At 40.0% G+C, this 144,179-nt stretch overlaps 3 protein-coding genes and 1 long non-coding RNA gene across 5 annotated transcripts; 3 read left to right on the top strand and 1 right to left on the bottom strand.

Moving 5' to 3' along the window:
- The first annotated feature begins 39,398 nt into the window (after positions 1-39,398).
- MTAP (methylthioadenosine phosphorylase) lies at positions 39,399-80,787 on the top strand. Of its 2 annotated transcripts, XM_070480743.1 has the most exons (9): positions 39,399-39,614; positions 50,153-50,169; positions 51,270-51,356; positions 52,500-52,558; positions 56,777-56,944; positions 67,712-67,814; positions 72,943-73,182; positions 76,917-77,039; positions 79,341-80,787. In XM_070480743.1, the coding sequence occupies exons 1-9, from the start codon at positions 39,590-39,592 to the stop codon at positions 79,377-79,379; spliced, it is 861 nt and encodes a 286-aa protein (XP_070336844.1). In that variant the 5' UTR covers positions 39,399-39,589; the 3' UTR covers positions 79,380-80,787. The 2 variants fall into 2 exon arrangements, with proteins under 2 accessions (XP_070336844.1, XP_020764610.1); XM_020908951.2 differs by lacking the exon at positions 50,153-50,169.
- Positions 63,950-142,909, bottom strand: LOC139039535 (uncharacterized). The gene is made up of 4 exons (XR_011492879.1): positions 142,562-142,909; positions 141,371-141,467; positions 136,118-136,345; positions 63,950-64,196 (listed from the first exon to the last, which is right to left on the bottom strand). It is a non-coding gene; the product is annotated as an uncharacterized lncRNA (long non-coding RNA).
- Positions 93,710-96,766, top strand: LOC110147476 (translation factor GUF1, mitochondrial-like). Its single transcript, XM_020908963.2, is given in 4 exon segments — positions 93,710-93,752; positions 95,051-95,443; positions 95,446-95,797; positions 95,799-96,766. Coding segments are annotated over 4 exon segments (1,719 nt in total). The 3' UTR covers positions 96,730-96,766.
- LOC110136911 (small ribosomal subunit protein uS12-like) lies at positions 112,343-112,861 on the top strand. Its single transcript, XM_020892962.2, has one exon. The coding sequence runs from the start codon at positions 112,371-112,373 to the stop codon at positions 112,800-112,802; it is 432 nt and encodes a 143-aa protein (XP_020748621.2). The 5' UTR covers positions 112,343-112,370; the 3' UTR covers positions 112,803-112,861.
- Positions 142,910-144,179: the final 1,270 nt, after the last annotated feature.

The following is a 144,179-nucleotide window of genomic DNA, read 5'->3' as shown; positions in this document are numbered from 1 at the left end:
TCTAAAAAAACAAAACAAACCAGTGAATATAACAAAAAAGAAACAAGACTAGTGGTTTACAAATACAGAGAATAAACTGGATATCTGTGTAGAGGTGGAAGGAGCCAAAGGGATAGGGGATTAAAAGGTACAAACTATTAAGCATAAAATGAAAAAGCAACAGGTATATATTATACAACATAGGGAATACAGCCAATATTTTATAATAAGTATAAATAGAGTATAACCTTTAAAAATTATATATTGCTAAGTTGTATACTTGCAACTTATGATGTACATCAACTATACTTCAATTAAAAACTTTTTAATTAAAAAGAGAATTTTTTATTACTACTAAAAGACAGAGAAGCAGCCACCTTAATGAAGTTCAGTTGGGGGTATCAAGGCCATACAGATGAGTAAGAGGTATCTAAATGACAAAGGAAAAGAAATCCAAATAAGACCAAACCAGAGACAATTAGCCAACACACACTTGGCTTACCCCTAGAAAGAAAGGACTTGAAGATTTTGGCAGAAACCTACAAATTTCATTTAGAACTTATAAGTAATTATGCTTAGGGTAATGTACTATAAACTCTACCTAGTCTAAATTATTTTAACTAATCCTTCATGTTTCTCATAAAGTCTAGAGACAAAAGACCCCACTGGATATACCGAAGATGGGAAATCAGGTTGAGGGAATCCCAGCTGACCACAGCAGTTAAGATTCTGGTGCTCAGCAGGGCAGGAAGATAAACAGAGCCCAGAGCCCTCCTGCGTGTGTGATTAAGTCACTTCAGTCATGTCAGACTCTCTGCAATCCTGTGGACTGTCGTCCGCCAGGCTCCTCTGTCCATGGGGATTCTCCAGGCAAGAATCCTGGAGTGGGTTGCCATGCCCTCCTCCAGGGCATCTTTCTAACCCAGGGATAGAACCCCTGTCTCTTACACCTCCTGGACTGGCTGCTGGGTTCTTTACCACTAGCACCACCTGGGGGCCCAGTAGGATAGGGAAGATAAACCAAGACTTCTTAGCAGGCTTGATTCCTATCTGGGGCTATTCCCAACACAGGTTCGAATAAGGAGGCCTACCAGCAAGCTATTTCCCTCATACTTTAAGTAATGCTATTAAGGCATTTTCTCACAAGAAGAACATGAGTAGTGTTCTTCTTGGCAACACTCTGCAGAGAGAATTCTCAGAGCTTCCATTGGAGATCAACAATTTATTTTCTAAACAAATGTCAAGATTAATTTAGCTAAATCTCTAATACAAAGGGATTCAGTTAAGATTGGAGTTCACCTCTTCCCTCCTAAATCTCATAAGACATAAAATCTGTCTGGGGCACTGGAGAGCAAGGTACCTGATACACAAATGTTATTTATGCTATTGTCCTCTAGCACTTTGTGAAAATGAACCCATAGGAAGCATTAAAACTTCCTCTTTTAGGGTTTATTTTTTTCTCTCTTTGCATTTTATTTACTTGAACCCAGGATCAACAAATGTTTGAGATGATTAGGTCCAAAAGAGAAGAGAAAATGGTGGTGTGGATTTCAGTTTCACTTTGTGTATCTGGCTTGATTAATCATTTCATCAGGCACAGTATGTATATTCAAAAATGCATCAAGTGGGTGTAAGTATCTCTATTTTCTAGGCATTTTAATAAAGTTACTAAATGGATGGCATCAGATATTGTTTTTGCCTGCAATGGGATTTTCTTTAAAAGAAAATGACCCATGCAAAGTGGCACTAGGATTGTTCAATGTGGGTCCATCTGCAGCTCATTTATGTTTTTATGTAGCTCTGCCAATGTTTTTCTACTTCCAATAGTCCAAGGAGTCACTGGCATCTTGTCAATTACAATAGCCAACTTCTCTACCTGGGTATATACAGGGAATTAGCAGTCATGTGAATTTAGGAGCTGTAACACGACATTGAGTCAGGAAAAACACAACAGCAGCTCCGGAAAGCAAATAATCTCTCAGAAGACAGCAGGGGTATCAGGTTCCTCTGCCTTGATTTTGATTTATACCACCTCACTTTTTTCCTTTCGAAAATCTGGATAATATGCAAACTTCGATATACCAGGTTTTTAAATCCTTTTTAAGAAAACATTACACATGTGAGATTATCAGGAAGACAGTAATGCTGCTATTTCCAGAAAAAAATCAAACCACAGTGCTTATGAGAAGACCCTGGAGGACTCAGAGCTTGTAAATGAAACCACACTGTTTCCTTTAGTTTGAATTTTTCCCTACATGAGGAAAACTCTAAGATACACAAAAAGAGTTCTTTATGGCTGGACACTCTTATATTGCTAATGGCTTCTGACAGTGTGTTACAGCTTATTTAATCCAATTGAATTTGATTATTCATGTCAGTAACAAGATAAACTGGTTGACAGAGGAAATTTTCTTCAGCCACTGGTTCATATCGAATCTGCAGATTCAGTTGTCTAGGAAAGAAGAGATAGGGGGAGGAGATGGCCAGAAAGATAATTCTAATCCAGGCTCTTCGTGAAATTTGACTTTGACTATGAAGAAGGTATTGATTATGGGGACAATTGATACTTTCTCCAAAAAGCAGAGTAAAAACTTTCCAGTGGAGTACACACCATTCATCGAAATACGGTCCCATATCAACCATGTCCAGTTCCTTTACACACACACACACGCACACACTGCTGAGGTGATACAAATCCTTCACACTTCCTAAAGAGAATAAATCCCCTCTTTCTTGTTTCCATGCCTTTGCACATTGTATCCTTTGCTCAGGATATCCTTCTCTGAATTGACAAACTTCTATCCTTCACAAAAAAGCAAAACCAGTTCCTTGTCAATAAAACCATCCAGGAGATCCTCAGTGTCCCAAAGCAATTTGTATATCCTCTTAGCTCAATGTCCTTCAGGCTTCTTTGCACATAGGCACCCCTGGGATCTGGCACGCTCTTGTTAGCAATGGCAGCTCAGTAGGATGCTATATGAGAAGGGAGTGAGGGGTGAGGGACAGTGCCTCTCATTTCCAGGATATGAGCGTCATTTGAAACATAGTTCCCCTGACCCACTCTCACCCCATCAAAAAATCTGGCTTATCCATCCGCAATCCCCAGTTCCAGTCTATCATTGTCTCAGTTATTCCTCTTGTCATAACATCTTATGAATCTTTGTTTATACTTCTGTCTCTAATACTAGATGTTACCGTCTTTACAGTCATCATGCCACATCTCCTCAACACAATCCCTCATACATAGTAGATGCTTTACAAGTGTTTGTTCAAGGAAGAAGTAAGTGAATGAATATGTGTTGAAGTAAAAAATGATTTCTGGGACACCATAAGCAGTTAGCATTCATAATTGGTAAAGAAAGAACCAAAAAAGGAAGTACTTCAAACTGAAAAGGAAGGATACTAGTACCATGAAACTAGTACCATGAAACCATATGAAAGTATAAAACTCATTAGTGAAGGTAAATATATTGGACAGTATATATACCTTCACCAATGGATATATATATACACACATATATATATACACACATATATATATACACCATATATTTACCTTCACCTATATATATATATATATATATATATATATATATAGAGAGAGAGAGAGAGAGAGAGAGATACACATATTGTACATCATAAATATCTAAAATTTTCATTTGTCAAAATACATACAAAATTTAAAAGAAGCAATAAACAAATAAAAACGAAAGAAAAATTTATTTGAACATCAAGGTAAGCAGATTCTCTCCCATTAAAGAATATGCTACTTTTAGCTATTCCCTGTCTCCATGGTAAAAGGAAATCTACTGAAGATAAGAAAGTAGAACAAACACTTCTAAAATATAACAAGCTGACAGAGTTATTTCATTTCTAGCCTCAGGACTTCCTTCTGCACTAGTCTCCAACTCTAAAAAAACTTGTTTGTATTCCTAAGAGGTGAGGCTAGGATGTCACCTCCGATAGGTTCAGAAGGATAATTGCCTCCGATCAAGTTGTCTCTCAGTTGTCACTGTTACTAATATCATCACGAGGCTTCTTAAGTCAAGAATCTGAAGCGTTAGTCGCTCAGTCGTGTCCGACTCTTTGCAACCCCACAGACTGGGGCTCACCAGGCTCTTTTGTCCATGGGATTCTCCAGGAAAGAATTTGGAGCTGGTTGCCATTTCCTTCTCCAGGAGATCTTCCCAACCCAGGCTTCCCTGGAGGCTCAGTGGTAAAGAATCTGACTGCCAAGAATCTGTTTAACAGCAACAAAAAAGAAATTGCTGCTTCCTAAATGTTCCATTTTCCCAAGCAGATAGCTCTACCTTTTTCACTGACTTAAAGGATTTTCAACCGAAATACTACATATATTAGCATTTTCTTGTACAGAGCAGTAATATGCCCACGTATTAGAAGAAATAAACACACTTATTTACAAAGTTTATGGAACATTTCCCCAAATACTTTAGACCTTTCATTTCTCAATAAGGGACTGAACTTTGTCTGTCAGTTTGAAAAAAAAATTGTAATATCTTGCCTTAACTTATTTATGGGCTTAACTTTCTTGAGTGTTTGGAGGGCTATGAATAAACAGAAATAGCCTTGAATTTTCCAAAAACTCTATCTTTGAGTCCATTGTACCAACACCTATCAGAGAGATAGTGAAGGAATAAGAAAACAGTGATGGAGGGAGGGAAGGAAAGTGTGAGGACCATGGTTATTGCTTGAAACTTTTATTTCCAAGTCTAGTTTTCAAAATCTGTTCTTATTTTTATATTTTATAGAAAACAGGTTTTGAAGGGCAGATACTGAACCTATCCATTTATTTGAAATACTTGATATACTATCCATTTAAACATCTGAAAGAAAACAATCCATCAATATCAGAAAGTTTCAGAAATAATGAGATGCACTGAAAACAATAACTTAAAAACTGGAATTTTTAATTTTCTCCCAGACAATTGGAAATCTTTTGATATACTCTTTTAAGTTATTCTAAGATTCTCTGAAACATACAAATATAAAATAAATCACAAATGGCATAATATATAACTGCAATATACTCTGATGTTAACTCCAATTCTTATTCACCATACTATAGGTGATATACCTAAACAGCTGTGCCAGTACTGAGCCTGGATTTCTCTTTCTCCTGTCCTAAATTTATATTTCTGAGACTTGTTAATGTTTTCAACAGCCTCACACTGCGCTATTCCACAGTAGTCACTTTCAGGTAACAGGACAATACTTTAAAGGTGGAGAGTTTTGTGCATTTTGCATTTGTTCAAATTCAGAGCTGCAAATGCAAGCGTTCCATCTCAGCCATCAAAACTTCATCAACCACATTTCTATTGCTCTTGTTATTTCTGTTTCTGTTCTGAATTAGTCTTCTATAAGTCCTTATGCGAGAAGTAGAGGTGACACTTTCATCTGACTAATGTCAAATGCTCTCAGCCTTCTTGCCTGGATCACCAGATAACTGTGGAAGTGTTAGGACACCACTGAAGCTTTCAGAATTAATAAACCCCGCTTTAACTCAAGCACTGTCCTCAAGGTGCCTTTAGTGTTGAATTCTAAGGAGGATTGTTTTATTATTATTACTTATTTTCTCCAGGCTTATTGATATATAGTTAACATAAAACATTGTAAGTCACATTCTTCATCTGAATCTCAGATTAGTGTATCATAACTTGGCTTCTTAACCAGCTCTTAGTCTTCAATGAACATTTTTGAAAGGGGTTGATTAATTATTTAATGAGAAACATAGTCTACACACCCCAATTTACTCAACGAACTTTCCCAAGTTTCTAAGCACCTTTGGGTATAATTAAAACAGAGACTGATTGTGGGATGTCAAGTTCCTTTTTTCCTACTAAAGCCAGAGGAATTTAGGAGTCTAAGATTGGTAGAAATGGGGGTTCAATTTCAATCTAAGGATCTAATGCTTGACTTTAAAGGTTTAACTTTCGTATCATAGTTAATAGTTTGTCTTATTTTTAAGAGGTTTTAGAATAGACCATTTTTGTATAAGTATTTACTGAGAATCCACTAAAAACCTGGCAACTAAAACCAGAAAGTCATTGTCATAGTTCCCATGCAGCTTGCAACATAGAATCAAGGCAGCTAACTAAACAAGAAGTTAGGACAAAGACTAATGTGTGTTGTGACAGAGGGAATTCAGGCAGTCTGGTATCAAGTAAAAGTCAAGAAAAAAAGTCTTCTGAAAGAAATACTACATAAGAAGATACCAAAGGGTAGGTGAGTTGGAGTTGGGAAAGCAGTAGGGATGGAAGGATGCTTGGAACATTCTCCAAAGCATTTGTTTGTGCAAATGAAAGCACAGTGAAGACATGGAACTGACAGAAGTTCAGAATGATTGGAATTCAGAGGAGAGAGTGGAGTGACATTAGATGAAGTTGAAGCCCAAGGCTGAGAGAGAGGAGAAAACTGTAAGCCGGGTTAAGGAATTTCCCCTCAAGGGATACAGGAAGTTATTGAAGGGATTTTTATTTTAGGAAAAAAAAATTGTCAATGGCAACAATGTGGTCAACAGACTAGGGGCAAGTTAGGATGTAGGAGACCAGGCAAGAGGCTGTGAAAGGTAATGATGATTTGGGTTTGGATAATGACAGAGGGAGGGCTGCCCAGGTGGTGCCAGCACTAAAACTGCTAGTGCAGGAGATGAAAGAGATACAGGTTCAATCTCTGGGTCAGGAAGATTCCCTGGAGGAGGGCATGGCAACCCACTCCAGTATTCTTGCCTGGAGAATGAATGGACAGAGGAGCATGATGGGCTACAGTCCGTGGGGCCCCAAAGAGTCTAACACGACTGAAGCAACTTAGCACACACACCCACAAACACAGTGGCATGAGAAAAGAGAGAAATGAATGGAGTCTGGAGATTTTTTTAGAAAGTCAAATAAACTGGTTGGAGGGGAAGGGAAGGGAGAAAAATGGGAAAAGGATGAGGAAGAATCAAGATGATAGCTTGAAAGTGAAGTTATTACTGAACTCAAAAATATGATTCCAGGAATTTAAGCATAGAGCTCTGTTTTCATCAAAGTCTAAAAACAGCTTAAATGATTCAGAGTTCAATCATTCTTGTTCAATGATTCTATAGGTATATATCTCCTAGTCATTTGGTGCTAAGAGAAAATTTCACTTTTCCAAGTCATTTCTAGCTCTGAGTTAAAGCCACAGTACTATCTGTAAACCAACCATCATCAAATTCAGACTTCAGTTAGCTACCCCTACATGTAGGGAAAAACCAATATTCACACTTTTAACATTATAAAATAATTCTTTGTAAATATTGATCTACCTAGACTAATTTGATAAAGTGTAGATTGGAATAATTTTGATGCAAAATAGTTTGAATAAAGCAATAAAGTATATTTTCTACATGACATTATATATTCTATAGAAGACAAAGAACTAATATATTCTTTATATAAAAACAGTTGAAAAAAACAAAATCTTAATGGATTGCTAGTTAGATTCCATTTTAAAGGATTATTAAAAGAATACAGAACATTAATCTATTCATGGCATAGAGAATTTTCAATATTTATATACAATTCTTTTAAAAACATTTATTACATGGTCTATATCCACAGAAATTACTGATGAGAAAAAGGTGCTGGAAAGCAGTCTACCAACAATTCCTATAAGTATAATGAATATTATAGAAGAGAGGGTGAAATAAAAATCCTGAAAATAAACACTGGAATTTTGTCCTTCTCAGTACCAACATACTGGGAACATATTTTAGACACCCAATATTAACAGAGGAAATGCAATGAAGTCCCCAAATACAATCAACATATCATTGTGAAATACTGAGATTTTTCTAACGTTTCCCCCAAAAATAGTCATTCAATTCAGTTCAGTTCAGTTGGTCAGTTGTATCTGACTCTTTGCAACATGCCAGGCATCCCTGTCCATCACCAACTCCCGGGAGCTTACTCAAACTCATGTCCATTGAGTCAGTGATGCCATCCAGTCATCTCATCCTCTGTCATCCCCTTCTGTACCCGCCTTCAATCTTTCCAGCATCAGGGTCTTTCCCAAGGAGTCAGTTCTTTGCATCAGGTGGTCAAAGGATTATAGTTTCAGCGTCAGTCCTTCTCATGAGTATTCAGGACTGATTTCCTTTAGGATTGACTGGTTGGATCTCCTTGCAGTCCAAAGGACTATCAAGAGTCTTCTCCAACACCACAGTTCAAGAACATCAATTCTTATGCACTCAGCTTTCTTTATAGTCCAACTCTCACATCCATACATGACCACTGGAAAAACCACAGCTTTTACTAAACAGACCTTTGTTGGCAAAGTAATGTCTCTGTTTTTTAACATGCTGTCTAGGTTGGTCATAACTTTTCTTCCAAGGAGCAAGCGTCTTTTAATTTCATGGCTACAGTCACCATCTGCAGTGATTTTGGAGCCCAAAAAAATAAAGTCTCTCCCTGTTTCCATTGTTTCCCCACCTATTTGCCTTCAAGTGATAGGACTGGAGGCCATGAACTGAGTTTTAAGCCAACTTTTTCACTCTCCTCTGTCAATCTCATCAAGAGGCTCTTTAGTTCTTCTTTGCTTCAGTATTCTTGCCTTGAGAACCCCATAAACAGTATGAAAAAATATTCATTACACACCTACAATAGTAAAGGGTCTTGAAGCCTATCCTGAGTATGGATGTGTGTCAATAATAACAAAATCCTTCTCTCTTCTGCCCTTAAGTCTGCTTATCGTCCTATGTTCCCTGTTTCAGTGATAGTTTCTACTTGCTCTTAGGCACCAAAATAAAAAGCTGGGAAGCATGCTAGACCTCACCACTGACACTTAGTAGGTCTCTTGATTTCAACCAATTATATTTCTTAAATATTTTTCAAATTAATCTTTTGTTCTCTAGAATCACCTCTAGCCCTTGATGTCTCCCACCTAAATGATTGCAACATTTTTCTAAGTGGGTTCTTCCTTGTTCAGGTTCTTTCTTTTCTTTCAAATCCATCATCTATACTTCCACCAGACAGGTTTATCTGAAACACAGATCAGACCAGGTCACACTCTGTCTAAACTCCTTCATCACTTTTCCAGTGTTCCTTTCAGTAGATAGCTTTTATTTCTTTTTTGAAGGGTTCTAATGGAATTCCAAATATTGTGATCCCAGAGACTTCCAGACTGATAATGGCAGGACACCTTACATCAGACTAATAGTTCCTCAGGAAACAATTATAAACTCTGCACAAAAAAAGTTTAAAAGCAATGGAGAGTGGCCAAGAGCAGCAGAAACGGGAGGTGATGTGACCCTTGAAATTACAGGATCACATTGGGTTTATGTAGCTTTTCCCCTGAGGCTCTCTCTGGTCTCTGTGGTATTTGGAATATAGAGTCCAAAAAAAAAAAAAAAAAAATCTGCAGCCTTAAGGACCTAAGAAATGAAATTCAGTACCTTCCTCCAAGAAAAGATGAAGTCACAGAAAGAGATGTCTTAAAGGTTGCATACAGATGTCCCTTCAAATCCTTGCCTGTCTCCCCAGCTGCATGTGCAAGGAAGTAAGAGGGAAAATGATTGAAAGACTCAAAGCGCAAAAGAACTAACCGAATATTTCAGCTGCTACCTGCTGCAGAGAGGCAATTTAGAGTTCAAGTCCAATCAAATTGGAGGGACTAGGTAAACTTTAGGGGTTTTCCACTGAATTCCAGAAAGTCACACATTGAAAATAAATATGACATTCCAGGACTAAGGGATTTTCTCTTGAACTAAGGACAAAACTAAAACAGGCCTGATTAAGCAAATTGTTGAACCAAACCCTGTAAGTTCAAAATGTTCTGTCTATAATTTAACTGTCTACTAGAATACAACTTAACTCTGAGTGGGGGTTATCAAACTACAGTCTAGGGCTTGTTTTTTATGATCTTCATGACAAAAACGTTTTTTACATTCCTGATGGGTTAAGGAAGAAGAGGAAACAGGAGCTGAGGCAGGAGTGGCAACAGCAGAAGAAACAAAAACGGTAAGTGGCCCACAAAGCCTGAATTGCTTACTATCTGGCCCTTTCCAGAAACAGTTTTCCAACCCATAGCATGTCTCCAAGGACAGTATAGTTGAGTATTTGTACAGAGATGCTTAAACATTTCAACTGTACGATAAAGTAAGTAAAAACTAAAAACTCTGTAAGTTTCCTGGGGGTGCAGTGGTTAAGAATCCACCTTCCAATGCAGGGGACATGGGTTCAATCCCCGGTCAGGGAACTAAGATTCCATGTGCTGCAGGGCATCTAAGCCTGAGCACTGCAACTACTGAAACCCATGAACTGCATGCACCTACTGAGTCCATGCGCGCCCTGGAGCCTGTGCCCTGCAGCAAGAGAAACCCTGGCGATGAGAAGCCTGCGCACGGTAACTAGACAATAGCCCCTGCTTGCCACAAACTAGTGAAAAGCCCGCGCAGCGACGGAGCCCCAGCACAGTCAAAAATAAACTAATTAATTAATTAATTTCTTTAAAAGAGAGTGCTCACCTCTCCATAAGGACAAAGTCTTGGTTCCTGGATAAAGTAGTTGGGAAAGTAAAAAAATGAATTTTTTTTTCATTTATTTTTATTAGTTGGAGGCTAATTACTTTACAATATTGTAGTGGTTTTTGCCATACATTGACATGAATCAGCCATGGATCTACATGTGTTCCCCATCCTGGACCCCCCTCCCACCTCCCTCCCCATCCCATCCCTCTGGGTCTTCCCAGTGCACCAGCCCCAAGCACTTGTCTCATGCATCCAACCTGGACTGGCGATCTCTTTCACGCTTGATAATATACATGTTTCGATGCTATTCTCTCAGATCATCCCACCCTTGCCTTCTCCCACAGAGTCCAAAAGTCTGTTCAATACATCTGTGTCTCTTTTTCTGTCTTGCATATAGGGTTATCATTACCATCTTTCTAAATTCCATATACATGTGTTAGTATACTGTAATGGTCTTTATCTTTCTGGCTTACTTCACTCTGTATAATGGGCTCCAGTTTCATCCATCTCATTAGAACTGATTCAAATGAATTCTTTTTAATAGCTGAGTAATATTCCATGGTGTATATGTACTACAGCTTTCTTATCCATTCATCTGCCGATGGGCAGATGCTCAGATGGCAGGTTGCTCCCATGTCCTGGCTATTATAAACAGTGCTGCGATGAACATTGGGGTGCACGTGTCTCTTTCAGATCTGGTTTCCTCGGTGTGTTTGCCCAGAAGTGGGATTGCTGGGTCATATGGCAGTTCTATTTCCAGTTTTTTAAGGAATCTCCACACTGTTCTCCATAGCGGCTGTACTAGTTTGCATTCCCACCAACAATTTAAGAGGGTTCCCTTTTCTCCACACCCTCTCCAGCATTTATTGCTTGTAGACTTTTGGATAGCAGCCATCCTGACTAGCGTGTAATGGTACTTCATTGTGGTTTTGATTAGCATTTCTCTGATAATGAGTGATGTTGAGCATCTTTTCATGTGTTCGTTAGCCATCTGTATGTCTTCTTTGGAGAAATGTCTGTTTAGTTCTTTGACCCATTTTTTGATTGGGTCATTTAATTTTCTGGAATTGAGCTGCAGGAGTTGCTTGTATATTTTTGAGATTAATCCTTTGTCTGTTGCTTCGTTTGCTATTATTTTCTCCCAATCTGAAGGCTGTCTTTTCACCTTGCTTATATTTTCCTTTGTTGTGCAAAAGCTTTTAAGTTTAATTAGGTCCCATTTGTTTATTTTTGCTTTTATTTCCAAAATTCTGGGAGATGGGTCATAGAGGATCTTGCTGTACACTTTCTAACAACCATACACAAAAATAAACTCAAAATGGATTAAAGATCTAAATGTAAGACCAGAAACTATAAAACTCCTAGAGGAGAACATAGGCAAAACACTCTCCAACATAAAATGAACTTTATCCTCTGTTGCCAAATTTGTATACATAACCCTGATGCTGGGAGGGATTGGGGGCAGGAGGAGAAGGGGACGATAGAGGATGAGATGGCTGGATGGCATCACCGACTCGGTGGACATGAGTTTGAGTAAACTCCAGGAGTTGGTGACGGGCAGGGAAGCCTGGTGTGCTGCGATTCATGGGGTTGCAGAGTTGGACACGACTGAGTGACTGAACTGAACTGAACTGATCATTTACCAAGTTTCTACTACATGTAGAACTTTATATGGCTCACAGAAGTTTGTGACTTGCATTTAAGTAGAAGTTTGGCTATAAATGAAACCTGTACTCTTTCTACTATGTTTACCTTAGACCCTCTCAAAATATACATATCCATACACAGAGTTCAATAATTATCTGTTAATTTAATGACTAATGCTAAACTATTATATGGAATCCAGTGACATGTTACTCACTGGCCTTCCCTAGGTTTGGTCATATGTGTCCTGAAACCAGCAAGTAAAGCTATGTCTGCACACACCCTGAGCCAAATCTGGCCAAAGCAGTTACATATTTATAGCTTCAGACTCATTCACTGATTCAGTCTATAGTTCATCTTATTTCCCTGTTGAGTAGTTAGTGAACCAGTATCAACCATCATGCCACTTTCTTTGCCCAGCATCTGGCTGATTTGTTTTATAGATCAGTACTGAACTCCTATTTTAATTTACTACTATGAATTCCATTTGCCCACCTAGGCCTGGGGCTGCTGTTGGCTGAAGCCAGTCACAAGACATCTACCCTTCAGTATGAGTGGACTCTACCCTCTTTAACCACTGTCAAGGGCCCTGATCAAAACCAAATTGGCCATTTGAAGCCACACTAATGACTGGAAAAATTATCTATATCCCATGCTATGAAACACCAGCCTAGACTGAGTATCAGTCTACTTTCTGGTCATATGGGCATTGAAAAATGTTCTGTTATGCATGTATGATTGTCCTACCAATGAAAGTCATGTCCTGAAAAATCATGGCATTTCTCAAAATTACCTGATTCCCTCTTTTAAGCACCAGGTAAACACAGGGGTTCCCAATTGCTTAGCAGCAGAGCCTGCTTAAGATTTGGAGTTTGCAAAGTCCAGTCCCAAGGAATGTTTATCTGAATATGAAGAATATTTGCGGTAGTATTTGTGGTTAGTGAGCACTCAATTTGAGGTAACACCCCAAAAACCTTACATATACAAAGTAACAATAATAATATTAACTAACATGTAGTAAATATTTGTATGGGCCAGATTTATACATGTATTGTCTCATTTAGTTCTCACAAAAAACCATAAAAGAGGAGTGTGGAAAGATGGTAATGATGACCCTATATGTGAGACAGCAAAAGAAACACAGATGTAAAGAACAGACTTTTGGACTCTGCAGGAGAAGGTGAGGGTGGGATGATTTGAGAGAATAGCATTGAAACATGTATATTACCGTATGTGAAATAGATCACCAGTCCAAGTTAGATGCATGAAACGGGGCACTCAAAGCCAGTGCACTGGGAAAACCCTGAGATGGGATGGGGAGGGAGGTGGCAGGGGGTGTTCAGGATGGGGAACCTGAACACATGTACACCCATAGCTGATTCATGTCAATGTATCACAAAAACGACTACAATATTGTAAAGTAATTAGCCTCCAATTAAAATAAATTAATTAATTTAAACAAAACAAACAAAAAAAAGGAGTGTGGTAGGCAGAATAATGGCCTACAAAAGACCTCCACACCTTAATCCCCCAAATCTAAGAAAATATTACATTATAATGCCAAGGAGAAGTAAAGTAGCATATAAATTAAAACAGGGAGAATATTATGGGTTATCTGAGTAGCCTCGAGTTAATCACAAGAGTTGATAAATGTGGAAGACAGAGGCAGGAGAGTCAGTGTCAGAGTGATACAATATGAGAAAGACTTAAATGGCCATTGCTGGCTCTGAAGATGGAAGGGCATCACCAAATGAAGAATGTGGACAGCCTCTAGAAGCTGAAAAAGGCAAGAAATAGACTGTCCCTTGGGGTCTCCAGAAGGCGTACAGCTCTGCCAACATCTTGGTTTTAGTCCAGTGAGACCCACATCAGGCTTCTCACTGACAAAACTGAAAGATAACTGTGTGTTGTTTCAAGCCACTACATTTGTAATAATTTGTACAGTAGCAATAGGAAACTAATACAAAGAGTTACTATTATTTCTCTGAATTTAAGATGAGAAATATTGGGTCCCAAGTAAGGAGAGTTAATTATATCAGTGGACACATCTTTGTAATCAGACAGTCTCATAGTTTGGGATACAAAGAAAGTGAAATTTTTGTTTATTTTCTTTAATGACATTATTATTTCAGCTACTCCTCCTCCTAAAAATGGGTGTAAAGCTATGATTGATTGCACTTGTCATATATCACATGGCTTTTAAAACCATAAAACTGGCCTGTATATAATAAAGGAATTTTTCTGAAAAATCTCATTTCACAATCATGGGATGAATATTTCATGCAACTCAAGTGACAAAAGCATCTTCCCAGAACTGGTAAAATTTCCATGTAAGAAGTCCAAGAACTTTAAAGAAAGTAAGTAGAAGAGAGTCAGCCAAGCAAAGAAATCTATCAGAAAATGTTTTAAATCTATCAGAAAATGGCTTAAAACTGGGAAGAGCACATGGATGTTTTTAACTGAGCTAAAATGCCATTTTCTGTTGTTGACTATATAAAGCAAATTGTTGTATCTCTTGAAATCAACCAGCTCATATTAGTATCTCTGGTATATAACAGAACTTTAGTGTTTGTGCCAAATTCCTTAGGGGTGTCAGACACATCACAGGAGCATATTTCATGATAAACCCTATGTGTGTTTTTATTAAATATCACAGTAAATCCTCACCTGCATAACTCTGAATAACATAGTTCTGTGGTAAATCCTTCACCAGGCAATGATCTATACTGAGACAAAAAAATGCCTCAAGCACCTTCATTTTTAGCACTTTGTTCCAGTGACTTTAATCTGTAGCTTATTTCATCAGCAGAGTACATACTGATATATCTAATGGGGCCTAAACCCTGTTTGGCTTAAAATGACATTCTCTAGGGAAATGAAATGTGCTTACTGGTATGAAGTCAGCTAGTAACATAAAAACTATGTTTAGCAATTTATTAATTTCACTTGTTAGGCTGCAGAGCAGAGAGCCAAAACAACAATTGCTTTAATCTTTTGTTTCTTATCCTGTTTCTACCCACTGATAGGACGGCATTTAGGTGGCTCCTAGGGCTAAGCTTCAGAGTCTGCCTGGGGCAAAGCTTTCACACTGGTGAGGCTTTCTCTACCCCTCATTGTCAAGCTGTCCCCAAGTCCAGCAAACAAGCACTCCTGAACAAGTTCTCATGTGCTTGGGCCATGTTTTCAAGTCCATTAATCACAGCCCTTCATTTCTGACTTTGTCTATGATGACTCAAGAAGACTATTTTTCACCTTATGTATCTCCAATTATTTTATGTACACATTGTGGCTGTATTAGTCACCTAGCGGCATGATATTGCTGCATAACAAATGAGCCTTAAAACTCAGTGACCTACAGCAATAAGCGTTTATCCTTACATTTATGAATCTGTGTGTAACACGGTTTAGCTAATCCAGGCTTTCTTTCAGTCTGTGGGTGGGCTAGCCTTGGCTCTTGGCTATAGGTTCAGTTCAGGTCTGTCTCAAGTATCTTTGTTCTGGGGCTAGGCTCATGGGAAACAGCTGTCGAGGCCATGTTCCTCTCATGGTGGAGCACCGGAGAATAAGAGGCAAACAGGACTATTCAGGCACATTTCTGGCCTCTGCTATGTTACCCACATCTGATTACTAAAGCAAGTTACATGTCCAGGCCCAAAGTCAAAGACTAGGAAAAATACAGTTCACACACATGAGAGCAAGGCAAGGGAGGAAATGATATAAGTATCTCATGGCAGAAGGAAGAACTGAGACCAAAAATTCAATCTACCACACTGACCCATATCCACCAAAAATGTTGGGCCTCCTAGTGAACCAACTCCTGGAAGGAGAGGGGTAGAGAAGTGTTTAAAAAAAGAAAAAAGCAAACTGCAGTTAGAATAACTATGAGTTTCCAGCAATAAATCAAATTTAACAGATATACGTTAGGTTTTATTTGCTAGCAACCTTAATCCTTGCATTTTTATCATAGTTACAATTCATCCACACCTACTTTTATAGTTACTCTCCCATTTTCTACCTGTGTAGGCATCCTGCTACTAGTGTTGAGGTTTTTAAAAATAGTGCTAGCTCTGGAGTTTGAAAGGCCTGAATTTTAACCATAGATCCACCACGTATTTGTGAAGTAACCCTGAGTGAGACCTTGTATGGTTTGTGGCTTACGGTTCCTTATGTTTAAATTATGGAGATATCTGTGCTTTGAGTTCTTATAAGGATTAGTCATAGCACAGGTAATACTTCTGGCACATAGTAGGAGTCCAAAATAGGAACTTATTTTCTTATAATTTGTCCTTCATCTCTCCCCTTCTCTCTGTCCTTCACCCAGGATCTGCCATAGAAATTTGTTTGTTGGTTCTGAAGAGTAGGTGGACATCTGACCATCTGTCCACTTTGACCATTTGTCAGTAAACAGAAACTTAGAGTCAAGACATTCAGGGTTATCAGGAGCACACCATCTAAAGAATTTTCTCACAAGTTGGCAAGTTCATGGTTTTGTCCTCATTCCTGGGAAGTAACTTAGGAAAATATAAGTATAGAATTTCAAGCATGTCAAGTCTAAGTGTACAATCAGCTTTCAACTAAGCCAGAAAGAAAAATGGATACCATCTCCTGCCAGGGTACTCTAGGTCTACAGGGTTTAGAAGTTTAAAACTTCCTTTATAAGAAAGGATTCCTTGAACTCCTATAACACCACCTCAAATTTAATGTTAAACTCCACTTCAACTTCCTAATATGTGTTCTAATTCACCAAAAAATAGTGCAATCAATTGACAAACCACAGTCTATTTTAAGAAGGTTGGATTCATCTCTCTCACCACTGTAATTTTACCATTTGGCACAAGAGATGCTCTATAAATATTTTTCAAATAAATAAAAGAATTAATGACTGAATTTTTAAAAAGCTATAGTGGTAGTTGAGTCACTAAGTCATGTCTGACTCTTGTGACCCCATGGACTGTACCCTGCCAGGCCCCTCTGTCCATGGGATTCTCCAGGCAAGAATACTGGAGTGGGTTGCCATTTCCTTCTCCAGAGGATCTTCCTGACCCAGGAATCGAACCCAGGTCTCCTGCATTGCAGGTAGATTCTTTACCAACTGAGCTACAATGGAAACAAAACAAACTATAGAACTTTTAATTAAATGCAAACTAAACTGTTATTTTTATTTTTCAACTCAAAATGCATTTTATTACTCACTTCTGTTGACTTGAAGCTGCTGTTTCAAACCATCAGTCCTAGGCCCTACTATTTGAAGTATGATAAATTACTCTTTGAGATTTACTGTGTAATAGCTCATGCATGCAGCATTTAGGGGTTAAAGAGGAGGTCATTATAATCTAACCAGGGATGTATTTGAATTTATAAAATGGATAATAATGCTAAAATGAAGTTTTCATTATTCCACAGTTTGGTCTTTAAAGAATTGGATTTTAACTTTTTAATTCTCATGAATTAAAAGAAGTCTTGCATCTAGGGTTATTTATTGTATTTTACCTGCTTTAGAATCAAAAGCAAGTGTTTGGCAATCATTTAAAGAGATTATCATAATATCGCTTTTCAGAATTTGAACTGAAGCAGCAGTTCAAGAGCTGCTAAGGAACCGACTAAACAATCAAGTTATGTGAGTGTGTGTGTGTGTGCACACACATGTGTGTAGACATAACACATACAATATACTGTAATCCACCATAGGTAATCATAGGTAATATTAATTATAGGTAATATTTTATTCATATAGTTTAATATATAATGTACCTATAATGTAAAAGTTTAAATATAATTTCAAACAATGCCTTAACTCTTAGAGTGTCCTTTTTGTGAAAAGGTTTCAAAGTTACATTTTTTTATTCTAATTATATAATTTGAAAAAAATTTATAAAACTATAATACAAATAATATATATAATGGGTATATTCCTATACACTTCATTGGCACCATCCAGGAAAAATATTCCTATTACATTTTTGGTATATTTCTTTTTCTTTTACTATGAGGATATATGTATGGGTAGGGTGGGTGTGTGTATGTACTCAGTCATGTCTGCCTATTTGTGGCCCCATAGACTATAGCCCACCAGGGTCCTCTGCCCATGGAATTTTCCAGGCAAGAATACTGGAGTGGGTTGCCATTTCCCACTCCAGGGAATCTTTCAAACCCGCATCTCTTGCATCTTCTGCATGGGCAGGAGGATTCCTTACAATTAGCACCACCTGGGAAGCTCATATGGGTTGGGGGAGGATTAACAAAATTGAAGTCATACTGCGTAAACAGCTTTGCTCTCTCTTTCACTCAACAATACATACTATATAATAAGAATATCTCTCAAAGTTCTTTATTTGCATCATTTTAATGACTGTATAACATTCTATACTACATATTTAGTCAATCCTCTAATGTTGGGCGTTTAAGGTATTTTAAATTTTATAATATTATAAATGAGACAGTAATTATTGTCTGCTGCCAGCTATTCTGTTCCACTCAGAAGCAGGCTTCAACCTAACTAAGTGGTAATGCTCTTTTTGGCCAGATTTTCAAATCAGGACAACTTGTTGGTCAGTTATCAAACAATTGAGTGGTGATTCTTTAGCCAGGTATTTACCCCTGGTTGAGCTAGTCAAGGTCAGCAGAGATCATATGTTCACAGTGTTGAAAATAGTGCTAGTCAAAGTGTGGCAACGGCAATGGTATTCAAAGGTAGGCAAGATGGTTTTAGGTGGTACAGGAACACATGAGTAGTTATATGTCTAGTTTTAATGCATAATAAAATAACATCAATAGGGTAACCTCTTTGCATGAATACTTCAGTCAGTTTCAGTGACGATTTGTGCCTTTCATACATTCGTTGAACAAATTTCATTGAGAATCTCCCAATCCTAGGCTCTGTTTCTAAGCATGAGGAATGCCAGTATAAACAAGATGTAAGTTTTCTACCCTCAGGAGGCTTGCATTCTAGCAAGATAAACAATAATTAAAAAGTAAACAAATATTTAAGTTCGGGAGGAAATTAAGAGCATAGAATATGACTGGGTAGGCTTAGATTCATTTTAGGGAGAGAGATATGAGTATATCTTTTCATAGGAGGTACCCCTTCTATTAAATGAAGGAACGAGCCATGTAAAGATCTAGGCATTCTCAGCAGACTGAGCAACAGAGTGAGCAACAAGGACTAAGACATGAAAGAGAACAAGCCTGGTGCATTCTAGAAAACAAAAGCAGCCTGCTTCACTCAGTAGACTGAGCAAAGGGAAGCTGGTTAAGACGAAGTCAGGAGGGTGATTCAGCAGCCAGATTACAGAGGGCCTTGTAATACTTGATAACGATTAATTTGTTCAAAGTGCAATAGCAAGTGTTCAAAATGCAATAGCAAGCCACAAGACAAGTTTTAAGTGGATTTTAATGAACAAACTTATATTTTGAAAATATAAATCTGCTGCTTCATGGGGATTGATTGGAGGAATGCAGTAACAAAAATAGGAAGGCAAACTAGGAATTTAATTGATGCCACAGCCAGTTAGGTATAATAACTTGGACCAACATGACAGATGGATATGATGAAAATTGTCAGATTCAAGGTATGTTTGAAGGTACAGCAGACCAGACTTGTTGACAGGAGAGAAGTAATGTTTGAGAAAATAAAGGATGACACCAGGTATTTGATTGTGTAACTCAGTAATTATGTAACTTGATATGTATGCTAAATACAGAAACCTCTTGAGAAGTCTTGTTATAAAGCAAAGCCCAGAAAAGCTTCTGGAACCAGAGTGTGATAATAAGTCTAGGAGGGTCATTTTATTTTATTGAGATGGGAGGTCTATTTGTATGATGATGAGAATGATCCAGTATTGGGGGTGGTAGGGATGGATGTTCACAGGGTAAGCACGAGTGGAGGGACTGTCATTCAGAAGAGCAGGACCTACCCATCCTTTGTATCTAGAGGGAAGAGCATAAGGGTAGGATCAAGGAGGCTGGTAGATTTGGTAAAGGGGAAAGGAAGCAATTCTCTTGTTCTTGTTTTTATTTTCATAGTGAAATTTTTAAAAGTTAAGGTTATCACCTGAGAGTGAGGACTGGGAGGGAATGTTGGAGCTTTGAAAAATGAGAAGATATAAAGCACTCATTTGAAAAAGTGGACAGGAAACTAATGGGAGAATTCTAGCAAAATTATCTATCCTACAGTTTTGAGATCTGTGGCACTACACAAAAAGCAAATGTGTTTTTCTTCCATTTTACTTAGCTGCTTTAATGAAAGCATCAGGTAAAGCAGAGTTTGGGTTTGGGTTTTGCCAAAGAATCACAATGGAGACAGGGAAGAACAAAAGAATTGACAGTACATGAAAGGGAGTTATGGTGATATCTATGGAATCTAAGATAGGTAATTAAAGAAGGACAAAGGGGAGAACTGGACAGAGAAGAGGTATGGGGTGGACCCATGAATTATTGGAGTGGTAGGGTTCTTGAGGAGACACGAAGAGATGCTCTGGATATCAGAAAGTGGGATGATGGAAAAGAAGAATTTGGAGGTTACTGATAAGCATAAAATCTAGGCTATGACTGTGGGAGTAGGTGAACACAGTCCAGGGAGGGGGTGGAAGAGAGGAAGAGATATTGGAGTGAGGGGGTCAAAGAACTAGAATTGATCTCCCAAGTAAGTGGTCCTGAATCATTTCTGTTCATTCAGATCAACCTAAGAGTTAAAAAAAAAAACAACCCTAATACTTGAATTCCATCTTGACTAATTAATCTACTGACACTGGTTGTAATAAAGGAAAGTACAGTCATTTACAGCATGCCAAGCAACAAAAACGACATAGTTCATGCTCAGAAGATCCAAAGTGGATTTCAGGGAAGGGTTTTAAAGGCATCACTTGGGGTGAGTGTTGCAGCTTGTGGACCTTCTTCTGACTGGCTAATGGTGAGGTAACAGGGTGATGATTTAGGAATCTTAATCATCAGCCTTCTGGTTCTAATCAGTCTGGGGTCTACTTGCTTGTGGTCAGCGTGTAGTCAGCATCCTCCCCCAGAAGGTCTCAGATGAACAACTCAAGGATATGTGACAGATTGTTACGTATATTCCTTGAGAAGGAATATTTTATCTGAACCATTGTCATTACCTTTCTTGCTTGACTGCTTTTCCTTTCTGCAATCCCTGTCTTCCATAATTAGTAACTGCTTGAGTCTGTTCTTTGAAACCTCAGGGAAAATCTAGAAGAGTAATGCCTTTCTCTACAAACAAGAAATGGAGAACATGGAGGGGATTTTTTACCTGAGACAACTTCATAGGGTCCTGCTTGGTTTTAACGTCCACTTCTCTTTGATACTCTTCAATCCGGAGGGGAACAGGGGTGAGACAAGAAAGGGAATAAAGTTTCCAATAGAGATGTTAATCATAAACTTGGCAGGGAAACTTGGTTTTAGGGAACTCAATTTCAGGAGTAGTGGTGAAGGGAAACACAGTGAGCCAGCTGCTAAAATCTTTCATGCATGAAGCAGAATGACTGAGTAGATAGGAAATGAAAGCACTCTAACATAATCTCAAGGGAACTGGGGTTTCTGAAAGAGAAGCAATGATGAGAAACAAGGAGAATAACCATTTTTCTATTCCTCCCTCTGATCTGGAAACGGGCATGGGAGCAAAAACAACCATCCTTTAAAAGGGCAGCAGGTAAGCTGGATGTAACTGGGAGAGTCAGGTCTTAGAAGGTGATGTATCCAGAGAATAGTCTGAGACAAGAATTCAGAAAAAACAATTTAGAGAAGAGTGTGATGGTAAAAGAGGTTCAAGCCCTGAGTTCCAAAGGCTGCCCTGGTAAGGACTGCAGTTTGGGAAGGAATGAGAGAGTAGGTCAGGGAAAGGGATATTCAGAAATGTATCGATGAGAGTCCCTATGTTAATCGGAGAGGCTTGAATTGTAGTGATTAGTCCCATGGTCTCTCAGGGAAAGGTGGAAAATTAATTCTAAGGATCACTTCCTTCTTGGGATAGGTTGTTTAGGCAGCATGTGGTGATGAAGCAAGTGGAGGAACTGGGCAGATGGAGTGGGAATCTGCGAATCTCAAACCCTCTGAAGTTGGATCGAGAGCTGTGTCAAAAGCTGTAGAATAGTCCCACAAGTGTAAGCCTTGAGCTTTCCTTAAAATCTTTGACATGAGCACTTAAATGGCCTGAATCTCAGAACTTTATGAGTCCTGTTGTATTATCTATTTATGTGTCTGTTTACAACTAGGCTTTAAATTGCCCTAGCAGAATCTTTTTTCTTACTAACCTTTTACGCTCAGCACCTAGCACAGTGCTGGCTACAAAGGAAGTGCTTAATAAATGTTTAATGTACTGAAATAAACGGCTTAAAAAGCTAAAGACAAGGTTTTATTGCGTCTAGAGTTAAGTAACCAAGTGAGGCACAATATTTTGTTAGGTAGTAATCTTACCAGGCTGGACCTATTGCTGAGTACACTTACATTTCTAACCACAAAGAGCACTTTTATTTTTCACTTATTAAAATAATTAAATTAAAACAGTTTCTGCCAGGAATTGGTGCCACAATATATGTGGTTAAGTATTACATTAAGAAATCAATATTTCTAGCTTGCACTAAGTACATTAGCATCCCTTAATTTAGACGCGTGAACAGTGTGTGAGCTTAAGATTCATTTCACAAAAACATAAATTAGATCAGCTAACCCAAGGAGAAAATGAAACCTCAACATAGGCTTTAGTTCTAAGCTTTTTGTTCTATTTGGGGCACAGGTTTTCCCTTTCTTTGGAATTTGTTATTTGGACTCTGGGCAATCTAACTCAAAGCAAAAGCAGAGAGGAGAGAATCTCTGCTCAAAAAATCTGCCATCTGATCGCAGTCTCTTGTGGTAGAACCCTGTTGTAGTTCTTCCTCATTTATAAGGATGTATTTCAAAAATCCAGGTACCAAGTATTTAATCTAATAAGTGATTTGCTAGTATATGATTTTTTAAAAATCTTTTCTATGCTATATATTAAAATAAAGATTTATTATTGGAGAAAAAATTAAGGAAAATAGAACAAGACCATCCTATATTTATGCAACCCAAGTGCAATAAAAAAATACAAAGGAAAATATTCAAATATACAAAAATTTATAAAACCATAAATATGCAAATCACAAAACAATTGAAAGAAAAATATTTTCATCAAATATGAAAAAGGGTTAATAAGAAAAATAACCTCAATAGTTAATAATCAAAAGATATGAATGACAACTTCACAAAGAGATATAAATTGTAAAGGAAATAAATTTAAGATAAGAGTCAAAATACTAGTTTATACTTAACAAATGAGCCAAACTAGATTAATAAAAATACAAATGCTAGTGAAAGTGTGGTATAAAATATTTGCACAGAACTTGTAATATTGTAACTTAGGGTAACCATTTTAAAAACTTATATCTTATATTGAAGTGTTATTGTTTTAACATTCCTACCTTTATATTTAATAATTCTAGCTCTTCAGTTAAAAAAAGAAATCGATAGAGTGGATAAAAAATTTTCCAAGATGTCCACTGAATATTTTCAATTGTAAAATCATAATAGGAACAATCCATACAAATTATAACAAAGGGATAGTTAGAGTACTATGAAAGTTATATGAAATCCTTAGACTGACTGCTCTATAGAAAAACCCCTCTTATTTATGGTTTCACTTTCAGTTACCTATGGTCAACCATAGTCCAAAAGTATTAAATGGAAAATTTCAGAAATAATTCATGTTTTTAAATTGCACACCATTCTGAGTAGCAAGATAAAAGCTTGCGCCATCTCACTGTCCCATCCAGGATGTGAGTCATCCCTTTGTCCAGCTATCCTACCTCTTAGTCACCTAGCAGCTGTCTTAGTTATCAGACCAACTATCACACGATCAAGTGCTCGTGCGTAAGTCACCCTTATTTTACTTAATAATGATACCAAAGCACAGGAGTAGTGATGCTGGCAATTCGCATATGCCAAAGAGAAGTTGTAGAAAGATTCCCTTAAGTGAAAAGGTTAGCGTTAGTAAGTTCTTGACTTACTAAGGAAAGAGACAAAAAAATTGTGTGCAGAGTTTGCTAAAATCTAAGTCAGAACTAATCTCTCTCTGAAATTTTAAGAAAGAAAAAGAAATTCATGCTGGTTTGGCTGTTGTACCTCAGATTACAAAAGTTATGGTCACATTGTGTGATAAATGCTTAGTCAAGATAGAAAATGCTAGTGACTCAGAGGTAAGGAATCTGCCTGCCAATGCAGGAGACACAGGAAATAGGAGATGTGGGTTTAATCCCTGGGTCAGGAAGCTCCTCTGGAGAAGTAAATGGCAATTTGATCCAGTATCCTTGCCTGGGAAATTCCATGGACCTCTGTCCAGCTCCTCTGAGCCTGGCGGGCTACAGCCCATGGGGTCACAAAGAGTCAGATGCGACAGCATGCAGGCATGCACCACAAGATGGAAAAGACATTAAGTTTATATTATAAGATATTTTTAAGAGAGAGAGACCATATTCACATAACTTCCATTACAGTATATTGTTATAATTGTCCTAGTTTATTATTGTTGTTGTTAATCTCTTACTGTTCCAAGTTTATAAACTAAACTTGATCATACTGTATCTATCTATCTCTCTATATATATAAACATAGTATATGTAGAGTTCAGTTCTGTAAATGGTTTCAGGCATTCAGTGAGAATGTTGGAATGCACCCTACATAAGGGACTACAGTAGTACATGACAGTGGAACAATGTCATGGAGTTATATTAATTATTATTAATATATATTATATAGTATATATTATAATTATAGTAATTATAATAATTAATAATTATTATAATGAAATAAGCTTACAAAGTCTATTTAGCCACATGAAAAAATACTTCTGTAGATCAACAAAAAATGAGTTTAAACTTATATATGCCCTGAGATTACACTCAATAAAATACATGGAATTTGGATTAAGATTAAAAGGAACTAACATTTTTAATATAACTATTTCAAAATGAATAATAGTAGTAGCTAATATTTACTAAGCACTTACTTGGGCTAAGGACTGCTCTAAGTACTCTACATGTTTTATATAATGTAATCTTCAAACCACCCAATTAAGTAGGTATCATTAATATCTCCATTTTACAGATGAGGATATGGAAGTCCAAAGAGGTTTAATGTTTAAAAACTTTTTTCATGGTCACTCAGCTATAGTCAGAAGGCAGAAAGTTAGAATTCAACCCCTGCCAATCTGGCCTCATGATGACATAACAATGAACTATTTTCTTTTTCAAGCTGCTTTATACTATGGTTGAGATATTGCTTAAATGATTAACAAAGAAGGATTTTTATGCAAACTATTCTCAGATAAAGCTAAAGGTATGGAAAATAGATCTCTTTAATTCTTTGCCCTGGGGATTTCTCTAACTCCTAAGAATTATTTATAAAAAAAAATGACCCAATCAAAAAATGGGCCAAAGAACTAAACAGACAGTTCTACAAAGAAGACATACAGATGGCTAACAAACACATGAAAAGATGCTCAACATCACTCATTATCAGGGAAATGCAAATCAAAACCACAATGAGGTACCATTACACGCCAGTCAGGATGGCTGCTATCCAAAAGTCTGCAAGCAATAAATGCTGGAGAGGGTGTGGAGAAAAGGGAACCCTCTTACACTGTTGGTGAGAATGCAAACTAGTGCAGCCACTATGGAGAACAGTGTGGAGATTTCTTAAAAAACTGGAAATAGAACTGCCATATGACCCAGCAATCCCACTTCTGGGCATACACACCGAGGAAACCAGATCTGAAAGAGACACGTGCACCCCAATGTTCATCGCAGCACTGTTTATAATAGCCAGGACATGGAAGCAACCTAGATGCCCATCAGCAGACAAATGGATAAGGAAGCTGTGGTACATATACACCATGGAATATTACTCAGCCGTTAAAAAGAATTCATTTGAATCAGTTCTAATGAGATGGATGAAACTGGAGCCCATTATACAGAGTGAAGTAAGCCAGAAAGATAAAGACCATTACAGTATACTAACACATATATATGGAATTTAGAAAGATGGTAACGGTAACCCTATATGCAAAACAGAAAAAGAGACACAGATGTATAGAACAGACATTTGGACTCTGTGGGAGAAGGCGAGGCTGGGATGTTTCAAGAGAACAGCATTGAAACATGTATATTATCTAGGGTGAAACAGATCACCAGCCCAGGTTGGATGCATGAGACAAGTGCTTGGGCGGAGAGGGAGGTGGGAGTGGGGATCGAGATGGGGAATACATGTAAATCCATGGCTAATTCATGTCGTATGACAAAAACCACTACAAGATTGTAAAGTAATTAGCCTCCAACTAATAAAAATTTAAAAAAATTTTAAAAAAAGAAAACTGTCAGAGATGTTCTCTGGTAAAAAAAAAAAATAAATAAATAAATAAATTAATTAATTAAATTAAACTTTATTATTAAAAAATAAATAAATAAATAAAAACTGGAAAAAAAATAAAAGGAACTTGGAAAACAAGGAGCATTCCTTGTTTCTCCATTCCTGCTATCATTCCTAATAAACCAGTCTCCACTATAAGTGATTCAGGGAGAGTTAATACTGTCAACTCTAGGGGACAATCAGCCCTATCTCCATACTGAGATAAAGATAACGCTTATAGGTTCTCATCCACCTGGTGAATACTGTTACCATTCAGCTGTCGAAAAAACTAAAATCAAATCATAGAAAATCATGCTTCCTGGAGGCACATGAAGAAATGCAAAGGCACAGGCTAGAAAAAAAGATGTTACAATACCATATGATATCACTTATATGTGGAATCTAAAATATGGTACAAATCAACATATCTATGGGACAGAAACAGACTCACAGATAGAAGAGTTGCCAGTGGTGGAGGAGGGTAGGAGAGGGAAGAAATGCAAGTTCTGGATTAGCAGAGGCAAGCTATTACATATGGGATGGATAAACAGCAAGGTCCTACTGTATAGAACCAGGGACTATATTCAATATCCTGTGACAAACCATAATGGAAAAGAACATGAAAAACTATATATATATATATATATATATATATATATATATATCACTGAGTCATTTGACTGTACAGAAGAAATTAATACAGCACTATAAATCAACTATACTTCAATAAAAATTTTTAAAGGTTATATTAAAATGATTGAATTTTTTTCCTCTTTCAAAAATAAAAGCCTGTAGGAAATCTCGCCTTGAGCATTTTTGCCCAATGTCATAGCAATCTTCTTTTGCTTTCCCTCAAAAACAAAGGTAATCTGAGTGTCATCCAGCACACACATACAATTTGGATTCATTTTAGAGGAACAGTCCACTGGTGTCTCTGGCATAGCCCAAGACTACGGGGTTGTGGAAACATTTTCAGCAGACCTGGAATACTGATTCATCACTCCAAACTAGCCTTCTTCTCTAACTCACTCCTAAGAATCAATATTCTTTTCAAATGTTCAGTATTTTTATCTACAAATAAGAAAAAGAGTTTCTTTACAGTCCTAAAAATGGCATTACCGGAGGCACCAATTTGAATGGCAACTCAAATGTGCTCTGGGGGGGAGAAGAAAACAATGGGAGCTTAGAAAGGCAACAAAGAGAAATTACGCAGGTTATCTTTACAGAGCTATGATTGGTGCTGGCAGGCATTCAGTCGCTTGCTGGCAGCAGATAGGTTGCTAGGCTGTGATCTCTAAGGAATAAAGAATTCTAGGTGGTCTCCAGAGGGCTGGATCCAGAGTTCCTGTTGTGTCAGGGGTGGACACGTGTAAGCTCTTCTTTCTTAATGGCCTCCCAGCTCCCTCTCAGATCACTTTGAAATAAATGACTTCATTCCTTATTGATTTAAGCCACTGATACTTAAGAGATTTGTGTTACAACACCTAGTACTCTCAGCTAACCATCATTTATGGCCCCCTCACCTCCCCACTCTTTTCAACTTTGGAAGGCTCGCCCTCCTTCTTCACCTCCTGCCTCTAGAACACACAGAATCACAAATTCAGTCTGCCACAGACTGGTCCTGTTAAGCAGCAATCAGTGTGACTGCCGATTAGGGCCTGAAAAGGGAGAAGGTAACCCTGGACCAACATATGTTCACCAATCTTCAGTCTAGTTAGATTTCAAAGACTATTTCAAAGACTATCTCTCAATGAAAGAAAGGGGGGACCCTATAAACAGAATGAGTCTGAGATTGCTTCTCATAGGGGACTCATCAGTTCAGTTCAGTTCAGTCATTCAGTCATATCCGACTCTTTGCAACCCTATGGACTGCAGCACACCAGGCCTTCCTGTCCATCACCAACTCCCAGAGTTTACTCAAACTCATGTCCATTGAGTTGGTGATGCCATCCAACCATCTCATCCTCTATCGTCCCCTTCTCCTCCTGCCTTCAATCTTTGCCAGCATCAGGTTCTTTTCAAATGAGTCAGCTCTTTGCATCAGGTGGCCAAAGTATTGGAGTTTCAGCTTCAACATCAGTCCTTCCAATGAACATTCAGGACTGAATTCCTTTAGGATGGACTGGTTGAATCTCCTTGCAGTCCAAGGGACTCTCAAGAGTCTTTTCAAACACCACAGTTCAAAAGCATCAATTTTTCAGTGCTCAGCTTTCTTTATAGTCCAGCTCTCACATCCATATATGACCACTGGAAAAACCATAGCCTTGACTAGATGGACCTTTGTTGACAAATAATATCTCTGCTTTTTAATATGCTGTCTAGGTTGGCCATAACTTTTCTTCCAAGGAGTAAACATCTTTTTATTTCATGGCTGCAGTCACCATCTGCAGTGATTTTGGAGCTCCCCCCAAAATAAAGTCTGCCACTGTTTCCACTGTTTCCCCATCTATTTCCCATGAAGTGATGAGACCTGATGCCATGATCTTAGTTTTCTGAATGTTGAGCTTTAAGCCAACTTTTTCACTCTCATCTTTCACTTTCATCAAGAGGCTCTTTAGTTCTTCTTCACTTTCTGCCATAAGGGTCGTGTCATCTGCATATTTGAGGTTATTGATATTTCTCTCAGCAATCTTGATTCCACCTTGTGCTTCCTCCAGCCCATCGTTTCCCATGATGTACTCTGCATATAAGTTAAATAAGCACAGTGACAATATACAGCCTTGATGTACTCCTTTTCCTACCATATTCAGATCATAGTCTCGGAGATCGTGGTATTTGAAAAAGATTAGCTTCATCTACCAGACTAGGGCAAAAGCTGGTCTCTGTCTTTAGACCATGTTGCTGAAGTGGCTCACAGCAGCATGTAAAATTCACAGTAACATTAAGATTAAAGAGCTTCATAGGAACATGTAGGAGCTATGACCCTGGTGGCCACAAGAAGCAGTGTCACTTTTGTAGACCTTCCTCAGAATGCACTGCTGTCTGCCTTGAGTCCTGCAGAAGCTTTCCGCAGTCTCGCAAACCCCACTGGTGTGGACTCATTGACCCTGGAAACATTCACCACCGGATGTACACGCTGAAGGCTGGTGTGATTTTTGGTGCTTGGCTGACACTCGGGAGGAGGCAGATGTACTTCTAGGCACAGAGTCTGCACCTGAGCACGGAGGGCTCTCCGTGTCCTCCCCAGGATAGACTATGATGCTGGACGAAGAAAGCCAAGTCCTTCACTTCAACTCCACTGACCCCACTCTTTGAAGGCAAACATCTATGTCTCATTCATTCAACTGTACTCTTCCTCCAAGTATTTATAGCAACAGACCCCTAAAAGCAAAGAAGAATTGAAAAGCAGAGAACCCCACACAGAATAGATTCTCTACGTTTGTTCAGTGAATATTAGATGTAACTCAGAAGTTGAAACTTGGTTTCTCAGACAAGAGCATTGCCCATTGGCAGAGTATCTGTCCTCTCCCTGGCCCAGGACACCATGGCCAGCCTCTCCCATTGTGTGGTAGTGAGTTTTATGTATAAACTTAGCCAGGCTATGGAGCCCAGGTGTTTGGTGCAATACCAGTCTAGGTATTCAGGGAAAGGCATTTTTTTCACATATAATCCACATTCAGATGAGTAGACTGGAAAAAAAAAAAACAGATTATCCTATACTTTGGCCACCTGATGCGAAGAACTGACTCATTGGAAAAGACCCTGATGCTGGGAAAGATTGAAGGCAGGAGGAGAAGGGGGTGACAGAGGATAAGATGGTTGGATGGCATCACTGATGTGATGGACATGAGTTTGAGTAGGCTCTGGGAGTTGGTGATGGACAGGGAGGCCTGGCGTGCTGCGGTTCATGGGATTACAGAGTCAGACATGACTGAGCGACTAAACTGAATGGATAGTGGTGCTGGTGCTGGTGGTATAGGCATTAAGTTGGGTCTGACTCTTTTGTGATCCCAAGGGCTGTAGTCTGCCAAGCTCCTTTCTCCATGGGATTCTCCAGACAAGAACATGGGGGTGGGTTGCCATTTCCTCCTCCAGGGGATCTTCCCAATCCAGGGATTGAACCCAAATCTCCTGCATTGCAGGCGAATTCTTAACTCATGAGCCACTCAGGAAGTCCCTACCGTGGATGGGCCTCGTCCAATTATTTGATGGCCTTAGGAGAGAAAAACCGAGTTCCACTGAGGAAGAAGAAATTCTCCCTCCAGACTGTCTTCAGACTCACACCTGTGACATCAACCTACCCTGGGTCTCTAGCCTACTGCCTGCTGGCACAGCTCTCTTGCTACAAACCAACTGATACTTTTACAGAAACTGAGAGTGTGGGCCTAGGATTAGTTCACCCCTCTCGTGATTACCCTGGTGGCTCAGTGGTAAAGAATCCACCCGCCACTGCAGGAGATGTGGGCTCCTTCTCTGGGCCAGGAAGATCCCCTGGAAAAGAAAATGGCAATACACTCCAGTATTCTTGCCTGGGAAATCCCATGGACAGAGGAGCCTGGTGGGCTACAGTCCATAGGGTCGCACGATTGGACATGACTTAGAGACTATACCACCACCCCAGGATTAGCTTCCCCTCTCCCGTCCCTGACCCAAAAGAGAAGTGCATACGAGATGCTTCATAAATGTCTCCATCGCTCTGGACTTTGATCCCAGCCCAACTGCTTCTGCTTTGCTAAGCTTCCAATGGTTAGCCAGGAAAACAATGGGTTTATTTGTATCATAGATTATCAAAAATCATAGATTATTTGAAGATGAGAGGTTGTCTTTATAGTAAGAGTGCCTTTTAGATAGCGAAACTCCTCTGCTAGAAATACTTTGCTGCTTCTCCATAACTGTTGTTTTGTACCATCCCCCTCCCCTGCTGAAATGTATGCATTCCCTTTAGCCCTTTCCAGATGTCCTAATATATGATTTTATCTCACTATCAATTCTGAGGGGACCATCTATTGATCCTTAAAGGAGCTGTCAAACTCGATTGAGTTCTCCTCTTAAAATCCTGGGCTTCCAGCATACCTTTAAAAATAAAAATAACGTAGAGGTGACTGGAAGATTGATCATTCCTCCATAACAAGATTAGAAGTCATGGTTTTCACAGAATGGAATTGACTTACTAATAAAATCATATAGTAAATCCAATGATATTCCATCGCCCTGTTGTGTGTCCAGTCACCTCTCCTTAAGATAAAACGTTTGCTTTATCTTCCACATGAAAATGCAATTAGATCACATAGAATCTCCTGCTTATAACACTGTAATGCTCTGCACGCCCTACAGAAGAGAGTCAGAACTTCTTAGTGTATATAATACAAAGATCAAAGATGTAAATGCTGATGGACAGGAGGTTGATGACCGTGCTGAAGGAGGAGAGACCTGGAGCGGACTGGGGGGTACACGTCACCCATGTTGAGGCGCTGGAACTTCAACAGTGTTGCCAGATCCTCTAGATTTTATGGAAAGCCCGGAATCCCTATTTTCCCTTGTAAAACATGCTAAATTTTAAATGCCCCTGATTTAAGGAAAATACTGAATGAGCCAAACAAAACCAATCTAATTTCAAATTCAGGCCACAGGGCCCTCTTTGCAAGGCTGGACTCTGACGTCTGCTGCCTATAGGACATCACCTCTCACTTACCCCTTAAGCCCATACCCTGTGCTCAGGTCACGTTCTGAGAAAGGCAGCTCTGTAAATGCCCTGCCTTCAGTCCCATGTTCACAAGCCCCTTCTTGCCTGCGAGCACATAAGTCATATTTCACGATTCACCTCAAGGGCCTTTCCTCAAGACACCCTTTGACCCTGACTCAGACCATATTCACCACACTGTCCCTTGTACCCTTCTCTCCAAACTCCATGTATCTTGTCCCTTACATCTGTAATTTATTACTCTTTTTTATTTATCTGACTCCTCCTAAGAGGCTCTAAACTCCCCAAAGACAGGGGCAGTATTTTATCAATTTCTCTCTCAATCCAGGGCCTGGTACCTCACCATTATCACTAGCACATATAGTATTTAACTGTGTTCCTGATGCCTTGCAAGTATTAAACTGAACTTTCACACCAGACTAGTAATATCCTCATCATTTGACAGATGAGGAAACTGAAGCACAGAGTGCATGAAGATTCAACACCAAATAGTCTGGAATTGGAGACCATGCTTCTAGATTAGTGTCTAGAAGCATGGTCTAGATGTTAGACTACGTTAGACTACATGCAGCAGTATTATTCTTTGGAAATAAAATTATATCTAAGGATCATTTTCTAATATAGGATCACTCTTTAGTACTTCTAATCCTTTTCTAATGTATCTTTCAGTTGCTAATCAAACAGAAAAGCTGAAAGACTATTTTGTCAAGAAGGCAAAACTTCACTAAAATCATGTTTAAAGAATCTAAACCTACCCAGGTTTTTTAATTCATCTGCCCTTGATTCAGCCTCGGTGAAAAGCAGAGAGCAGCTTGACCTAGTGATAACCCCATTAGGGAGTTTCATTTGGTGCAAACAGCAATTTAAGCAAATATGCCCTTCTGTTTTTTCTGGTGCTCTTTGTTATTACAGTAAAATCCAAGTTGAGTTTCATGTGGGAAATCAAAGAGCCAAAGAAAGGGACTTTTCATTATATGCAGAAATGCAATGAAATGCTTTGTATTTCCATTCAAGCAGTTATTATTTTTCTGCACAGCTAAGAAAAGGAAAATCTAAAAAGAAACTAAGTGCTAGACTGACCTCTGCTCTTTTACCCAGATGGAAGTTTCACAGGCCTGTGTGAGTTTCAGGGTAAGAGCTGTCAGTCTCAAAAACCAGTAGGTCTGCATTTTCCTTTGCAGCTCAAGTACTCAAACTATAGACGCTGTTACTGTTTTTAATCTGATTATAAATGTCCAACTAAAGCAGTTAAATGTTTAGAAAAGGTGAAGACCTGATAATATGTAAGAGACTTGGAGGTACTCTGTTGACACTCAAATAATGTAGCCAAGGACAACGTAGGAAGTCATTTAGTGCTATTAATCAGTAATCTGAAAGCATTGTGTCTGTGTGCAAGTGTCTTTCTCTTGGCTAACGTCTGTGAAACGACCATTGAAAAATCTGATAAGGGAACATTGCTGAAGTACACAGGAAAATCCAAATGATTGCCATCAATTACAGCTCACCTTTTGTAAGGCTCAAACTTGACATTTTAAAACATTTTTGTTATCACCTTGCTTCAAAATGAACAATGTACTCATGGTTAAAATTCTACCTTCCTTTAATCTAGATATTTGTGACACATAAGGTCTAATCCTCTAGCTAGTATTTTTACTTTGGCAATCTTTAAAATAAAGTTTTCATACCCTCTGTATCCTTTTTTCCCCCCAAAATATTGTTCGATATTCCTGACCCAAGAGAAGTGCTGCCATCTGCTGGCCAAGGATATATATAACTCCACATGAACAGTTTTGAGATTTTTTAAGAAAGAACTCCAGAAAAAAAAAAAAGGCGCCTTGTTCTATACAAGCAATGGAAGCTGAGGACAGATGTTTAATCTTTAAATTATTACGCTCTCTTTCTCACATGAAGCTAATATGACTCAAGAGTTAGACAATGTTGACTTGCAGGGTTAAAAGCGACAACAAAAAAGCTAATGTTTGCTGCCCCCTGCTGTTCAAATTCCTCAGCGTTTCTGAACTTTGATTCTCGCTGAAACCAAACAGAAGGCATTCGTTCCTCTATTCCTTCACTCATACAGCCGTTCACTCAACTTTTCATTAAATGAAAGAACATAAGCCATCCTACGCACCTACAAACCATGCTGTCTGCAGGTGACTGAGACACAGAACTGACCAACGTGACATGGAGAGAACAAAGAAGAATTTCAAGGCAAAATTACATGAACTGTTTTTTCACGTCCCTAGAACCCATCAAAGACTGAAGGCAGGAGAAGGGGACGACAGAGGATGAGATGGCTGGATGACATCACCGACTCGATGGACATGAGTTCGAGTCGACTCCAGGAGTTGGTGATGGACAGGGAGGCCTGGCGTGCTGCAGTCCATGGGGTCACAAAGAGTCGGACACGACCGAGCCACTGAACTGAACTGAGAACCCATCAGATCAGTTGGACAAAATCTGTGATGCTCGGGCTTAGTAATAATATGAGGACGAGAAAGACAGAATGGAAGGGGAGGCCGGGTGAGGAGCGCGAGAGGGAGAAGCAGGGTGTAGGTAGGCACCGTGAACATGACGAAATCCAGTCCTGACAACTTGCTGCATCCTCTTTAGTCCATTACAAGCACAAAACGTTTTAGTAAGGAGCTAGATGAGTTTAACACAAGTATGTTCCTTTTGGAACAAGTTTTCTAAGGTTTTCACTTTCTCCAGGAAGACCAGGAAATGTGCTCCGCTCTGTCCTTTCATAGTAGCCAGTGGCGGTCTCTACCCTCACCCTCACCACAATGTATTATAATATCTGACTTCACTTTCTGACTTCTCTCACCAGATGGCAGTTCCTTAAGGGCTGAGAGGGGATAAAGTCATACATCTTTCTCTCTTCAGCGCTTAGCTTAAGGCCCAGCGCATGGTGGGAAGGATAATACAGTCGTTAAGAATTTAGACTTTGCAGTTAGATTGAGGACTGAATCCCACTTACCTAGTTATATAAATTTGAGAAGCCTTCTTAAATGTACTGAGCCTCATGTGATAGCTGGCATAATATCACGTACACTTGTGCCTTCTCTAACAGCACATTCCACCTAGAATTTTATTATCTTAGTTTGTTTTAATCTCTGTGAAATTCCAAGATCCCTAGGAAAGGTAACATTTAAAACTGCAACTGGACATTTAAAATTTATCAGGAGTGATAGATTTGATGGACTTTTAGATGGTGGGTGGGGGTGGGAGAAAGAAGACTGAAGGCCCAAACAGACAAGAAAGCTTTTGAAAAAGGTAAATAAGCAGAAAAAGAGAGGTGAGGGTTAGTCAGCTTTTCTCAGTCTCCTCATCTCTAAGATGGGGATTATAACAACATCCAAGGTGGTTGTAAGGATTAAATGAAGAATTTGTAGTTTTCAAGAAATATTAGCTGTTCTTATTGTTGTTCATAAAGATTCGCAGAAGACAAACATGACCCCATTCTCAGTTTACTTTTTATATTATTTCCAGACAGCACATGGATTTAGCAGGGAAATAAGGAAACGTTATGAGTTATTTCCTATATTTTAATTTTTATCCACTGCCCACAGGGGTGCCTCATGTTTTCAAAGCAGAATGAAGGGAAGAAGCCACGGGTTGCTATTACAAAATTATCACATACTGGGGGGCTTAAACCGCAAACATATTTCACAGTTTGGGAGGCTGGCAAGTCTAAGGTCAAAGTTCTGACAGATTTGGTGTCCAGTAAGGGTCTGCTTCCTAGTTCATAGGTGACTGTTCTCTTATGGGGCAGAAAAGGTAAGGAAGCTCTCTGGGGTCTCTTTTATAAGAGAATGAATTCCATTCATGAGATAACCCCCTCATGACCTAATCATCTCCCAAAGGTCTCACCTATTAATATCATCACCTGGGGAGGGGTTAGGATTTCAACATACAAATTTTGGAAGGACACAAACATTCAGCACATAACATTTGTCATAGCTCAGATCCTGACTTACAGAACAGAGCATATTACATTGCAACTGTATGTTAAAATATAGTTGAGCACTTAAAACATCCTGGTCCTTTTTCTTCCAGAGCACAGAAATGCCCGTGTCTCTTTCTCTTTTCTTTCTTTTCTTTTCTTTTCTTTTTTTTTTTTAGAATTCGTGATGCCTATGTTTCACAATAAGAAGGAGATACAGAGAACAATTTAGTTACATAGATACTCTATGGCACATATTTTTATTTTCAAGCATTTTCAAGTAATGTCACTTTTATCTTGTCTAAAATGTACTTATTTTTAAAGTAGGTCCTTTTTAGTTATTTATTTTAAATACAGTAGAGTGCACTTGTCAATCCCAAACTCCCACTCTCTCCCACCCTTCCCCCCTGGTAACCATAAGTTCATTCTCTAAGTCTGTTCCCTGTCTCTTTATAACAAGATTGAATACTCTTTGCTTCACCAGGGGAGGTGAATAGGCTTTAGGAATTCATCTTGATATTCCTTTTCTTACAATAGAAACAACAATAACTACCTCAGAGGATGTGAGGATTTTGGAGTTCCAGGATGGATAGCCATTCTGTTAACCAGAATACATTCCTTATGTGCAGCATTGCTCTAGGGAGAGTGGTCAAGATTTTCCTTCAATAAATCCAAATAATCCATAACAATTCACCTTTGGTGGGATCTCCAGAAATGAAAGGACAGACACAACTTGAAGTGAACATGGAAGAAGAGACAAGATGATTGAATGGAAGCTATTTCTAGGTATTTTAGGGTGAAATGAACTCATGGTTGAAATAAGTAATGGAAAAAACTAAAGAAGTAGATATTGGTTGGATGAAATAAGACAATTAAATAGGGGGATCTCCAGCTATCTGGAGCACACCAAGTTCAAAATAGCTGGTCAAAACTGACCCTTCTTATCTCATTTCAAACCATGTGATTCTTCTCTCAATCAAAGATACAAATTAGATGTTATTGCTGGACACTCCATTTTTATTAAATATGGGATTGCTGGGGCTTCCCTAGTGGCTCAGTAGTAAAAGAATCTGCCTGCAATGCAGGAGACTCAGATTCAATCACTGAGTAGGGAAAATCCCCTGGAGGAGGAAATGGCAACACTCTCCAGTAATCTTGCCTGGGAAATTCTGGACAGAGAAGCCTGGTGGGCTACAGTCCATGTGGTCACAAAAGACTCAGATACTACTTAGCAACTAAATCACTGAAATATATATATAGTACCTTAATCAGAAATGTTGTAAGGTGGCCTGGGTTCTTTTTTAGAATTGTCTTCAGAAAGACAAGTTACAGATAAATAGAGGGAATTTACAGGGCAAGAACAGCAGGGCAAGATAAGGTTATAGACACCTTATCTTGTTCCAGATTCTCTATACCAATCATAAAGGGAGAGACCACTGACTATCAGAAATTTTGACCTACCTTGATTCTGGGGCTTGTTAAGAAAAAAAATTATCCAAACTTGGAAATAAGCCAAAAAGATTACTATCATACTATTATATGCCTGCCTATCAAAACATTGTCTGACAAGTCAGCCCAAAGGTCATCTGCTTCTGGGAGGGGAGAAGTTTATTCAATTAGATATTATCTATGTTTTTCCCCTATAAGTAGGGGGCTATCAGCAACAGGACAAGCTCTCCACAGCTAAACCAGTTTTCCATCTGTTTTTGCATAGCTTCAAACTAAGGATAATTTTTACAATCTTAAGTGATTGGGAAAATACTTAAAGAATATTTTGTCACAGGTGAAAAGTATATGAAATTCAAATTTAAGTGTCCATAAGGTTATACTGGAATACAGCCAGGCTCATTCAATTAGATATTGTCTGTGTTTTTTAACTTCACACACAAGGTTTGCAGACCTCTTACCTAAGGGCTGTAACTGTGTTTTGTTTCTTATTGATAAGGGTTCAAACTCTGCTGGTAGTTCTCTTACATCAAAGCACCTAAGTTGGTCAAGATCCCCTAACTGTGAAGAAGCACCATATAACCCAAGGTCTGTGTCCCTGCAACGGTTCCCCTCTGAATAGTGGGCTATCAACAGGACAATCAGCAGACAAGCTCCTGGGAAACCACATTCAGGAGGAACTCCCAGCCTCCTGCCCTTTCAAAGGAGCACTCCAGTCTTCCACTTGGCCATTTCATTTTGTAATTTAAAAGAATCAGAAGAAAACTTTACAGTGCAAGAAAATTTAAATCTTGAGCAAATAATGAGTGAAAATTTTTACTGTTTTAAGTAAACAGGATATGGGAAGCACCCAGTGATGTCTGAATGAAATTATACTTGTGTGGGGTTTCAGCGTTTTACTGCTGTAGGGAAAAAAGGAAGTTCACCCCTCCACAGGCATTCTCCCACCCCCAGAGTAAAATCTTTGCAACATTTCTATCAGAACATCACTGTCACCCTGCATCTTGTTGAAGAAAATTCAATCCATCCAGGGAGTTTAAGTTGGATTATCCCAATGGAGGGCTGGTGCAACGTGGCGGGGTCGGGGAGCGGCGGGGGAGGGGTGTGCCCAACTAGTGTTGAGTGATGAAAACAGAAATCCGGATTCCGAATGTAGTTGAATCGGACTTTGATCGGAGTGGTTAGGGTTGAAGTTGGCCCTGGCCCTGTGGACCCAGTCTGGAAGTTAAGGGATGTTTTATCCTCTGGAAAACCTGCCCCAGAGCCAGAGTCTGCAGGTCAGAAAGGTTATCATCATCCAGCAGCACATTACTCTGTTGATTTTCTTTCTGTCATCCCAGAGTCTTGGGCCAACCCCACCCCTGCTCTGTCTCCAAAGACTTAACAGAAAGGAGCAAACCCCCGGTTGCGTCGCGGGGATGAGACGAGTCAACCGCACCCCGCCCCGCATTCACAGCTGGAGGCAGCCTCAGTGAAGAGCCCGTCCCCTCATCGCCACGATTCTCCCTCCCCCCGAGAACTTCTGGAACAAGATGGGCCTGGCTCTACAGATGAGGCCGAGCTGGCCGCGGATACGAGACGGAGCCAGAAGCGCTGCTCTTCCTTGTCGGGTTCTTGCGAAAGTTAACCGAGCCGATGAAAATGCAAAAACACAAAGTCTGGAACAGCATAAGCTGTCAATCAACGGTCACCATTATTATCACTATCGTGAACCCGTTAGCTACAACTCGGGGTGGGGGCGGGGGGGGGCGGAAATCAACGTAGAACCGAAAAGGCCTGCAAAAGAGGGGGGAGGCGGGCATCTGGAGTTGAGGGGGGCGGGGGAGAGCCCACGCCAGCAGCCAATCCAGCTGTCCCCGGGAGGAAGAGGCGGAGCCACCGCCGACCCCGGGACCTCCCTGCTCAGTCCCGCGCCGCGCGCCTGCACCCGCGCAGCTCCTCGGTTCCCCGCCTCCATCCCGAGCGTGGCCGCCGCTCCTTCCTCGCCCGACATGTCCTCATGTGCCACTCCCGCCGCCGTGAAGGTGAGATTGGTCGTCCTGGCCGCTGCGATCCTCCCTGACCCGTTCGCTCTCTCTCCCGTCCGGGAGACAGCGCCGCTGGGCCGAGCGCCTAGCTGGTGCGCCCCCGCCGCGGCGGGGAGGGTCTGCGGCTGTTAAGCCCGGGGCGGCGAGCGAGGGACCGGAAACCACTGCAGAGTTTGCCATTGCCCTGCCTTAGGTCTCAGCTGCTCACGCAGGGCGAAGGCATGCCCTTCGGAGAGGGGCCGCGAAGGTACTGCAAGTACCTTTCTGGGCAGATGGGTCGGGCTGGGGCTGGGTGTGCCACGTGGGTGGGCACCTACAACCCCTGCGGGTCTCCTCCAGCCCTGAGCCCGGCCCGATTTAAACGCTTCCGCTCTCACTTGGCCCTCTGCCCGCGGCCCACGTGGGAAAACTGCCTGCTTGCTCTTTTGCAAGCTTCCGGCTTTTTGTTTGTCTTCTAAACGTAGGCCTTCTCTGCTTTGGCGACTCTTGAGAGTTTCTTACAACACCGAGATGGAGTTTAGGAGTACCGGGCCGCTCCCTCTTTGGAGGCCTCTGGCTTTAAACTGCTTTGTTGTTTAGTCGCTAAGTCGTGTGGGTCTCTTTGGGACCCCATGGACCACCGCAGCCCACCAGGCTCCTCTGTCCGTGGGATTTCCCAGGCAAGAAAACTGGAGTGGGTTGCCATTTCCTTCTCCAGGGGATCTTCCTGACCCAGGAATCAAACCCCCGACTCCTGCTTGGCAGAGAATTCTTACACCATTGAGCCACCAAGGAAGCCCAAACTGCTTTGTGGGCAACCTTGAAAGGTGAAGATCAGTTTCCTTGTACCCTTGGTCCTCAGGGGTCTCCGTATAAGGGATCATTGTGCTGTGGGAGGTTTGACCAGGGAGGGTCCTAGTTCCGAGGTCTGCAAGGAGTTTCCCTGGGGCTTCAAGCCCTTCTTCCTGTTGGTCCTGGGTGGGGAAAGAATGTTGAATTACAATCCACAGAAGGAAATTAATGATCAAAGTTAACATCGCTTTCAGGCCTGACCAGCTAAGAGGTCAGTTAACTTGTCTGGCTTTAGACATTCTTGGCTGATAATATAAGAAGGTCCATGATTCCACGTTTTGTGGAATCGGTTTTCAGTTACCCCTGGAGAAAGCAAATCTGTGGTGAGTGTGTACTCAGCCAGAGTGATTACCTTAGTAGCCCCTTGCAGCTATCAGACACTAGATGAAAAGGGGGTGGGGTGGGCAGCGTTGCAGTCACACTTAAGATACTAAATTCCTTTTTCCATTTTGAAAAGAATCTTGCATTAAACAAGTATTTGTAGACTGCCTCTTCCTTATCAGTCATAGAGAACAAAGCAGAATTTTTATGATGCTCTTTTTCATTTCAGTAATATGGGAACCTTACTGTTGAGTTTGCTGGGACATTAGAATTGTATTGTCTTTTAGCACATGGCTGAAACTTATTCAGTGGTAGCGCTTCCAAGTGAGGGAGCTGAGATTAATTTTGATTATCTTTTTTCCAAAAATTAAATTAGGTTGCAGCTTTCAGTGGGCAAGCAAGAAACTATTGCCTTTCTCTTACAGGAATACACTTAGAGTGACGTTAAAAATAGAGAGGGGTGATATTTAAAACAGTCTCACTTTAACCTCCTTTGGCATTCTCCCTACCACACAGTTTCCCTGTAAAATTAGTGCAGTGCATTTAAGTGCAGAACGGGCACTGTGATTAGAACCCCGATATAAATATTGAATGATGTATATTTGTTCTTAGCCAGCTGCTGAATATAAAATTAATAGGTACAAATAGTGCTGGGCCTGCCTGCTGCTTTCTCTTTGATGTCAGAACAGGTGAAAACTTTGCTGTTGCAATTCCTTCATTCCTACACCATTTCTGCCAGACTGTTGAGGCACCATCCTATATAAAGAACATGAGATGCTAATGTCCTGAGCAAAATAGCTAATGAAAACTGTATCGTAGCCCCAGATCATAAAATGCAGAGCTAGAGTGTTCCTTAAGACCATATAACCACACATACCTCTTTTTTTCAGAGGCCCAGAAAGATCACCTAAAGAGTCCAAAATTACACAGTTGGACCTAGACAGTGATTGAACTGGCGTAAACATTCCACCAGTTAGATGCTGTGAGCCATTTCTGAACTCTGACACGTGTGGTCCCTGTGCCCTGTTTTACTCTGTTGAGAAAGGTCATGCAGCTCTAAGGAAGAGGGGGTATAAAGTATGTCCATAAGCAAGCAGCCTCCCAAGTGCCTCTGGACACTCTCCCACGGAATTAATAGCAGCCATTGTCTGAGACGACCTCAGAGATACCATATCCTACAGCACCAGGCATGGGCAGGTGGCACGCTTAACTACGCAGAGGGTTTGAACCAGTCTTTGCCACTCTAAGGGGCTCCTTTAAGGGGCCATGGCTCCCTTAGGCAGCCGCCCAGCTTTTACTCTGAGAGATTAAAAATCAGTCTTGTTTACATGATTGCTATGACGAGGAGGGGATGTGGTCCCATCATAGTTGGGTAGTGGGCTGTAAACAAAATGGTATTAAGGGGGATGATGGGCAAGTTATGGAGTGTAGACTGTGGAGAACAGGCCTTTGAAGCTCTCCTTTTTGTTGGCTGAGGGTGGATTTTCACACTGAAAGTCCTTGAGTGTCCTTAAAAAACTGGTGGACAACCCACAGACCCGAACTGGAAACCAAATGACAGTGAGCCTTTGTTTTTTGCCTAGAGACCCAGGGACAGGACGGTTCCTCCCTTAGTAGAACTGTCCTGAGCGTTGGTGGACATAAAACAAACACATCTGGGTCACTTCTCCCCACGAAATGTGGTAGCACTCCCCCCAGTCACGGTGACAGCCAGAAATGTCCCTGTGGGTTCCCAGGCACCTCCTAGGAGAGCCTCGATACTTGGTTGGGGACCCCTGAGGCAGAGACCGCCTGGTGAGGAGACGACACCGCCAGGGTTGTATTCTGAGTAGCAGAGAAAGAGATAAGGGGACTGTTGTTGCTGCTTTAAGGAAGGCTTTTTTTATTTTACTTTTGCTGGAGGTGAGACGGTATATAGAAACAGTGACAGATATAAATGCATTATTTCCTTTGATTCTCATAGTTGTATGGATTAAGGAACAACTGGGCTTACCTGGTGGCTAAGAATCTCTGCAATGCAGGAGACCCAGGTTCAATCTCTGGGTTGGGAAGATCCCCTGGAGAAGGGAATGGCAACCCACTCCAGTAGCCTTGCCTGGAAAACTCCATGGACAGAGGAGCATGGCGGGCTATAGTCCATGGTGTCACAAAGAGTCGGACATGACTGACTGACTAACAGTTTGACCCATTAGAATAATACCTTGACTTTGCAAGCAGAGGTGGATTAAATTAAAACCACGTTGTTCTGAATCTGCAGTTATTTTGGATTAGCGCCCCACCCTGAGACCTCAGTTAATGTTAATTACCTGTTCAAAGACCAATTCTCCAAAAACAGTCAAATTCTGCTCAATGTCACTAATCATCAAAGAAATCAAAATCACAATGAGATCACGTCATACCTGTCAAAATGGCTATCATCAAAAAGTCGACAGGACTTCCCTGGTGGCCCAGTGGTTAAGGACCTGCCTGCCAGTGCAGGGGACATGGGTTCGATCCCTGGTTTGGGAAGATTCCACATGTGCAGCAGCTGAGTGCCTGCACCACAGCTGCTGAGCCTTCATACCTAGAGCCCATGCTCCCCAGCAAGAGAAGCTACTGTGGTGAAAGCCCACGGACTACAGGGAAAAGTCGTAGGCCCTGCTCACTGCAACTGGAGCAAAGCCCACGTGCATCAATGCAGACTCACACAGCCAAAAATAAAGAAAGGGTCTACAAGTAACATGTTGATGGGAGCATCCTAAGTGCTCATCAACAGATGAACGGATAAAGAAGTGGCGTGTGTATATATATGCACAGTAGAATACTAGCCATAAAAAATGAAATTTTGCCATTTGCAACAGTGTTGATGGACCTAAGAAGTATTAGGCTTAGTGAAATCACTCAGAGAAAGACAAATACTCTTTATCACTTGTATGTGGAATCTATGAACAAATGTCTATAACAAAAAAACAGACCCAGAGAACAAGCTCGTGGTTACCAGTGGGGAGAAGGAAGGGATTGGGGTAAGATAAGGGTATAGAATTAAGAGATACAGACTACTATGTATAAAATTTAAAACCAACAAGGATATACAACACAGGAAAATATAGCCAGTATTTTGTAGTAAGTTTGAATAGAATATCATTACAAAAATTGAATCACTTAGCTGGAACTCCAACACTTTGGTCACCTGATGTGAACAGCCAACTCATTGGAAAAGACCCTGATGCTGGAAAAGACTGAACACAAAAGGAAATGGAGGAGGCAGAGGATGAGATGGTTAGATAGCATCACCAACTCGATGGACATGAATCTGAGCAAACTTCAGGCAATAGTGAAGGACAGGAAAGCCTGGAGTGCTGAAGTCTGTGAGGTCGCAGAGAATCAGGCATGACTTAGCGACTGGGCAACAACAATGTTATACATCTGAAATTAATATTGTAGAATAACTGTACTGCACAAATTTTTAAACAGTCAAATTCTGAGGGATTAGGAGTTAGAACTTCAACATATGGATTTGTAAGACACAGTGGCATTCATAAGCATCACCTACTAGGGTGGCTTACACAGAAGGGCCTGCTGTCAGAGACGGAGCCGCTGGCTCTCACCATGGACCATGTTGCAGGTTCTGGACGGGCTCCCAGACTGAGACATTTGGCCACGCTCCCCATACAGCTGACCTTCCAAGATCAGCAAGACTCTGGCTAGAAGGCCTCCCAGCGAGGTCAGCCCACTAAAAGGCGACTTTTGTCTGCTGCACTCTCAGACCTGCCAGTGGTGATCAAAGCTGAAGGGCTGCAGTGCTCAGGGCAGGGGCTGCCGCCAGCCTGAGCTGTGGCTCTGCCCTCATCGTAGGCTTGAAGAACTCAGAGGCAGCCCATCTCCCTGGCAGCGGCTAGTCTCACCTGCTCAGGGTTATGGTATTTTTGAGAGTGCCTTCATGGAGTTCTAGTTTCCTCCATGTAACATTTCCAGGCTTCAAAGTGGTGATGAGTGGTTCTTGAAACCAAGTGCTGCTTCTGCTGCTAAGTCGCGTCGTGTCCGACTCTGTGCGACCCCATAGACAGCAGCCCACCAGGCTCCCCCGTCCCTGGGATTCTCCAGGCAAGAACACTGGAGTGGGTTGCCATTTCCTTCTCCCGTGCATGAAAGTGAAGTTGCTCAGTCGTGTCCAATTCTTAGCGACCCCATGGACTGCAGCTCACCAGGCTCCTCCGTCCACGGGATTTTCCAGGCACGAGTACTGGAGTGAGTCGCCATTGCCTTCTCCGTGAAACCAAGTGAGGTATGTGAAGTCAGTTGCCGGTACCAGGGCAAGTGCACAGAGAGTAGGGGTTGGCATGAACCCTTCTGGCATCATTGGCAGTAACCATTCTTGCCAGGTAAGCCAACATTTAGATAGAATGCTTTCACAGTCTCAGAAGAAGTCAAGCCCTCCTTTCTTTTTGAAGAGTCTGACTTGGTCTGCAAGTGGAAAAAAAATGTGGGCAGAATCAAGTTAATGTTAAAATCTAGCAGTGGCCTTAAATGACCAGGGGATTCTTATTTCTGAACTTTATCTTGTGTAGTGAAGAAGTCCTGGCTGGGCAGAATTGGCCCAGAAATTCCATCTCAGACCTTGAACACTTCTGAGCATTCTAGGGTTGCTTGGATGCATGCAGTACCTTGCTGCTGCTGCTAAGTCACTTCAGTCATGTCCGACTCTGTGTGATCCCATAGACGGCAGCCCACCAGGCTCCCCGTCCCTGGGATTCTCCAGGCAAGAACACTGGAGTGGGTTGCAGTACCTTGAAGACCTGATAAATATGCATGAGGTCGTGGATGGACTGCCCCTTCCATTGTGAGGTGGTTCACTCAGGCACCCAGAGTTGCATTTCCATGCTTGTTCTGTGACTGTGGTCCAGAACTTGAACCAAGCATCAGTTTCTTCCTAAAACGAAGACAAGTTTCTAATTGTTGCTGTTGTTCAGTGGCAGTCGTGTCCACCTCTGCAACCCCATGGACTGCAGCACACCAAGCTTCCGTGTCCCTTACCATCTCCCAGAGTTTGCCCAAGTTCATGTTCATTGCATCGGTTCTAATAGGGTAGGGTGTTATGGATTCCAGGGTATATTGGGAGGTAATACATCATAGTGGTTGAGTATGAAAACCTGGGTTCCTAGTCCAGCTTTGCTGTTTATAATTTGCTCTTTGGAAAAATTTCTTAATTTTTGTGTTTCTCTTTCCTCTTTTGTAAAGTGGGTATTAACATTATAGGGCCGATTTTACAGGATGACTGTGGAAAGTAAATGAAGTAAGGCCACTGAAGCACTTAGCACAGTGCCTATGGGGTGTAAATGAGAAGACGCAGTTCCTTTATCAAGGCAGATACTGCGTTGACCATTTGAATTTAGAGACTGGAGGGGAATGACAAACACCGTCTCCCGACAACACAAGAGAAGACTCTACACATGGACCACCACATGGTCAACACTGAAATCAGATTGATTATATTCTTTGCAGCCAAAGATGGAGAAACTCTATACAGTCAGCAAAAAACAAGATGGGGAGCTGACTGTGGCTCAGATCATGAACTCCTTCTTGCCAAATTCAGACCGAAATTGAAGAAAGTAGGGAAAACCACTAGACTATTCAGGTATGACCTAAATCAAATGCCTTACGATTATACAGCAGAAGTGACAAATAAATTCAAGGGATTAGATCTGATAGACAGAGTACCTGAAGAACTATGGATGGAGGCTTGTGACATTGTACAGGAGGCAGGAATCAAGACCATCCCCAAGAAAAAGAAATGCAAAAAGGCAAAATGGCTGTCTGAGAAGGCCTTACAAATAGCTGTGACAAGAAGAGAAGCAAAAGGCAAAGGAGAAAAGGAAAGATATACCCATTTGAATGCAGAGTTCCAAAGAATAGCAAGGAGAGATAAGAAAGCCTTCCTCAAGGATCAATGCAAAGAAATAGAGGAAAACAATAGAATGGGAAAGATACAGATTTCTTCAAGAAAATCAGAGATACCAAGGGAACATTTCATGCAAAGATGGGATCGATAAAGGACAGAAATGGTAAGGACCTAACAGAAGCAGAAGATATGAAGAAGAGGTAGGCAAGAATACACAGAAGAACTATACAAAAAAGATCTTCATGACCCAGATAACCATGATAGTGTGATCACTCACCTAGAGCCAGACATCCTGGAATGTGAAGTCAAGTGGGCCTTAGGAAGCATCACTATGAACAAAGCTAGTGGAGGTGATGGAATTCCAGTTGAGCTATTTCAAATACTAAAAGATGATGCTGTGAAAGTGCTGCACTCAATATGCCAGCAAATTTGGAAAACTCAGCAATGGCCACCAGACTGGAAGAGGTCAGTTTTCATTCCAATCCCAAAGAAAGGCAATGTCAAAGAATGCTTGAACTACTGCACAGTTGCACTCATCTCACACGCTAGCAAAGTAATACTAAAAACTCTCCAAGCCAGGCTTCAACAGTATGTGAACTGTGAACTTCCAGATGTTCAAGCTGGATTTAGAAAAGGCAGAGGAACCAGAGATCAGATTGCCAACATCCCCTGGGTCTTTGAAAAAGCAAGAGAGTTCCAGAAAAACATCTACTTTTGCTTTATTGACTATGCCAAAGCCTTTGACTGTGTGGATCACAACAAACTGTAGAAAATTCTGAAAGAGACAGGAATACCAGACCACCTGACCTTCCTCCTGAGAAATCAGTATGCAGGTCAAGAAGCAACAGTTAGAACTGGACATGGAACAACAGACTGGTTCCAAATCAGGAAGGGAGTACGTCAAGGTTGTATATCATCACCCTGCTTATTTAACTTATAAGCAGAGTACCTCATGAGAAATGCTGGGCTGGATGAAGCACAAGCTGGAATCAAGATTGCTGGGAGAAATACCAATAACCTTAGATACGCAGATGACACCACCCTAATGGCAGAAAGCAAAGAAGAACTAAAGAGCCTCTTGATGAAAGTGAAAGAGGAGAGTGAAAAAGTTGGCTTCAAGCTCAACATTCAGAAAACTAAGATTGTGGTATCTGGTCCCATCACTTCATGGCAAAGAGCTGGGGAAACAGTGGCAGACTTTAATTTTGGGGGCTCCAAAATCACTACAGATAGTGACTGCAGCCATGAAATTAAAAGACACTCACTCCTTGGAAGGAAAGTTAAGACCAACATAAACAGCATATTAAAAAGCAGAGACATTCACCAACAAAGATCCATCTAGTCAAAACCATGGTTTTTTCAGTAGTCATGTTTGGATGTCAGAGTTGGACTATAAAGAATGCTGAATGCAGAAGAATTGATGCTTTTGAACTGTGGTGTTGGAGAAGACTCTTGAGAGTCCTTTGAACTGCAAGGATATCCAGCCAGTCAATACTAAAGGAAATCAGTCCTGAATATTCATTGGAAGGGCTAATGCTTAAGCTGACACTCCAATACTTTGGCCACCTGATGCGATTTGAAGAGACCCTGATGTTGGGAAAAGTTGAAGGCAGGAGAAGGGGATGACAGAGGATGAGATGGTTGGATGGCATCACTGACTCAGTGGACATGAGTCTGAGCAAGCTCCGGGAGTTGGTGATGGACAGGGAGGCCTGGCATGCTGCAGTCCATGGGGTCATAAAGAGTCAGAGCGGACATGACTAGACTGAACTGAACTGGGGAATGACAGAATTATGCCACTGGTGCTTGGGAGTTTCATCGCTTAGTTGTACTTTACCGTGGAACCAGCAGGTGGCGACTTTGCCACATATTTTCACTGCGGGCCTCCCTATGCAGCAAGAAAAAGGTGAGTGAGTGAATTCCCTGGTTTGGCTCAGTTGCTACACTTGTTCTGTATCCCTTATAAGATAATGGGTTTTCATAAACCACTGAAGCCATTTTGACTGCACAGGCTCTCCTACAGATAATTCCAGCACTAGAGACCATATCCTGGCCTTTCTGAGTTGTAACAGCTCTTGTTTTCACACCCAGTACTAAAATAAATGAAAAGACGTTTGCTCGTTGGAAGGAAAGCTGTGACCAACCTAGACAGTGTATTAAAAAGCAAAGACATCACTTTGCTGACAAAGGTCTGTATAGTCAAAGCTATAGCTTTTCCAGTAGTCATGTACAGATATGACAGTCCATAAAAGCTTCAAAGAACGGATGCTTTCAAATTATGCTGGAGAAGACTTGAGAGCCCCTTAGACTGCACGGAGATCAAACCAATCAATCCTAAAGGAAATCAACACTAAATACTCACTGGAAGGACTGACACTGATGCTTCAGTACTTTGGCCACCTTATGTGAGGAGCCAACTCGTTGGAAAACACCCTGATGCTGGGAAAGATTGAGGGCAGGAGGAGAAAGGGGTGGCAGAGGATGAGATGGTTGGATGGCATCATCAAGTCAATGGACATGAATTTGAGCAAACTCCAGGAGACAGTGGAGGACAGAGGAGCCTGGTGTGCTGTATAGTTCATGGTGTTACAAATATTTGGACAGGACTTTGCAATCGAACAACAACTAAATCTTGCTCACCAGGGCTGAGCTAATAGCTACCTAGTGCATGGTCACTATGCAGCCAGAGTGGTATGGGCTGAAGCTTGGGGCAGCTGAGGGTGGGCTCCAGGGCACTGAACTTCAGAAAGACCCCAACTGGCCTTACTCAATGCTATGGTGCTGGGCTAGCTTGCCTAAACAGAGAGCGGTTTCACAGCCAAGTTAGGTTTGTTTTGTCTATACGAGTGTGAGTCCATCGTTAAATCCAGAATGGGAGATGCCTTGGCCCAAAGAAACAGCCAAGTCAAAGGGGTAGTATTTTTTTAAAAATTAAAAGAAACCCAAAAAACCACGAAGTTTCCATCTGTAGCAGAATCCCCAAAAGTAGGCTGAGAGTGATTTCAGAGTCATCAACTGAATTTAGCGGTCTAGGTGATGACATGGGCTGGACAGTTCATTACATCCCCTACCCATCCCAGCTATGATCTGTGATGCTTTGGCAGTACATAAAATGATAAAATGGAGATGCCAGCTGGAGGAAGGGTTAGGATTTCATAAAAGTGTGATTTTAAAATTTTCTACTGAACTGGAATGATTTAAACCTACTGACTTAAGTGAATGAACACTTCCATTGATTTGAAAACTGCAGTACTGTACTGGTTAGTCTTTACCTATGATTAACACAGCAGAAAATGTTGAATTGCTATATATTTAACCTATTGTGGTTTCAATAATGTGCCACAAGGTGGCAGCAACCTCCAACCTCAAAAACTGGTTTAGCCACCTGATGTGGGAGTGCTTTCAAAGTACTGTCATATAATCTGATTTTGTAAAAATTTTAAAGCTCTTTGTAAAAATCTTACTCAATTGTGCTTTTTCTTACTGTGCTGATGTCTTTTTCTAGGAAATAGAGCTAGTGAGGTAAGTGTTTTCCCACATATTAGTATAAATCAATTTGTGTAACCCTATCTGAAAATTATTTAATTTGGATATTCAGTTAATTCTTAACTTTGAAAATTTTTTTTCTCAAGGAGCTCTCTTTTGTTGAATAGAAATTTTACTCAAGTGGCAATAGATTTAAAGCTGTTCATTGAAAAAAATGCTCAGGTGACTTTTCTTTAGGTTTCTAGCAATGAGTCATCTCTGTAGCTTATTGCTGACAATTTAATATTTTTCCTTTAGGAAGTATCAGCCCAGGGAAACCTTGCTAATGATTTTAGCTATTTAATTTTTAGTTTACAGTTAATCAGTTATCTCTAATTATAATTGTTATTGTTCATGTGTCTTAATCATCAAATTAGATTAACTCTAGAGGGTAATGTCAGGTTTTTTTAATTCAAATTAATCCCTGAGGATAAGCACAATAAAGTTAATCTCTGGAAAATGCAATATAACACTTAAAAGTAATTTGGGACTACAGGCTTTGAATTACTTATATTTCCATATATATGAATGATAGTTGGATTTCATAAATCTGCATGAGGCTAACTTTAAATGCTTTTCCATATTCCTCTGTGATCCCTTACAGCTCTGACTTTAGTGGCATAGGAAAGAAAATCTCTCATTTCTTTACAAGTGGGGTAATGAGAAATTCTTACCAAATAGAAATACTGTTTTCTATCCTAGTTGTCTTTTGAACATTTATTCCATTACTCATTCAATAAAGATAATAAAATTGGTTAGAAAGTACTTTCTCCAACCATATTTACTTATCTTTATGTTTGGTTTTATAACTTTAAAGTACTTTTCTATGCTAATTTGTTATTCAGATAGTCAGCAAAAATGTGATTTAGCCCAAAAAGGTGACTCATGCTTTAGTTATTTCTCGAATACAGAAGGCTTTCGAATATTTGTTGAATAAATGACGGCTTTTCAGTAATGCTCAGATTTTTAAAAATAATTTAGGGCTTAGCAGGAATGGAGAAGAGCATATAAGTATGGACAAATTAATTTGCTTAAAATAATGAATTTGTTTCTACTGAAAATGATAAGATGTGGTATCTTTTTCTTGTCTCCTTTAGATTGGAGTAATTGGTGGAACAGGCCTAGATGATCCAGAAATCTTAGAGGGAAGAACTGAAAAATATGTGGATACTCCATTTGGCAAGGTATCCAGTTTGTGGAGGCATACTAGCTTTTTTCTTTTTCCTTGCTAGCTTGATTTTTTTAAGTTACAAAAAAATTGTAATTGCTTTTGTCTTGGCAGCTCAGGGCTGCCTGCCCCAGGCGGAGAGGGGCCAGGAGTTGTGCAGCTGAGAAGGTGTCCCTAAGGATGCCTGTACTTGACTACTGAGAACATGGCTTTTAAATACGTACAAATAATGTCTTAGTTATATCCCTAGAAGCCAGATGCTCATTTCACACACAGGAACTGTACCCTCCAGATCAGTGCATTCAAATCAGCTTCTAATTTGGGGCCTGTCAGTCATGCCACAGTCTTTAACAAATGGGAGGAAATATCAAATGGTCTTTTCTTAGTAAACCCTGGCTCAAGGGGGGATTTTCAGGGGGACTGAGAACACAACTGCAGAACTGAATTGGAAGTAAAGCATTCCTCCTTGTCTATTAAGAGGAGGCGGTTTAGTTTTCCCAGACCATGCGTCATCCAGCCAAGGGGAGGGTGTCTGTCTTCTCCTAATTCCATAGGGGTACTTCCAAACATGCGGTTCCTCTGATCCTCCTACAAAGATCCCTGCATCTGGCGATCCCAACCCAAATCCTCCTTTTCAGCCAGGTCCTTAGACTTGATCTCTCATCCTCCCAAGTCCTGCTGTCAGCTCGCTGACATGTTTGCTTAACCTCCTAGGTTCTCAGACCTTTACCTGAGACCTAGTTAACACAGCGAATGGTTCCAGTACTAAGTTCATAAATTCCCTGAGAGTGGCCTCCTACTCCTTTTGCATTTCACTCTCACACCTGTTCTTGAACCTGCCAAATACCCTTGACACATCTGTGTATGATCAGTCTGGCATCAGAGTTCCCAGGGGTGCTTGCTACAAATAGATCTTACTAAGTGGTACCTACCCACGCACCCTTCTCAGTTTTACATGTCTCCGTGCTGGTAGACTGCTCAGTAAGTACTGAGTAAGTTGAACCATCAAATCTAGACTCTTTTACATCTTTAAAATATATCTTCAGACCTCAAGTTTCTATGAATCCTACTGTAGTCGAGCAATTGACATGGCAGCTTTTTTTGGTTGTTCTATGTATTTTCAAATCACTGACTTGTAACCATTTTTCATTATGTGCAGCCTTCTGATGCCTTAGTTTTGGGGAAGATAAAGAATGTTGATTGCGTCCTCCTTGCAAGGTAAGGTATTTCAATCTTTTGAATGTTACTACTAAAGGACAGTTTAACTTAAATTCTGAAAAGAGTATTGATGCAGGTATGAGTTTTTAATGTGTTGGTGGAGCCATAGTATCTGAGTCATCTTTATTGCTTGTGGTTTGGGGGTAGGTTTTACTGACTTTGGAGATTAAAGATCTTGCCCATGCCCCCTTCAGTTCAGTCGCTTAGTCATGTCCTACTCTTTGCGACCCCATGAATCACAGCACACCAGGCCTCCCTGTCCATCACCAACTCCCGGAGTTTACTCAGACTCATGCCCATCGAGTCGGTGATGCCATCCAGCCATCTCATCCTCTGTCATCCCCTTCTCCTCCTGCCCCCAATCCCTCCCAGCGTCAGGGTCTTTTCCAGTGAGTCAACTCTTCTCATGAGGTGGCCAGAGTATTAGAGTTTCAGCTTCAGCATCAGTCCTTCCAATGAATATTCAGGACTGATCTCCTTTAGGATGGACTGGTTGGATCTCCTTGCAGTCCAAGGGACTCTCAAGAGTCTTCTCCCAACACCACAGTTCAAAAGCATCAATTTTTCGGCACTCAGCTTTCTTCACAGTCCAACTCTCACATCCATACATGACCACTGGAAAAACTATAGCCTTGACCAGACGGACCTTTGTTGGCAAAGTAATGTCTCCGCTTTTTAATATGCTGTCTAGGTTGGTCATAACTTTCCTTCCAAGGAGTAAGCGTCTTTTAATTTCATGGCTGCAGTCACCATTTGCAGTGATTTTGGAGCCCAAAAAAATAAAGTCAGCCACTTAGGTTGGGAAAATGCTTAGAAGAATCTAATGACTGATGGCAATGATTTGACTAAACTTGAAGCTCTGCTTTCAGTTCTAGCAGCAAGAGGAAATGTTTTCTTCTGTTCTTTTTTGTCTTTTATCAAGATCAAGAAAAACTGTTTTATTCGTGACCCCTTGTTTAATAATAGTTCTGGATTTTAGGCAGGGGGTTTCAGGTCCCTGAAGTTGAGTACTCTATGGTGTCTATACCCTTGTTCCCTTGACAAGGTTCATACTCTTCCGTAAAGAAAGGAGCAACTAATTTTTCACAGTTAGAAATTAATGAGACTGCATATATTAGCTTTCTATTGCTGCATAACAAATGACCACAGATTTAGAAGCCTAAAACAGCATACATTATCCCACAGTTTCCAAGTAACCAGAGTGTGGCCACAGCTCATCTGTTTCTTCTTCAGGGTCACACAAGGTCACATGGGTATATTTAAGTGCTTGTTCTTATCTGGAGCTCCAGGTCCATGTTCAAGCTCACATAGTAATCGGCAGAACTCAGTTCCTCAGAGTTGAAGGACTGAGGCTGTCACTCCTAGAGGCTGTCCATGTTCCCTGCGTTGGGGCTGTCCCCATGGCCATTTCAGGAGATAGCAACTTGCTTCTGCAAAGCCAGTGGGAGGTCTCTAGTGCATGTTGGAAGGAGGGGCCTGATCATGGGAGTGACTTCCAGCTCCTGTGTGCCGTGTTCTGTGGGTTAGAAGCATCTCAGGTCCACCCGCAGTCAAGAAGGAAGGAATTATTCAGAGTATGAAAATGAAGAGCGCCCTCAGGTCTGTGCCGCACTGCAATTTTGAAACAGAAGTGGCTTTGCTGAAACCAGTAAAGCTAAACTTTAGTTTTAGATGGTCACACAGGGTTGATTTCAGGCAGCCTTCTTGGTAATCTGTGGTCATTGCTCGAGAAACACTCATTTCTTCCAGACTCTTAAGAGAAGGTGGTTGGTGTGGTAGCCCCATGGTGAAGGTTTTCTACTCCTACCAACTGAGTTGAAGTGTGTTGGATTGTGAACCACTCTATGTAGTGGTTCATAACTCCTTTTGATGTTTTAGAAAATAGAAAATTTTCTATTGAGGAAACAGGATTTCTATTGAAAATCTAATCAGAGATTTGGAGACCAGCCTTAGAAAAATGCATGTAGTCCACTCTCATTGGAGATTTTAGTTACCCACAGTCAACTGTGGTCCAAAAATATTAAATGGAAAATCTACAAATAATTCATAAGTTTTAATTCCTGTGCCATCCTGCTCCATCTGCTTGGACCAGGAATCACCCTTTATCCAGAATATCCACCTGTTGTAGGAAAAAACTGCATATATGGAAGTCAGTACTACCTGCATTTTCAGCAGCCACAGCGGGTCTTGTAATGCATTTCCTGTGGATAAGGAGGGGCTGCTGTACTTTCTGGGCATTCATTGACTTCCACCTTCTGAGAGGCCATTTTTGACCTTGGGGTAAAAACCCTGATATGCTATGCTTATCTGCAGTTACGTACAAATTATTTTGATAGTCTTAATTCTGTTGTTAGTGATCAGAAGAGATAAAGTTATTTCAAAATATAAAATATGGAATGATATAAGAGATACTGCATAACAACCCTGGTTTTTATTATCTATTTTAACAAATCCCCCCCCGGCCAAAAAAAAATCAGAGCTGAGAGAGCTGAGTGACTTTGAGGTCACATAGCTAGTAAGTGGCAGAGGTAGGATTTAAACCCAGGCAGTTTTACTTCAAAGCCCAAGCTTTAAATCATTATGGTACAAAGTAAGATTTTTCTGTGTCAGTTACTTCCTTGGGAGCCTGCTTATTGCATTATTATGTGTGAAGACCACTGGTCTCCTGACACTTAGCCTTGTTATAGTCAAACATGACCCGTGATGTCTATAGTTTTTCAAGCAGCTCAGGATAATTTTAACTCTGAAATACTGCTTGTAAACATACCCTCTAATGTGTGAATTTTTAAAAAATAATTTTAGAAATTGGGTTCCCTTCACTGGCTATTTACTGGCACACTGGGTGGATGGGTGTGGGTGGATGAGAGAGAGGGGTGGAGGGGGGAGAATGTGTGTGTGATACTCAGTTTTTTGTCCAATGAATGAACTACTCACATGGCAAGTCCAGTTCTGGTACCAGCAGAGAAGGCAGATAAGGGCCTCACCCTCTCAGCACTGATGCTAGTGGAAAGATGGGTGTTGAGAAGGAAATACATAGTCTGAGTGGCCAGTAGGTGCCAGGAAGAAAAATAAGGTCAGGGCAGTGATTTGCTGTAGATGCCGTGGTCATGGAAAGCATGCCTCTGGGGAGGTGGCGTGGGGGCCAAGCCTGAGCAGGAGTGAGTACAGTTGAGCGGCCAGGGCGGGAGAAGGCGAGGGCGGAAGCGGCCATTTGTGGGCTGGGCCCAGATGACCTGAGCGCCATGGTAAGGTGTTTGGATTTTGTGTGAAGTGTGACAGGAAATCTTTAGTGGCTGTATGAAGTGTGCTGGGGCTGCCACAGTAAGAAGCCACAGGCTGAGTGAAACGGGAATTTCTTTCCTCACAGTTCTGGCGGCCAGAGGTCCAAGACCAAAGGGATCAGTAGGGTTGGTTCCTTCTGAGGTTAGGAGGGAAGGGTCTGTTCCAGGGCCCTCTCTTTGGCTTGTAGAAGACTGTCTTCTCCCGGAATCTTCACATGTTCTTCTCTGTGTGTGTCTGTCCAGATTTCCTTTTATAGGGACACCATTTGTGTTGGATTAGGACCCACCCTAATGACCTCATTTTAACTTAATTACCTCATTAAAGAGCCTGTCTCCAAATACAGTCATGTGCTGACATACTGGGGGTTAGGACTTCAGCCTAAGAATTTGGAGGGGACATAATTCAGCCCGTAACAGTGGTGATGTGTGAGGTGACCCATTCTTGGACCATACCTGCTGATGTCAAAACAACTGGGAAATCTAGTATTTTAAATATTTCAAAATTTAAATCCATTTGGGTGATGGGGCAGAAAAGAAGAGATTAAACTGGAAACTTGAGTTTCTATTTCTGTCTGTGTGTTTCTTCTTTGGCAACTCTTGTTTTCTGTGTAGGGGAGACCAGATGCCTCGGATTCTGGGGTGTTGGTGCCCCACAGGATAGACATGGCATGTCTTCCCGGGGAGTGAATTCTAAGTTAGCTGTTACCTACTCTCGATAGGAAAGTCAATATGGAGAGTAAAATGAGTCTGCACTTTAAAACCAAATAGTTTATACTTCAAGTAGGCCGGTAATTGCCTGACCTGTTTGTGTTCTTCTCTGCCAAGGAAAGCCCTTTGGTGGAGAGGGCTGGAAGGCACTGCTGTAAATGAGTTTTCTTTCCCAGGAGTGTTCCAATGCCCTGCTCACTCCTCTGCCATGTTTACCCTCTTTCCTCAGGCATGGGAGGCAACACACCATCATGCCTTCGAAAGTCAACTATCAGGCGAACATCTGGGCTCTGAAGGAGGAGGGTTGTACCCATGTCATAGTGACCACAGCTTGCGGTTCCTTGAAGGAAGAGATTCAGCCTGGCGACATCATCATTATTGATCAGTTCATTGACAGGTGAGCAGTCACCTGAAATGCTTCGGGCTCCTGTAAGATCATTCCCAGCCCCAGTGGATAGTGTGGGGACTTGGGGGAGAGGCGGCACAGGCGTACAGAAACGGAATAATCCTCGTGAACTCTCAAGTTCCTAATTCCCAGCTTCAACATTTATCAGTTTGTAACTTTAAAAGATAAGAATTCTTTAAAAAATAGATTACTTCATATTTGTTTAGAATTAGGTGTCTAGGCAATATTTTTTTCCTTGTTGTCTCACAAACTTTTTGTAGTTGATTTGCTCAAATGAAGATCCAAAGAAGCCTGTTTTTGTTTTTCTTTTGTCCTATAGTCTTCCCCATATGCTAGATTTTACTGATTGCACCCTCAAGTGTCATTTAGTGTCTTCCTCTGTCCCCTGCATTTACCTTGTAAAACAGTGCTTAATTCTGGAGGCCTGATCAGAACCAGGTTCAAATTCGTGGCAAGAATCTTTCTGCATCATATCAGGAGGCACATAATGTTGGTTGTCTTTTTTTGATGTTAAGATCAATAGTTTGTTCATGGACTAGGGATTTTTTGTTACTTAATTGCACAAGGAATATATAATGTTCCTTTACTAAAATATTAAACAAGAATGGACTGCCAAGATCCTGGGCTTTGCATTTGGAAGTAGGTGAAGAAATGACAAGAGAGAGTGGATGGTGTCCTAGGGATCCCATCCACACACTGCCTTCACCTCCCATTCCTAGTGCGAGTAACCGCCTCTTGGAATGCACTTGATGGAAACAGGTAACTGCACTCTGCTACTTGAGAATGGGGAGAAGTACCACAGAGAGTAAACCACTCAGTAGCTCCTATCAGAGTCCGCCATCCAGTCACTCAGACGATCACTTCAGTTCATCCTGCTCTTCCAGTCTGTTGGCTCTGCGCTCGCTATACCCAGTGCCTCCCCTGCAGCGTCTGTTACAGGACGAAAGTTTATTCAGTCCTATTCTGTGTCTTCTGTTTTCACGGATTTATTTTTTATTTTTATTTTTTCCATTTATTTTTATTAGTTGGAGGCTAATTACAATATTGTAGTGGTTTTTGCCATACATTGATATGAAATGTTTTCACGGATTTAAAATGATCTCTAGTCCATCGGGAACATTCTCGAATGTTACCTGATCAAATGAAGCTACTAAAACTTCACTTACACTTTTCACTTTCATGCATTGGAGAAGGAAATGGCAACCCACTCCAGTGTTCTTGCCTGGAGAATCCCAGGGACAAGGAGCCTGGTGGGCTGCCGCCTATGGGGTCGCACAGAGTCAGACACGACTGACACGACTTAGCAGCAGCAGTAGCAGCTTGAACCAAATGAAACTGCTTTTTCTGTAAGTTAGAAATGGTTGAATATCAGCAGTTTCATGTGGTTCAATCTAATAATGTAGACAGACTAAAATCATTACCTGCCCCTTTAATTTTTTCCAGTCATTTTTCTGCATCTGACACTACATGTTTTACAATTTCCCCTCTAGAAGGTAAACTGTGTGAAGGTTTCAGATCCCATATATCCTGTTTGCCACTTTATCCCCAATACCCACCACACTACCTGACCTGTGGTTGTTCAGTCAGTAGTTTTTGAGTGATTGAGAGAACATGATTGTTTGAAGGGAGAAGGAGGGAGGCTATAGTCTGTTTAGGGGACATCTTGATCAAAATCTCTATGGCTGTCAAAGACGTATGTTTGGGGGTAATGACTTAAGAGAATGGGTGTAATGTGGTTTTTTAATAATGCAATACACAAAACTCTAGAATGATGTGGATTTATAAGGTATTATATATGATACTGGAAAGAAAAGTTTGGCTTGGTTACTAAGCCTGGGATTAGTTTGTTACTTAAGTGGTGTAACTGTACACTGTTGTATTTCCCAGATCTTTTTCTCACGTAGTAAATGTAGATGTTTCACACACTGGCTCCCAAGAAAGCATTTGGGACACAAAGAGAATAGAAAGAGTGTTGCCATCAGATCTGGTTTCTTCTTGTCTTGGCACTTAGCTGTGTGACCTTAAAATCTTCTGGTATCTGTTTGCTCCTATGTGCCATGTCCATTAACCTGCCTCCTTATTCTCGACTTAGCGAGTGCCTTTAATGGAATCTAGCTTATGTTACCTGCCCAATAAACGCCTTTACTGTGATTCTGGGCTGGAGTATGTCTACTAGTTAACATCACTTGGTAAAGACAGAAGAAAAGATCTGTTAAAAGGGAGAGTCCCCTAAGAATCATTTAGAATGCAATCTCAAATTTTATATTGATTATATAGCAGTAACATTTTTTAGGTATTAAGTTACATAAAGCTAATTTTACCTATTTCTCATATACTTTTTTGATGTGACTGCTAGAAAGTTTTACATTACATATGTGACTTGCATTATATTGCTCTTGGATAGCATCTTCTAAGTATTACTGCTGCTGGCTGAGCTGTGTGGTTTCTGTTAACCAGGCTTGAGAATGTCTTATAGGATAGGAGAATCAGAACTTTTTGCCTTGTGAGAAATAGCCTAGGTGTGTTGTACTGATAGTACTTTATTATTTTAACATAGTAAATCCTGGTGTGTTGAGGCAGGCACCTCCACTTACTCCTGTCATCAGGGATGAATGGTGAGCTGGAGGCTGTGCTGTTTATAGACGGAGTGCCCATAGCTGTAACCACAGCCTCAACATGTTCAATAGATTTGCAACGTCCTGCCAAGCTGCACAGTGAGCTAGAAGGATTCATCCTGGCTCTCTTTGGCCTCAGGCAGATCCTTTCACCCATGTGGGCTTTGGTCCTCTCTTCAGAATTACAAGTTGAATTCTGTCACTTAAGCTCCTTTTCCTTGAACGATCCATGGGTTCTTCTCCAGGGATTGATCTGGAAACAACATATTTGCCTACTGCTATAACTTTGCCGGCACATCATTTCAGAAACAATGTCCTCATCCTAAAGTGTCTTCAAAGGCTAGAAGGATTGTTTTAATCTCTGACATACATTCATGATAAAGAATCAAAAGGGAAGAGTGCGGCAATTCTTTTTTAATAGATGACAGAACTGGAACCTCTTGCTTTCTCTGCCCTCGGTGCTTAGCATAGGGGAAAAAAGACATCAACCTGGCCTCTCACCTATGCCATGCATACCTTAGAGGTCATTAAGATTTAAGAGTGACAGACAGCTTTGATTTTTATGGTTTTTTAAAATCATTGGATTTTTATAAGCTACAAATGAAAATGTATCTGACAGGCTGAAAGCTCTTTTAAGAAAATAAGATCATTCTCTTCTAAAAATCATTGGGATTGCTCATGCTACATTCAGCCTGTGAAAACTTGAAAGCCTGGGCATGAGAAAAGGGGAATCCTGGGTGTGGCTGACCTTGAGAAATCAGAACAGCAGACAGATGGGGAGAGGAGTGGTTCCAGTATTTTGGGGTGTATCCTCTTAGCCCTCCTGTTTCTCAGACACGCAAGGAAATAACCTTTGCTAATGCGCAAAGTGAAACTAATCATTCATTTGTGATTAGGGCTACTGTATAAAGGAAAAATGGATGTGGATCTAGCACTTAAAGCTGAAAGGAGGAGTCCTTTTGTCATTTTTCCATGTGTGTTACACAGTGATAGGTTTCCCAGTGACTCTTCCTTCATCCTGGCTCACATGGGCAATATTCTTCACAAACCAAAAACAGTAACTCATTCCAGGGACCTGAAGAGGCTCACCCCCAGTGCGTGGGCCTCCTGATGTGCTGGTTTGGTTAATCCCTTTCTTCTGCTTGGCGGAGGGCTCCACTAGCGGAGCCATGAGTCATTTGGCAATTCAGGATAAAACATGGTTAAGCATGGGGCTTGTTCTGCTTCTTGACCATCATTTAACAGTCCATATGAACTGTGGAGAGAATGTGGCTTACCTTTCATCTGTCTCAAGAGGATGCTGTGAGACTGTTTCTACTTTAAAGGGATCTTATAAGGGAGATGCTCCCAAGATACATAATCTGGGGTACTTCTGTGGTACAAGTCTGTGTCTGAGGAGGGCACACCTGCTTCTCACAGCATCACTGCTGGGGAAGCAGGACTCTCTGAGCGAGGGAGAGAAAAGATCTCACAGGAAATCCTAGTCCATTCCCCTCCCCAGAATCTGGCTTTGTTCAGGAAACCGAGACAGCAGGCTAAAAGCTCAGCTACTCTCAGGTTCTCACTAGGCTTTTCAGATTGTTTCTCTGTTGTGCTTTACAGCTGCCTGCCTCCTTATGTCTTCTGCTCTCCCGTGTCTATTTGCCACCACTCAGCACGCAGTTGGGACAGTCAGCTGGCTTTGTTTGTTCATTGGTTCTGCTTCTCTCCCTTCCTGCTGATAGAAGCACTCCCCTCCTTTGAGCCCAGCAGGATCAGTGATAGGTGTTCTATGGAGCTGGGTCCTCCCTGCCTGAGGTTTGGTGATGGCTCCACATAAGACTAACCAAATTCTGAGACGAGACTTAGAAATATAGAGACACGACTATGCATTTACTTGGCTTTTGTTTGTTTTTGCTTTTCAGCCTTGCAGGTAAAGACATAACCATCCCTCACATCCTACCCCACTTTTAAAGGCTGACTTTAATGATACATTATAAATGGAGTGTAGAGGTGACCTCTGATGAGATTTTTGCCATTATAGAGCAAGCAACACTGTTTCCCCACTAGCTGCTTTTTTCAAAACATGAGGCCTTTTGTTGTCTCTTCCTGTGTTCCTTCTGTTGTCCATCCCTGCCATTGTGGACAAGTTAGATACTTCTACAAATTTGTTTGTCTTTGGGGGCGGGGAGTGTTGATTATATGGCCTTTCACCCCAAACTAGTAACTGTCCACGCCATGGAAGACGCACGTGGGCAGGGGATTCTAGCAGTTTCCACAAACTTTCTCCTCTTCACCATCAATCCTGATTATTATCATTGAAGGGAATTCAATTTACACATTTATTAAAGGAACAATTGGATCTGCAGAGTGTTTGGAAAGATGCCCACATTATATTAGGTTTTAAAAAAATGCAAACTAGTTGGATCTCTTAAATTGCTTCTATTTCTACCAGAAATATCTCAAGGTGAGGATGGGTAACATCCATGAGAATAAGAATAAGATTCTTTCTTTCTAATAGTGGCCTCTTAAGGGATGTTTTTTGTTTTTTTTTAACATGAGAAAAGTATGACCAAAAAATTAAGATTAAAAAAAGGCAGGAAGTAATTCCGAATGCCAGGTGTTTTCTGCAAAACGCTGTTAACACACTGGCCTGCAGCCCCTGGTTAGGTTCTACTAAAAGAATGCGGTAGAAGTCCTGGCTTGGCAGTGAGGACATCCAAGATTGTTTCCTGGCTCTGCCCCCAAATTCCTGTGTCACTTAGTGTCCCCATCTGCTAAGTGAGGGTGCTGGATTGATTCCTAAGAGTTCTGATGTCCACCCTCTTAAGAGAATTCTTTTCTCGCTAGCGTCGGGAGAGGCTGGGGGTTGGGATAAGCGTTGGCTGGTGATGCAGGCTTACTCATCAGGAAAGTCCCGCTGTAACAGTGGTAAGGGATTATGTCAGTTTATTTCCCTCTCCCAAAGACATAGCCCTGGTGTGGGCTTCCCCCACAGTGTCATAGTGCAAAGTTCTTCTTCCCCACCCTTGGGAGGTCAGCCTGGGGAGGCTGAGATTAAGGTGATGTCAGTTTCTTAGTCCGTCGGCCTCCTGGGCAGGGGGTGGGTTCTCACCACTAGAAATGGAGGTTTATGATAAAGAATTATACAGGAAACCTCTGCTCAGCTCTTTCTCCCATTCCTGTCAGCAGTTATTTTAAAACCTTTCTGTTCTCCCACAGCTTCCTGCTCATATCCTTCGCTCTTGGTTGAAAGTTTTGCCTCTTTACAAGAAAACAGATGTTCTTAGGCACAAACACGTCGTCGTCCTTCACCCTCCCTTTCACCAGTTACTTGCATCGCTGTTTGTCATCATCATGTTGTCCTTGAAGTTCCCTGTGTGAGGTTAACTCTTGTCCTTGCTCTGCAGCCTACCTTCTCACCTTCTATCCTTACCCTTTTGCAATTTGTAATCTTAAGAATAACTGCACCAAATGATGCATTTTTCAGTTAGGGTTTCTCCTGAGATAGACTGGACAGACCTTAAGAGATGTGGGTGGAATCATTTCCCCGAAACCAAGCTCCTCCTCAGGAGCCCTTGGCACCGCTTTGCTGGTAGATTCACTGCCTGGTGTCCCTGTGTGCTGAGGCTTACAGACATGCCCTGCGCTGCAGAACTGCCTTGGAGTGTGCAGGTGTGTGTTTCTGCTGTGGGACAAGCGTTTTCTCTCACTTGTCTGCAACTCAGCATTTCTTCAAAGGGAAACTGTTAACAGATGGCAATCTTTGTGTGCAGACTCAAGGGTCTTGATCCTAAAAGAACCTACCAGTCAGTCTTTCTCTGCATTTTGTTCCCTGCTGTGTCTGAAAGTGCCTGGTGTTCTCCCCTTGATGGCCTTGAACTCATTTCCCTTGCCAACACACACCATAATTTTGTCTCCTTCACTCTTCCACGGCAGTTTGTTGTTTGTTTTCTCACTTTTCTTATCACATATGCCTTTTGGGGGAGTACCCTTGACTTGAGGCCCACGTACAAGTCACCCTCAGAGGTTGGCAGACGAGAAGTACAGAAGCAGATTTTCGACCGGCAGGAATTACTTGGGCTAAGCACTTGCTTCGTGTGTTCTCTGTCTTCACGCTGACTCTATTTCCCCTTCGTGCCCCCATTTTAAATATGAGAAGACTGATAAGAGACTGGGGGAGACAGAGGTCAGGGTGACTTTCCTGCAGGCACACAGCTAGCCAGGGAGTGGTAAAGCCAGCCAGCTGGGCAGTCCCTGAAGTGTATTTCCAGTGGGTGTCCCAGGATGATGGTGGGGTTGGGAGTGAGAATTAGCAGTCCCTTTGCCCCGCTAGGAGGGTTCACCAGTTGAAGCAAGAGTTGGAGGCAGACCTCTGGCATCAGATCTTTATTACCAGAGAAATTACACTGTGTTAACCAGGTTAAACCATATGAGCACATGTATTAGCTTCCTTTTGCTGCTGTAACAAATTACCACAAATGCAGTGGCTTAAACAACATCATATTATTAGCTAATTCTGCGGGGTAGGAGTATAACATGGGGCTCAGTGGGCTGAAATCAAGGGCTGAATTCCTTTCTGGAAGCTCAGGAGAATCCCTTTCCTTGATCTTCATCACCTGCATTCTTGGCTCCTGGTCCCCTTCCATCTGCAAGGGAAGACAATGTATGTTCTGGGCATTAGGGTATGGATATTTGGGGAGGCCTTACTCTGCTTGCTACCACATGCCACTTTTACAGGTTGGTAGGATGGAGCCACTGCCCCCAAATTATCATCCTTGGGCTAGGTTGCTTCTAGCAACTGGATGATCCTTCCTGTTTCTCTCGCCCACAGTCTAGAACACTGCTTCCCAACGGATCCAGCCAGTCTGACGTTGTCTAAGGCTAATTTTTTTCCTATGGCCCAGGAATGTATTTCAGTTCTATTTCTTGATGGAAGGAAAAAAGATATCCCATTAAGGCCCCTTTTATCAGGAAAAGATGCTCACTTGGGCACTGCTCCAGATCTAGAGAAATCTGCAGGTGTCTCCCATTGATGGGCTCCATATGCTTGCTTCTGCTGCACCTGCATCCATCTGTAATGTGACTTGTGTGAATCTGTGTGCCGGATGTTTTGTTCCCTCACTGATCCTCATAGTAGTAGTGCTTTGTAACAATTGTTTATCCCCAAACTCACACATTTGACATAAAAAAAATGGAGGAGTTATTGCATCTGCCTGTTGGGGTGTAGCTACTGGAGATTTCTGTGACTCTGCTTTCATATTAAACAAGGGTGTAAGTGTATGTTGTTAATACTCACCTTATGAAGAAAGAACTCACAGAGGTTAAGTAATATGCTCAAGGACACATGAAAAATCAGTAACAAGATTGAAATCCATGTACAGAACTGAGGATGAGCCACTATTCTGTCTATGGAAGAGTTTTTTTTTTTTTTTTACTAGAAATTAGGAGTGAACAGGAAGGAGTCCCCGTCAACACAGGCTCCATCAGGTAACATTTCCCACTATGTGGGATGTCCCTTGCTTCTTGCAGACTTGCAGAACCTGTGACTTCTATTTAAAGTTCTCAGGGGGAGGATAAGAGATCTTAAAATTACTTGTATTTTCATTTTAGAATTTCCCTTGGGTGGTGCCCTTCAGTCCCTTCACTTGTGGTTGCATACCTCATTGTTCTTGATCTGAATTTCACTCAGCATTATCATGCCTCATTTTATGCAGTATCTGAGTATTCACAGTGATTTAAATTCAGATCATTACTTGAATGTATTGCTATCTGAGTTATGCAGAACACCATGACTAGGTGGGCAAGCTGCGTGAAGAGATGTTTCTCATCAGCATTTTCCTTCCTGAGATCTTAAGAGTATAACCCTGAAACTATTAGACGTATGGGTATTAAAGTCCCCAGGTCTTCCTTGGCGCTACCCCTCCTGCAAGGCTGGGTGTTCTGAGGGCCAACTACAGCTTCTCCTTGGTGCTGACTCCTGATTCAGTCTCCAGCTCAGACCTCAGTTCTGAGCTGCCGTGGAGTAGCTGGGCCTCAGGGCTGACTTAATCCCCATAGCACTCTTACAAATGGGTGGTGAACACTACATTTTATAACTGGAAAATGAAGAATCAAAAAGATATTGTGGTTGTGCTATAAACCATAGAGGTGGAAGTTGGGGAACTTTGTTTAAAGAGAAAAATGTAAAATGTTCCAGCTGAGAGGGAACTTTAAAACTGTAGGTAGTTAATATCATGTGTTTATAGCATAACATAAAGGATAATTAACACATTATTATTGTTGCTTAGTCACCAAGTCAGGTCTGACTCATTTGCGACCCCATGGACTAGCCTGCCATGCTCCTCTGTCCATGGTATTTCCCAGGCAAGAATACTGGAGTGGGTTGCCATTTACTTCTCCAAGGGATCTTGCCAAGCCAGATGCATCTCTTGCATCTCCTGCATTGGCAGAAAGATTCTGTACCACTGAGCCACCTGGGAAGCCCGATAGTGATGTCTTAATGTAAATGTTCAGAACAGAGACAGGAGTAATTAGGCAAAAAAGGGACGGAGAGAGAGGGACAGAATAGGTAAGATGGGTGTTACTGCATAGGTGTCTACTGGGGTATAGCCCCTGAAGTGTTCCATGGCCCTGTTTTCACACTTAATCATGGTTGTAAATAGGATTATTGCTAATATTTGACTCACTGAAGGCTGAAACCAAGCCAAAGCTGGACTATGTGGCACCATTTTATTAGTCAGTTTTACAAAAAGAAAAAAGCCTCTGTTTATATAGGCTGGAACAGTCATTTGACCTGTTCTTCAACCCCATCTGGAATTGCTTGGGGTTAACTTAGCCTTTCCCTTAAGACTCATGTAATAAGGGGGTTGAGAGGAGCATGGACTTTGTTTTCATTCCTCCCCAAGCTCTGAGGCCTAATCTCAGAGAGGTGGCTTTGATGCCAGCTGGTATCACCGTTTAATGTGTGATGGAGAGGAAGTAACAGGCTAACTTTGAAAGGTGGATGTGCCAGCTGTGTAAACTGAACCAGAATATTCTCCATGCTGCTCTCTACCCTCCCAGTAGAAGTAGAAATGAAGTGATGTACCTTCAGCTGTTGGTTTTTCCCATGCCCTGTTGCTACGCTGCTCTCCCCTCTCTAGGAAAATGAGGACTCTCTTTCCTATATTACTCATGAGTTCAAGTTTAGAACAGTGCAATGGATATAAAAAGTGCTTTATTCTGAAAACTTTGAGAGAGAAGTTGCTGGGTGACTTGGCACTGGGTTCATTTTGGACTCTCTTATGGACTCAAAAATGTTTTATCAGAAAGTTAACTTTAGAACTTTCATGAGACTTTAGAATTAATTCTGGCAGGCAGACGCACAAGTTTAAGCAAGACAGCAGAGACAGATGCTTCAAAATGCAGAGCCGGATGAATGGCTGCTTTCTTCAATGGATCAAAGGCATGAAAAAATAAGGTTGAGGGTGGAGGGCAGGAGTTACTCTCAATTTCGTGACAGGGCAGTCAAGTGCAAACAAAATTTGGACTTGGACCTTGTTTGGAATATGAAACAACCAAGCAACAGTTTTTAAAAAAAGAAAAAAGATTTTTTATTTTTTGAGGACACCAGGGAAATTGGCACATGGTCTGTATATTAGACAATGCTTAGGAATTGTCATTGTTATCAACTGTGATAATGACATTGCCATGGAAAATCATCCGTATACTTTAGTCCATCTGAAGTAGGGATAAAGTGACAAAGTCTGGGATTTGCAATAAATGAAGTAGGTTTGGCAAAATTTAGGAAATTGTTGACTCTAAATATATATAAGGGGTTCACTATACAATCCTCTGGATCTGAGATGACGGAAAATGCTCATACCTGGCCTCTTGAGCCCACAGTTGACTTGATGTTCAATGTGGTTATCCTGTCACAGTCACCAGACCACAGATACTTTAACTCCTGTTGGGGAGCAGGTTGCTACCAACCCAGAGCCAGAAAAGTCAAGTACCATCAAGAAGCTCTCTCTCTTTTTTTAAACAGTTTCTTTCAGCTTATCCAGAACTATGGATTCTAGAGTGAGGACCAAGATACTAACCTAGATACAACTGATTACAAGCTCTGAAGGGTGGAGAGGTAATTTTTTCAAAAAATAACTTTTTTTACTTTATTTTGTAGGACTACCAGAAGGCTTCAGACCTTCTATGATGGAAATCATTCCTGTGCCCGAGGAGTGTGCCATATTCCAATGGCTGAACCATTCTGCCCTAAAACAAGAGAGGTTCGTAATCTTTCTGGAAGGTGCGCCAGAATAAATCACGAGGGCTTGGGGTGGCATCTACAGACAGATTAGTTGGCCAAGCATGTGGTCTCTCTTCTCCTCTCTAGTTTGATGCTTATGCAAAGTTTTAGGAAGTGTTGTTTCCCTTTGTTAATAATCCCTCCACTACTCTCAGTCATCTGTAAACTGAATCGCTCAAAGTTGCAACCTGCCTTTTTTTTTTTTTTTTTTTAAAGTAAGTTTTTATTTTACCCAGGTTGGATGCATGAGACAAGCGCTCGGGGCTGGTGCACTGGGAAGACCCAGAGGGATAGGGTGGGCAGGGAGGTGGGAGGGGGGATTGGGATGGGGAACACGTGTAAATCCATGGCTGATTCATGTCAGTGCATGGCAAAAACCACTACAATATTGTAAAGTAATTAGCCTCCAACTAATAAAAATAAATGGAAAAAAAAAGAAGTTTTTATTTTAGTGTCAGGATACCTGGATACCTTTTAAAATAATTTAGACAGCATAATATGGAGTGTACACTCTGGAACCAGACTTCTTAGGATCGGGTCTTTATTCTTCAGCTTAACTGTTGCTTGTTTCTAGATCAGAACCTTGGGCTCTGGTTTCCTCATTTATAAAATAAAGTAATGATAACATATTGATACCTTACAGGACTGTGAGGATAAAAGAATAACTTACTTATAAAGTGCTTTGAGTGATGCCTGTCAGTTATAAGACATCTAGTGACTGGTAACTGCTTTTATGAATTAAATTATTAATAATCTATAAATAGATTGGCATCATTTGCCTTTGAGCTGAGTTTGACTTTTCCTATCCAGCCTCCTCTCCTCTCCAGGATTATAGTAAGATCTCAGGACTGTAGAGGCATCCCTTACAAAAGCCAGTGGTGGTATACAGGGAGAAATCCCAGCCTTCGCTTTCAGAGAACAAAAATGGCTACCACAATTCAGAAGTCCATCCATGGTACTTTTCTTATAACCCCAAAATTTGAAAGTCAAATGCCACCTAGTAGGTCAGAAGTACTGTCAGAAGCAAACTGCCTAGTAAAATCTACTAACTTAGACAATACAAATACCTAAACATGTTAATCATTCAGATAATTTTAGCACCTGATGTGAAACACAGATTTATGTTCAACCTTGCATAATCATGTGAAACTAGCTTCTTTACAGGCAAAGCTAGAGTGCCTTAAATAACCTCACTCTGGTCTCAGAAATCTAGAGTCCAAAGCCAGGCTTTGGAGGGAGCCATTTCAGATATATCACTGCATGTTTATTCTTTGTGACTTCTGTAAAAGCATATTTTTTTAAGTTTTAAGTAGGAGTTTAGATACACATTTGAGCCTTGAACAATGTGGGGTGTGGTTAGAGGCGCTGGCCCATCATGCAGTTGAAAGTCTGAGTATAAATGTACAGTTGGCCCTCCATATCTGGCGGTTCTGTGTCCAAGGATTCAGCCAACCCAGAGTGAACAGCACTGTAGCATGAATCTGTTGTGAAAAAACTCCATGTAAGCATAGACCACACAGTTCAATCCTGTGTGTTCAAGGATCAACTGTACAAGTTCCTGGGCAGTTATCAGCAGAATATATCAGAATGATGTTAGTCTTAATCTGTGAAACACAGATCTGTCCACACAATACATGTGCTCTCCAAGAGAAGTTCGAAGTGCGTAATAACATTTTTGTCCACTTCAGACTGGGGGAAGCTTGGAAGAAATAGCCTAGGGAGAGAATATGCATGTTACTAGGAAATCCGAGGTACTGCCCCAGTGACTTGGGTGCTAGGGGTAGAGGTGTGTAAGGGAAGTACTAATGAGGTATTCAGAGTACATGTAAATGTGGTGGCTGAGTGACAGTTTCCAGTAATACAGCTTGGCCTCTGAGACTGAATTAATTCAGCTATTATTAGTCTAGCCAAGCTAAGGACCGTCACATAACGATTTTAAAGAGTGCTAGGGAAGGCAGTTTAAGAAAATGGGGAGGTGGGGAGAGGCTTTCAGAATATTATTTTATTCTTATATACCCTAAAAGGGATTTTAAAAATACTATCCAAAAATGTAAAGAGTAGATGGTGTTGCCCCTTGGTAATTATCACTTAAACTTTCAGTATTCTTGTGATCTTTTGTGTACTGACAACAGATTGTGAAGATGAATTGTCCATTGGCAAGCAAGGTACATAGTGGTTGTACTGTATCTTATCATTTGTGTTAAATATGTGTGTATATATAAGGGACTTCCCTGGTGGCTCAGCGGTAAAGAATCCACCTGCAATGCAGGAGACATGGGTTCAATCCCTGGGTCAGGAAGATCCCCTGGAGGAGGAAATGGCAACCCAATCCAGTATTCTTGCCTGGGAAATCTCATGGACAGAGGAGCCTGGCAGGCTACAGTTCATAGGGTCACAAAGAGTCAGACATGACTGAGCATCTGAGCATTCATGCATGTGTATATAAAAGAGATAAATATGAAAATATTTATGTGTAAATAGAGTGTTTCTGGAAAGCTGACCAAAGAACTAGTAACAGTGATTTCCCACAGGGAAACTGAACCCCTCGCATACAGGCAGAAGAAATACTTGTCACAGAATAAGAGCTTTTGTACTCTTTACATTTTGTACCATGTGCAAGCATTACCTATTCCGAAAACAAGTGTCACTTCTCGTCAAAAGGTAATCTAAAACAAATTTCTTCAAAAAGTCCTGATACATTAAAGAGACGTCTCAGGCTGGAGTTGTATTTCTGGCACTTTACAATGGCATTATCTGTTTGTGTGGGAGTGCAAAGTGCTGCTTCGGATGGCAAGCCCTCAGTGTCTGCCACTGGCTGGGCCATGCCCATAAGCCTCCAATCCTCCTCCCCAGCGTGGTACCCACCCCAGGGTGATGGTGAAGACTTACATGCCATATGCCACTGGCTTGCGAGAATTGTGATCTTCCTTCACACATCTTCAGAAGCACTCTGAAGTTTGGCCAAGACATACAGCTCAGTTATTTGGGACTTTTAAAGACATTTAATGAAGACAGGACTGGGCTGGTTATACCTTAATTTTGAAAGCGGGTGGGGACAGCAGGGGAATGAGTGATTGAATAAGGCTTATTATTTATAACCTATGCTCCTTAGGAAACAGTTTTGATTTAGCATAGTCTTATTTTCAGCATGTACAGGATAAATAAACATGATGGAGCATCAACTAGTCATTGGCTAGGGCTTGTCACGGTTCTAAATTTAGAGTTGCCAAGGCTCTTATTAAAATTTTTTCTTCTGTTGCCATAGCCTAATGTTATTTTTAAGGAAATAGGTTAATTTGCCTGTGTGGTTCAAACATGTGCAGGCAAGACTTTGGCCGAGATTGGAGCCTTCTATTGACTTTGAGTCACTCCATTTTGTATGTAGTATCCTAGGAACTTTGACCAGTTACTTGGGAAATGTGTAGAAGCTGCCAGTGTTAATCATTTCAAGAGGACTTCCGTGGTGGTCCAGTGGTTAATAATCCCCCTGCCAATGCAAGGAACATGGGTTCGATCCCTGGTCTGGGAGGACTCCACGTGTCACGGTGCAACTAGAGCTCTGTACCACAACCAGTGAGCCCATGCTCTAGAGCCGGTGAGCTGCAACTACTGAAGTCCGCACGTCCTAGAGCCTGTGCGCCGTAGCAGGAGAACCCACCACGATGAGAAGCCCAGGCGCTGCACCTAGAAGAAGCCTGCACAGCAACCAAGACCCAGTGCAGCCAAAATGATTAATTTAAAAAGATAATTAGAAGAGCAGTTAAGCATTTATATATTGTGTTGGGCACTCCTTGCTGTGTATTCCTTGAAAGTGTTGCCCAGCTGTGTCGAGCTCTTTGCAGTCCCAAAGACCGTAGCCCACCAGGCTCCTCTGTCCATGGGATTCTCCAGGCAAGAGTACTGGAGTGGGTTGCCATTTCCTTCTCCAGGGGATCTTCCCAAGCCAGGGATTAAACCTGCTTCTGCTGTATTTCAGGCAGATTCTTTACTATCTGAGCCACCAAGGAAGTGGAAGTATACTCCTTAGCTCATTTAATCTTCACAATATCTCTGAATTGTATTATTACTCCCATATCACTGATGAAAAAACTAAGACATAGGTTAAGTGAATTCTTGGCAGTACTTTAACAGTTAAGTTTAAAGGACTAACTTTTTTTCAGTTAAACAGGAATGTTTAAGCACAGAGTAAGAGAAAAATGAAATTAAATTAGATATACATTATTAGACACTAGAAAAAATGATCAAACTTTTAAATCATGTTTCTAAACTCATATGGCCTTGCCTCTAAAGGGATGCCAAGATAAGTTTATCTCTGGATAGAAGAAATCAGCATAGCTCCGTTCTGCTTTTTCCTGCTGTATGTCTTTAGAGAGGCAGCAAGCAAAGAGATTATGAAAGCACTACCCCCAAAAAGCTTTCACAAAAGCCCTCAGGTTTTGTATAGAAGAGCAATGAGAATGAGTTTCTCAGGAGCTTGGAAACTTCACTCTGCACATCTCTGAGACGTGGATGAGGAGGGCGCCTTGTGTAGCCGTGAAGGTTAAGAGCTCAGACTGAAGCCCACATTCACAGTCCATGATAATCTATTAAAGCAGCTAAAAAGTGAGATTAAAGCATGTAAACAAATGCCTGGTGTAAAGAAAAAGCCCACTGTTCGCTCTTATTGCTGTGCAATGGCACCCCACTCCAGTACTCTTGCCTGGAAAATCCCATGGGCAGAGGAGCCTAGTGGGCTGCAGTCCATGGAGTCACGAAGAGTCGGACACGACTGAGCGACTTCACTTTCATGCATTGGAGGAGGAAATGGCAGCCCACTCCAGTGTTCTTGCCTGGAGAATCCCAAGGACAGCGGAGCCTGGTGGGCTGCTGTCTATGGGGTCGCACAGGGGTGGGACACGACTGAAGCGACTTAGCAGCAAAGGCTGGGTGGGACAGAGCATTATGTAAATGGATAGGGAGCTAGGAAACTCCCTTCTGTGATCGCCCAGGTTCTTTGAGGGCCTGCAAGTACTGGGTATGTATAGTAAGAATCTTTTAAAGTAGCAGGGAAGAAAAAACAAAGCTCAACTTCTGTTTGTGTGTCTTGAGTTTGGTTCTTTCTGTTCCAGGTCCTCATAGAGACTGCTAAGAAGCTGGGACTCAAGTGCCACTCAAAAGGGACAGTCGTCACCATTGAGGGACCTCGTTTCAGCTCCCGGGCAGAAAGCATCATGTTCCAAACCTGGGGGGCGGATGTTATCAACATGACCACAGTTCCAGAGGTGGTTCTTGCTAAGGAGGTTGGAATTTGCTATGCAAGTATCGCCATGGCAACAGATTATGATTGCTGGAAGGAGCATGAGGAAGCGGTAAGTGGAATTCTCTTTGGTACATGTATGGCCTGGGTTTCCATGTGCCATGAGAGCCAGTAAGAGTGTCTTAACTCTTTGTTTCTATTACATTAGTTCCAGAAAGTGCCTTTATACCAAGTTTTAAAGTCAGCTTTTTATACATTGTCATTAGGTGTTACCAGATTTTTTTCTCTGTAGTTCCCATTGGAAGAACAAAATCTTCATAGAGAATGAAAGGACACTTATGCAAGGATCAACAGGGAAGAGTACATTGTAAACATGTAGGTGTGTTGGGAATCTTACTGAGACTTACTGGCCCTTACGTTACAGATAAAGACTTTAGGTTATAAGTTCTTTATGGTCCTGTTTATTATGTGGCAGGGAAACCTATTAATGTACCTCTTCCTGGTAAGAGGATTTTGTATTCATGTCTAACCTGCCATGGATGGGTACTGTGCTTGGTATAAAAATACAATAGCAGACACAAGTCCATAGGGAACCAACATTCTGGGGTTTTGAAGGAACAGGGTAGAGGTCAAACAAACCAGTGTGAGAAGCCTCGGGGTTACACAGAAATGGTGTGGTAAGATACAGAAGCATGTATTGAATTGGCCCAACCAAATACTTGACATCCAGGAAGCCTGGCCTAAGTGTAATGGGAAAGATGGCCATGCTGGAGCGGTGAGGAGGGGAAGAGGGAGGCAGGGCCATGTAGACTATGTAAGGATTCCAGATGGGAGGTCAGTGAGGGTTTTGAAGTAGGAAAAAAAAACAGAAAGATCCAGCTGGTATTTGAGGATAGTGGGCCACTGAGGTCAGGCTTCCAAAACAAATATTTCCTCTGTAGAAAACTTCAAAACCTGTACGAAAGTAGAGTTTAGTATAATGAACCCCCCAGTTACCCATCGCCCACCTTCCCACAATCATCAGCCGTGGCAACTCTTGACTTATTTATATGCCCCTACTCAGTTTTCTCTCCCCTACCCTCATGATTTTAAAGTAAATTTTTCTAAAAGGCCTCCCTTTTAAAAATAATTTTTTAAAACCACACCACCACTGTTGTACAAAAAATTAGTGATATTAATTCTTTAATATAATCAAATGTCCAGACTTGTCACATTTTCCCTCTTGTCTCATAATTTTTAACTGTTCAAATCAGGATCCGTTATAATCCACACAATTGTATTTGAATGATAAGCCTCTTAAATCTTTAATATTCTCCTTCTCCCTATTCATTCCTTGCATTTTACTTGAAGAAACCAGATCATTTGTCTTATCATTTATCTCATTTTAAGAAAAGAAAAGGACAAAACTGCAGCCAAGAAATTCTGAACGAAGAAGTATGGCAGTGGCTGTCCTGGACACATTTAGGGGAGGTGACATCTTCTCTAGGGGGACCGTACCACCACCTCAGAGCTGCTTGTTTCACCATCCAATTTCATGTAAAACGAGCTAAGTTATTCTAGCTGCCTCTCCTTCCCTGGGTATGGAATTTAGGTCATAGATGAACACAGATTCTTTGAGGATGTTTATCACTTAAGAGATTTGCAAATCCTGACCCAGCATAGTCTCTGACTTGGCAGCTTTGGTCACCTCCGGGGCAGCTCGGCCTCATGATGTTAAGAAGCTGCTTCCAGTTAATAGGAGACTCCAGCCTCTGCCACTCCCCAAGAGCAGACTGCTTCCTGCCTGTGGCTTTCTGCATGGTCTCATAACATTTGTCTCCTTTGCAGAGCTAATGGTGCTTCATTTAGTAGGCCACATGAGGTTTGGAAAACAGTCAATTGGAGCTACTTCAGTTAAAAGCAAAAAAAACTAAGCTCTGTGTAAGTCGTAAGGCACGAAAGCAAGTAATGTTAAATGCCACAAGGAAAGCATAGACAACGATGGCATCATCTCAGTCAGTCATGTTTGTCACTGTGCTTTAAACCAGATGTGCAGCCTGGCATGGTTCTAGAGTTGCCTAACCCCTTCTTCAAATTTCCGTTGTTCTTTTTACTTGTAATATTGGGTGAGTTATTTAACCCTTCCACATGAGTGGGGGTTGTTAATTACATTTCTGACCTTGTAGGATTACTGGAAGAATTAAACATGATAAATAGGATCCACTAGTATAGTACTAGGGCTTCCCAGGTGGCACTAGTGGTAAAGAACCTGCCTGCCAATGCAGGAGATAAGAGACACAGGTTCAATTCCTGGGTCAGGAAGATCCCCTGGAGGAGGGCATGGCAACCCACTCCAGTATTCTTGCCTGGAGAGTCCCATGGACAGCCCCATGGCTACAGTCCATAGGGTCGCAAAGAGTCGGACACGACTGAAGTGACTTAGCTTGCACAGTATAGTACTGGCTCCTAAGAGGGTCATAGTCAGATGATAGGCATGATGGAATGGTGGAGGGATGTAGTTTCTGAAGAAAACTTTTGAGATTTAAGTGGGATGTTGACCAAGTTAAAGTTCATTTTGAGAAAGCACAAAGGACATTCTGGGTGGAGCGCAGCAGCAAAAACAGAGGAAAAGGAGGTCAGACTCTATATAGAAATAGCAGTCACAAAGTATGAGGAAAAGAGTAAAATATAATAAGTCTCTTGGTTGTTTCACAATGCTGCATTTGAAGTTTCCTACCTGGCAGGCACCCAGCTGGCCGCCACCTTGTCCTGTGATCCCTCCCACAGTGGTGACACTCCTCTCTGCTACGGTGCTTATCATTTTGTTGTAAACACATCTCCACATTGGGGGAGGGGTCTAGGAAGGTATAATCATGGTGCTCCTGAATCTTGGGTTTCTTCTAAGCATAGTTAAAAGCATGACAAGTACTCTTTCTGGTCATCTGTCTTATACTCAACTTCTTTCAGCTTCCTTAGGAAGCAATTTCAGTCATACAGAGAAGCAATGGGAAAGCATCCATGAATCTGACATCCAACTTCAGTCATAAACATAAAAACGTGTTTCATCTACACACTGATCCATGATCTTATCCGTGAACATTTTAGGAGACATTAACATAACCACATTGCCGTTATCACAGTCCAGCAATAATTCCTTAATATATCCAGGCAAAGTTCAATTTTCTAGTTATCTAAAATAGCATAAGTGATTTTTTGCTTCCAGGTGTTCTTAAAAGAAACCAGGTCATTTGTCCTATAGAGTTTCCCACAGTCTGAATTGCTGAAATCATCTCCTTAGGATGGTTTATCCAGTTTCGCAGTGTTCTATATTTTCTGTAAATTGGCAGCAGGATCTAGAGATTTGACCTAATTCTGACGTCATAATCCACAAGGAAGCTCATGAAAGTGGACTGTTTGGTTTGGGTTTCTGGTTTTGTGATGTTAACAGCCCATCCATTAATTCACTGGGACTATAAAAATGGTGATACTTTGATTCCATCATTTTTATTAGCTTAAAGACTTCTCTAAAGGGAAATGTTCTTATCTTTTGATTTAGCCAGTATAGCAACAGCTTTAAAACTGGAATCCATATTCTGCACATGAGAAGAGCCACAAGCTTTCTAGGCCGCGCCAACACATTATACAACTGGAAAGGTTTCTCAGACACCATGTTGAAAACTAGTTGTGCTTTTCAGAGATGTCATTGGATTTCTCTGTGACCTCTCCCCTGATAAATGCAGAACTTGAGTTTAAGTTCTAGGGAGTAAACTGACTTCAACAGATTGGGTAGAACTCAGAAAAAAATGTTCCGTGGAAAGCAGTGGAATTTTAAATTACTGGTAATGTCCTGTGCTGTTGTTTCTCTAGGTTTCAGTGGACCGGGTCTTAAAGACCCTGAAAGAAAATGCCAATAAAGCCAAAAGCTTACTTCTCACTGCCATACCTCAAATAGGATCCATGGAATGGTCAGCAGCCCTCCTTAACATGAAGGTAAGGATCCTCTCCATCTGCAAGCAGACACTTCCATAGACTCTCAGCTGCCTTTTCTCTAATTTCCACTGGACCCTTGGTCCATCTCTTCATGTATTTTATACTAGATTAGATGTTTTCTACATGTTTTCATGTCATTTACTAGCATACTAACCATAAATGGAAGAGAGATGTATTCTGGCTGGTGATACAAGAGCACTAAAAGTTGAGGTGAAGGAGTTTTATTATCTAGTCTGTCAGGTTCTTGACACTGTCCTGCTTTGCAGTGTATCCCTAAATTTTACTTCAGAAGATTGGTAGTGTTTGCTCTGTACCTGTATTACATTGTAGACAAGGCTGTTTTCTTTTTGGCAGATCCATGCTAAGTACTGGCAGCCTTTAAAGCCAAAACACTGGCATACAATACCAAAATGATGCCAGGGATTGTCTACTTATAGTTAATGTTGCGTCACACAAACTAAGATAGTAATAAACAAGTGGAGGGTTGCAGATTGGTAGCTTTTCAACTCTAGTATTAATTCCCAGAATATGATTTGTAGATTGCTGAGCTCAGATGTGTGGTTTTTATCTGGACCTCTTGTGACCACCTTAGATAAGGGGTTGGCTGAAATTGATCAGATGTTATATTCACCTAGTATCCAAAGAGGGGAGCCAGCATATCCAAAGGTCTCCTAGAATACATCTCTACTTTTAGGTCTTAGAGTTGAGAGAGGATTTGAAAAGTTGATAAAAGCCCTCTCAACCTGAATAACCACTGAGGAACCCTGGAATGACAGCCACTGTTTTAGTGTGATGACGATACTGTGGTAGTAAATGACTGCCAACTGCTGGGCATGGAGGAGCCATGATTTGTAGTTTGCTGACTGCCATGGCATAAATGCTCTTGCACAGCCCATTTCAAGCTACCAACACGAAGCCACTGGTAAGCTGGGAAGTGATATACATAATGGGTTTTTACAAGCTGGTATAAGCAGGCTCCAGAAAACCAGTGTAATAAAATGTCTCTCAGCCTGGAGGACTGGCAAAGTCAGGAATACTGGCATTTTGTAATCTGTCTTCCCTACTAGATTTTAAATCCATAAGGAGCAGGAAACACGTCTGTTGGTTTCAGCCTATCTACTTAGGAGATAAATGTTCTTTAATGATAGGTCCTTTCCCTCATGAATTATTTCATCATAATTGAAATATAGGCAACTTTTTATATGGATGAAGAAAAGGGGAACAGAAAATAAGTTCTAGGAATTGGAGAATGTCACTTTAAACTAGAAACAGTTACATCTGGTGAAATGTAATGAGTGTAATGCAATAGAACAGCATGACTTTGGCTTATCTAAACAAACACAGTTGACTGGCAGGAAATGTGATTCATACTTTTGGTGCTGCTGAGGCTGTTACCTGCAGGATGGGATGGTGAGGTCTGGGGTTTGGTTTTTTTGGGGTTTTTGTTTTTTTAAGGTTTCTGACCCCATTTTGACCATAGTCCCTTGAACTTTCAAAGATAATTTGTCAAGGAATAAATTTATTATTTCAGCTTCATTTTTAAGTAAAAATGTTTGGATACGAGATGATTGGTGTTCTTTATTCCTTCTGTGAAGCTTCTGAAAGTGTGTGTAAAACAGAATTTTTTAAAAGGGTTAATATGTGTAGAAGAGAAAATGAAGAATTGCTACTCTAGACAAAACTGAGAATCATGGCCTCCATTCTGTAACAGATAAGGAACACCACACTAATAATCCCTTATTCCAAGGCTCTCTGAACACTAAAGCGTGTATTGTTAATTCACTAATTCATTTCAGAATCACTTAGCGAGCACCAACTGTATGTCAAGCAGTTGACACAGATATGTAAGACCCTGTTATGGTGAAGCTCCTAGTCTATTTGGAGATATTTGCATATTAAAATTTCAATGGCATTTTTCAGCAGAATAAGACAAAGGCCTAGGGGTTGGTGTATAAAATATGTCCTAGTGGATGTAAAAGGGCAGGGATGGAGATAAGTGAGAATCAGAACAGTCCTCTGAGATAAACATTCTAAACCTCACTTTACATGAAAGGAGAATGAGGAACTAATAGTTAAAAAAGAGTTATGCTCAAAACTCCAGATGTGGTTAGTGATTATTAAACTTTCAGTGAACATGAGAATTTTCTGGAGAGTTTATCAAGTATATATCCCATGAGTCCTCACTCTATAAAAATCAAAGTGGTAATAAGCACTTCAGGTGATTATCATGCCCCCAAGCATGAGAATTCCTGCCTGTAGTAATTGTTTGATTAATCATAATCTGTGCCTACTTCCTTTCAGAAAACAGCCCAGTGTTCTGTTTTGTTACCAAGACATTAATATAGCATGGCTGCCCAGAAGACCAGCAGGCTTTGAAATTCCAGTCCTTTTGTGAATTCCTGCTTGAGAAAACATAGAAAAGATATGCAGCTTTCATGCCCTTGCTGCCCAAGGAAGACATGATAAGACATTGCATTCATCAGAGATGCCTTCTCAAAGACTTGGACTGCTTCAAATAACAGAAGGAAAGCAAAGTACATTTCCAGAAAAGAAAAAAAAGAAGACACCTTTCACCATTCCCCTATTAAATCTGTAACAATAAAGGTAGTAATCTTCCTATCCTATGCTGCCAAGGAATTTGAAGAAGAAAAGCTCTTAGACTATTTACTGGTGTGACTGTAAGTTGGTATAATCTTTTTGGAGGGCAGTTTGGTTAAAATGTATCAAAGGCTTAAAAAATAGTCTTTGTGCTGGTTAAATTCCTGGGAATTTATCTTTAAGGAATTATCAGAGATACATGTAAATTATGAATAAAGAAGGATGTATAACATAGTTATCATAGCAAATATTCAAAACAATCTGAATATCTAACGGATGGAGGTAAATCATGGTCAAGCTCTTAATTAGACTGAAGCAGCCAACTGAACATCATGGCTTCACATAATGTACAAAACACATTGCTGCTATATAATATGGAATGAGGATATGTAAACATTTTACAGTACTAATTTTGTTTTAAAATTCTACATAGTTATGTACAAAGAATAGAAAGAAATATATGCACTCTTCTGTTATTGTATTTGGGAAGAGGGATACTGGATAATTTTTACTTTTTCCATTTCTTCACATTTTTCTACAATGAATATAATCGAATAGTGAAGTTTTAGAAATAAAAATGGGCTTAGAAAGACCCGGTTCTTGAAAACCCACTGTTTTGGGTAATGCAGCATAAGTTAAGATGGCACTGCTAAGAGGAGTTCTGTTTGAGTTCCATCTTTATATTGTTAAAAAGACCATTTATGACTCTGGTTAGAACAATATTTGGGTTTGCAACAATGTGAGAAAAGCTGAGTGTTTAATATGGAGCTAATCTTAAATTATTTAAGAGACCATATACACACATTATAGTGTGTCAGATATTTTTAAAACTGATATTTGACTTTTTGTTTCTACACCTTTTTATGATTTGATGAATTATTTTACATGAGTTGATTTTTTAAAAATAAAAAAATGGAAGCTTCTTACTGTTTTTATTCTCAATTTTACAGAAATGTGGTTTGTTTTCTTATAGAGATCATTTTTCCCTTAGAATTACTCCTCACTGTAGTCTGTTACTCAGTCCTTTAGTAATGTATATATCTGTCCTGTTTAAAGAGAATATAGAATGAATGTGTTTGTGTCTAAGAATTGTCTTCCAGATAATGAGCTGCTAACTGTAAATAATAAACCAGCTACCCTTCAGCATTAATACAGAGCTGTTTGGGTTACATGTAACAATAGCTCTTGGACTCTGATGTAGCGTTTCAGCTCTGTGATGAGACAGCCACAAAGGACGTGATGGATCTGAACCCAGGGCCCTTTGGCTCTGTACACCATGACTATTTTCACTACCCTATAGTATACGCTATAGACATCTAAGGATGTCAAGGCCAAAATGTCCTTCAAAAGTATAGCGGTTTCCAAGTTCATTTCAGTTATTCAGTTGTGTCCAACTCTTTGCAACCCCATGGACTGCAGCACACCAGGCCTCCCTGTCCATCACCAACTCCCAGAGTTTACTCAAACTCATGTCCATTGAGTCAGTGATACCATCCAACCATCTCATCCTCTGTCATCCCCTTCTGTTCCCGCCTTAAATCTTTCCCAGCATCAGGGTCTTTTCCAGTGAGTCAGTTCTTTGCATCACGTGGCCAGAGGATTGAAGTTTCAGCTTCAGCATCAGTCCTTCAAATGAATATTCAGGACTGATTTCCTTTAGGATGGACTGGTTGGATCTCCTTGCTGTCCAAGGGACTCTCAAGAGTCTTGTCCAACACCACAGTTCAAAAACATCAATTCTTTGGCGGTCAGCTTTCTTTATAGTCCAACTCTCACATCCATACATGACTACTGGAAAAACCATAGCCTTGACCAGACGGACCTTTGTTGGCAAAGTAATGTCTCTGCTTTTTAATATGCTGTCTAGGTTGGTCATAACTTTTTTTCAAAGGAGCAAGCATCTTTTAAGTTCATGGCTGCAGTCACCATCTGCAGTGATTTTGGAGCCCCAAAAAATAAAGTCTGACACTGTTTCCATTGTCTCCCCATCTATTTGCCATGAAGTGATGGGACCGGATGCCATGATCTTGGTTTTCTCAATGTTGAGTTTTAAGCCAACTTTTTCACTCTCCTCTTTCACTTTCATCAACAGACTCTTTAGTTCTTTGCTTTCTGCCATTAGGGTGGTGTCATCTGCATATGCGAGATTGTTGATATTTCTCCCAGCAACCTTAACTCCAACTTGTGCTTCATCCAGTCAAGCATTTCTCATGATGTACTCTGCATATAAATTAAATAAGCCGGGTGATGATATACAGCCTTGACATACTCCTTTTCCAATTTGGAACCAGTCTGTTGTTCCATGTCCAGTTCTAACTTGCTTCTTGACATGCATAAAATTTCTCAGGAGGCAGGTCAAGTGGTCTAGTATTCCCATCTCTCAGAATTTTCAATAGTTTATTGTGATCCACACAGTCAAAGGCTTTGGTATCGTCAATAAAGCAGAAGTAGAAGTATTTCTGGAACTCTAGCTTTTTCGATGATCCAATGGATGTTAGCAGTTTGATCTCTGGTTCCTCTGACTTTTCTAAATCCAGCTTGAACATCTGGAAGTTCATGGTTTATGTACTGTTGAAGCCTGGCTTGGAGAATTTTCAGCATTACTTAGCTAGTGTGTGAGATGAGTACAATTGTGTGGTAGTTTGGGCATTCTTTGGGATTGCCTTTCTTTGAGACTGGAATGAAAACTGACCTTTTCCAGTCCTGTGGCCACTGCTGAGTTTTCCAAATTTGCTGGCATATTGAATGCAGCACTTTCATGGCATCTATTTTAGGATTTGAAATAGCTCAGCTGGAATTCCACCACCTCCACTAGCTTTGTTTGTAGTGATGCTTCCTAAGGCCCACTTGACTTCACATTCCAGGATGTCTGGCTCTAGGTGAGTGATCACACCATTGTGATTATTTGGGTCATGAAGATCTTTTTTGTATAGTTCTTTTGTGTATTCTTGCCACCTCTTCTTAATATCTTCTGCTTCTGTTAGGTCCCTACCATTTCTGTCCTTTATTGAGCCCGTCTTTGCATGAAATGTTCTCTTGGTATCTCTCATTTTGTTAATGAGATCTCTAGTCATTCCCATTCTATTGTTCTCCTCTATTTCTTTGCATTGATCGCTGAGGAAGGCTTTCTTATCTCCTTGCTATTCTTTGGAGCTCTGCATTCAAATGGGAATATCTTTCCTTTTCTCCTTTGCCTTTCACTTTTCTTCTTTTCACAGCTATTTGTAAGGCCTCCTCAGACAACTGTTTTGCCTTTTTGCATTTCTTTTCCTTGGGGATGGTCTTGATCCTGCCTCCTGTACAATGTCACAAACCTCTGTCCATAGTTCTTCAGGCACTCTATCAGATCTAATCTCTTGAATCTATTTGTCACTTGCACTGTATAATCGTAAGGTATATGATTTAGGTCATACCTGAATGGTCTAGTGGTTTTCTCTACTTTCTTCAATTTAAGTCTGAATTTGGCAAGAAGGAGTTCATGATCTGAGCCACAGTTGGCTCCTATACCGTCTTTTGCTGACTGTATAGAGCTTCTCCATCTTTGGCTGCAAAGAATATAATCAATCTGATTTTGGTATTGACCACCTGGTGATGTCCATGTGTAGAGTCTTCTCTTGTGTTGTTGGAAGAGGGTGTTTGCTATGACCAGGGCGTTCCCTTGGCAAAACTCTCTTAGCCTTTGACCTACTTCACTCTGTACTCCAAGGCCAAATTTGCCTGTTACTCCAGGTATTTCTTGACTTCCTACTTTTGCTTTCCAAATTATAGAAGTTCTTGTCTTGATTCAGTACTGTTTTTTTGCAACCTCATTTTTAACTTCTCAAATGGAGTATACAGTTCACCTGTTTTGTTGCCCATCATTCACTCCTTAAGCAAAGCCAACAATATAATTTTCCTCATAGCTCATCCTTGAGGACTTTGCTGACCATTTCTTCCTGGAATACTTCTCAATTCCATGATTCTTCACTCCTTTTCTTAGCTACAACAAGTGAACACTGTGATGAACTTTCAGTATGTCAGTTTCCCCAGAGAATGATGGGCATATTAGAAAAGTTCTAGCTTAGCAACTCAGCCCCTTAGAAGAGTGCTGAATTACTAATTAGTACATCTGCATCTACATATTTTATTGGCATTGTGAGCTGCTTATTTTTATTTTGCATTGTTTTTCATGATTTTGACAAGTAGCTAACTAGAATAGTTCATAGGCAGAGTGTTAACCAAAGAGTGGAGAAGGCTGGAGGCTGAAGGCTAGTAGGGTTACATTTGAGAACTGAAAGTACTTTGCAGATTAGCCTCAGTGCATCCTGGATTTGTTCATAACAGGTCAAAACTTAAAAACAACTAAAACTCTCAGTGGTGTGGGGAAGTTAAAATAAGGTGCATTAATACAAATCAGTGTCTTTATACACCAGCATAGAACAATGTCTGTGACAAAAGTGAAATCAGAAAATTATGTAAAGTAAAGCAGTTTGTGTTTGTGAAGAGTTTATTTATGTTTTATGGCCACAGAGTTTCTGGAAAGAAGCTGAGTGACCACCCCTGAGGTGTGACTCTAGAGACCCACTGTCTACGCACACCTTCTGTACTGTTTGGGCTTTTTACCATAAGCATGGACTAAAGATGCTTATATGTTTTGAGGAATGGAGAATAGAGATCTTGCATTGTAGCAGTTTATATAAAATAATCTCTTTAGCCTGACGTTGATTTCTGTTAGGCCATGTCCAGGTCAGTGTGTCCAGTTCTGGGCACAACACTTTCAGGGGAACTCTGACCAAAAAAACACACCAACAGAAGAGTAGAGGAACTGGGAAAACAATGCCCACATATGTAACGGTGGAAGGAACTGAGTATGTCTAACCATTTAAGAAAAACCTTATGAGAGCATTTCAAATATTTAAAAGTTACAGTTACAGACTATCAGTCAGTCAGTTCAGTTGCTCAGTCATGTCCGACTCTTTGCAACCCCATGAATCGTAGCATGCCAGACCTCCCTGTCCATCACACTCCCAGAGTTTACTCAAACTCATTTCCATCGAGTCGATGATGCCATCCAGCCATCTCATCCTCTGTCATCCCCTTCTACTCCTGCCCTCAATCCCTCCCAGCATCAGGGTCTTTTCCAATGAGTCAACTCTTCCCATGAAGTGGCCAAAGTATTGGAGTTTCAGCTTCAGCATCAGTCCTTCCAATGAACACCAGGACTGATCTCCTTTAGGATGGACTGGTTGGATCTCCTTGCAGTCCAAGGGACTCTCAAGAGTCTTCTCCCAACACCACAGTTCAAAAGCATCAATTTTTCAGCGCTCAGCTTTCTTCATAGTCCAACTTTAACATCCATACATGACCATTGGAAAAACCATAGCCTTGACTAGACAGACCTTTGTTGGCAAAGTAATGTCTCTGCTTTTTAACATGCTATCTAGGTTGGTCATAACTTTGCTTTCAAGGAGTAAGCCTCTTAATTTCATGGCTGCAATCACCATCTGCAGTGATTTTGGAGCCCGAAAAAATAAAGTCTGCCACTGTTTCCACTGTTTCCCCATCTATTTCCCATGAAGTGATGGGACCAGATGCCATGATCTTAGTTTTATGAATGTTGAGCTTTAAGCCAACTTTTTCACTCACCTCTTTCACTTTCATCAAGAGGCTTTTTAGTTCCTCTTCACTTTCTGCTATAAGGGTGGTGTCATCTGCATATCTGAAGTTATTGATATTTCTCCTGGCAATCTTGATTCTAGCTTGTGCTTCCAGCCCAGCATTTCTCATGATGTACTCTGCATATAAGTTAAATAAGCAGGGTGACAAGATACAGCCTTGACATACTCCTTTTCCTATTTGGAACCAGTCTGTTGTTCCATGTCCAGTTCTAACTTGCTTCTTGACCTGCATACAGATTTCTCAAGAGGCTGGTCAGGTGGTCTGGTATGCCCATCTCTTTCAGAATTTTCCACAGTTTATTGTGATCCACACAGTCAAAGGCTTTGGCATAGTCAATAAAGCAGAAATAGATGTTTTTCTGGAACTCTCTTCCTTTTTCGATGATCCAGCAGATGTTGGCAATTTGATCTCTGGTTCCTCTGCCTTTTCTAAAACCAACTTGAACATCTGGAAGTTCATGGTTCACATATTGTTAAGAGTCTGGCTTGGATAATTTTGAGCATTACTTTCCTGGCGTGTGAGATCAGTGCAATTGTGTGGTAGTTTGGGCATTCTTTGGCATTGCTTTTCTTTGGGATTGAAATGAAAACTGACCTTTTCCAGTCCTGTGGCCACTGCTGAGTTTTCCAAATTTGCTGGCATATTGCATGCAGCACTTTCACAGGATCATCTCTTAGGATATGAAATAGCTCAACTGTAATTCCATCACCTCCACTAGCTTTGTTCGTAGTGATGCTTCTTAAGGCCCACTTGACTTCACATTCCAGGATGTCTGGCTCTAGGTGAGTGATCACACCAACATGATCATCTCAGTCATGAAGATCTTTTTTGTACAGTTCTTCTGTGTATTCTTGCCACCTCTTCTTAATATCTTCTGCTTCTGTTAGGTCCATACCATTTCTGTCTTTTATCAAACTCATCTTTGCATGAAATGTTCCCTTGGTATCTCTCATTTTGTTGATGAGATCTCTAGTCATTCCCATTCTATTGTTTTCCTCTATTTCTTTGCATTGATTGCTAAGGAAGGCTTTCTTATCACTCCTTGCTATTCTTTGGAACTCTGCATTCAAATGGGTATATCTTTCCTTTTCTCCTTTGCTTTTCCCTTCTCTTCTTGTCACAGCTATTTGTAAGGCCTCCTCAGACAACCATTTTGCCTTTTTGCATTTCTTTTCCATGGGGATGATCTTGATCCCTGTCTCCTGTACAATGTCACATGCTTTGCTGGAACAGCCATAAAGAGATAACCCCATGTCCAAGAGAAAAGAAACCCAAGTAAGATGGTAGGTGTTACAAGAGGACATCAGAGGGCAGACGCACTGAAACTGTAATCACAGAAAACTAGCCAATCTGATCACAGGACCACAGCCTTGTCTAACTAAATGAAACTAAGCCATGCCGTGTGAGGCCACCCAAGACGGACGGGGTCATGGTGGACAGGTCTGACAGAATGTGGTCCACTGGAGAAGGGAATGGCAAACCACTTCAGTATTCTTGCCTTGAGGACCCCATGAACAATATGAAAAGGTAAAATGATAGGATACTGAAAGAGGAACTCCCCAGGTCAGTAGGTGCCCAATATCCTACTGGAGCTCAGTGGAGAAATAACTCCAGAAAGAATGAGGGGATAGAGCCAAAGCAAAAACAATACCCAGTTGTGGATGGGACTGGTGATAGAAGCAAGGTCTGATGCTGTGAAGAGCAATACTGCATAGGAACCTGGAATGTTAGGTCCATGAATCAAGGCAAATTGGAAGTGGTCAAACAGGAGATGGCAAGAGTGAATGTCGACATTCTAGGAATCAGCGAACTAAAATGGACTAGAATGGGTGAATTTAACTCAGATGACCATTATATCTACTACTGTGGGCAGGAATCCCTTAGAAGAAATGGAGTAGCCATCATGGTCAACAAGAGTCCGAAATGCAGTACTTAAATGCAATCTCAAAATGACAGAATGATCTCTGTTCATTTTCAAGGCAAACCATTCAGTATCAGTAATCCAAGCCTATGCCCCAACCAGTAACGCTGAAGAAGCTGAAGTTGAACAGTTGTATGAAGACCTACAAGACTTTTTAGAACTAACACCCCAAAAAGATGTCCTTTTCATTATAGGGGACTGGAATGCAAAAGTAGAAAGTCAAGAAACACCTGGAGTAACAGGCAAATTTGGCCTTGGAGCACGGAATGAAGCAGGGCAAAGGCTAATAGAGTTTTGCCAAAAGTATGTACTGGTCATAGCAAACACCCTCTTCCAACAACACAAGAGAAGACTACACATGGACATCACCAGATGGCCAACACCAAAATCAGATTGATTATATTCTTTGCAGCCAAAGATGGAGAAGCTCTGTACAGTCAGCAAAAACAAGACCAGGAGCTGACTGTGGCTCACATCATGAATTCCTTATTGTGAAACTCAGACTTAAACTGAAGAAAGTAGGGAAAACCACTAGACCATTCAGGTATGACCTAAATCAAATCCCTTATAGACCATAGTTATAATCTATCTCACTATTGAGTAAGCCTCCATAAAATCATGAAACATCTTTTAATTTATGAGATCCTTTGTTCCTTGAACTTACTATCACAAGATCAATCTATATTTGTGTAAGTGAAAATCTGATCTTATTTTTCCTACATAAAACCTTCATCAGCTCTTCACGCACCTTCCCCTACACGTCAGCTTTAAGCAGGTAACTTCAGTTCTTCTTCACTGACAAAACTGAAGCCTCAGCAGAGAACTTACAGGCATACCCCCCTTTACCCTTCCCCAAACTCTTTTCTCCTCCCTTGTTAGCACCTGGAGGGCTTCTTAAAACAGACTGCATGGCCCCACCCTAGGGACATCGTAATCTGGGGTTTGTAGCTGTCTTGAAATTATATACACATTTCAGTACTGGTGTCTCAGTCCTCCTGTCTTTGTATCTTCCAGCCTCTACTGAGCTTGTCACTGATGCTCCCAACATAACCCATTCCACTGGTGACAGAGGATACTTAGAAAAAATTCTTTCTCTTAAATTGTGAAATTAACCTACCTGTAACTTTCATTTATCCTTCTCTGGAACTGTTTGGGCATCATCTAATAATCTCTTCCACACAGCATAGTTCTAATATTTGATGGTGGTCTATCTGTCCTCCCAAGAGACCTTTTGCCTGAACATCTTTTGTTCATTTTCTTTTCCAGTGTTCTTGAGATAAAATTAATTTGATACTGTAAGTTTAAGTGTACAGCACAATGGCATATGTATATATTGCAAACATTACTGCAGTAAGTTTAGTTAACATCCATCACCTCATCAATTCAGTTCCACTCAGTTGATCAGTTGTGTCCGACTCTTTGCGACCCCATGGACTGCAGCATGCCAAGATTCCCTGTCCTTCCCCATCTCCCAGAGCTTGCTCAAACTCGTGTCCATTGAGTCAGTGATTGCATCCAGCCATCTCATCCTCTGTCATCCCCTTCTCCTGCCTTCAATCTTTCCCAGCATCAGGGTCTTTCCCAATGAGTCAGTTCTTCGTATCAGGTGGCCAAAGTATTGGAGCTTCAGCTTCAGCATCAATCACCTCATTCAGTTACAGAAAAAAATTTTTTCCTTCTGAGGAGAATTTTTAGGACCTGCTCCCTTAGCATCTTTCAAATACGCCATAAAGCATTGTTAACTATAGCCATCATGTTGTACATTATATCCCCAGTACTTATTTTATAACTGGGAGTTTATACATTTAACTACCTCCACGTAATTCCCCTATCCTCTATGCCCTACTTCTGGCAACCTCAAATCTAATCTGTTTCTATGAGTTTAGTGTTCTATTTTAGATTCCACATATAAATGAGACCAAACAGTATATGTCTTTCTCTGACTTATTTCACTTAGCATAATGCCCTCAAGGTCCATCAGTATTGTTACAAATGACAGAATTTCCTTCTCTTTATGGCTGTAGCATATTCCATTGTTTCTATATATACCACATTTTCTTTGTTCATCCCTCAATGAGTACACAGTTTGTTTCCATGTCTCAGCTGTTGTGAATAATATTTCAATAAAAGGACATGGGGGTGCAGAGATCTCTTCAACATAGTGATTTCGTTTATTCTTTCGAACCTCCAGTGTTTCCCATAGTGGCTGAACCAATCTACATTCCTACCAACCTTGCACAAAGGTTCTGTCTTCTCTACATCCTGACGAGCATTTGTTAGCTGTTTTTTTTTTTTTTTTTTTGGAGGACAGCCATTCTGATGGAATGGCTAACATGTAATCTCATTGTGGTCTTGACTGCACGACCCTAATGTTGAGCACCTTTTCATGTACCTTTTGGTCATCTAAATATCTTAGAAAAATATCTATTCAGGTTCATTGCCGATTTTTCAATTAGATGATTATTATTTGCTATTCAGTTGTATGGGGTTTTTATATATTTTTAATGTTAACCTCTTGTCAGATACATTATTGCAAATATCTCCTGCCATTCTGTAAACTGCTCTTTCATTTTGTTGACTGTTTCTTTTTGGCATTCAGAAGCTTTTAAATTGGATGTAGTCCCATCTGTTTACTGTTTTATTTTGTTGCTTGAGATTTCAGTGTCATATTCAAAAAATCACTGCCAAGACCCATGTCAGTAAGTATTTTTCCCAAGTTTTCTTCTAGGAGTTTTATGGTTTCAGGTCTTACATTTAGGTTTTCAATTCATTTCAATTTAATTTTTGTGGTATAAGATAAGGTTTAGAGTTTCTGATTCAAGACGTCTGAGATACGGCCTAATAATTTACATTTCTAATATAAGTTCCAGGTGACACTGAAGTCACACTTTGAAAACTGCCATCATAAATGTTTTTCCCTGCTCATCCACTTACTGAATCTTGTAACCCTCACCTAGTCAAAGAGGTCACTCTGGCACTTGACCCTCTCTAAAAATCAAACCATCTCTCATTACTGCATCATTGCATCTCAGCACACAAATATGCTATTCTTTCTCCCATTAAAAAAAATACTTCTTGACCACAATTCTGTTTACTGATTGTCTTAATGCTTTGACTTTCATTGAAATATGACCTCTTGAAGAGTTACATATTTTCACTGTCTCCAACTGGTCTTCATTCTTTGTTCAGCTCACTCCAAATCATACTTTGCCAGCAACCCACTTCCAACACCACAAAAATTATTCTCAAAGTCATCTCTAGTAAATCTACTAGTCAACTCTCAGACTTCATGCTTTTCCTATCAGCAGCATTTGATACATTTATCCATTCCTGCTATTTGATAAACTTTCTTCACGTGGCTTTCAGGGACATCATACGTGATTTTTCTTCTACCTCGACAGCTGCTACTCAGTCTCCTTCGCTTGTTCTTCCTACCTAATCTTTCAACATTACCTGCCTCAAGGCTCAGTCTTTGGATTTTTCTGTCTTCACTCATTCTTTGGGGACTGTTTCTCATCTGCATCCCAAATCTGCCCTCCCAGCAGAGTAGGCAGTTCCTTCCTTCCAGTTACTCAGACCAAAATCATGGAGTCATCCTCGCCACTTCAAAAGCCATATTCACACCAGGAAAACTTTTTTCACTCTGCCATCAAAACACATCCGGAAACTAACTATTCCTCACAGCATCTACTGTTTCTACCTTGATCTGAGCTGCTCTCATTTCTTATGTGACTACTGAAATAATCTTCTAACTGGTCTTCCAGCTTCTACTCTTCTCCATGAGACCTGCACATTCCCCTTATCTCTCTGAATTCCTTCCTATCTATCCTCAAAACTCACTCTGCTCTATACCACCAAGCTTACTTTTTCTATAACACACCAGGCCTTCTCCTCCTTAAGTATTTGCTTTGTGTCCCTCTTTCTAAAAAGTTACCCCAGATAAACATGTGGCTCAGGCTTGCAGCTCCTTCAATTCTCTGCTCAAAATAAACCTCAATAGGTCAACCTCAACCATCCCACCTTAACAGAAGGCAAAGATCCTCACTCCATGACACACCCCCAGCATTCCTGGCTCAACTCCTTTTTTCTCCATAGCTCTTAACGTTCCCAACATACGCTAGTATTTGTGTTTGCTTATTTGTTTTTGTTGTTTGTTGACACCCTCCCCCTACTGCCTTCTCTAAAATGTAAACGCTGCAAGGATCCTGTCATTCATTGATACATATTCCAAATGACCAGAACAGTATCTGTCTGGCACTTAGGAGGCTTTCAGCCAATGCTTTTTAAATGTACAGTTTCCATTTCCTTATCACAAGCCCTGCATGCTCTAACATTTTCTGGCCTACTATAGCCTCTTTTCTTACCTCCCACACCTCATGGCACTCTAGATCAGAGCTAACCTACAGAAATATAATGTGCACCAATATGTAATTTTAAATCTTCTAGAAGCCACATTTAAAAAGTAAAAAGGTAGCAGAGGAGGTGTTTGGCAGCAGCGGCTGCCTCCTGCCTTCCTTTCCCACCACCCCACATCAGAGTGGAAAAGACGGAGCCTGGCCCTGTAAGTGCAGATGGCCAGCAATCAGCCAGCAATCAGCCAGCAGCCAGTTCACTGCCTCCAGTTCTCCAGTTCTGAAAAGACAAATCCTTTTTGAGAGGACACAAGAAGGTAGAGTAGAAGGAAGCCAGGTCACCTCTTCTTACAGAAACACCAAAATCACAACTAACTGCTGAACCCCGCTGACAAAACAAACAAACACTGAAACCTACCAAAAGAGACACCTTACATCCAAAGACAGAAAAAAGAAGCCACAACAAGATGGTAGAAGGGACACAATCGTGATAAAATTAAATCTCGTACACACAGGGTGTATGGGATACACTTTTATACCAATTATACCACAGAAGTTCTCTCACAGGAGAGAAAGTTCTGAGCCACCATGTCAGGCTCCCCAGCCTGGGGGTCTGGCAACAGGAGGAGTAGCCCCCAAAGAATCTGCTTTGCAAGCCAGTGAGGTTTGATCACAGGAATTTCACAGGACTGGAGGAAACAGAAACTGTACTCTTGAAGGGTGCACACAGGGTCTCACGTATACCAAGACCCAGGAGAAAAAGCAGTAACCTCCTAGGAAGCTGGGGCAGACTTAGCTGCGAGTACTAGAGGGTCTCCTGCAGAATTGGAGGGTGGCTATGGCTCACTACAGTAGTTCTGGGGAATACTTACCAGCATGAGTCCTCTTGGAAGCTGCCTTTTTCTCACCAAGACTTGGTCCCACCCAACAGCCTATAGGCTCCAGTGATGGGATGCCTCAGGCCAAACAGCCAGAGAGGGAACACAGTCCAACCCATGAGCAGACAGGCTCATGAGTTTAAAGTCTTTCTGAGCACACGGCTGCCCAATAATCACATTCCCTGACATGGCCCTGCCCACCAGATGGACAAGACCCAACTCCACCCATGAGTGGTCAGGAACCAGTCCCTTCCACCAGGAAGCCTGCACAAGACAGCCTCAATCACCAGGGGGCAGACAGCAAGAGAAAGAACTACAACACTGCAGCCTGCAGAACAGAATCCACAATCACAAAAGGCAAAATGAGACAGCAGAGAAATATGTCCCAAATGAAGGAACAAGATAAAACCCTGGAAGAACAACTAAGTGGACACTGGCAAAATGCTTAGGAAAAAACGTCAGAGTAATGATAGTAAAGATGATCCAAGATCTCAGAAGAAGAATGGAGGCACAGATTGAGAAAACATGAGATGTTTATTTTTTTTTTTGAAAAAACATAAGAGATGTTTAAACAAAGACCATGAAGAATGAAAGAACAGAGATGAACCAGTACAATAACTGAAATGAAAACTACAGTAGGAGTCAATAACAATAACTGATGCAGAAGAACTGGTAAATGAGCTGGAAGACAGAATGGTGGAAATCACTGCCATAGAACAGGATAAAGAAAAAAGAAAGAAAAGAACTGAAGACAGTCTAAGAGACCTCTGGGACAAAAATATAAATGCACCAACATTAGCATTTAGGAGTCCCAGAAGCAGAAGACAGACAGAAAGGCCCTGAGAAAATATTTGAAGAGATAATAGAGAACTTCCCCAATATGGGAAAGAAAACAGTCACTCAAGCCCAGGAAGCACAGAGTCCCAAGCAGGATAAACCTAAGGAAGAACATGCTGAGACATAAAGTAATCAAACTGACAAAAATTAAAGGCAAAAAAATACTAAAGCAACAAAAAATATGAGAGAACTCCCATAAGATTATCATCTGACTTCTCAGGAGAAAATCTGCAGGCCAGAAGGCAGTAGCACAATATATTTAAAGTGATGAAAGGGAAGAACAGTCAAGAATACTCTAGCCAGCAAGGCTCTCATTCAGATTTGAAAAAGAAATTAAAAGCTTTACAGACAAGCAAAATCTACAAGAATTTAGCACCACCAAACCAGCTCTGCAACAAATATTAAAGGAACTTCTCTAAGCAGAAAATGCCACAACTAGAAACAACCTTACAAATGGAAAAGCTCACTGGTAAAGGCAAACATACAATAAAGATAGGAAATAATCTGCAGACAAATATAGCAAAATGAGCAACTGTGAAAAGAGGGCATAAACACAGGAAACTGGAAATGCATTTGAAATTAAAAGACCAGCAACTTAATCCTATATATATATATATAGAGAGAGAGACTGCCATCTCAAAATCTCATGGTTTACCACAAGCTGAAAATCTACAATGGATATGCACACAAAAAAGAAAAAGGAATTCAAACACAACACTAAAGACAGTCCAATCACAAGAGACGAAAAGAGGAAGGGCAGAAAAAAGGCCTATAAAAACAAACTCAAAACAACAAATTGGCAATAAAAACACACATATTGATAGTTGCATTAAATGTAAATGAATCAAATGCTCCAACCAAAAGATAACTGGCTGAATGGATACAAAAACAAGACTCATATATATTCTGTTGACAAGGGACCCACTTCAGATCTAGAGGCACAAACAGACTGAGTGAGGGGACAGGAAAAGGTATTCCATGCAAAAAAAAAATCAGAAGAAGCTGGAGTAGTAATACTCATATCAGACAAAATAGACTTTCAAATAAAGACTGTGACAAGAGACAAAGAAGGACCCTACATGATGATCAAGAGATCCCTCAAAGAAGATAAAACAACTGTAAATATTTATGCACCCAACATAGGAGCACCTCAATATGTAAGGCAAATACTAACAGCTATAAAAGGAGAAATCAACAGTAACACAATAATAGTGGCAGGCTTTAATACCCCACTTTCATCAATGGACAGACAGATCATCCAGACAGAAAACTGCTAAGGAAACACATGCCTTAAGTGACACATTAGACCAGATAGACCTAATTGATATTTATAGAGCATGCCATTCAAAAGTAACAGAATATATATTCTTCTCAAGTGTACCTGGAACATTTTCCAGGATTGATCACATGCTAGGCCACAAAGAGAGCCTTGGTCAATTTAATATATTTGAAATCATATTGAGCATCTTTTCTGAGTGAGCATCTTTTCAGCATCTTTCCATCTTAATCTCTGTGAGATTAGAAATCAGCTACAAGAAAAGAAAAAAAAAAAAAAAGCCTGTTAAAAACAAAAGCAGGTTCTCGGTCATCTGGCCGCAGCAGCTAGATGTGAGGTGTTTCTTCCTCACGTTTTTTCCGCCGCTGGCCGAAGTGTGTTTGAATCCTGTCTGCCAGCTCTTAGTGGGGGCCAGTTTTGAAGAAAACGGAGCCCGGGGTGATGGCGCCGTTGCGTCCCGGGGCCTTCTTCTGACGCCTCGGTTGCGCAAGGGAATGTGGACGCTTGCAGAAATTTCAGTATCGTTGCACATGTGGATCATGGCAAAAGTACTTTAGCAGACAGGCTCCTGGAACTAACAGGGGCAATTGATAAAACAAAAAATAATAAACAAGTTCTTGATAAATTGCAAGTGGAACGAGAAAGAGGAATCACTGTTAAAGCACAGACGGCATCTCTCTTCCATAACTGTGAAGGAAAGAGGTATCTTTTAAATCTTATCGATATGCCAGGTCATGCTGATTTTAGTTATGAAGTATCCAGGTCACTCTCTGCTTGCCAAGGTGTTTTACTTGTGGTTGATGCAAATGAGGGTATTCAAGCCCAAACAGTAGCGAACTTCTTTCTTGCCTTTGAAGCACAGCTATCAATAATTCCAGTTATAAACCTGATCTGAAGAATGCTTATCCTGAAAGGGTTGAAAAACAAATTGAAAAGGTGTTTGATATTCCAGGTGATGAATGTATTAAGATTTCTGCTAAACTTGGAACAAATGTTGAAAGTGTTCTTGATGCAGTCATCAAAAGGATACCCTCTCCTAAAGCGCATTGCAGAAATCCCCTGAGAGCTTTGGTATTTGACTCCACCTTTGACCAGTATAAGGGTGTGATTGCCAATGTAGCATTATTTGATGGAGTGGTTTCCAAAGGAGATAAAATTGTATCTACACACACTCAAAAGACATATGAAGTTAATGAAGTAGGAGTCCTGAATCCTAATGAGCAGCCAACTCATAAACTGAGTGTACCCTACAGACCAATCCAAATATAATAACCTGAAGAGTGCTATAGAAAAACTGATACTAAATGATTCCAGTGTGACGGTTCACTGGGATAGTAGCCTTGCTCTAGGTGCTGGCTGGAGGTTAGGATTTCTTGGACTTTTGCATATGGAAGTTTTCAACCAGCGACTAGAACAAGAATATAATGCTTCTGTTATTTTGACAACCCCTACTGTTCCATATAAGGCTGTTCTTTCATCAGCAAAATTGATAAAGGAATACAGAGAAAAGGAAATTACAATCATCAATCCTGCACAGTTCCCTGATAAGTCAAAAGTAACAGAATATTTGGAGCCAGTTGTTTTGGGCACCATTATCACACCAGATGAATATACTGGGAAAATAATGATACTTTGCCAGGCTTGAAGAGCAGTTCAGAAGAATATGATGTTTATTGATCAAAATAGAGTAATGCTTAAATATCTCTTCCCTTTGAATGAAATTGTGGTGGATTTTTATGATTCTTTGAAATCTCTGTCTTCAGGATATGCTAGTTTTGATTATGAAGATGCAGGCTACCAGACTGCAGAACTTGTAAAAATGGATATTCTACTGAATGGAAATATTGTAGAAGAGCTAGTAACTGTTGTACACAAAGATAAAGCATACTCTGTTGGCAAAGCCATATGTGAACGTCTGAAGGATTCTCTTCCTAGGCAGGTGTTTGAGATAGCAATTCAAGCTGCTCTTGGAAGTAAAATCATTGCAAGAGAAACTGTGAAAGCCTATAGGAAAAATGTTTTGGCAACATGTTATGGTGGTGATATTACCCAAAAAATGAAGCTTTTGAAGAGACAAGCAGAAGGAAAGAAAAAACTCAGGAAAGTTGGCAATGTTGAAGTTCCAAAAGATGCTTTTATAAAAGTTCTGAAAACACAAACTGATAAATAATTGGTGGGAAAATATAAGGAATTTTCATTAAAAAATAAATAAATAAATAAATAAATAAATAAAAGCACATGGAGGCTTAACAATATGCTACTAAACAACCAATAGATCACTGAGGAAATCCAAGAGAAAATGAAAAAACACAGAGACAAATGAAAATGAAAGCACAATGATCCAAACAGCATCAAAAGCCATTCTAAGGGGGAAGTTAATAGCAATATAATTGTCCCTTAGGAAACAAAAATCTCAAACAGCCAACCTAACCTTACACCTAAAGCAACTAAAGAAAGAACATCAAAATTGAAAAGTCAGTAAAGTACATATGGATGAGTGCCATTTCAAGAGTGAGTTTGTAAGTCCAATTTGTTCATACGTCCAACAAAGTTCCCTAGGTACGTAACTAACACAATTGTCTATATAGTACTGTACTGTAATAGGTTTGTAATACTATTCACACAAATAATACATTAAAAAAACATGAAAAATAAAGCATTTTAAATCTTACAGTACAGTAACTTGAAAAGAACAGTAGTACAGAGCAACACCTGGCATACAGGGGGGGCACTGTGTACACAGTCGAGAACTGGAGGAGGGAACGGAGGTGGTGGATGGTGGAACTGAAGTACGGTCAGGAAGAGGAGACAGGGCAAGTTGCAACTCCACTCATGCCCAACACTGATGGCATGGGTTCTGGTTCCTTGCTGGATTCAACTGTATTTACCCTCTTGGAAAAACAAGGCAGTGATGTCTGAGTAGTAGATCTTTTTTTCTCTCCACAGATGACACAGTAGCGCTGACTGAATGGCTGTTGCAACCTTCATGTACCTCTCTACATTTGGGCCCTGTCCCTCAAAAACTAACAGTGCCTCCCTAAATAAACAGAATCCCCTTGCCATTTCCTGTGTCATGAATCTCTTCTGTTCTTCAGTTGCTTCTTCCTCCTCTTTGTCTTTGTCCTTTCTCTGGGCCTCCAGTTACACTAGGTCTTCATCAATAAGTTCTTTGTGTTATACAGCAATGAATTCAACGAAGTTGTCCCCTTGTAGATTTAGCTTAAAATAAAGGTACTATACTACTGTACTCTACACAGTACTGTAAAGTACACAAAAGTACCACAACCATTTGTAGAGGATGCACACACATGGCAATGTACACCAGACATGTAAACTAACTTAGGTAACTGGACATATGAACACACTTCTGCATCTTTTAAACTTAGCAACTTAAAGGTTTGTATGTAAGGAACTTACTGTGGAAGAAATCATTAAGATCAGAGAAGAAATAAATGAAATAGAGACAAAACAGTAAAAGACTAATGAAACTAAAAGCTAGATCTTTGAAAATATAAACTAAATTGACAAACATTTAGCCAGACTCATCAAGAAAAAAAAGACAAAGGCTCAAATCAATAAAACTAGAGATGAAAAAGAAGAAGTCAAACCAAATAAAAAGGATCATAAGAGGCTGCTACAAGCAACTATATATATATATGTATATATATATATATAATGGATAACCTGGAAGAAATGGACAAATTTAGAATGGTATAATCTCCTAAGATGGAACCAAGAAGAAACAGAAAATATGAACAGGCCAATCACAAATACTTAAATTGAAACTGTGAACAAAAAACTCCTAACAAACAAAAGTCCAGGACCAGATGGCTTCACAGGTGAGTTCTATCAAACATTTAGAGAAGAGTTAAGACCTATATTTCTGAAACTCTTCCAAAAAATTGAGAGGAAGGAACATTTCCAAACACATTCTATGAAGCCACTATCACCATGATACCAAAACCATACAAAAATACTACAAAAAGGAAGACTACAGGCCAATATCACTGATGAACCTGGACGTAAAAATTCTGAACAAAATACTAGCAATCTGAATCTGCCAATACATTAAAAGGATCATACACCATAATCAAGTGGGATTTATCCCACAGTTGCAATGATTTTTCAGTATCTACAAATCAATCAGTGTGATACACCACATCAACAAATTGAAAAATATGGGAAGGAAACCTAAAAAAGAGTGGACATATGTATACATATGCCTAATTCAATTTGTTTCACCACAGAAACTACATTATAAGGCAAATACAATCCAATAAAATTAATTTTAAAAATTGAAGAATAAAAATCATATGATCATCTCAATAGATACAGAAAATGCTTTTGACAAAATTCAACACTCATTTATAATACAGACAAAAATTCTCCAGAAATTAGGCATAGAGGGACCATACCTCACAAATGCTATATATGACAAACCTATAGCTAACATCATAGTCAACCAGGAAAAGCTGAAACACTTCCTCTGACATCAGGAATGAGACAAGGATGTTGACTCTCACCAATTTTATTCAGCATAGTTTTGGAATTCCTAGTCACAGCAATCAAAGAAGAAAAAGAAACAATGGGAATCCAAATAATGGAAAAAGAAGACATAAAACTGTCATTGTTTGCAGTGACATGATACCATACACAGAAAATCCTAAAGATGCTACCAGAAAACTACCAGAGCTCATCAATGAATTCTATAAAGTTGCAGGATACAAAACTAACACATAGAAATCTGTTTAAAAATATCTGTGGATATTTTTACACACTAACAATGAAAGATCAGAAAGAGAAATTAAAGGAACAACCCCATTTACCACTGCTTCAAAAAGAATAAAATACCTAGGAATAAAGCTATCTGAGGAAGCAAAAGACCTATAGTCTGAAAACTATAAGATGAAAGAAATCAAAGGTGACACAGATGGAAAAATATACCATGTTCTTGGACTTGAAGAATCAATGCTGTTAAAATGATTATACTATCCAAGGCAATCACAGATTCAGAACAATCCCTATTAAATTACCAATGGCATTTTTCACAGATCTAGAACAAAAATTTTTTAAAATTTGTATGGAGACACAAAAGATCCCAAATGCCCAAAGCAATCTTGATAAAGATATAGAGTTGGAGGAATCAGGATCCCTGACTTCAGACTATACAACAAAGCAACAGTCATCAAAACAGTATGGTATTGGCACAAAAACAGAAACATAAATCAATGGAACAGGACAGAAAAACCAGGATAGAAACCCTCACATGTAGGGTCAGTTAATGTATGACAAAAGGGGACAAATCTAGACAACACAGAAAAGTCAGTCTCTTAAAAAAGTGGTGCCAGGAAAACTGGACAGTTACCTGTAAAAAATAAAATAAAATCAGAACATTTTTTAACACCATACCCAAAAATAAACCCAAAACAATTAAAGACCTAAGTGTAACACCTGATACTATAAAACTCTTAAGAGGAAAACATAGGCAGAATACTCTTTGACATAAATCACAGCAATATCTTTTTCATCCCATCTCCTAGAGTAATGGAAATAAAAACAAAAATAAACAAAAAGGACCCAATAAAACTCAGAAGCTTTTGCACAGTAAAGGAAAGCAAACAAAATGAAAGGAAAATGAACTCACAAAATGGGAGAAAATACTTACAATGTGACCAACAGGGGATTAATCTCCAAAATTTACAAAGAGCTCATGTAGCTCAAAATTAAAAAAAAAAAAAAGCAATCAAAAAATAGGCAGAAGACCTAAACAGACATTTCTCCAAAGACGACATACAGGCGGCCAAGAGGTATGTGAAAAGATGCTCAACACTGCTAATGATTAGAGAAATGCAAATCAAAACCACAATGACGTATCACCTCACATTAGTCAGAACAGCCATCGTCAATGCTGGAGAGGGTGTGGAGAAAAGAGATTCCTTCTACACTGTTAGTGGGGATGTACACTGGTACAGTCACCATGGAGAACAGTATGGAGGTTTCTTCAGAAACTAAAAATAGAGCTACTACAAGTCGCTTTAGTTATATCTGACTCGAGCCCGCCAGCTCCTCTGTCCATGGGATTCTCCAGGCAAGAATCCTGGAGTGGGTGGCCCTGCCACCGAACCTGAGTCTCCTGCAGCTCCTGCACCGCAGGCAGATTCTTTACCACATACGGTAGGTGAACCTACCATGTGATCCAGCAACCCCACTCCTGGGCATGTATCTAGAGAAGAACAAGGAGTGAAAGGATACATGCACCCCAGTGTTTATTGCAGTGCTGTTTACAATAGCCAAGACACGGAAGCAACCTAAATGTCCACTGACAGAGGAATGGATAAAGATGTAGGACATATGTACAATACAATATTACTCAGCCATTAAAAAAAAATGAAATAATGCTACTTGCAGCAACATGGACAGATCTGGAGATTATCATATTAACTGAAGTAACTCAGACAGGAAAGACAAGTATCCTATGATATTGCTTACATGTGGAATCTAAAAAAAAAAAATGACACAAATGAACTTATTTACAAAACAGAAACAGACTCACAGACTTAGAGAAAGAAACTATGGTTACCAGAGGGGAAAGGGCGGAAGGCAGGGATACACTGGGGGTTTGGGATTGACATGTACACACTGTTGTATTTAAAATAGATATCCAACAAGCACCTCTGTAGAGCAGAGAACTCTGCTCAGTACTTTGTAATAACCTAAATGGGGAAAGAATCTGAGAAAGAACAGATACATGTATATGTATAACTGAATCACTCTGCTGTACAGCTGGAACCAACACAACATTGTTAATCAACTATACGCCAATATAAAATAAAAATTTTTTTAAAGTAAAAAGAAACAGGTGAAATTAATTTAAGTAATCTAAAATATTCAAAATATTATGTCAACATACAGTCAATATTAAAAAGTTATGAAAGTTTACACATTCTTTTACAAACACAAAATCTTTGGAATGTGGCCTCTACTGTATCACCAACCTTTTGAGTGCATCTCAATTCAGATGCTAAATTGTCATAAGACATATTTACTCTTTATTTAAATGTAATAACATTTACTTTGAAAAAGCAGATTCACATAATCAAGTTGTTATTTGTTCCAAATATATTGAAACAGATGTCAATTTTTAAGCTTAAGTTAATCAAAATAAATAAAAATTTGGTTTCTCGGTCGCATTTGCGCCATTTCAAGTGTTCAACAGCTGCATGTGACTAAGGGCCACCATAGTGAGCAGAGCAGTTCTTGGGCTTGCAGCTCCAAGCAGCCTGGATAGGCCCCTTCTTACCACTGGCCCTGTGTAACTGTTGTCCCTCCACCTAGAAGACAGTCCTCTTTACTCCATTATCACCTCTCTTCATTTGGCTCATTTACTATCTGTCTTTCCTTTGTGTTCCACAAATACCCTGTTCTACTACAGCACTTTGTCACACTGTTATTATAATTGTCTGGTTCATTGTCTATTTAGCATAGCAACTGACACATAAGATTTACCAAGTACAATTGTCAAAAAATGTATAAATCCATGATGTTTCTGCCTATTGAAATTTCAGTCATCCATCCATTTCCAGTTCAAATCACTTCTTTCCAAGAACCTGGTCAGACCAACTCATAGTCTTATTTGTACTCCCAAACCACCTGGTCCATATTTCTCACAGACCATTTATTAGAGTAATTTTACTTATGTACAATTTCTACTCTCCAAACTAGATACACTGGAAAACCAGGAACTCTGTAAAAGAAACTGATTACATAATAGGTGTCCAATCAATAATTAAATGTACTGCCTGGTTTGAAACGTGGGTCTGGTAACTGCATTTTCTTGGATAATCCTATGACACTTTTTTTTCTGTTTTAACTATGATGTTAAAACCTACTTTCTTTCAATCTTTTGACTGGATTTTAAAAGCAGTACTTCATAAAAAAAGAAAACGTACTTTCTAAATGACTCCATCTGTCTTCATGTACATGTAGTCAGTTATTCATCAAAATGTCATTTATCTCCCCAACTTCTCCATTTACCTTTGACAACCTTCTTCCTAGGAATTAGACAGATCTGATTCATTGTCTATTCTATCACTGCAGGTATCTGTTCATCTCTCTGAAAATATAAGTAATCAATCACTCATCAAAACGTGGTTATATACCAACCTTGTTCATTTCATTTATCACTGATGAGCAGGATCCTAAATATTTAATTAAGAGCAAAGCCTATTTCTCCCCTTTACAAAAACATATCCTTCAAAAGACAAACTAAAGGGGAATATAGCAAATCAAACTATAAAACTGCTGCCAAATGTGTTCTATATGATTTAGTACAAGCGTTAAAAAACTGTTTCTCTACCAGATTGAGGACGAGATGGTTGGATGGCATCACCAACTCAACGGACATGAGTTTGAGCAAACTCCAAGAGATGGTGAAGGACAAGGAATCCTGGCATGCTACAGTCCATGGGGTCACAAAGAGTCACACACGACCGAGTGACTCAACAACTAGCAGATTGAAGAAGAAAGATGAGTTTGTGCAGTTACTGTAGATAAATCATAATTTCTCAGCCTCACATGCTTTATGAACACAGTCCTAATAAATAACCCCAAAGGGAAAGTGGGATCTGCCTGTGGGTGGCTGTGAGCCTGGAGTCCCACTCCCTGTTAACTGTTCAATTCATGATAAGGAAAAGTCTACATTTTCCAAGAGAAGGAATGAATATACAGATCTTATGTCGGTGCCTAAATTAATGTCAACAGAGTCCTTTTTCCCATTCTCTCCTATTTTTCCCAACTAACGCCCCCTTGTTATCTTAGGGAGGTAGGGAATAATCAGAGTATAGTATAGCTGAAAAATACTTCAGATGGGAAATTAGGAATTTGGGGTTTTGAATTTTTAGTTGGTGAAAAAAAATCATGTAACATTTATTCTGTTGCTTTGGTGATTATTTGTATCTTCTGGGGGTTGTTCACCTTGTCATGTAGTATGTCTTCCCAAGGACACTGTTGTTGTTCAGTTGCTCAGTCGTATCTGACTCTTCGTGACCCCATGGACTGCAGCACAACAGGCTTTCCTGTCCTTCACCATCTCCGGGAGTTTGCTCAAATTCATGTCCATTAAGTCAGTGATGCCATCTAACCATCTCATCCTCTGTTGCCCCCGTCTCCTCCTGCCCTCAATCTGTACCAGCATCAGACTCTTTTCCAATGAGTTGGCTCTTTGCATTAGGTGGTCAAAGTATTGGAGCTTCAGCTTCAGCATCAGTCGTTCCAATGCATATTCAGAATTGATTTCCCTTAGGATTGACTGGTTTGATTTCCTTGCTGTCCAAGGGACTCTCAAGAGTCCTTTCCAGCACCACAATTAGAAGGCATCAATTCTTCAGCACTCAGCCTTCTTTATGGACCAACTCTCACATCCATACATGACTAATGGAAAAACCATAGCTTGACTAGATGGACCTTTGTCAGCAAAGCAATGTTTCTGCTTTTTAATATGCTGTCTAGGTTTGTCATAGCTTTTCTTCTAAGAGGCAAGCATTTTTAAATTTCCTGGCTGCAGTCACGAGTCACAGTGATTTTGAAGCTCAAGGAAACAAAATCTGTACACTGTAGCCTTCTATAAATTGTGGAGTGATTTAGTTGCCACTCTCAAAAGCCTGGCGCATGCTTATACTTAATGAGCAACCAACAGATTGTTATTGGTTTTACCTCAATCAGTTGTTTCAACTGAACAACTAATCATATCAATAAGATACCGAAAAAATGATTTCTAAAAAAGAACAAACCTTAAAACACAAAAGTATTTTAGAATTCAGCATATAACTGAAAAAGGGACATGGGCTTGATTTCATAGACATTTTATTGCAGAGCACATTTCTTCACCATGAAAAAAAAAAGCATTTGATGATTTCATTTAGGGAAATTGTCATTGTTTGCAAACCACGCCCTTAGTGTCATAGATGACTCAAATTTAGAAAGTCTACATGTCAGAATGAGATGTGCACTCATTAAAACTCTTTTTGACCTCACTTTAGCTTACAAATTCCACTCCCCCATAAGAATCGAGATTACCAGGCCTAAGCGGTAAGTAATATGAAAGCCAATTCCAAATACATGCAAAACTAAAAAAAAAAAAAAAAAAGTAATGAATCTTATCCATCACCCATCTTCAAGAATTAACATCTCATAGCCACAGCCACTTTGTTTCTTCTATACTCCCAGCCACTACTCTCCTCCCATGCTTTTTTGAAGCATTTCACATATATCATATATAATATCATATATATCACATTATGGTGTTGGAGAAGACTCTTGAGAGTCCCTTGGACAGCAAGGAAGTCAAACCAGTCAATCCAAAAGGAAATCATTCCTGAATATTCACTGGACGGACTGATGCTAAAGCTGAAGCTTCAATACTTTGGCCACCTGATGCAAAGAGCCAACTCACTAGAAAAGGTCCTGATGCTGGGAAAGATTGAAGGCAGAAGGAGAAGGGGATGACGGAGGACTAGATTGCTGGATGGCATCACTGACTCAATGGACATGGCATCACCAACTCAATGGATGTGAGTTTGAGCAAGCTCCGGGAGATGGTGAAGGACAGAGAAAGCTGACATGCTGCAGCCCATGGGGTTACAAAATGTTGGACACAACAGAGCAACAACAACAACAACATATATCATATAATTTTACTGATGGATTTCAAATGACCATATCTCAATGTTACTTCTAAAGAATAAGTATTTTTAAGATAGCCACAACACCATTAGTAGACATAAAAATGAGTTAAAGTTCCTTAATGTCAAATATGCCCCAAATATTCAAAAGTTCAAATGTTTCATAAATGTCACTTTTTAAAACTTAAAATTATTTTTAATTGAAGGATAATTGCCTTACAATATTGTGTTGGTTTCATCCATACAGCAACATGAATCAGCCACAGGGATACATATGTCCCCTCTCTCTTGAACCTTCCTACCGGGATCCCACCCACCCCAAAATGCCACATTTTTTTTTTTTTTTACAAATTGTTTATTTGAATCAGGAAGCAGTTGAAGTCCACATGTTGCAATCAATTGATATGTATTTTCTTTCTCTTTTAATCTCTGTGCTCACTTGCCCTCTCTTGCTGGTTCTTCTACTCTCTCTTTCTCCCCTTCTCCATCTTTCATATGCACTCTTTCTCCTTACATTTTATTTGAAGAAACACAGTTGTTTGTCTTTGAGAATTTTATATAATCCAGATTTCTGTAAATGCATCTCCATAGCATAGTTTAATCTAATCCTCTATCCTATGTACTTCCTCTAAATTGCTAAGCTGAATCTAGACAGATTTTTTTTCCAAAGCTACTTCAGAGGAGGTAGCATGTTCTTGCATCAAGGGGCACATAATGTCTCATCTGTCTTGGATTTAACAGCAATCAGTTTTTAATGCCTCTACCCACCAATTTAATATGAGTTTCCCCCAAAGTGATATTCTAATTCATTGTCATCTCCATTTAAATACATGAAAAGTCATATGGCAGCCTTCCTGTTTTAATTAAGATCAAAACCATCTTAATTTACACAGAAAGAGCATTTCATAACATTTAAGTCATTCATGACAAACAACAAGCTTAGTAAGCAAGAAATCAAATTTTCTTAGAATTTAAGAATGGGTCAGATATATACCATAAAAATGCACTGGATAAACAATTAGGAACAAAGTTATAGGGAAAGATGACAAAAGAAGACGAAACACTCCCCCGACATACTGGGAAGATTAAAAGAAAAAAAAATTAAATAGTACCGAAGGTAATTTGAAATACAGTCAACAAAATTAGAAACTCAGAAGAAAGTTATATAGATAAGAGTTGGAGACATCATTGGCGAGCTGGATTATGAACTAAAGGAGAAACCCAGATGTACAGAGAAAGAGATGGAAGATAAGATAGACAGCTTGAAACATAAAGTGCAGCAGAAGTTCTAACATAGATCTTAGTTAAGAGAATGTTTCTTCCAGAAAGAAGAAATAAAGGGAGTGGGTGGTGTGGCTCTAATGAGGAACTCATCAGATTCACTTACCAGAGAAACTAGTGAAAATTACTTTAAAACAACCAGTTAAAAATCCCTGGATATGGTTCAAGTACATACAGTAACTATAGAAACACACACTTTTTTTCTGTATTTTTCTGTAATTTGTTTAGAATATTGAGAATCTGTGGTATTTGAACTGAGATCTGCTTCCTCTTCCTCCATCCTAACTCAGCAAGATGGAAATTTTACTCCAGACTGGTATAGCCAAGAACACAGGGATCCAGCATCCAGTTTGAGAGCTATAGTCCTGGACAAGCGATATGTTAGTATTCCTCCCCCACCTATCTATTCAGTTCAGTTCAGTTACTCAGTCGTGTCTGACTCTTTGTGAGCCCATGGACTGCAGCACACCAGGCTTCCCTGTCATCAACAACTCCCAAAGCCTATTCAAACTCATGTCCGTCGAGTCAGTGATGCCATCCAACCATCTTATCCTCTGTTATCCCCTTCTCCTCTTGCCCCCAACCCCTCCCAGCATCAGGGTCTTTTCAAATGAGTCAACTCTTCCCATGAGGTGACCAAAGTATTGGAGTTTCAGCTTCAGCATCAGTCCTTCCAATGAACACCCAGGACTGATCTCCTTTAGGATGGACTGGTTGAATCTCCTTCCAGTCCAAGGGACTCTCAAAAGTCTTCTACAACACCACAGTTCAAAAGCATCAATTCTTTAGCGCTCAGCTTTCTTTATAGTCCAACTCTCACATCCATACATGACCACTGGACAAACCATAGCCTTGACTAGACAGACCTTTGTTGACAATATAACATCTCTGCTTTTTAATATGCTGTCATGTTAAAGTTGGTCATAACTTTCCTTCCAAGGAGTAAGCGTCTCTTAATTTCATGGCTGCAATTACCATCTGCAGTGATTTTGGAGCCCCAAACAATAAAGTCTGACACTGTTGCCACTGTTTCCCCATCTATTTCCCATGAAGTGATGGGACCAGATGCCATGATCTTAGTTTTCTGAATGTTGAGCTTTTTTTTTTTTTTTTCATTTATTTTTATTAGTTGGAGGCTAATTACTTCAAAACATTTCAGTGGGTTTTGTCATACACTGACATGAATCAGCCATGGAGTTACATATATTCCCCATCCCGATCCCCCCTCCCACCTCCCTCTCTACCCGCTCACTCTGGGTCTTCCCAGAGCACCAGGGCCGAGCACTTGTCTCATGCATCCCACCTGGGCTGGTGATCTGTTTCACTATAGATAATGTACATGCTATTCTTTCAAAACATCCCACCCTCGCCTTCTCCCACAGAGTCCAAAAGTCTATTCTGTACATCTGTGTCTCTTTTTCTGTTTTGCATATATGGTTATCATTACCATCTTTCTAAATTCCATATATATGTGTTAGTATGCTGTAATGTTCTTTATTTTTCTGGCTTACTTCACTCTGTATAATGGGCTCCAGTTTCATCCATCTCATTAGAACTGATTCAAATGAATTCTTTTTAATGGCTGAGTAATATTCCATGGTATATATGTACCACAGCTTCCTTATCCGTTCATCTGCTGATGGGCATCTAGGTTTCTTCCATGTCCTGGCTATTATAAACAGTGCTGCGATGAACATTGGGGTGCACGTGTCTCTTTCAGATCTGGTTTCCTCAGTGTGTATGCCAAGAAGTGGGATTGCTGGGTCATATGGCAGTTCTATTTCCAGCTTTTTAAGAAATCTCCACACTGTTTTCCATAGTGGCTGTACTAGTTTGCATTCCCACCAACAGTGTAAGAGGGTTCCCTTTTCTCCACATTTATTGCTTGTAGACTTTTGGATAGCAGCCATCCTGACTGGCTATGTAATGGTAGCTCATTGTGGTTTTGATTTGCATTTCTCTGATAATCAGTGATGTTGAGCATCTTTTCATGTGTTTGTTAGCCATCTGTATGTCTTCTTTGGAGAAATGTCTGTTAGTTCTTTGGCCCATTTTTTGATTGGGTCATTTATTTTTCTGGAATTGAGCTTCAGGAGTTGCTTGTATATTTTTGAGATTAATCCTTTGTCTGTTGCTTCATTTGCTATTATTTTCTCCTGATCTGAGGGCTGTCTCTCCATCACCCTAATTCCAAAACCAGACAAAGATGCCACAAAAAAAGAAAACTACAGGCCAATATCACTGATGAACATACATGCAAAAATCCTTAACAAAATTCTAGCAAACAGAATCCAACAACATATTAAAAAAATCATACACCATGACCAAGTGGGCTTTATCCCAGGAATGCAAGGATTCTTTAATATCCACAAATCAATCAATGTAATACACCACATTAACAAATTGAAAGATAAAAACCATATGATTATCTCAATAGATGCAGAGAAAGCCTTTGAGAAAATTCAACACTCATTTATGATTAAAACTCTCCAGAAAGCAGGCATAGAAGGAACATACCTCAACATAATAAAAGCTATATATGACAAACCCACAGCAAGCATCACCCTCAATGGTGAAAAATTGAAAGCATTTCCTCTGAAATCAGGAACAAGACAAGGGTGCCCACTCTCACCACTACTATTCAACATAGTGTTGGAAGTTTTGGCCACAGCAATCAGAGCAGAAAAAGAAGTAAAAGGAATCCAGACAGGAAAAGAAAAAGTGAAACTCTCGCTGTTTGCAGATGACATGATCCTCTACATAGAAAACCGTAAAAACTCTTCCAGAAAATTACTAGAGCTAATCAATGAATATAGTAAAGTTGCAGGATATAAAATTAACACACAGAAATCCCTTGCATTCCTATACACTAACAATGAAAAAACAGAAAGAGAAATTAAGGAAACAATACCATTCACCATTGCAACAAAAAGAATAAAATACTTAGGAGTATATCTACCTAAAGAAACAAAAGACCTATACACAGAAAGCTATGAAACACTGATGAAAGAAATCAAAGAGGACACAAATAGATGGAGAAACATGCCGTGTTCATGGATTGGAAGAATCAATATTGTCAAAGTGGCTATTCTACCCAAAGCAATCTATAGATTCAATGCAATCCCTATCAAGCTACCAATGGTATTTTTCACAGAACTAGAACAAATAATTTCACAATTTGTATGGAAATACAAAAAACCTCGAATAGCCAAAGTAATCTTGAGAAAGAAGAATGGAACTGGAGGAATCAACCTGCCTGACTTCAGGCTCTACTACAAAGCCACAGTCATCAAGACAGTATGGTACTGGCACAAAGACAGAAATATAGATCAATGGAACAGAATAGAAAGCCCAGAGATAAATCCATAAACCTATGGACACCTTATCTTCGACAAAGGAGGCAAGGATATACAATGGAAAAAAGACCTCTTTAACAAGTGGTGCTGGGAAAACTGGTCAACCACTTGTAAAAGAATGAAACTAGAACACTGTCTAACACCATACACAAAAATAAACTCAAAATGGATTAAAGATCTAAATGTAAGACCAGAAACTATAAAACCCCTAGAGGAGAACATAGGTAAAACACTCTCTGACATAAATCAAAGCAGGATCCTCTATGACCCACCTCCCAGAATATTGGAAATAAAAGCAAAAATAAACAAATGGGACCTAATGAAACTTAAAAGCTTTTGCACAACAAATGAATGTTGAGCTTTAAGACAACTTTTTCACTCTCCTCTTTCACTTTCATCAAGAGGCTTTTTAGTTCCTCTCCACTTTCTGCCATAAGGGTGGTGTCATCTGCTTATCTGAGGTTATTGATATCTCTCCCAGCAACCTTGAGTCCAGCTTGTGCTCCTTCCAGCCCAGCATTTCTCATGATGTACTCTGCAGAGAAGTTAAATAAGCAGGGTGACAAGATACAGCCTTGACGTACTCCTTTTCCTATTTGGAACCAGTCTGTTGTTCCATGTCCAGTTCTAACTGTTGCTTCCTGACCTGCATACAGGTTTCTCAAGAGGCAGGTCAGGTGGTCTGGTATTCCCATCTCCTTCAGAATTTTCCACAGTTTATTGTGATCCACACAGTCAAAGGCTTTGGCACAGTCAATAAAGCAGAAATAGATGTTTTTCTGAAACTCCCTTGCTTTTTCAATGATCCAGCGGATGTTGGCAGTTTGATCTCTGGTTCCTCTGCCTTTTCTAAATCCAGCTTGAACATGTGGAAGTTCATGGTTCATGTATTGCCGAAGCCTAGCTTGGAGAATTTTGAGCACTACTTTACTAGTGTGTGAGATGAGTGCAATTAGTTTGGTTTTTAGTTCAGTTCAGTTCAGTCACTCCGTCGTGTCCGACTCTTTGCGACCCAATGAATTGCAGCACGCCAGGCCTCCCTGTCCATCACCAACTCCTGAAGTTTACTCAAACTTATGTCCATTGAGTAGGTGCTACAAAAAATCAAATATCACAATAAAGCAAGTCACAAGAATTTTTTGGTCCCCCATTATATACAAAAGTTATATTTACCCTATACTGTACTCCATCAAATGTGAAATGGCTTTATGTCTGAAAAAACAATGTACAACCTTAATTTTAAAATATTTTTTTTGCCCACAACACTGTAAGTAAACTATAATCCACCAAAAATTTTTAAATTAAAAAAAAAACACTTTATTGCTAAAAATATACTAAACACCATCTGAGCCTTCAACAAGTTATAGCAGTAACATCAAACAAAGGTCACTGAGTTTAGATCACCATAAGAAATTCACTAATGAAAAAGTCTGAAATATTGCAAACATAACCAAAGTGTGACAGAGACATGAAGTGAGAAAATATTGTTGGAAAAATGGAACCAAGAGATTTTCTAAACACAGGGTTACCACAAAGCTTCAATTTATAAAAACCACGATATCTATGAAGTGCAAAAAAGTGAGGCACAATAAAACCACACATGGCTATACATCAATAATCATGTTAAATGTAACTACATTAAATAATTCAAAGGCAGACACTGTCAGTCTGAATTACAAACAACAAAATCCAACTATACGCTATCTACAGAAGATATTTTAGATTCAAAATACAAACAAATTCAAAGTAAAGGGATGCTTAAAGATATATTATGCAAACAGTAACCACAAGAAACTTCCAGTGGCTATACTAATGTCAGAAAAAAACAGACATTAAAACAAGTGTTGCTAGACAAAAAGAGTGGCATTTTACAATGATTAAAGAGTCACCCATGAGGAAGACCTAACAATTGTAAGCATATGTGCACCTAATAGAACATAAAAATATATGAAGCAAAACTGAATAATGAAGGGAGAAATAGGTAAGTCAACATAATAGTTTAAGATTTCAACACTCTACTTTAAAAAAAAAAAAGAACAGTTAACTAGAAGATCAACAACAAAATAAAAGATTTGGACAACACTAGAAACCAACCATTTATTTATACAACATTCACAGACCACCCCACAAAATAGGAACAGAATATACATTCTTTCCAAGTGTACATGGCCAACCTCTAAGACAAACCATAGACAGACTAAGACAGAAAGACCATAAAACAAACCACAGTGAATGTACAGAAAATAGAAATGATTAAAAGATAAGAGGATAGACATGATACAAAACTCTGCTTTCCAACACTAGAAATCAGTAACAATAAAATGTGGAAAATTCAGAAACATATGGGAATTAAACTATACACTCCTAAATCATCAGTGGGTCAAAGAAATAAAAAAGGAACTTAAGTAGTATGTTGAAATGAGTAAAAATGAAGACATATATCAAAACTTAAAGGATACAGCAGCTCTTTCGCTCAGGCCCGTGGTGCCGGCAGGATGGGCAAGTGTCGCGGTCTTCGTACTGCCAGGAAGCTCCGTAGCCACCGACAAGACCAGAAGTGGCATGATAAACAGTACAAGAAAGCCCATTTGGGCACAGCCCTGAAGGCCAACACTTTTGGCGGCGCCTCTCACGCCAAGGGAATTGTGCTGGAAAAAGTAGGAGTTGAAGCCAAACAGCCAAATTCTGCCATCAGGAAGTGTGTCAGGGTTCAGCTAATCAAGAATGGCAAAAAAATCACTGCTTTTGTACCCAATGATGGTTGCTTGAATTTTATTGAGGAAAATGATGAAGTTCTGGTTGCTGGATTTGGTCGCAAAGGTCATGCTGTTGGTGACATTCCTGGAGTCCGCTTTAAGGTTGTCAAAGTAGCCAATGTCTCTCTTTTGGCTTTATACAAAGGGAAGAAGGAAAGACCAAGATCATAAATTTTGATGATGAAAGCACGATAGTAATAAATTTTCATATACCAAAAATAAAAAAAAAAGGATACAGCAAAAAGCAGTGCTCACAAAGGCATTTATAGCAATAAATACTTATTTTATGGAAAAAGTAAGATCTCCAATCAGTAACTTAACCTTCTACTTTAAGACACTGGAAAAAGACGAGCAAAATAAACCTAAAGCAAGGACTTCCCTGGAGGCACAGTGGATAAGAATCTGGCTGCCAACGTAGGGGATCCAGGAGATTCCTCAAGCAACTAAATCCGTGCAGCACAAGAATTGAGCCTGAGCTCCAGAGACTGCAGGCCACCACTACTGTGTCCCGTACACCTAGAGCCCATGTTCTAGGCACAATAAAACCACCACGTGTGCCGATACGTCAATACAACAGTGAGGAACCCGCATACCGCAACTAAGAGTAGCCCCTGCTCACCACAACTAGACAAAGTGCTTACAAAGCAATGAAGACCCAGTGCAGCCAAAAATAAATAAATAATTAATTAAAAGAAAAAAAAACACCTAAAGTGAAAAGAAATGGTAGATTAGAATGGAAATTAATGAAACAGAGAATAGAAAAAGAAAATCAATTAAACAGAAAGCTGATTCTCTAAAAAAAAGAAAGAAAATGAATAAAACTAGCTTTAGTAATCAAGGCAAAAGAGATGGGACTCACACTGCTAGAATTAGAAATGAAAGAAGGTACAGTCCTACTGATCTTATGGAAATAAAAGGACTATCAAAAAATACTATAAAAACTGTACGCTAACAAATTTGACAACTAGATAAAAGGGGGAAAGTCCGAGAAACATACAACTTCTAAAATTAACTCAAAAAGAAAAAGACAATCTGAATAGACCTACAACAAAGATATTAAACTGGCAACCAAAACACTACCCAGAATGATCATTTAAACAGATGCAGAAGCAACTTTGACAATATTCAATAACCTCTTATGATGCAATTCTCAACAAATTAGAAATAGAAAGAAATTATCTTAACATAATAAAGACCATACACAAAAACCCACAATTAGCATCATACTGAACAACCTGAAAGCTTTCTCTGAAACTAGAAGATGAGGAATAAGGCAAGACGCCCATTCTTGCCACCTCTATACAATTCTGTACTATGAGTCCTAGCCACAGCAATTACATGGGGGTGGAGGACAGGAGCAACCAAATTGGAGAGAAAGAAGTAAAGTTACTTCTGTTTGTAGATGAGACAATCTGATAGAGAAAACCTTAAAGACTAAAAGGTACACACACATCAAAAACCACAAAAAAATCTGCTAGAACAAATGAATTCAGAAAAGTTGTAGACACAAAATAAACATTAGAAAATCAGTTGTATTTCTATATGCTAAACAGCAAACTACCCAAAAAATAAAATCTCATTTGTAATAGCATTAAAAAGAATAAATGGCTTAGAAGTAAACTCAACTAATGAAGTGAAAGACACTTATACTGGAATCTTCAAACACTGATGAATGACATTAAAGGAGACACAAATTAATGAAAAGGCTTCCTGAGCTCACAGATGGGAAGAATTAATACTGTTAAGATATTCTTATTACCAGAAGTGATCTACCACTTCTGAGAAATGCTTATCAAAATCTCGATTTTTTCATACTTAGAAAAAATATCCTAAAGTTCATATGAAACCACAAAGGACACAGAATGATCAAAATAATCTTGAGAAAAAAAGAACAAATCTGGAGGCATCACACTTCCTGAATTTAAATATATTATAGAGCTACAGTAATTAAAACAGTGTGTTACTGGCATGAAAACAGATCAACCAACCAACCAAAACTGAGAGCCCAGAAATAAACTCTACATATACAGTGAACTCATCTTCAATAGAGGTATCAAGAATTTTGTTATTGCTGTTGCTCAGTCACTAGGTTATGTCCGACTCTTTGTGACTCCATAGACTGCAGCACACGAGGCTCCCCATCCTTCACTATCTCCCAGAGTGTGTTCAGATTCATGTCCATTGAGTCAGTGATGCTATCCAACCATCTCATCCTCTGCCTTCTCCTTTTGCCTTCAATCTTTCCCAGCATTAGGGTCTTTTCTAATGAGTTGACTCTTCATATCAGGTAGCTAAAGTATTGGAGCTTCAGCTTCAGCATTAGTCATTCCAATGAATATTAGGGACTGATTTCCTTTATGATTGACTGGTTTGATCTCCTTGCAGTCCAAAGGACTCTCAAGAGTCTTCTCCAACACCACAGTTCAAAAGCATCAATTCTTCAGAGTTCAGCTTTCTTCATGGGGCAACTCTCACATCCACACATGACTACTGGAAAAACTATAGCTTTGATGGACCTTTGTTGGCAAAGTAATGTCTCTGCTTTTTAATATGCTGTCTAGGTTTGTTATCACTTTCCTTCCAAGAAGCAAGCGTTTTCTAATTTCATGACTATAGTCACCATCTGTGGTGATTTTTTGGAGGCCAAGAAAATATAATCTGTCACTGCTTCCATTTTTTCCCCTTCTGTTTGCCATGAAGTGGTGGGACTGGATGCCATGATCTTAGTGCTTAATGTTGAGTTCAAACCAGCTTATTCACTCTCCTCTTTCACCCTCATCAAGAGGCTCTTTAGTTCCTCTTCACTTCCTGCCATTAGAGGGGTATCATCTGCATATCTGAGGCTGTTGATATTTCCCCTGCCAATCTTGATTCTAGCTTGTGATACATCCAGCTTGGCATTTCACATGATGTATTCTGTATATATGTAAACAAGCAGGGTGAAAACATACAGTCTTCCCTACTCCTTTCCCAATTTGGAACCAGTCAGTTGTTCCATGTCTGGATCTAACTGTTGTTTCTTGACCTGCATACAGGTTTCTCAGGAGACAAGTTAAGGTGGGCTGGTACTCCCCTCTCTTTAAGAATTTTCCACAGTTTGTTGTGATCCACACAGTCAACATCTTTGGCATAGTCAGTAAATCAGAAGTAGATGTTTATCTGGAACTCTCTTGCTTTCTCTAAGATCCAACAGATGTTGGCAATTTGTTCTCTGGTTCCTCTGCCTTTTTTAAATCCAGCTTGTACATCTGGAAGTTCTTAGTTCATGTACTGCTGAAGCCCAGCTTGAAGGATTTTGAGTATACCTTTGCTAGCATATGAAATGAGCACAACTGTATGGTAGTTTGGACATTCTTTGGCATTGCCCTTCTTTGGGATTGTAATGAAAACTAACCTTTTCCAGTCCTATGGCCACTATTGAATCTTGGAGGACAAGGAAAGCAGGGCAAAGGCTAGTAGTTTTGTCAAGATAACACACTGGTCATAAACAAACACCCTTTTCCAACAACCCAAAAGATGACTGCACACATGGACATCACCAGATAGTCAATGCAGAAATCAGATTATGTTCTTTGCAGCTGAAGATGAAGAAGCTCTATACAGTTAGCAAAAACAAGAGCTGGAGCTAACAGTGGCTCAGATCATGAGCTCCTTATTGCAAAATTCAAGCTACAATTGAATAAAGGGAAAACCACTAGGCCATTCAGGTATGACTGGGGTGACAAATATATTCAAGGGATTAGATCTGATAGAGTGCCTGAAGAACTATGGATAGAAATTCATAACATTGTACAGGAGGTAGAGACCAAAACCATTCCAAAGAAAAAGAAATGCAAGAAGACAAAGTGGTTGTCTGAAGAGGATTTACAAATAGCTGAAGAAAGAAAAGAAGTGAAAAGCAAAGGAGAAAGGGAAAGATATACCCAACTGAATGCAGAGTTCCAGAGAACAGCAAGGAAAGATAAGAATGCCTGCTTCAATGAACAATGCAAAAGAAGTAGAGGAAAACAAAGAAAAGGAAAGACTAGATATCTCTTCAAGATAACTGGAGATACCAAGGGAGCATTTCATGTGAAGATGGGCATGATAAAAGACAAAAATGGTAAGGACCTAATAGAAGCAGAAGAGAATAAAAAGAGGCAGCAAGAATACACAGAAGAACTCTACAAAAAAAGTCTTAATGACCTGGATAACCACAATGGTGTGGTCACTCACTTAGAGCCGGACATCCTGGAGTGTGAAGTCAAGAGGGACTTAGGAAGCATTACTAAAAACAAAGTCAGTGGAGGTGATGGAATTCCAGCTGACCTACTTAAAATCCTAAAGGATGATGCTGTTAAAGTGCTGCACTACATCAGTTCAGTTCGGTTCAGTCGCTCCATCATGTCCGACTCTTTGTGACCCCATGGACTGCAGCACAACAGGCTTCCCTGTCCATCACCAGCTCTCAGAGCTTGCTCAAATTCATGTCCTCCTGTTGGTAATGCCATCCAACCATCTCAGCCTCTGTCGTCCCCTTCTCCTCCTGCCTTCAATCTTTCCCAGAGTCAGGGTCTTCTCCACAGTGAGTCAGTTCTTCACATCAGGTGGCCAAAGAATTGGAGTTTCAGCTTTAGCATCAATCCTTCCAATGAACTCCATATGTTAGCACTCCATATGTCAGCAAATTTGGAAAACTCAGCACTGGCCACAGGACCAGAAAAGGTCAGCTTTCATTCCAATCACAAACAAGAGCAATGCCAAAGAATATTCAAACTATAACCAACAACATGACAATACAAATTGAATTAGTTTTTAAAATGGTGGAGATGACTTCCCTGGGGGTCCAGTGGTTAAGAATCCACCTGAAAATGCAGGGGATACAGGTTTGATCCCTGGTCTGGCAAGATTCCACTTGCCTCAGGGAAACTAAGCCTGTGTGCCATCAATCTACTGAGCCCTCGCTCTAAAGAAGCCCCCTTTGCCACAACTAGAGAAAGCTGGTGCACAGGAACCAAGACCCAGAGCAGCTAAAAATAAATACATAATTTTTTTTTAATTGTAGAGATGGGGGAGCAAAGGAAAATGAGCTAATTATACTAATTTTAATAGTTTCTCTCTGTACTATGGTCAAGATCCAAATTTGGTCCTGAGATTTTTTTTAGCTGCCAGGAATAGTAAAAACAAAAGTATGACAAGTGTTACAGTGCTCATTACCAGAAATGAGGCAACATGTTAAGTTCACAATAAATCCCTAAGTAAAGTGTATAAGAAATCACTGTCAATCTGAAAAAAAAAGAAAAGAAAAGAAATCACTGTCAGTCTGGATTCTTACATGCAAGAAACAGATGTCATCTCCAGCTAAGTCACTGAACAGATGGTGGGACAGCTCACAGAATCTACTATGAAGAACTTATATACAGACTCAACACGGAAAATGAATGCAAGCACGTTTCAGAATTGATATGGAGATAAAACTGCTCCAGCCAGTGCCACTGGACACTGTCACTTCCACCTGCATGGCTAGTGCGTCTGTGCAGTGTATCTGGCAGCATCTGATTGGTAGAGCCGAGGTCACATATCTGTACTCCAGATGCAAAAGAGAAAGGGAAAGTAAGCATCTGGCACTGTTAGCTCCTATAGCAAACTCTACCCTATGAATCAAATAATCTGGGGGTTAGGAATTCCACCAAAACAGATGATATATTTCTTGACAATAACCCTAGCTGTCTTATGAATTTGCTCTATAATAAATGAAGTCCACCCTGGGAGGGGCTTAACAAAGAGACAGCTAATTGTTCCTTGTTCCATACTGACTTACTGATCTAACTATTCTCAATCCAATGATGTATTATAATCCTGCATTTATTTACTGTTTTCAGTGGAGGCTCTTAATACATACACGCTTGTAGTTTTAGTGAATCAATTTAACTTGATCAAAATGTAGAACCCAGAATGCCTGCAGGAGTGGCTACACTAGCAATCCTTTTTCTTATCTCAAAGGGCTCTTAATAAAACTGAATCCATCAGTTAAAACAGCAAATGATTAGGTTAAGAACAAAAATATCAACATATAATAAACACTTGTTTACCTTAAAATGAAATTAGCCATTATCCAAATAGAAACTGAAATTCCCACCAAAATATAAATTTCAAAAGTGACAGAGATACATATAAAGAATTGAAAATTGAGGTAATAAAAAAGCTACTGGGGAGAAGATTAATTCAACTACATGCACGACCATCTCAAAAGACAAAGTGAGCTCTGCTGTCTTCTTCCTGAGTAGTGACTGCAACTGACGAAGCAGTCCATAATGGCCCGTTTCTCTCCATGGCGCTGAGTGGAGCCTACTTTGCTGCTGCTGCTAAGTCACTTCAGTCGTGTCTGACTGTGTGACCCCATAGACGGCAGCCCACCAGGCTCCTTTGTCCCTGGGATTCTCCAGGCAAGAATACTGGAGTGGGTTGCCATTTCCTTCTCCAATGTATGCATGCATGCTAAGTCTCTTCAGTCGTATCTGACTCTGTGTGACCCCATGGACAGCAGCCCACCGGGCTCCTCTGTCCACGGAATTCCCTAGGCAAGAGTACTGCTTTGCTAGATGACTTCAAATGCAGGCTACTTCAAAAGGTGGGTTCAAGGACAGTATATTTTTTAGAGTATGACTGCCAGTGAGCATGGGTGAGGCATGCTTAGGCTTGCTGCAGGATGATGATCCTTGGATTATACAGACAAATTAGCCTGAAACAAGTAACCTAAGACTGTCTCTCAAAAACCTCAAGGTCCAACTCTGAACCAGAATTTAAAATGTCCTCTACTCATAGTATGTGGAAGTAGAAGGAAATGCTCCTGGAAAGAGAAGAGATGGAAGATATGAAGCTGGGTTTCTGGGAGAAGAAAGCCTTTTTCTGCTCGCAGAGCTGCTGTCTACTCCAGGGCAGTTGGCCTTCTCTCTGTACCTTCATCAAAACTTAACAAACTTTAAGTTTGTTAAGCTTGTTTGTTAAGTTGTTAAACTCTTGCTCAACAAACCTAAATGCTGTGAGTCACTTTTACCAGCAATGTAGACAGGTCTTGGTAACTGTTGAACATCCTGAGCAAACAATCCTGACTCACCAAAAAGAAAAAAAATATACATTAAACATCATAGTAAGGATGAAGCAGAGAAAAAAATTCAGGGCACAAAGAGAATTATCTGCTAATGCATGGGATTGTTTTGGTTGATACTATTGATTAATAAGGATTTATTTTTAATGCCAAATTTTCAACATACAATTTTCTCAATTCACTTAAAACAATGCTGGGTTTAGTACTATTCAGAGTTTGTTATTTAACTGGAAATGGAAAATCACTTAGAGCCAATATGAAATTTTGATTTACTTATTATTTCTTCGTTAATAGAAACCAAAGTTAAAGTCAACATACCTTCAAAAAAAGTATTGGTTTAGGCTACTGATATTTTTTCCCCAAATTTTCTGTTAGTATTGCTGATTATAATACATACACACACACACACACACACACACTGCCTTTTCCAAGAATATGGAAGACTAATTAAAAGATGTGAAAATTTTTTACCATAGAAAGTTAGAAATGCTGACAAAGGTAGCACTCTGTTAAGTGCATAGATGAGATGTCAATATAGTGAAAGAATTTCCAAGGGCCCCAAAACAAGAAGGAGCAGAAAAACAAAACAGTAATAGAAAGGGGAGGGGGAGTTTCTGACATTAGCAATCAAGATTTGGGTTTTTGTAATAGCCACTCATTGAGGAAGATAAGACTTTGAGACTAAGAAAGCAAGACACTGGAATTGAAATTCTCACACAGAACTGGATCTCTTAACAGCTATAAACTGATGGCCAAAAGGTCCTAGGATATATGCTTGAGAATGCATAAGATTGTGCCATTTGCTGCCATTAGTGGCTCTGAGTTGAAAGAAACATCTTGTGACGAAGTCTGCCTTCAAGTTGGTTTGGTATTTACTTGGTTGTGTGGTCTGGGTACCTCCATAAAAAGAAATTAACTAATTACAGACTAATCATTTTTGTGAGACCTGATAAAAACAAACAGAAGTTAGGAATTCCCTTGAGGTCCAGTGGTTGGGACTCCATACTTCCATTGCAGGGGGCATGTGAGTCAGGGAACTAGGATCCCACAGGCCACACAGCATGGCCAAAAGAATTCTTTCTAATAAATAAAAAGAAAGAAGCAACATGCTTTGGAAAGATTCACCTAAAACTCAGGCTCTGTAGGATTTTTATGGATAAAGCCCCATTTAAAATGAACTCATTTTCCAAAATACAAAGCTTAAAAGGGAACAATATTCCATGAAGAAATGTCAGTAAAGAGAAGTGAAAGTCATCCAATCCTGTCCAACTCTTTGTGACCCCATGGACTGTACAGTCCATGGAATTCTCCAGGCCGGAATACGGGAGTGGGTAACCTTTCCCTTCTCCAGGGGGTCTTCCCAACCCAGGGATCAAACCAAGGTTTCCCTCATTGCAGAAGGACTCTTTACCAGCTGAGCCACAAGGGAAGCCCAAGAATATTGGAGTGGGTAGCCTATCCCTTCTCCAGAGGATCTTCCTGACCCAGGAATCGAACCAGAGTCTTCTGTGTTGCAGGTGGATTCTTCACCAACTGAGCTATCAGGGAGGAAGAGAGCCAGATCATATTCCTAAGAATGTGAGATAATGGAGAACTTAATTACATAAATCCTATTATAAAAATATTTTTGAACATAATATAAAATATGCTAATGTATAAATATATATATATATAGAGAAAAAATTTTCTGGAGTTAAATTGTAAAGAAACTAGTTATATAGATCCAATTGCATAAAGGACTTTGAATAACAAAAAAAGCTGTATAACCAACAGTGGTTGGGCAGAAAATAAAGACTAGTGATGGAAAACAGATCAGTGAATTGCCAGGGGTTAGAAGTGAGGGAGAAGGCAATGGCACCCCACTCCAGTACTTTTGCCTGGAAAATCCCATGGACGGAGGAGCCTGGTAGGCTGCAATCCATAGGGTCGCTAACAGTCGGACACGACTGAGCGACTTCTTTCACTTTTCACTTTCATGCATTGGAGAAGGAAATGGCAACCCACTCCAGTGTTCTTGCCTGGAGAATCCCAGGAACGGGGGAGCCTGGTGGGCTGCCGTCTATGGGGTCACACAGAGTCAGACACGACTGAAGCGACTTAGCAGCAGCAGAAGTGAGGGAAAGGTGTAACTACAAAGCAAGGTTTTGGGAGTGAAGGAATTGCTTTGTATCCTGATTGTGGTTGTCATTCACCTGAATCTGTAGAAGTGAATGCACTGTGCACCCACAAAAAAATCAATTTTTCTGTATGATAATTTAGAAATAAAAGATAAAGAAGAGTTTGAGGGTTCCCTGGTGGTTTGGTTGTAAAGAATTTACTTGCCAATGCAGGAGGCAAGGGTTTGATCCCTGGTCCAGGAAGATCCCACGTGCCTTGGAGCAACTAAGCCTGTGCACCACAGCTACTGAACCTGTGCTCTAGAGCCCAGGAGCTGCAACTACTGAGCCCAGATGCCACAGCTAATGAAGCTCATGCTCCCTAGAGCCCGTGCTCCACAGCTAGTGAAGCCACTGCGATCAGAAGCCTGCACACTGCAACTAGAGAGTAGCCCCTGCTCTCAGCAACTAGAGAAAAGTCCTTGCAGCAGCGAAGACCCAGCACAGCCAAAAATAAATAAATAAATAAGTAATCTTTAATTATTAAAAAAGAATTGTTTTAAAATATACTTTAGAAAAGTAGACTTTTTTATATTTCTAAGATACACTTTAGAAAATTAGAAATGAAGGCTATAAAGATATAGTTATTTAAAATGAAAATCACTGGAAGGATTAAACAGCAGGTAAACACAATAGAAGAGAGTTGGTCAACTGTAAGACAGACTTAAAGAAATCACCAGAATGAGAGAAAGACAGTGAGCAAAAGAGCAAGAGAATGAATATGCAAGAGATGTTAAGAGTCCAGGAAGACTAACATAAAATCTAACAAAAGTCTAGGTGGAAAGAACAGAGAAAATGAGAGAATAGAGGACTGACAGACAATATCTGAGAAAAATAGAAAAGACTGAAATGTCGACCAAAATTATGGAGAAACATGAATATTTAGATTCAGGAAACAAGTTCCAAGACGGAGAAATTAAATTCATACTTAGACAAACAGTGGTGAAAATGTTGAAAAATTTTAAAAGCAATTAAAAATAAAAGATTGCCTACATAAGAACACTCATCTGTATACTAGCATATCTGTGATCATCTGCAATATGTCAGAAATCAGTGGAAAAAATTACCAGAATATACACTAAACTATGCCCTATGATTTAAAAAGTAAATTCTTTTTGAGAAGGAAAAAAGGTGAGTCATCTCTTTTCCTGTCAAAGATTGCTTAGCAGTAATTCTGTAAATCAGAAGAAAAGCCTGGCAATTGAAAACTGAACCCAGCAATTGAAACAAATGTTAAATCACAAGTATTTTCCACTAATTAAGGCTATGAAGGAATGTGGTTGGGTTAATGGACAAGTGGAAAAACTGAAGAAACAGCATATGATATCCAAGTACAATGCCAGACGCTGGGGTCAACTATCCTAGATTTTGACTATTTAGACAAGAGATGCAACAGTGGTCAGCAGTGTTTACTTCACATAAGGTTCTAATGTACTGACTTGTAGAGGCTGTCAATAATCTTAATGCTTAACAGTTTGCATATAATAAAACAAAGCTATCAATGTATTTCAAATGGTTTGATTAAATTTTCAGGACTCCACACTTAAATTTTAAATTTTCTCATCAATGACAGTTTTTTTAAAAACTACAGAAGTAAATTCTGTGTGCTGCAGAAAATTTTAAAGATATAAGCTGCAAGAAAAAATATTTGTATTTCCTTTCATCTTACCAAAGAAGACATTTATCAGTTTTTTAGAATATTTCAAGTATACCTTATTTTATTATTTTTTAATTAAATTTTTTATTTATCTTCTATTTTTCAGCTCTTGTGGGTCTTCCTTGTTCTGTGGGCTTTTCTCTAGTTGCAATGCACGGGATCCTCATTACAGTGGCCTCACTTGTTGCAGGGCACACAACCCATGGGCTTTGAGAGTTGTGGTACCCGAGCTCAGTATTGTGGCTCTGGGGCTCAAGAGCACAAGCTTGCCAGTTGCACTGCAGGGGCTTAGTTGCTCCTCAGTATCTGGATCTTCCCAGATCAGGGGTAGAACCTGCATTGCCAGGCAGATTCTTTACCACTGAGACACCAAGGAAGCCCTAATTAAAATTTTCCTTTTGAGAGACTTATAGATTCACACGCAACTCTAGAAAATAACGCAGACAGATACAGAGAACCTTCCATCCAGTTTCCCCCAACATTAACATCTTGCAAAACTATAATACAATATCATAGCTAGGATATTTACATTAATACAGTCAAAACACAAACATTTCCTTTACCACAAGAATCTTTCATATGACCCTTTCAAGATGATTAAACCTCAATATTCACAAGTTTTATACTTAATAGGAAAACCATCATAGAGTACCTCACTATAACATAAGCTTAATTCTACTATGGATTATTTTCAATCTCTCACACTCTCTCTAAACTTTGGACATCTCACTTATTCCTCAACATCAACAATATAAATGGTTTCTTCTATACTTGTGAATAACTGATCAGTCATCTTCTCCCTTGTTACAAGGGGGAGAAGGATCTATAATAAGCATAAAAATACTAAGTGATAAGCATAAAAATAGCTAACATTCATTCTACCGTTTCCATTTGCCAGACAATATGCTATTCATTTAACAAGTATTAAATACTTTGATTCTTACAACACATCCATGAGGCAGATACTATTAAATTCCCCATTATGTAGATGAGGAAACTAAGGCTCAAGGATATTGGGTAACTTGACCAAGTCACACATAGTTTAACAGTGGCATAACCAGGATCAAACCCATAAGGTCTATCTCTAGATTCTGAAAGTGGAGGTACTAGACAAAAAGAAAAACTAGTGTAGGCTCAGCAGAGAAGGGTGAGGGTTGTAAACAATATTAAATAGAACAGTCAGCATACGGGAATGACACCTGACGATAAGAGAATTAGTCTCTGGGGAAGAGAAGTCCCGAGAGAAGAGTTCTAAGACCCGAAATTGGGGAGGGCCTGGCATATTTGAAGAATGGCAAGGAGGCTGGTGCAGCTGAAGCAAAATGATCCAGTGGAACAATAGCAGTAGATAAGGTAAAAGAGACAGACATAGGAATGGAAATCACTAAAAAGTTCAGGGATTTTTTTTTGAGGGATGGTGGTGTCTTTGTGGGTTTTTTCTTTGTTTTTAGTCAGTGGTTAAGTAACACATTCAGAACTGTGCTACCATCACCACAATCCAACTCCAGAGGATTTTCATCACTCCCTAAAGAATCCCCATATCCCAGCAGCTGTTTCTCATTCCACCTTTCCCCTTGCCTCTGGAAACCACTAATTCACTTCCTATCTCTATGGAATTGCCTATTCTGGAATTTCATATAAAAAGAATCATATGATATGTGACCTTCTGTGCCTGGATTCTTCTGTTTGGCATAATAGTTTCAAGGTTCAGCCACCTGTAAGCATACATGTATCAGTACTTTGTTACATTTTAGGGCTGGATGATACCACATTTTGGTGTATCAATTTGGCACTGGGCTACACAAATGACAAATGTGTTTGCTGATATGTTATAAAGGATACAATTCAGGAATAACCAAATGGAAAAGATGCATAGGGAAAGGTATTGACAGGTGGTGGTGGTAAATGAGGGTTTGCTGAAGTGTTGCATAAAGTTTCCACACCCTCTCCAGGCACACCACCTCCCAGGACCTCAATATGTTCACCAATTGAGCTCTCTGAACCTCACTGATTAGGAGTTTGTATGGAGGTTTCTTTGCAAAGACACGATTAGTTCAATTATTGGCCATTGGTGAGTGAATTCAAGCTATAGTTCCCTTCTCCTCTGAGGTAGGGATAGGGGACTGAAAGGTCCAACCCTCTTATTTTGGCTTGAACTTTTCTAGCCCTGAATCTGAAGCTATCTAGGAGCCTGTCATGAGTCATCTCATTAGCATACAAAAGACACTCATCTCTCAGGAGATTCCCAGGGTTTTAGCAGCTCTGTGCCAAGAAGGAAGTGGGGCCAGCAAGGACCAAATGTATTTCTTATTATACTACAATGTACAGTGCTGTGCTAAGTCACTTCAGTCATGTCCGACTCTTTGCAGCCCCATGGACTATTGCCCGCCAAGTTCCTCTGTCCATGGGATTCTCCAGGCAAGAATACTGGAATGTGTTGCCATCTTCTTATCCAGGGATCTTCCCAACCGGTGACCCAACCAGCATCTCTTAAGTCTCCTGCACTGGCAAGTGTGTTCTTTACCACTAGCACCACCTGGGAACTAAAATTTTACAATGTACTATTTATGCAGCTAAATTCTGATATTTTTCTCTCTGATTTTGTCTAGTATTTTAATCCACCATCATTTCTGAAACATCTACACAATACCTGCCACCCCACTCCAGCTGGGAAGAGACACCTATTTTAAAAAAAAAAACAAGAAACACCTCAGAGATTGTCATTCTCCTGTATTATCCTGTCATTTTGTTGTTGTTCAGTCTCTCAGTTGTGTCCGACTCTTTGCGACCCCATGGACTGCAGCACGCCAGGCTTTCCTGTCCATTACCAACTCCCAGAGCTTGCTCAAACTCATGTTCATCAAGTTGGTGGTGCATCCAACCATCTCATCCTTTGTCATCCCCTTCTCCTTCTGCCTTCAATCTTTCCCAGCACCAGGGTCTTTTCCAATGAGTCAGTTCTTCGCATCAGGTGGCCAAAGGATTGCAGTTTCAGCTTCGGCATCGATCCTTCCAATGAATACTCAGGACTGATTTCTTTTAGGAATGACTGGTTTGATCTCTTTGCTGTCCAAGGGACTCTCAAGAGTTTTCTCCAGCACCATAATTTGAAAGCACCAATTCTTTGGCACTCAGCCTTCTTTATATCACTGAGAACTAAGAGTATTTCCTGCCATATCAGTAAACAAGGATGTCATAATCATCAGCAATTCTGATCCGCCAAATGTGAATTTCTGAGCCCCAAGGGAATCCAGGAAGTACAGTACCTGCTATCTGGGCAGCTCCTTGAGGTAAGCACTGAAGAAAAAACTGGTCCCAGATAGTTGAGATGCACATGAAAGGAATGATTTCAGTGAGCCCACATCCTTGCATCTTCTCACACACAGAAAAGCACTAAATTCCTTAATTTGAGATATCTGGTTTTCTTTAATTCACAAAAATACTTCTGATGTTTAGATTACTTGCCCTTTGTTGCAAATGTCTATATATCCTGACTCCTCCCCACACCTCCTCGGAGCAGTTCTCTCAGTTACTTGAGATACTGTCTCCTGGGCTTGAAGTCCTAAAAAATCCCCACCGAATAAAACATAACTCTCAACTTCTGCGTTGTGACTATTTTTTTTTAGTTGACATCACCAGGGCATTGTCTGCCCCAAGTTGCATAATGGTGCATCCTTGGCTAATTTCAAGATAGCACTAGCTATTGTTAGAACCATTTGAAAAAGAGCAAGTTTCCTACATCCAGGGGCTAAAAATAATGGTAGGCTATCTAGCTCTTAATGTTCTAAAATCTTGACTAGAAGATAAACATGCCCAAATGTAGGAATATGGCCAAGATACCATGTAATGGCTACAACAAATTAAAACGTGACAACAACTGCCTAGAAATCTAAAAGTATCTGAAGCAACTGCTGCTAAAAGATAATACAATAATGTAAAGTAATTAGCCTCCAACTAATAAAAATAAATGAAAAAAATCAGAATATTTTAATTTTAAATGTTTAATTTTCCTTTTTTGCTTTAAAATTCATGTTATGACATTCACCATTTAATGTAAGAAAACACTATGTAACATTCAATGTACTTATGTACTTATTTCAATTACAAACTGAAATTCATAAAAAAAAAAGAGAGAAAAAAAAAGATAATAAGATTTTGAAGATCACAGGGTTGTCAATAAAAAATTCAAATCAGCCAGAAAAAAGTCAATAAAACAGTCATCAAAGTAGACAAAAGCAAGAAATAGGACTCAAAAAGAAGCCAAGTGTCATTTAGGAAGCAATTATCTGATAACACAAAACTCAGAGTCCTTTTGGACCTAACCTTCATGTACATATTAAATATCAGTTAACTGATAAGGTTTGGTGGATTATATTTGCCAAAGGTTATTTGTATTTCAAAAAGGAATTAACTTCTAAAACAATGGAGTGCTTTAATTCATTCAACAAATATTTGCTGAGCACCTACTCTGGAATATGATGGTGAGCACAACAGAAACTTTTCCTGGAGTCAGGAGTTTTGGAGCAAGCAGTAAAGCCAAATACTAATCAAACAACACTAACATTTGCACAATTGCAAACTGAGGTAAATAAGTGTTCCAAAAAGAAAGAAAATCATTCTGGGAGCGCTTATACCAAAGACCCTAATCAAGGAAGTAATCTGGAGGAAATAACCATTTAACTGAGATCTGAAGGATGAGCTGAGTTGAATGGTCTGAGCCTTAAAGTGAAACAAGATTTTTACCAGAGAGTTGGTGTGCTAATTTGCTAGGGTTGCCAAAACAAAGTATCACAAACTAGATGGCATAAACAACAGGAATGTATTGGCTCACAGTTCTAAAAAGCTACAAGTCAAGGTGTCTAGAAAATTGGTTCCTTCTGAGAGTGATGAGGAAGGCTCTGTTCCATTCTTCTCCCCTAGATTATGGCAGTTTGCTGGCAATCTTTGGTGTCCCTTGGCTTGGTTTCTGCTTCATTTTCATATGGCATTCTCCTTGTGTTCGTATCTGTGCCTAAATTTCCCCTTTTATAAGTCATATTAAATTAGGGCTTCACCCTAATCCTCATCTTAATTAATTACATCTGCAATGACCCTATTTCCAAACAAGGTCACAATTTGAGGTACTAGAGGCTAGGATTTCAACATATGTATTTTGCAGGTATAAAATTCAATCCACAACAGTTGGGAAAGAGACAATGTGAACAAAGAGGGGTCTCAAATTCACCTCCTGGCTTCAAATGGGTTGCTAATGAGAATAAAAATTTTCATATCAGAGACCTTCAGGAAATTCCCTGTCCTCAAGAGAGAGTTGGATTACATTTATACTCTTCAAGAAGGAAGCAGAAACTAAGAAGAAATTGAGGTTACATAGCATTAGCTGATTACAGAGTAGGAATACTAGGAACACAGTGGAAAGTTTGGGAGGTGGGAGAGATTTGGGTTAAGGACAAGGGATTATAGAGCATTATAAGCATGAAGGGCAGAGAGAGGAAATTGGTCAGGAATGCTTACTTATGCTGAGGTTTCTGACTGATGACAACAGAAATAAGAAGCAAAGATGGCTTTAATCCCAAATGCCTTTTTGAGAAAGGCCTAAAGACCTCCCAGTGTAGAGCAATATCTGGCTCAATGAGCATAGTCCATGTTCTCCTGGACAGAACTAGGATCAAATTCTGGCTCTACCATTCACTGGATATATATGGTTGGGCCAGGGTCAGCACCTCTCTAAGCCTTTGCTTCCTCATTTATAAGATGGGGCTTCTCTCATGACTCAGTGGTAAAGAATCTGCCTGCCAATGGAAGAGACAGGAGACGCAAGTTCAATCCCTGAGTAAGATGCCCTGGAGAAGGAAACAGCAACCCACTCCAGAATTCTTGCCTGGGAAATCCCCATGGACAGAGGAGCCTGGTGGGCTACAGTCCATGGAGTCACAAAAAAGTTGGAAAAATTGAATGACTGAGCATACATGCATATATATATGTATGTATATATACATACATGCACATACATGTATATGCATGTGTGTGTATATATATACACACATACATATATATATATAACATCAGAACATCTAAATATATAAAGCAAACATTGAGAGTTTGAAGGGAGAGATAAGCAATACAAGACAAGATAATAACAGTAAAAGACTCTGCTCTCAATAATGGAGAGAACATTCAGACAGAAGATCAGAAAGGAAACAGAGGACTTGAACAAAACTATAGACTAAATGGACCTAAGAGACATATAAAGAACATTCTATACCATATCAATAGAATACACATTCTTCTCAAGTGCACATGGAACATTCTCCAGGAAGCTCATATTTAGGTCACAAAACATGCCTTAATAAGTTTAAGAAGACTGAAATTATACCAAGTATATTTTCTGCCCACAATGGAATGAAACTAGCAGTCAACAGTAGATGATAAAGGGTAAAATTAACAAATGTGGAAATTAAGCAATAATAATCCTCAACAACTAGGTTTAAAAGAAATTGGAATATACCTTGTGATAAACAAAAACACAACATATCAAAATACATGAGGTATGACAAAATATTCAGAAAATCAGTCCTGAATATTCACTGGAAGGACTGATGTTGAAGCTGAAGCTCCAACACTTTGGCCACCTGATGGAAAGAGTCAACTCATTGGAAAAGACTCTGATGCTGGGAAAAATTGAAGGCAGGAGGAGAAGGAGATGACAGAGGATGAGATGGTTGGATGGCATCACCAACTCAATGGACATGAGTTTGAGCAAGCTCCAGGAGTTGGTGATGGACAGGGAGGCCTGGTGTGCTACAGTACATGGGGTCACAGAGTCAGATGACTGAGCGACTGAACTGACTGACAATAAAAGCAGTACAAACAGGGAAGTTTGTTGACATAAATGCTTATATTAAAAAGGAAAAAAAAAACTCAAACAACCAACTTTATACCCCAGGAAGCTATAAAAAGTAGAACAAATTAAGCCTAAAGTTATCAAAATGATGGGGGGAAAAAAGATTAAAACATAAGTAAGTGAAATAGAGAATAGATTAACAATGTGAAAAAAACAACAAAACTAAGAGGTGATATCATTAAAAGATAAACAAAATTGACAAACTCTTAGACGACTTAGAAAAAAAAAAGAGATGACAAAATAAAAAGATGAATGCCAATCTGTCTCAAACTCTTCCCAAAACTCAAAGAGAAGTATACATATCCAAATTCATTCACAAGGTCAGCACCACCCTGATACCAAAGCCAGGTACCAGAATTACCCCGATAACAAACAAGAAAAGAAAACTACAGACCAATATCCCAGATGAATACAGATACAAAAATCCTAAACAAAATACCAGGAAACCAAATTCAACAGCTCTTTAAAAGGATCATAGATCATGACCAAGTGGGATTTATCCCTGGGATTCAAGGATGGTTCAACATATATAAATCAATGTGTCACACCATAAGGCCAGAATATAGAATAAAAATTATAGAATCATCTCAATAGATACACAAAAAGCATTTGACAAAATTCAAATATCCTTTCAGGATAAAAAAAATCTCAGTATAAGAAAATTGCCCCAACATAACAGAAGCCATATATGATAAGCACACAGATAACATCACACTAAATGGTAAAAAAATTGAAAGCTTTTCCTCTAATATCAGTAACAGAGATGACTGCTATGCTACTTCTATTTAGCATAGTACTAGAAGTTAGAGAGGTAGAGCACTTTAGGCAAGAAAAAGAAATAAAAGGCATCCAAATTGGAAAATAAGATCTAAAATTATCCATGTTTGCAAATGACATGATCTTACATATATAGAAAATACTAAAGACTCCAGGTGTTATAACTGATAAATTTGGTAAAGTTGCAGGATACAAAATCAACATACAAAAATCAGTTGCATTTCTATATACTAACAGTGAACTATCTGAAAAGAAAATTAAAGAAACAATCTCATTCACGATAGCATGAAAACATATTTAGGAATTTAGGAATATAAATACACATATTTAGTATATTCAGGAATAAATTTAAACAAGGAGGTAAAACACTTGTACACCAAAAACTACAAGACACTGATAAAGACACAAACAAATGCAAAGATATCCATGTCCATGAACTGAAGAATTAATATTGTTAAAATGTCCATACAACTCAAAGTGATCTACAGATTCTATGTAACCACTACCAAAATTCTAGTGGTATTTTTCACAGAAGTAGAAAAAACAATCCTAAAACTCATATGGAAACACTGAAGGACATGAATAGAAACAGCAATCCTGCAAAGCTGAAAACATCCCACTTCCTGATTTCAAAACATACTACAGAGCTACAGAAGTTAAAACAGTACTGTGCCTGCATAAAGACAAAGAGCTAACCAATGGAACAGATTAAAGAGCCCAGAAATAAACATATGCATATATGGTCAACCTGATCTTTAATGAAAGTGCCAAGAATACACAATAGGGAAAGGACAATTTCCCCAACAAATTGTGTTAAGAAAACTGGATACTCACATGCAAAAGAATGAAAACTTACCCTTATTTTATGCCATATACACAAATCAATTCAAAATGGATTAACATTTAAAGAAGAGATAAGAAAGTATAAAACTCCTAAAAGAAAATGTAGGGCAAAGCTTTGTGACACTGGTCTTGACAATGACATTTTTTGTATATGACAACAATACCTCAGGCAAGAAAAGCAAAACAGTTAACTGGAACTACATCAAACTAAAAAGCCTCTCTATAGCAACAGAAACAAAAAGTGAAAAGGTTGTGAACTCAGAGAAAACATTTGCAAACTATATAATTGATTTATATATATATATATATATATATATATACACATACACACACACACAGAACTCCTAAAAGATGATGCTGTGAAAGTGCTGCACTCAATATGCCAGCAAATTTGGAAAACTCAGCAGTGGCCACAGGACTGGAAAAGGTCAGTTTTCATTCCAATCCCAAAGAAAGGCAATGCCAAAGAATGCTCAAACTACCACACAATTGCACTCATCTCACATGCTAGCAAAGTAATGCTCAAAGTTCTCCAAGCCAGGTTTCAACAGTATGTGAACCGTGAACTTCCAGATGTTCAAGCTGGATTTAGAAAAGGTAGAGGAACCAGAGATCAAATTGCAAACATCCATTGGATCATAGAAAAAGCAAGAGAATTCCAGAAAATCATCTACTTCTACTTCACTGACCACGCTAAAGTCTTTGACTGTGCGGATCACAACAAACTGTGGAAAATTCTTAAAAGACATGGGAATACCAGACCACCCTATCTGCCTCCTAAGAAATCTATATGCAGGTCAAGAAGCAACAGTTAGAACCAGACATGGAACAATGGACTGGTTCCAAATTGGGAAAGGAGTATGTCAAGGCTGTATATTGTCACCCTGCTTATTTAGTTTATAAGCGGAGTACATCATGAGAAACGCTGGAGTGTGTGAAGCACAAGCTGGAATCAAGACAGCTGGGAAAAATATCAATAACCTCAGATATGCAGATGGTACCACTGTTATGGCAAAAAGTGAAGAGGAACTAAAGAGTCTCTTGATGAAAGTGAAAGAGAAGAGTGAAAAAGCTGGCTTAAAACTCAACATTCAAAGAACTAACATCATGGCATCTGGTCCTATCACTTCATGGCAAATAGATGGGGAAACATTAGAAATAGTGACCGACTTTATTTTCCTGGGCTTCAAAATCACTGCAAATGGTGACTGCAGCCCTGAAATTAAAAGATGCTTGCTCCTTGGGAAAAAAAGCTATGACCAACCTATATAGCATATTAAAAAGCAGAGACATTACTTTGACGACAAAGGTCCATATAGTCAAAGATATGGTTTTTCCAGTAGTCATGATGTGAGAGTTGGACCATTAAGAAAGCTGAGCACTGAAGAATTGATGCTCTTCAACTGTGATGTTAGAGAAGACTCTTGAGAGTCCCTTGGACTGCAAAGAGATCCAACCAGTCAATCCAAAGTGAATATTCATTGGAAGCACTGATGCTGAAGCCAAAGCTCCAATCCTTTGGCCACCTGATGTGAAGAACTGACTCACTGGAAAAGATCCTGATGCTGGGAAAGACTGAAGGCAGGAGGAGAAGGGGATGACAGAGGATGAGATGGTTGGATGGCATCATTGGCTCGATGGAGATGAGCTTGAGCAAGCTCCAGGAGTTGGTGATGGACAGGGTAGCCTGGTGTGCTATAGTCCATGGGGTCACAAAGAATCAGACATGACTGATCAACTGAACTGAACTGAGAACTCAATAGCCAAATACCAAAATCTGATTTTAAAATGAGCTAAGGACCTGAATAGGCATTTATCCAAAGAAGACATATAAATGTCTATCAGGTACATGAAAAAATGTCCCACAGTCTATAAATGTAAAGGAAATACAAATCAAAGCCACAATGAAATATTGTCTCATACCTATAAGGATGGTTATTATTTAAAAAAAAAAAGATCACAAAAGTTGGTGAGGATGTGGAAAAATTGGAACCTTTGTGCATTATTGGTAGAAATGCAAAACAGTACAGCCACTATGGTAAACCGTACAGAGGTTCTTCAAAAAATTAAAAATAGAATTACCATATGACCAAGCAATCCCACTTTTAGGTATTTATCCAAAAGAACTGAAACCAAGATCTCAAAGAAATATTAGCACTTCCATGTTCATTACACCACCATTCACGATAGCCAAGATGTGAAAACAACATAAATGTCTATCAACAGATGAATGAAGAAACAATACCATACACATACAATGGATTATTATTTAGCCTCTAAAAAGAAGGAAACTCTGCAATATGCAACAACATGGATGAACTTTGAAGATTTTATGCCAAGTGAAATAAACCAGTCACAGAAAGACAAATATTACATGACTTCACTTATATACGGTATCTAAAATAGTCAAAATCATGAATCAAAATGTGCAATGGTGGCTGCCAAGGGGCAGAGGGGTGGTATGAATTATTAATCAACAGGCATAAAGTTTTAGTTAAGCAAGATGAATAAGTTCTAAAGATCTGTTATACAATATACTGTTATCTATCCTATAGTTAACAAATATTGTATTGGACACTTAAAAATTATTAAGAGGGTAAATCTCATGCTAAGTGTTCATTCTAAAAATTAAATTTTAAAAAAGAACCCTGAAATGGGTCTGACTGGGTTAAATCAATTCATTTTTGAGGCTCTGAGGGATAATTTGTTTCTTACCTTTTCTACTTTCTAGAGGCTACCCACATTCCTAGGCTCCCTCTTTATTTCATCTTTAGAGCCATCAACATCAGACTAAGACTCCCACTGCTAATTCTCTGGCTCTTTGTTATGCCTCTCTCTCCCATTTATATAATTACATTGGGACCATCTGGATAATCTCCCTATACATGGGAGAGTGACTAATGTCCTCCAAAGATATCCAAGTCTGAATTCCTGGAACCTATGATTACTGCCATATAAGCAAAGAGGGACTTCTGTATATGTAATTAAATTAAAGATTTTGAAATAGGGAAATTATCCTAGATTATCTGGGTGAACTGTAATTACAAGTGTCCTTATAAGAGGGAGATTGAAGGAGATTTTATGAGAGAGATATGACAGAAGCAGAGATTAGAGAGATTTATGCTTCCAAGTTAGAGGAAGGGGCCTCTAACCAAGGAATACAAGTGTCCACTAGAAGACAAGAAAAGGGACTTTCCATTCAGAGACTCCAGGAAAAAATCAGCCCTACAAACATTTTTAGTTTAGCCCAGTGAAACTGATTTTGGCCTTCTGAAATCCAAAACTGTAAGAAATTAAATGTGTATTGTTTTAAGCTACTAAATTTTAGTAACAAGAGGAAATTAATACACCATCTCAAGGTCTTCTGATTACCAACCTTAATTCCACCTGAAACCTTCATTTCATTTGCCTTGTAACTTAATATACTCAGTTTCCAGGGATTAGGACATGGACACCCTGGGGGAAGGGCATTATACTGCCTATACCACAATTTCACATAAAGGGAAAATAAAGTACAGGTCAACAAAATAAGTAAATGTCAAGTATTAACAGCAAATGTAGGAGAATGCATTCACAATCTTGGGTGTGTCAAAGGTCTTAAGACAACAATATTGTTAAGACTACTTTTTAAAAGACGGATACATTTATTTCCATTAAAGTTTTAAAACTCTGTAATCTAAATTACATAAAGCAAAAGTACAAGCAACAAGCTTACAGAAAATATTTGCAGCATATATAACCAAGAATGGGACTTCCCTGGTGGCTCAGATGGTAAAAGCATCTGCCTACAATGCAGGAGACCCGGGTTCAATCCCTGGGTCGGGAAGATCCCCCTGGAGAAGAAAATGGCAACCCACTCCACTACTCTTGACTTGAAAATCCCATGGACAGAGTAGCCTGGTAGGCTACAGTCCACGGAGTCGCAAAGAGTTGGTCCAGAGTCGGATGCGACTGAGCGACTTCACTTTCACTTTAACCAAGGATTAGTAGCCCATTTTATACTAGTAAAAGTATAAAATGACTTAAGTGTCTATCAGTAAGGGAATGATTAAATGGTGTACTTACCCATACAATAGAAAGTTAGTTGCACAGTCCATCCAACTCTTTGTGATTCCATTGACTGCAGCCTGTCCCACTCCTCTGTCCATGGTATTCTCCAGGCACAAGTACTGGAGTGGGTTGTCATTTGCTTCTCCAGGGGATCTGCCTGACCCGGGGATCGAATCCAAGTCTCCCATATTGCAGGCAGATTCTTTACCAGCTGGGCCACAGGGGAAGCATACAATAGGCTACCTACAACAATTTAAAAGAATAAGCAAGAATTTTTCTGATTCTTTGCAAAAATCTCAAAGACGCTGATATTTTAGATAGTAACAGAACAGTATGTACTGTATAATGCTATTTTTAGGGGGGAAACAATATGCACCAAACAAAACCGTAAATCATGAAGCACTGTCCCCACTTTTATGAAGATATCAGCAGCTACCTTTGGGCAGAAGAGCAGCAGCAAAGACAAACATTAATTTTGTTCTATATTATTTGAAGGCAGACACACTCATGTATAAACTGCATAATATTTTTTAAAGCACAACTCTGTCTTGTTCATCACTGTATCCAAGCAGCCAGCACAGTATTTGACTGGTAATCTTTGTTTAGTGGATGAAATCCAAGGCGATGAGATTTACTGCTAATGATAAATCCTGTGCTGGTAAGAATATGCCTGAGTTATGCCTAAACTCTTTCTGCTTCAAGCCCAGCTTGGTCTTCATTTGGAAACTGCTTTGGGGAAATTGGAAGTCTGAGCCAAAAGTGAGTGAGTGAATATGTGTGTGTGTGCGCTTCAGTATGTATAATAATTTATATTCTTTATGCTTCCAGACAACAACTCTGCAAAATAGTCATCCTCATACCCATTTTACAAATAAGGAAACTAAGGCTTAGATAAGAGACTAACTGAAATGACTTACCCTAAGATTTTCTTTGTTCTCTTCCTGTAAATGCAATTTTGACAGTAACAGAAATCTTATAAAACAGAATGTGGTGAGTTCAACAAAAATACTTCCTTCTACCAGTACTTGATTTACTTTACTAGGTGTTTGTTTTACTTGTATTAGATAGTTCATACCCTTGTTTTTTAAACTGGCAGTAAACTGTTTGTACTGAAACAGTATTCAGTACAAAGTAAATCTCCCTCCACATAGCCTGTAGTCATCTACCTCCCTCCCTTGAGACAACAGTCAGCAACCTTTTCTGTGTCTTTTCAGAAATATTCCATGTCTATACAAGCACACATATAAATATACCTAAAATCTAATTTGAAGTATTTTACACACACAGTCCTGTACTTTTCTTATTTCACTCAACAATGCACCTTGGAAATCATTTCATATTTGCTAGATCTGCTACATTCTGGTTAATAGCTGTACATTACTAATTTTAGGGAAAACTCATAATTTAAACAATCCCTCATTTATGGCAACTGCAGTTGTTTAATATCTTCTGTTATTACAAAGCTACAGTGGGTATTGTTATACATAGGCCATTTTGCACACATGTAAATGTATCTGCAGAATAATTTCTAGAGGAGCAATTGCTGAATACAAAAGATGTCCCTTAAATATTTCATGGATACTGGTAATTTTCCTCTGTAGATGTTATATAATTTTACTGCCCCCCCCCAATGTTTATTTATACTCATCTGCCAACACTTGGTAATATTTTCTTTTTTTGAAATTAATTTATTTTTTAATTGAAGAAAACTTGCTTTACAGAATTTTGTTGTTTTCTGTCAAACATAGTGTTTTCTTATACAAGGAAAAGAAAAACAAAAAAGAAAGAAAAAATTTATTTCATTTGCATTTGGCACCAAAAGGTAGCTCTTTCAACCTTGCCCAGGGGCAAGCTGCAGTTCCATCAACCCTCCATTTCCTGCAATGGTACTAGTTATCAACTAACACTGTGAAACCTATTTCCCTCTCTTTTACTTTAAACATGGTTGATCTACTTCATATAGGGCTGGGCATGGAAATTATTAATTCTACCCTTCCATTTGAAAGATAACTCTCCTTTCAGGGTGATCAACCCCTCACTACCCTGGGTCACTGGCTGATTGAACTCTCCAGAAACATCCACATTTGGTTCTAGTGTGGACCTACTGCCCCTGCCTGGCAAGTATTTACATCAGGTACTGTTTCTGGCAAAAAAGAAACACACTGTTGCCATCTCTCTCCTCCTTCCTTTCATCAATCTCATCTCAATGGTCCTTAGGAAAACACTTTATTTCATTATTTCCGTTCAGTTCACTTCAGTCATTCAGTCCTGTCCAGCTCTTTGCAACCCCATGAACCGCAGCAGGCCAGGCCTCACTGTCCATCACCAACTCCCAGAGTTTACTCAAACTCATGTCCACTGAGTCAGTGATGCCACCCAACCATCTCATCCTCTGTCGTCCTCTTCTCCTCCTGCCCTCAATCTTTCCCAGCATCAGGGTCTTTTCAAATGAGTCAGCTCTTCGCATCAGGTGGCCAAAGGACTGGAGCTTCAGCTTCAACGTCAGTCCTTCCAATGAACATCTAGGACTGATCTCCTTTAGGATGGACTGGTTGGATATCTGTGCAGTCCAAGGGACTCTCCAGAGTCTTCTCCAACACCACAGTTCAAAAGCATCAATTCTTAGTTGCTCAGCTTTCTTTATAGTCCAACTCTCACATCCATACATGACCACTGGAAAAATCATAGTCTTGACTAGTCAGACCTTTGCTAGCAAAGTAATGTCTCCACTTTTTAATATGCTGGACTTCCCTGGTAATATGCCGTCTAGGTTGGTCATAACTTTCTTTCAAAGGAGTAAGCGTCTTTTAATTTCAAGGCTGCAATCACCATCTGCAGTGATTTTGGAGCCCACAAAAATAAAGTCAGCCACTGTTTCCACTGTTTCCCCATCTATTTGCCATGAAGTGATAGGACTGGATGCCATGATCTTAGTTTTCTGAATGTTGAGCTTAAAGCCCACTTTTTCACTCTCCTCTTTTACTTTCATCAAGAGGCTCTTTAGTTCTTTTTTGCTTTCTGCCTTAAGGGTGGTGTCATCTGCATATCTGAGGTTATTGATATTTTTCCCGGGAATCTTGATTTCAACTTGTGCTTCCTCCAGCCCAGCATCTTTCATGATGTACTCTGCATATAAGTTAAATAAGCAGGGTGACAATATACAGTCTTGACGTACTCCTTTTCCTATTTGGAACCAGTCAGTTGTTCCATGTCCAGTTCTAACTGTTGCTTCCTGAGGTGCATACAGGTTTCTCAAGAAGCAGGTCAGGTGGTCTGGTATTCCCATCTCCTTTAGAATTTTCCAATTTATTGTGATCCACACAGTCGAAAGCTTTGGCATAGTCAATAAAGCAGAAATAGATGTTTTTCTGAAACTCTCTTTTTCAACAATCCAGCGGATGTTGGCAATTTGATCTCTGGTTCCTCTGCCTTTTCTAAAATCAGCTTGAACATCTGGAAGTTCATGGTTCACATACTGCTGAAGCCTGGCTTGGAGAATTTTGAGCATAACTTTACTAGTGTGTGAGATGGGTGCAATTGTGTGTTAGTTTGGGCATTCTTTGGCATTGCCTTTCTTTGGGATTGGAATGAAAACTGACCTTTCCCAGTCCTGTGGCCACTGCTGAGTTTTCCAAATCTGCTGGCATATTGAGTGCAGCATTTTCACAGCATCATCTCTTAGGATTTCAAAGAGCTCAAATGGAATTCCATCACCTCCACTAGCTTTGTTCATAGTGATGCTTCCTAAGGCCCACTTGACTTCACATTCCAGGATGTCTGGCTCTAGATGAGTGTGAGTGATCACACCATCGTGATTATCTCAGTCGTGAAGATCTTTTTTGTACAGTTCTTCTGTGTATTCTTGCCACCTCTTCTTAATATCTTCTGCTTCTGTTAGGTCCATACCATTTCTGTTTTATTGAGCCCATCTTTGCATGAAATGTTCCCTTGGTATCTCTCATTTTGTTGATGAGATCTCTAGTCTTTCCCATTCTATTGTTCTCCTCTATTTCTTTGCATTGATCGTCGAGGAAAGCTTTCTTATCTCTCTTGCTATTCTTTGGAACTCTGCATTCAAATGGGTATATCTTTCCTTTTCTCCTTTGCTTTTCCCTTCTCTTCCTTTCACAGCTATTTGTAAGGCCTCCTCAGACAGCCATTGTGCTTTTTTGCATTTCCTTTTCTTTGGGATGGTCTTGATTCCTGTCTCCTGTACAACGTCACGAACTTCTGTCCATAGTTCATCAAGTACGCTGTCTATCAGATCTAGTCCCTTAAATCTATTTCTCACTTCCACTGTATAGTCATTATTATTTAGCTTTGTGCAAACTAGTTTCCCCAGTTCCCCACCCACAAATATAGACCCCTTGATTTCTAAGGCCAAATTTATTTCTTCTTACTATTGGGCCATTAAAACTAGTTTACCCAGTTCCCCACCTACAAAGACAGACTCCTTGATTTCCAAGGCCAAATTTATTTCTTCTTACAACTGGGCCAATAGAAAATCTATTTATTCTTTCCTATACAAAGTTTGTGGAGAAGGAAATGGCAACCCACTCCAGTATTCTTGCCTGGAAAACCCTTTGAACAAAGGAGTTTGGGGGGCTACAGTCCACGGGGTCACGAAGAGTCAGACACGACTGAGCTTGCACACTCACACAAAGTTTGAAAATATGGCAACTAAGAAAATCTTTTTATATGTTAAAATAGCTTTAAAATTATATAACAGGTAACGGTGACTTAGACATTAGCAAGTAGAAGGATCCTGAGATTTGCTTCCTAGATTGCTAACTTCAAATTTCATCTGCAATAACAGTTTTCTCATGAGTTATTTACAATAAGAATCATTTCATTATATGATTTATAATGAGGGTAGCACTATTTCTCTCTCTCTCCTCCAATAAAGAAATAATACTATCAGTAGCTTATTTTGGGTAGAGTTAACATGTTGATTTGTTCTCTTATTCACTTTAAAAAAAAACAAAACTTTGGGGCAATCTTTACCGAATCAAGGATGTTCAACTTGATTGGAAACAGTTACGATTTCAGTCTGTTAAGAAGTTTATATAACAGGAAAGATTTTCTCAGAAGGTAGCCAGAACAGAATACTGAAAGATTTATGATCAACACCAATACTTTATGTTTTGTTTTTATCTGTCCTTAGAGATGGTGGGTCCTATATTCCTATGGCTTGGCACAGTGCCTGACATACAAAAGGTACTCAATAATTATTTCTTGCATAAATTAATGAAAGAGAAGACTACTTACAGAGGCAGAACTCACATTCTTCCCTCTCAAATCTCACATCTTTTTTTTTTTTTTTTCCAGTAAACTGGTAGGATCTGGCACAGCTACAATTGTCCATCTGAATGGAAGCAGAGTTTAGGGAATGATTATTCTGTTTGCTCAGAAATACCTTAAAGATATAAATAAACAGAGGAGATAAGTAATTTCAGGTAGCTGTACATGGGGCAGAAAACATAAATGCAGACTTGTTCCTCGACTGTGATGCCTCAATAGAAACAATTCTCTAAGACCAAGCCGTCTACAGACAGAACTGGGGCAACACTCCATTTAGTCAGCTATTTAGAGGAAAAGACTACTGAGAATTCAGAAAACGGTCTAAATTATGGTAAAACAATTCAAAGAAAATTCAAATAGAAAAAAAACAGGAAAACTACATTATGTGTGTGTGTGTGTGTGTGTGTATGTATGTACGTTTTGTTTATTGCTTGACCATTATTGCTTAAATTCCCCACGTGAGTTCTGGAGGAAGGTGTTGCTTGCTCCTTGGAAGTAAAGTTATGACCAACCTAGACAGCATATTAAAAAGCAGAGACATTACTTTGCCAACAAAGGTCCTACTAGTCAAAGTTACGGTTTTACCAGTAGTCATGTATGGATGTGAGAGTTTGACTATAAAGAAAGCTGAGAGCCGAATAATTGGTGCTTTTTTACTGTGGAGTTGGAGAGGATTCCTGAGAGTCCCTTGAACTGCAAGATCCAACCAGTCCACCCTAAAGGAGATCAGTCCTGGGTGTTCATTGGAAGGACTGATGTTGAAGCTGAAACTCCAATCCTTTGGCCACCTGATACAAAGAACTGGCTCATTTGAAAAGACCCTGATGCTGGGAAAGACTTGAAGGTAGGAGAAGGGGACGACAGAGGATGAGATGGTTGGATGGCATCACCGACTCAGTGGACATGCGGCTGAGTAAACTCCAGTACTTGGCGATGGACAGGGAGGCCTGGCGTGCTGCAGTCCACGGGGTCGCCAACAGTCGGACACGACTGAACTAAGCTGAACTGGGCCCTCCCACCGGCCGCCAGGGCCATGCAGGCACCTGAGAGACGAGGCCGAACCCACGGCGCTCTGCTCTCCGGAAGCCTGGGGCTCTCGGCTCCCCGCACCCTGCGCGTTCCCCACTGACGCTAGACTACGCCTCAGTCCGGCAGTACCTTTTTTTCTTTCCTCCACAGCCTGTTGACTCCGAAGTTTCGTCCGTTATTACGGGGAAATCCCCAGCCGGCGTCCGAGCCGAGCGGCGGTCCCGCAGACTCCAGCCAGCCTCCGGGAGGGGGCCCGCCGTCTAGTTAAAAACCTCTCCCTTTCCTCTTCCTCGCTTCCTTTCTCTCACCTTCCTTCTCGCTCTCTTTCTTTCTCTTGTTTGTTTGTTTTTTAAATCTGAGCAAGCAGCCGATTTTTTCGGGCCGCTCGGAGGAGGCCGCCGCCCAGCCCCGCGTTTCACTTCCCAGTGGCGCTGTCGGCGCCGGCTGCCGGGCGGCGCTGTGAGCGCCCGGGAGACGCGCACGTGCACGCTCCGCACAGCTCCGCAAGCGCGGGTTCCGTACAGGGCCCCGGACCAGCTCCCGTTGGCCCGAGCCGCTTCGGGGCCTTGAGCGCGCTCGCGGGAATCGTGGCGAGACCGGCTGTGCGTGCGTGTGTGTGTCTGTGTCTGTGTCTGTGTCTGTGTGTGTGTGTGAGAGAGAGAGAGAGACAGAGACAGAGACAGAGTTGAGGAAAGAAGAGCCTCCTTTTACAGTGCAAAAAAGAGGAAGGAGAGCGGGTGGAGAAAATTTTGGAAGGGGCTAACTGAATGTTCCTGGTGTAGGAAATGGCAACCCACTCCAGGATTCTTGCCTGGAAAATTCCATCGACAGACGAACCTGGCGGGCTACAGTCCATGGAGTCGCAAAGGGCGGGACACGACTGAGCTCGCAGATACAGCTGAGTGTTAGAGCTAAACGGGGCTTCAGAGACGTGGTGGGGGACAGAAAGTAGGAAGGTGGGGCAGGGAAGACTGAGTCCCAGTCACATAGGATGTATAGAGAACGGAACCTGGCACATCAGAGTCATTTTGCCATTCGGCTGGAAAGCAAAACAACAACAACAAAAAGACAGAAGGGCTATCAGTGGAAATGGCAGAATAGGAAGCTCCATGGGCCGTCCCTACACAGAAGCACTAAAATGGTGTCAGAAATGACTTTATGGGAGGTCTGAGAAATAGCTGATCATTTGCAGCATTCAAGTGAATCCTCAATCAAGAAAAAGATGATTTAAACACAGCATAATGGAGACACTACCAGCGATTTTAAGGTAATTAAAAAGATTATAAGAGAAAACTATGAACAATGTACACTAACAAATTAGGTAACCTAGATAAAATGGACAAATTACTAGAAACATATAGACCATCAAAACTGAATCGAGAAAAAAAAAATCTACAGCCCTATAACCAGAGATTGAATCAGCAGTTTAAAAAAAAAAAAACACACACACACCACCACCACCACCTTCTGATAAAGACAAGTCCAGGACCAGATCAGTGGTTCACTAGTGAATTGTATGAACTGCTAAGAACAATTAACACCAATCCTTTTCAAACTCTTCTAAGAATAGAAAAACAGTTAACACTTCTTAACTCATTTGATGGGACCAATATTATGTGATACCAAAACTAGAGATATCACAAGAGAAAAAAGCTATAGACCAATATCCCCTATAAATATAGATGCAAAAAATTCTGAATAAAATCCTTGCAAACTGAATCCAGCAGAATGTTAAAATAATTACACA

Source organism: Odocoileus virginianus, chromosome 18 (assembly GCF_023699985.2).
Source record: "Odocoileus virginianus isolate 20LAN1187 ecotype Illinois chromosome 18, Ovbor_1.2, whole genome shotgun sequence".
In the NCBI taxonomy this organism is placed as follows: Eukaryota; Metazoa; Chordata; class Mammalia; order Artiodactyla; family Cervidae; genus Odocoileus; species Odocoileus virginianus.
Note: the sequence above shows the minus strand (reverse complement) of the source record. Positions and strands in the feature narration are given on the sequence as shown.

Coding starts and splice junctions, on each gene's coding strand:
- MTAP (XM_070480743.1), top strand. CDS start 39,590: ATGTGCCACTCCCGCCGCCGTGAAG. Junction 67,815..72,942: donor TCTGCCCTAAAACAAGAGAG/GTTCGTAATCTT, acceptor TTTCTGTTCCAG/GTCCTCATAGAGACTGCTAA. Junction 77,040..79,340: donor CAGCCCTCCTTAACATGAAG/GTAAGGATCCTC, acceptor ACTTCCTTTCAG/AAAACAGCCCAGTGTTCTGT.
- LOC110136911 (XM_020892962.2), top strand. CDS start 112,371: ATGGGCAAGTGTCGCGGTCTTCGTACTGCCAGGAAGCTCCGTAGCCAC.